Genomic DNA, 144,179 nt, shown 5'->3' on the forward strand with positions numbered 1-144,179 from the left:
CTTTGCTCGCACAATGCCAGAATTATAACCCTAAACAAATTTGGCGATACCTTTCAGCTGAGAATAAAAGGAATAAAGTAAATTCTTTCTCGGTTATTCATTTTGTTCTACGATAATATATTCAAGAAAATATTTTGCATACTGTCCATTCCAACTAAATGCTGCTGTAAAATATGGTAAGTTTAATTAATTTAAGATTAAAAGAACTCCCATATTCTTACAAATTCATACAAAACAATAAAAATTTTTACCTTGTATAACGTTATCCAAGTTTGTTAATCCAGAATTTTCGCTTTCACCTATTATTAAGGAAATAATGAAAACTAACATTATTTTGAGGATCTCGAGAATACTACTAAGGGACGAATTAATTTCTGTAGCTGAAAGCAAACTAAGACACATCGATTGCGTTAATAAATACTCAGAACAAACTGCCTGTGTTTACGTCAACAGACACACATGGAACGCAACGTGGCAAAGTTTTAGGTGCATTCGCAGTTTTATAAATCACCGCAAGGTAGCGTATTCGAGCGCTGGAGTTCCGAATTGGGATAGTCGTCAAGTTTTTGCATGTGTCATTTTGTTTTTGTTGGGAATATTGCTTCCTCGTCAAGCATGGGGAGGAATCAGAAGAAAAAAAAAAGAAAAATATAGAAGAAAGTTTCGTGATGGCCACAACATACTAGTTAGACTTGTGGATAGTAATATACCGAAAGAATTTTGACTTATTTCAACTAAAAGAGAGTGCTCAACTCCCTCCCTCAAACATCGTAAGTATGCGGAGGGGTATTAAAAATTGCATTGAACTGAAAAAACAATGCTACATATTATAATATACAAAAGTAATATGCATATACATAGCAAAAAAATTTATTTACAAAAACACAGCTGGGAAAGTTAAATGTTTCCAAATTTGTGACATTTTCAATGCTACGACTAATGTTAAATTGAGCACCCTCTTAAAATTTGAGTAAGAAACTGAAACTTTTACAGCATAATACTATTAGTAAGTCTTAAAAAAAAAAATAGGGTGTGTCCTGGACTCTAGCTAAAAAAAGCTTTTTTTTTTTTTTTTTGAACCACTCTAAGCTTAACTCATAATAGGTACATATCCAGTTTAATTTATTATTTTTAATTTCATTGAAATGTAATCTCGTTTCATATATATATATCTATCTATACTTTGCAAGTTCTTTCTTTTTTAATGTTAATTGCTATTATGATTTTTTACTTTCTTCTATAGCTAATATATAGAAGAAAGTATTGGATTCGTGCAAATTTTTGAATTTCGAATTTTAACGGATTCGAATGTTTTGAGGTGTGCTGAGTCCATTTCGACTATTTTTGGAAAATGTCTGTCTGTCTGTGTGTATGTGTGTGTGTGTATGTGTGTGTATGTGTGTATGTGTGTGTGTATGTGTGTATGTGTGTGTGTCACGTCTGTGTGTGACCAGTTTTTTGTGGCCGCTCTACAGCAAAAACTATCGCATGAAATCGAACGAAATTCGGTACACATATGTGCCCCTATGTGAACTTGTGCCTATTGGTTTTTGGCGCGAATTCCTCCAAGGGGGGTGGAGCAATGGGACGTTTTTTTTTGAGTTACGCGTGCTTGCTATTCCTCAGGAAGTAACTGGCGAAATCAAACAAAATTTGGTCCATATGTTGCTATTAACAGGAACAGGTGCTGATTCAATTTTGGTGTCAATAATTTAAACGGGTGTTGAGCTATAGAACGTTTTTTGTCGTCAATTGTGATTGCTGTATCTCAAGAAATTATGAACGGAATGAAAAAAAAAAAAATAATCGGCAAGTAGTCCTTAGTGGGTATAAGAGCTGATTTTATTTTGGTGTCAACAGCTAAAAAGGGGGTAGCGCAATCGTCCGTTCTTTTTTTCCACTGTGAGTTCCCTATCTCAACAAGTAATGCTACGTTCTGGTTGAAAAATGGAATATATGTGAATCCATATGTAAACAGGCTTTTGTTCAAGTTTGACGCCAATCGCTCCAAGAGGTGTTGATTTTTTTTTTTTTTTAATAAAAATAGCTTTATTAATGCAACAATAAGAAAGATAAATCGTAATAGATTGTCGTCTGCGTATTTCTCGCGATTTTAATTGAATGGAAATGATCGGAAATATTATCTCAATGATTTAAAATTTTTAACTGTTGCCATCTTATGTTTGTTAACAAATAAAATATTTGTAATTAATTCAAGCAAGGCTTTTAAAATAACTTTCAATTTTCGCTCTTTGCTTTTGCAATAATTCAGACATTGGGATGGTAGTCAAGTTTTTGCATGTGTAATTTTGTTTTTGTTGGGAATATTGCTTCCTCGTCAAGCAGTGGGAGGGAACAGAAAAAAAAAGAAAAATATAGAAGAAAGTTTCGTGATGGCCACAACATACTAGTTTATATTTTTCTTCGGTTTCAATTAAATTTATTTAATAACAATATGATTTTTTTTTTGTTTGTTTTAGTAAGATTACTTATAGTTAATACTTGTTTGTTCATTGTTTTTCTAATAAAAATACTCTGAACTTCATGTCCATCAATCTTAGCTTTTTGAACTTTTAAAAATTTTATCTTTAAAAATCATGATTTTTGTGAATCAATGATTTTTTTTTTAATCAACTGATTTAAATCCCTCAACCCTGCTTCATAAGAAAAAATAAATAAAACTTTTATGCATCATTTTTTATTTACAATTTCACATTTATTTTCAACAAAACACAGTCATTAAGATGATCTCTAATTTTAATAACATGAAAGAAATTTATTTGTGCTATTTATTACTTCTGTATGTTGTATCCAACAAGAATACTGTGTTGCCTTTGAGTAAACTTCCGACAGATTTACTAAATCACATCACCAATAAAAAGTTAATTGTACATATTTCACCCAAGCCATCCGTTATCATAGAGTTCGATAATATTCTGAAATATATTTTTATCATATGCAAAATTATTCATTTTTGTAAACACTAACACAAGCATGAATAAAGTTTTTTTTTTAAATTACTCATCTAAAAATTTTTAAACTTTGATTGAGTGCGGTTGCTCTGTTTGTGCAACCATATGATGAACAAGATTTCACCATTTCAAAAACATAAACAAAGTCGAAAAGCAGAATTAAAATATTTTAGTCTACTCGAACTCAATACAATGTTTTGTATTCTGCCACTCTAATTTTTCCTCTTACTGGAACATGGAACTGTTGCCAAATTCAGTCTCTACCCTATTATAGAACCCTTTGGAGCCACTATGAGACATAAGTAGGGCGACAATGGGACAGCTGAATAATCACTGTGTTTTTACTTAAAGTTTGCAAAATATAAGTACCTTTAGCTAGTTTATTAAAGAAACTTAATTCGGTACAGAGTTATTAAAAAGCATTTTGCAACAGTATTTCAACATTTCAGTACAGCATTTAAACTATCCAGTAAAGTATTTAAACAAAAAATATGCAAAGGTTAAATTTTAGTGTTTTTCCAACAGTATTAATACATCCTGGAAATTGCATTATAAGCACTCTCCCTTCTGAATGGATATCTGGCTGAGGCAGTTTTCCCAGGATATCTTGAATGCTAATATTCGAAATATCGTTACCTATATATATGAATTTGTTTTTAGAGGAGTTAAAACTCTTCAGGCACCGTATGTTTTATAATTATTTTGTACAAATATTAATTATAATTATAAAGTGCTTTGAAATAAGAGCCATGTTTGGCAACCTTATCAACACCTAACTGGTTTCTACTTTTGTTTTGTACAAAGCTGTGTAGTAAAATAAAAAGTTCACTTGTAATAATTAGTTAAAATATAAATATTTTAAAATCCAACCCATTTTTTATTGTTAAATTTCTTTTTTATAAACTAAAAAACAAGAAGTAGATAAATATTTTACACTTGCTTACTGCTGCTTGGGCCACAATGAGACGTCTCATTGTGGGCCAAAAAACAAAATAAATATTTTTGCTTCATATCATTTAAATAAACCATCAGTTAAAAATAATATAGCTGAATAATAGAAGATTAAAGCGTCAGTAACAACATAAACTACAACACTTAGCTTAATTGTAGAAGTTTTTCAAGATTATGATAGATGCAAGAAATTATCCAAATAACTTTCAGCGTGTCCAAACAGTAACCAATTTTTTTCTACAAAACAAAAGCACAGAACAGCATGGAACTAGGAATTCTGGGTAGCATTTTAGTTATGTTTCCTCCTCCTAGGTGGTGGTAGTTGTCAGAATTGTATTTATTTTTGAATTTACAATGTCTCATTGTAATCCACGTCTCATTGTGGCCGACCCTCCCCTGTAATTACACGCCATAGTACCGGATTTTCGCCTGCTACAGTACCCATAATGCACTGCAGTGACGTTTTATATCCTCATTGACATCAAGGTGAATAGGGTCCATTTCAGTGACTAAAAGTAGTACCTTTGACTGAAGGAAACAACCCCATTGTTTTGTGTTCTCTTTTGGTGATTGGGCCTAGGAGCCTAGATATGCTCCTAGTTTAGCAATAATGCCGAATTTGTTCATTGCTTATGAGCAAAAGATTAATGCCATCATCATTTTCTTTTGAAGAAATTGATAGAAGAAAGCTATCTTCCTCATAGCAAAAGACAAAAACTCTCAAATTATTTAGTTTTTCAATAACTTGAATTTTCGAAACTGGGACATTAAATTGCATACATTACCAGTCTTAATTTTCAACTCATGCGAAAAGTAGTGTTGAACCCCCATGTAAATTCATTTCAAAGTAAATTTTCTCTTTATGAGCATAGATGCACACCAAATAGAAATCTTTCTTCATTCTCATTTTGCACATTTGAGGCAGTGAGAAGCAGGCAATCTGAGGCGGGGCCTACGTAACTGCAGGCTCCGCGGTGCGGTCGGAGAGGGCCCGCCTCTAAGGGACCCACGGGAAACGAAAAAAAAAAGGAAATATAAAATACATTTTTAAAAACTATGTTCAAGCTTTAACAGTTGAACATATTTTGTAATGTTTTGGTAAAAATGTGAGGAAAAGTTTAAACTCAACTTATATATTTCTAAATCACATAAGCAAATGGGGGCGGGGCAGTATGTAGCCATGGGAAAATAATAAGTAGGAAGAAAATTTTACCCATCTAGAACAAACGGGAAATCCCTCTGCAACATCCCCCACATGAAAAAGAATATAACAATCGAAAGGATATCGCTTAAAAAAATTATAAAGGTAAAAACAGTTCTCTGAATAAGCGAAAATCACTCATCACCCTCTCCCTCCCGATGTAAAATAAACATTCATGAACTAAAATAACTAAACACTCTTTAAAAACAAAAAACAATTCCTTGCAATTTGAAATATTTCGGCAAATAAACAAAAATACAATAATTTACATCAACAGTAACTTTAAAATGTAAACATATGATCATGCAACTCTGTTGCTCATAACCAAAGTCAGCAGTCACCACGTTACTGTATATCAACCGATCAGTGAGCGAAGCTAACTCCGACCGATTAGCGGTCCGATCTTTTAAACGAAAACTTTTAAAACTTCATATATTGCCTAACTTGTTCTTTCCACCAAAGATAAAAATCTTCCTCTGCACCGGTCTTTTGTGTACTGAACTACCCTCTGGTAATTTATCTGGACGAAAATAAAATTTGCTTCTTCTTTAAATTCCATCATCTTTTCCTTTAATAATGTACTGATTAGTTTGATAATCCTTAAAGTATTCTTGCCATTGGCGTCAAAACTCAGATGAATTTCAGCTGAGAAACAAATACTGCTAGGTACGGTACTTTCTGATCATTTGCTTAGGCAAACCTAAAGCACCAATCCCGTCACATGGTTCAACTAACGGCAGAAGACACGTTTTGCGTGAACCTAGAGAAAGAAACCCGATTTCTTCCAGTACTTTACTTTAAAATGTATCACGAGACCTAATATCACTGCTTTCAAAAATGAAGGCTTCACTCTCTCTCTACGTTTTATCTGTTCTCAATTGATATATATCACAGTAGGAAATTTCATTACAAAAAGCAGAGCTGGCTTTCTTATTGTCCTTTGGCAACGGGTTAAATATTTATTTCACTTCTCGCTCAACAATAGGTTAAAATAAATATTAATCATTCGGGATATATCACCATCCAATGTTTTAATTAATTAATTAACAAAAACGTTTCCAATTCGATCCATCACGCTTCGAAACCATGCTTACCAGAACCTATTTACACACACAAAATTTCACCAAAATCGGTGCAGCCGTTTAAAAGCCTTATGGTAACAACCGTCCGCGCAGATTTTTATATATTAAGATATCCTGAATATTCCGGTCTTATCGCAATCCGTGAGTTCAAAAAACATAATCCGAATTCAAGCCGTCAAAATTCAAATGATTTTTTTGTTTTTTCCCAAGAGGGTGAGAACAGTTTTTCACATTTAAAAAGGACTGAAACTCGTTTTTGGAAAAGTGAAGGTATTAAAAAAAGTTTTTTGATTTCAGGGGCAGACGGGGTCCGTCAAGAGCGTGCCAACATTGATTTCCAAAGGGCGCAAATAAATAAATAAATAAATAAATCTTTACTAATATTATAAAGAGATAGGGCGGATTTTTGTGTGTTTAATTTGTTCGAGGTAATCTCCGGAACCACTGCACCTATTTTAAAAATTCTTTCACTATATGAAAGGTGCTTTCTTACTGAGTAACATAGGCTATAATTCAAAAAAATCTGATCAATAGTTCTTTTTTTATTCAAATTTAGGCTCAAATTTCACGTAAATTGCCTATTATTGGCTATTAAAGGTGTGAAAAATTACTTGCACATATTAATATTATATATCGTTAAAAAGGGTAGACTTGTCTGCGTTCTAAACAATTTATTTCAATGCCCTAAGTAATTACGGCGGGAGTAATTTGCGTTTTTAGCTCGAACTTTTTTAGGCTTAGCTGAAATTTAGGCACTACTTTCTTCATTAAATCTATCAATAAAAAGTGAAGGAATCGTCCCACAGTTTTCCTTTTGACAACATTGGAAAAAGCGAGATTTTTTACTCCAGATCTCTCTCGACCTATGATCGAAAAAAGTAGCTTCTATCTTCAAAGGAAAAAAAGTTACAAGCGTTTTTAAATCAATTTTGAAATATGTCATTTTGATGCAGGTTGTCAACCATTTTATTTTCGCGTTTCCATGGTTACGCTTTTTGAATCCATTGTTTATTTCCTTCTTTTGCATCTGATTTATTAAACTTATTTTATTTCATGTTTCCATGGTTACGCTTTTAAAATCCATCTTTCGCATTTTAATTTCTTAAAAGTATTTTATTATCTGTTGTCATTGCTTGGAAGGGTAATTTTGCATGTTTTTTTTTCTTTTATTTAAGTTATTCTTTAAGTTATTAAGTTATTCTTTTAATTAGTTGTTGAATATATGTCACTTGACACAATTTTTGTTCTAAAGGTAGACCGGGCAAAACCGGACAGCGCAACTCTTAATACATAAAGATTTGAAAGCTACTGTTAATGTGATTTTATACCTTTTGGTTTGTTTGGCGAAACATTTATTATTGCCAAAAAAAAAAAAAAAAAACATCCGCTTCACTCGCAAAAGGGCTGGGTTCCGGTAGCGTGGTTGCTAGGCACGTTGGGCGCTGAGCAGTTCAGTCTACGATTATTGTTTTAAGCCAACCGTTAATATGTAATTCATTGTTTTGGCGATTTGTTTTGAAAGAAAAGAAACTTTTGATTTGTTTTTATCCGAGTGAAATATACGACATTTTCTCCTTTTTTTCTGACGATGGTTTTTGAATGTTCCACGAGATGTTTTTTTTTTTTTTTTTTTTTTTCGTTATTCGTTAGACGGATGGATTTTGATACCGTGGTTTCTGGGCAAGTTTGGCGATAAGCAATAGAGGTGCGGAATAATTTTTACATTTGAAAGATATTATTTGATGTTTTTTTTTTTTTTTTTTTTTTGTTTATTTGGCGAAATATTTTAAATTGCAGTAAAAACTGCTTCATTCGCTAAATAGAGTTTTAAAGCAACTGTAAATCTAATTTAATGATTTGACGAAAAGTTTTAAATTCCAAAGAAACTTAAATAGCTTTTTTTTTTGAAAAGGTGTGTACGCATTTTATACAAAGAAAAACGATCATTTCACGTCGGAAGGGGAGGGGGCGTCAATTTTTTTATTCAATGGACTTCCATTAAATTTTTAGCACGGGCATCGCTGCGCGGGTACTGCTAGTAATAAATAAATAATAATAATAATAAAAATTTATTTGAATTTCGACATCTGGAATTCAAATTATGTTTTTCGCAATCACGAGTGTGTGTGTGTGTGTGTGTGTGTGTGTATGTAGACGTGTGTGTTTGTGTCTGTTTGAGGCATGAGTCTGTGGGTATGTGTGTGTGTGTAAGTGTGGGTGCATGTGTTTGTGTGTAGGTGTGTGTGTATGTGCAGGTGTATGTGTGTGCGTATGGTGTGTGTGTGTGTGTGTGTGTGTGTAGGTGTGTATGCGTGTGTGTGTAGGATATGTACGCGACCTGAAGACGGTTTTCTTTAGAGGAGCAGCATCGGGAGGCCGGTTGACGGTGGTGCTGCAGAAAGAGGCGGGGAAGTAAAATCATAGGAATTCAAAACAGTGAAATCTGAACAATAAGCAATGTGATTGCTCAAAAAAAAAAAAAAAGTTTCATGCTGGTTAAGTTTCCCAATGTTGGACATTTTAGATTCAATGGTTCTCTCTAAATATCGCCAATCGTGACCAAAATGAAATCAAATTTAAAAAACGTAATTTGAATTTTGGTATTTTTAATTAAAATTATATGTTTCGCAATCACGAGTTTGCGACAGGACCCTGCTCATTGGAGTTATTGATTCTAGAAACGGCTCCTGTCCCCCCGAGCCAGGCCCTCCTCCTGGATGGTTACGTGTGTATAGTTGTGTGTGTGTGTGTGTGTGTGTGCAGACGCGCTTGGGTGCATGTGTAGGCTTGTGTGTGTGCGTAAACCTGTGTGTATGCACGTAGGCGTGTGTGTAGAAAGGCACGCGTGAGTGTGTATGTGTTTGAGCGTGCGTGTGTAGGACATGGACGCCAGAAGTGGGGTTCTGTCGGGGGGACAGTGCTCAGGACGAGAGCAGCCGCTCCTGCAGAGGACGGTCGGCCCAGGGGTGCCCATCCCCCCCAAGCTCAATGGCGCAAATTCCCCCCCCCCAAAAAAAAATTTCCCGCTTTCGAATGGGGTGATACATAACAGTTTTTAGAGTGTGTAATTTGTAGTCAAATTCAGGGGGGGGAGGGGAGCGCTAACAAACTGAAATATTGTTGGATTGTGTGACCCACCTTGCCTTCCCAAATTTTACAACGTAGTCCTTGTGTAAACAAATTTTAGGTACCCCTGAATTTTGCTACACTTTTTTTTTTTTCTCAACGTATGAATCGTTACAGGGAGAGTGGATTCAACTTGCTGGCTTGGGATGGAGTCATTACTAGCTGTATACAATATGAATCTTGAAACGGAAATTTATTGCCACTTTGATAGGAGGTCCGGAGGTTTCTCCCCCGGAAAATTTTCGAAATTGTAGTTTTAAAACTACAGTTTTAGACGATCTCTGGTGATGTTAGGGGGATATGTGGTTTGGTGTTCCCTTCCCAGTAATTTTCCAATATTGAAACTTTAAAAGCGCAACTGTAGATAGTCAACGTTGTGTTAAGGAGGGCTCTACTTTGTTTTAAAGTTTTAGTTCTACGAACGCAGTTTTAGACTATCTGTGGTAATGTTAAGGAAAGAAGGTATCCTAGGGCTTGCTCCAGGGAAACTTTTAAAATTAAAAGTCTTAAAAACGCTATCTATCGTTGGGGGAAAAGTGGTTTTCTGAAATTGAAGCTCTAAAATCGCAATCATAGCCGACCTTTGTGATGTTAAGAAAAAAAAAGTTTTCGGAAGCTCTGCCGAAATTTTCTCGAAATTGAAGCCCTGAAAACCAATTTTAAGACTATTTTTCAATAATGTTGATGAAAGTGGGGGAGGGGTGTCGGGAGAGGGGTGCTCCACTTTAAAAACGTAGTTTTGATAAATCTTGATAATGTTAGTGGAAATAGCATTTCGGTGCCATTCCCCCGGCAATTTTTTGAAATTGATACTCCAAAAACGCATTTCTAGGCTAGTGTTTGATCGTGTTAAAGAAAGAGGGGGGAATCAGGGGCTCTCTCCTATAAATTTTTCAAAATTGCAGTACTAAAAACTCAGTTTTAGATGACTGATGATAAAGAGGGTGTTATTCTGGCATTATAGTACGGGCTGTTACAGTTTTCCAAAATTGAAGTCGCATAGCCAAAAAAGATGGATCACACACACCGTGACAGATATTTTTCGGAAATCCTCAAAAATGGATTCAGCTATTGAGCACACATCGAAAACCAGAGCTCGAGAGTTTTAACGAATCCAATATCCTTCTACACGTATTAGATATAGAAGAAAGTAAATATGAATTGCGAAAAATAATTTAAACACCTTAGGAACAGACTGTTCTACTTCTATCAACAAAAACCAACATCACTGAAAGTTTTAATAAAAATCATCTAATGATAAATTGAAACAGTCAGTTTAAAAATGGTAAAGAAGATGGGAGTAAAAGTGAAATGTGTGTGTGAAAAATTCTTCATAAGCTTAAGCTAGTTAATGAAGAAAATATATTAATTGTCGATTGGAGGGAGAAAAAATGTGTTTTCCGCAAACTTCAAAACTAGTTCATAACAATTGTTAAATGAATCAATGAAAGACTAGAGCATACTGGTTAGAATTATTACAAACAATAAAACATTTTAGACCATTCTCCCTCTCATCACTGTCACACGTATTCATCATGCAAAATTGTGCTTCTTCCAGAAAATTTATTAAAAACTGAAAAGAAATCAAATTGTCTGATTCAGTTTTGAAACGGACACCAACTCCATATCGTCTGTGATGTTCCCCTCATTGAAAAAGAGACACGGTCATTAAATTTTGGAAAGAGTACCAGAGTCGTCGCTAGTCAAAAAAAAAAAAAAAAAACTGGAGGGGGAATACGATTTTGGCGGCCCCTTGTTTCCAACGCATTTTCCAATACGCAGAGAGAGATGATTTGGCTTCTGGTTTAGCAGATATAGTCATATTACTAGACCTTTTAGTGCTAGCAATAAAAATTTAATCGTAAGAATAATATTCAGTCAGAATTAGGGGGTGTCGGAGCGCTACCTTCTTGCATTATTTTGAAATTGAAGACATAAAAACGCAGTTTTAGACTATATTTTAAGTTTGGGGGGAAGGGGAGAGGAGGTCCAGGATAGCCTCTCCCGATATTTTTTCCAGATTTAAGTTCCCAACACAATCGCACGTTATATTTATGTTCATAAGAGGGAGTCCGGGGGGCTGCCCCCCTCGAATTTTCAAGATTCTTATTTAAAAAACAGTTTTAGACAATCTATGGTGATGTTAAGGAAGGAAGATCGGGTCATCGTTCAATAATTTTTCAAAATGTAAACTTCAATGACGCATTCCCAATTGTGAATTATTTCTGATTATGACAAGTAAAGGGGGGCCGGGGGCTCATTCCCGGGAAAAATTTGAAAATTGTAGTTCAAAAAATCCAATTTTAGACCATCTATGGTGATATTAAGGAAAAGAGAGATGCCCCCCCCCCCCCCCCGAAATGTTTTGAAATTTTGAAGCATTAGAAACGAGATTGTAGACTTTTTTTTTGTTAAAATTTAGTGCACTGCCAGTTTTTTTATAAGTAAAGCTCCGAAAACGTAATTTAAGCTAACCATCGATGAAAGGGGAGGGGGGGTTGAAAGGGCTCGCGATCGGAAATGTTTCGTGATTGAAGCACTAAAAGCGAGATTTAAGATGTTTTTCGATGATGTTGAAGGGAGAGAGGGGGGTGGGGGCATTATCTCGAAAAAATTTCGATCTGTTGAAACCGCAGTTTTAAAAATTTTAGGTAATGTTAATGGGTGGAGAGATTCGGTGTCCTCCCCTGTCAAATGTTCAAAAAATTGAAATTCAATTAACGCAATCGTAGACGATTTTAAATACTGTAGAAGGTTTTGGAGATCTCCTCCGAAAAATTTTCTGAATTGAAACCTTAACAATGAAATTTTTGAGGATCTTCGGTAATATTTGGAGGACGATAGTTGTGAGAAACCTAAGGGAGTTTTTTTTTTAACATTACTGCCCAAAAGACGAAATTTATTCGGCCTTGAATGATGATTAATGATTAATGAGAGTGTGTTTCTCGAAGGTTAAGTTGGGAGCAAGCACTCTCACGGTTTTTCGAAATTGCAGTCCTAAATACTCAGGTGTAGGCCATCTTTAATAACGTTATGGTAAGAGATGGGGTTTGAGAACGTTTTCCCGGGATTTTTTTAAAGCCTAAGTTTTAAAAACTCACTTCCAGCCCAGCTTTGGGGACGTAAAAAGAAGAGTTTGGAGTTCCCCACTTTTCCTTTCAGTTTGGCTACGTCCCTCCTATCTTCATTGTAAATATTAATTATTGATAAACATATTGTGGTAATATTTTCTTCCAATTTTTCTTTGCCAAACATGGTTATTTGCTTGGATTTTCCATAATAAAGTTTTCAATTTCCCGCCTAATATTTTTGTTTACCTGCAATACAAACGTTTGTGACCTTAGAAAAAGGACTTTTAACGTTTTGAACGGAAGTGGTAATTTTCAGCAATACCTTAGGTCTCTATTGCACTTCATCTTATTTTAAATGTGCCTCCTGCATCTCTTGATCAAGCTTTGATTTACTTACGATTTTTACATTCAAACATTTAGAATTTTTGGTGTGAGTATTCATTATAATACCTTGAATCTCTATCTTTGCATTTAACTGTTTCTCTCTCTCTTTATTTCAAATTTATTTCGGCGACCTATACATTTTTCTCCACTTAGCAATTATTTTCCGGACAACATTTTTCTTCAAAAGAAAAAAAAACATATGGGAATGTTTCGGCGACCCCTATTATATGGGCTGCCCTAATGAAGCTGCCCTATTTATGTTTTTTTCCCCTCTGTCTCTCTCTTTAAACTGAAGAACTATATGAAGCATGGTTTTGTATAACCAGGGCCGCCGAGAGACAAGGCGTGCACCATGTTAGTTTTGTCACCGGTCCTCCCTCCCATTTTGCTAATTTTACTCTATGTACAATACTTTGAGTCGAGCCCATACTTTCCGACTAGACAGACATACCCACTCTGCGGCGTAGTCAAGTGTACAGCACAGAATTTTTTTTTTTTTTTTTTTGCGTTAGTAAAAGTTTTTGAAGCTTACATTTCCGCGGTCCTTACTTAGATACTCTTAATAAAAGAGAATCATGAATGTTCCTAAATTGTATTTTAAGATTACATTTTCTATTCAAATTTTACAAAAATACTTTTTGTCACTATTATTTCGATTGTTCATTTATAATAACTATTTTAATTTTAAAAACCAACGAAGAGTTTTTCTTTTTTTTCGTTAGTTGCATCGCTAAAATGAAATTTGCGGCCCCACTTCTGAAAAAATGGGGGGGGGGGGTGCTACGGCGATGGCCCTGAAGAGTACGTGAAAAAAGTATTATTAACCCTTCAAGCGGCCGTGACGTAAAATTCCTTCAATCAGCGATGTATCGAAGAGCAGCCGTGTCGAAAAATTACGCCATGAATATTCTTCCATAGAATTTTACGCCGCAGCCGTTCTCGAAGCAGAATATTCAAAGCCAAATTTTTCGACACGGCCGCTCTTCAATACATCACTGGGTGAAGGAATTTTACGTCACGGCCGCTTGAAGGGTTAATGCATCTATTTCTTGCTGAATGAGTTAAAACATTTTTTCATTCCAAAGTTCAAAAATTCATTTTCTAAAGAAAAAAAAAAAACTTCTGGAAAAAAATCCCCCCCCAAAAATTTTGATGGCGCAACTTGCGCCATAATCCCCCCCTGTGGGCACCCCTGCGGTCGGCGATTGTGCTGCAGAGGCCCCTGATCCAAACTGAAAAAGGAACCGGACATCAAAGACGGTCAAGTGAGAACAATAAGCCATCGTGATTGCTCAAAAAAAAAAAAAAAAAAAACAATGGTGGGGGGAAAAAAAACACTTCAAAAGCTTTGAAAAGAAAAATGAAAGAAAGAAAGAAAACGAAGTCGCACATGTTTAAGGCAAAAAAAAAAAAAAAAGTGAAAGTAAAAAAAATTAAAAAAGAAAAAACGAATGCCTGTAGTGGGCGAAGGTCACATCGGTCCTGTTTCTTTTCTTTTTCTTTTTTAAGTAAAAATAAAAAGAGCGAATACAGTAAAATTATGTTGGGCTGCTTTCTCCGGTTTTGGACAAAAAATTTTTACCTAGCAACGGACGAGTTTCATCAACAAGTCCATTCAATCCTGAGCTCTGAACATTTTTATAGGAGCTCACAGGTGGCACTCCAGTTTGTCACATAAATTTCGCTCTTATTTAATGAAGCAGAGCTGGCAACAGCTAATTTGTTGTCACTGTGACTGTCAGAAATATTTACATAAACTTTTCGGAAATCGGTCAATGCAGGAACGATCCTGACTGATAAACGGGAGGCAACCCTATATTTTGGCGCTAAATGATATCATTCTCAGACTTGGCGACAAGGATTCTTCCTGTACCTCGTGCGTGGTTTAAAAAATGGCTTGAAGAATGTAGTAATGAGTAATGTGTTGATGTATTTATATTTATTATGATGAGATTTTTACAATTAGATATGCATGAAAGTAAGTGAAACATTTTCTTGGATGTGACTATATTAAGTTGTATCTTTTTGTTTTTTTTATTTTGAAAAAGAGCGTGTTCCTTTATTTATGCTTACTGTCTGACCACAGATTGTATGGAATGACAAACACCGTTTTACAGCCGGAAATGGATAAATTTATTATTTTTACCGATGTCAGCTTTTGCAGAAGCAGAGTCTCATTCAAATGAGCGGAATACGCGCTTCAAATTTTTACTTTTCCCCCTTATTCACCTAGATTCGTTGATCTGGACGTTTGAAAATTCCATGCAATCTGTGGTTAGACAGTACAACGGTCATGAAATTAAAAGCATGTATTAAGATTTATTATGGCTAGGCCTTAGGTTTTTTTCTAGATTATCATTCTGTGCATCTGTACTTTCTATCCAGACAAAATTTATATTTATTTATGCCATAATTAGACGTCTTTCAGATATCTTATATAGTATGGGAAATTGTTGTTAGACGTTAGCTTGCATAGGTGTGCATTAAATAAACGTTTCTCGTGTGCTTGAGATTTTTGCTTCCCCCCCCCCCTTGAATAATCGAAACTATTCGGCTTCTTTTAATTTCCCGCCTAAATTAACGTACATTTCTTTAAGACGTCCTTAAAGATTCTTCCTGTAAGTGTGCATGTATTCACATAATTAAACGTTTATCCTGTGTGAAACATTTAGATGTTTCCTTTTCCTTGCATAATTAAAGCTACTGAGTTGCTTAATTATCCAAAATTAACAATCAGAATTCTTCCTGTCAGCCTTTAGCGTGCGTAGATCTGCGTCAACTGGAAGTCTGTTATCGTGAGTAAATTGTTTAATTTCCTTCATTTAGTAAAACCATTTTGATGTATGATTAATTTAATTACTGCCAGAATTAAATTTATTCCTGTCATCTATTCTTAAGGGCAGATTCCTCCTGTTAGCCATTAGCGTGCAAAGATGTGTTTCTAATGAATGCTATTGAAAATTGTACTGTAAAGCATTTTTGTTCCTTGAACAATTAGGAATATTTAGCAGCAAATTTAATTTTCTGCCAAAATTAACTTTCTTTCAGATATCAAGTCTTAAGTAAGGATTCTTTCTGTCTCCTGTGTAGTTGAGCATCAAATGACTTCATTCTGACATTTATTTTCTTTTTCTGTTGCATAGTTGAAACTATTTAGGGCCATTCCTCCGTCACATGTGGGACAAAAATACGCTTAAATTTCATTAACATTTCATCATATCTCTTAATATTTTAATGAAACTGGGGTAAGCAATTATTTTAATCTTTAAATTTGATACAAAGATACTTCTGAAACAATTTTGTTATTTAAATTAAAATTTATTTACATGCGTCACGTGCAGAACATCTAAAGTCAACCTCTGGTAACTTGCTTGTGGATAATCTAATATTTTTGCTCTATTAATACAGCAATGACGAAACAAATTGCAGATTATGAAAGCTATGGTTCCAATGTAAAGGAAACATATCTCATAAGTTTAGAAATAATTATTTAAACCATTGAAGAAAAAAAATGTCTATGCCTATTCCATTGAAAATGGTCATTTTGTCCCGCACGTGACGGTTTCTGTATTTCATAAAAAAGAAATAATTTTAGAGAAAGTTTTGGCTAAAGAAGTCACACATGCATTTGTGATGTCTTAAGCAACAAAATTTTGTTCATTATCCTTTTTAATTATTATTTTTTATGAAATATATGAAGCATCACATGCGGGAAAAAATTAACTCTGTAAAGCTTCTTCCTGTTAAGTCCCCTTCCCTTCAACTATCATATCTTTTCTTCTTGTTGAATATTCTCCCCATTAGCCTTCCCGGGTGTGCCAAAAATAAACATTTATTAATTTTCATATTCTTGGTGTCAGAAATCAGTATGCTGTTTAATTTACTGTCAAAATTCATGAATTTTAGGTATTATTCTTATCCAGCATTATAGATGTGTAACAAATGGGTGTTTATCATGAGTAAAATACTTATTTCCTAATCCTTACATAATTAAACTATTTAGCTGTTTAATTCATTACTTAAAATTATATGCCAGATTTTTAATCTCTACTGAACTTTAACTTTGTCTAGCAACACATGAAAGATTTTTGTAGTTGCTAAGAGCTAAATTATTTAAGCATGAAACACTATTCTATTAAATTAGTAGGGCACCTGGTACATTTGTCAATAGAACCTGAAGTATAAGTTCACCTTTCAGTGAGCAGTCATTGTTACAGCAATGATTGAAATCTTTGAGATTGTGGGTTTTTCACTGGTCAGTCATCAGTTCCAAGTTCATCTGATGCACAAAATTCCTGCGGACATGTGTATATAAAAATGCTTTATTTCAGTGTGCCCAAAGTTTAATGTTCTATTTGTATTATGAATACATTTTTCGCTTATTGTTTATTTTTCAGAAGGGTTCCTCCATGTTAGTTTACCAAGATGTCAATTGTTTGATCCTGAATAGTGAGAAGTTGGATGATTTCATGGAAACGTAAAGCACAACACCAGTTGAATTTAGACTTTGCATGACAGTTACTTTATTAAAGTCTGCTGCAAAGTCTTAATTTTGCTGGTAATAATGCTTTAACTGGACCTTTCAATGAACAAGAACAACCATTAGAATCTTTGAAATGGTGGGTCTATGCTTTGCAGTCAGAAATCAGTATTAAGTTCATCTGATGCAAACTTCCTGTGGGATAAGTATAAAAAATAATTATTTCAATGTGGCCTAAAGTTGAATGTTCAATTTGTATTGTGAATTATGAATACATTTTTGTTTATTAATGTATCTGTTTTTCAGAAGGGTTCCATAGTTTACCAAGATGTCAATTGTTTGATCCTGAATAATGAGAAGATGGATGAGGTTATAGAAACTTAAAGCACACTAGTTGAATTTAGAACTTGCACAACAGTTATTTTATTAAAGTCTGCTGCGAATTACTAATTTTGCTGGCAATAATGCTTTAAAACCGACTTGTTAAAATTCAAGTGCATTCAACATCAGTCATATAGTGTAGTCTAAATATATGATTCTTGTGTCTGATGTATTAAAAAGCATTTACAGAATTAATATAAAGGGATGTTGTCACTTAATTTATGACTAAAACCCTCTTTATAAATGCTAACATTTTTTAGGCTAATTTTCCTCGAGATAAAAAGTTTGGTTTGAATATTTTTACTTGGTCACAGATATATTTTATTTCTGGTACAATTATTTTGCTTAGAATTGTAACACAGCCGGCTTAAAAAAAATTTGTGTATTATTCTATTTTAAAACAAATTCTTGCTGTTATCATACCAAGAATGAATATGCTTTTCTAAGTTATTCCTGTAGTTAGCTCTACTCTAGTTTTTCCTGCTGCATAAGTTTCATAAATGTCAAAAGAAAAGCATTTACAAAACTTCTTTGGCATGCTGGCATTAAAACTTGGAGATCACTATCTGTAATTTTATGGTGGAAGAAATTAGGGGTATGAGGAAAGTAGAAATTAAGCAAAGTATTCTATTGAGTGAAGAAAATGAGCATTAAATCAACATTGCATTTTAAGTAAAAGGTATCAGGAAAACTTAAGTGTATAATAGTAGTGGTATATATGCTTTTTCAAAGCTACAGTTAAAAGAGAAAATGATTGTCTTTCTTTGGGTCAAATATATTTTTCTTGTACTTTAATTTATTGTTTTCTACAAAAGCACTATATTAGTAGTTAATGGTAAAAATAATATAGTAGTTTGGTAACAAGTTTAGCATGATAGTCATTAGGCATGTATTTTCCGTGGGGATTTTAAAAAGATCATCCTTTCAAATTAACAGAGGAGTAATTTTAAGCTATATTCATGTTTCAATGTCAAGAACATTTGAGCAAGAGCATTAAAAATATTCGCACCATGTTGAATAAGTGCTGAGAAGCACGTGGAGACATTCCTCAATTTATCATACCATCCCATTTTTAAGAATGTTTTATTCTGGATTTGGTTATATGCTGTAATTGTGTTTTTCAGTGTTAGCATTTAAACAACACACATTACAATTATAAGAGGGTAATTTTGCTTCTAAATTAAAATAAAACCACAGCATTATATTTTGCATATGCTTCACACTTAGCAGGTTTTATTTCATAATACAATCAATGTAATTGACGTTCGATTTTAACAAATTTACTGTAGTACATTCGTCCCTGGTATAACATGGTACTTGCACAACACGGTTTCGATATTACACAGTACGAAACTTCAATTTAATACTTCATGGTTTTGATATAACACGAAAGTTATCTTTAATAAAGAAAACATTTCTTTTTTGTTTAATACATTCTGTTAATGTTTGATAACTCTAACGAGGTTTTACTTTGTTTTTCATGAAACTTGGTTTCGATATAACACGATAGACATGCTTTGATTTACATTATTTCTAAGTCTCGTTTAACACGGTTTCGGTACAACACGATACATATTGACATGATTTTTACTATGTACATGATTAATTAGTGTAAAAAAATATGTTAATAAGTTTAAAAAAGTCTCGTATAACACGATTTCGATACTACACGGAACGAATACGAGAGACGCCTGTATATTTATAAGAAAATTATTCAGCTTTATATATTAAATAGTTTTATTAAGAATTGTTATTTAACTTTATGTTTCACATAGAGTTTTATTAAGAGTTTGTCAAATTTTAATCTATTCAGAATTCTATCATGTATCATATGAAACACATTACTTGGAAAATTCTTTTCTATTTTAAACAAGTGTTATCGTTTACGATAGTTTTTTTTTTTAATTACTAAAAAGTCATAGTTTTGATTTCTTTTTTTTTTTTTTTAATGAAGGCTATTTTGAGTGTACAAGCACCTAACAGGCTCGTCATTTCAAAAAAAAAAAAAAAAAACCAAGGGAACGATGCGGAAAATACTCAGTTTCTATTGCAGGAGAAAATCAAGAGTAGGGAATTTTTAAACGGGCAGGGGGGGGGAGTGCACCCCTAGTCACGTTAATTTAATGTCTGTTACTCATGGAGTAGGAGAGGATAAGAATTGTTTTAGTTTGTCAGTTTGAACATACATTTGCCCTTTGTATACTTACATGCACATATTATATAAATTGGGCTAAGTAAATAACTTAATGAAGTAGTGACTTGCTCCTTGCCTTTTCGCTGCAATAAATTAATAAATAATAGTTTAACGTAACAAATCGGTGGGTAGCCTTAAGTCCAGGTAGGTTTGCGTTTTCTTTGAAGTGGAAGGGGGGAAAAATTCTAACATATTCTCTATTAGGGGGCAGCACAATCGGAAATATTTTTCTGCGGTCCTTCATTTCGAAATTTGACATGGAGGGAGGGGGGTGTGCACTCAATGGGAATTGACTCGGGGAAAACAACGAAAAACACGCCCGCTATCCACTTAACTAATAAAAAGCATTATTTTTCCAAAGCAAGGGGGACTTTCGACCTTCCTCCCTTTCGTCCACATGGAGGGGGGGGTGGCAAGTGGGGGCTCAAGCCCCACCTTGGAAATTAGAACTTCCTTGCTTTTAGTACTTTTTTTCTAGCAAGAAAGTAAAAACATTTCTCCAGCCATTAATGAATAAATTATTAAAAATGTCAAATTTTAATAACTCTAAACTGTACTGAAATCGGTTTCTATGCGGAAAGTGTCTTACTAAACCATAGAAAAAATATCTGACCCCCTCCCCCCTTAAAATTTTGCTTATGCGCGCCCATGCCCCGAACCCCCTAAATGACGATGGACTTACTTGTGGCTCATTAGCAATCTTCGTGTTTTCATAAGTACTCAAGGATTAGTGAGAATTGCTTGAGACTCAATGAAGGTGCTCCCCCCCCCCTCCCAAAGCCCAATATCTAAGGTTGTGCTTCTGTTTTTGGGCGTCCACTGATGTCCTGTGAATTTCTTCATTTGCAAGGAAGTACTGCTTGGGCTATTTACTCACGTTCTTAATAAGTCATACATATCATTTTATTACCAATCTCTGAACTCTCAATATTTATTGCCACAGTATCCAACTATTTATTGCTGCTTTTTCCAAAGCTTATGCATAACGGCATGGGGTTAAAAGCGATATACAGTTTATTTTGACACAAAAGTTAATATTGTTTCTCTTGAAAGTTGCGTATGCTGTATCTATGTTACAAAAAAAGAATAGAGAGAAAATATTAAAATTTTTAATGAACCATTTCTAATGAAAAATGTTACAACTATTATTTTGCAGAAAAAGGTTGCAAAATTACTGCATCTAGGGGTTCCCCCCTCCGCTTAAGAGCAAGGATGCACCCCCTCCAAAATAAGACCCCATAACAGGGAAAATACCAACTCGAAATACTTTCGCCCCATAACAATTTCGATGGTGCAGCGCGCCATGACCTCCCCAAGGTGGGTACCCCTCTGCATCTATGTGTTTCGTAGTTGTCCCCTCCTCCAATGGTGAGCAGCACCCAGGATACCCCTTAAAATTTCTATGGTACGGTTCGTGCCACGATCCCCTTGAGTGGGCACTGAATGGGGTCAATTAATATGTATCAAAATTAAGGTAGTTAGTACAACGAGAGGACTTCCGTAGCTCTGTGGTAGAAGCTTCGTCTTCCAAGCTGAAGATCGTGGGTTCGAATCCCGCCTGTGCCTTGAGTGTTATTTCCTTTTCTAGTGTTGTAAATCTTTCCTGTGTGTGTCCGGAGCCAAGGCGCTTGGAACGCAGTCCTCTATCTATGCGAAGCTGTCTAGCTTCTAAATAAATAGATAAATAAAGTGCAACGGTGGGACTTCAGAGCAGACAGCATGATTGAAATTTTTAGGGAGAGGAGGGTTTGCTAAAAGTTGTCTTTGTCGTTTTTAGGGTATCTCATTTTGGGGATGCATTTGAGGGGAGGGGACGTCATTGTTCTTGAGGGGGAAGAGGAGCATCTCTCATTTAGGAAAGATTTTTTTTTGGTGCAAATGAAATTTTATAAAAAATGCGAAAAAACTGTAACGTTATTTAGTTTGTTTTATTATAATTCAAAATATATAACTTTAGAATACAGAACGAACCAGTTTATTTTTTTTAAACTAATTTGCATTTAATGATGTTTACCATTCTTGAAAATACCAATACATGAAAAAAAGTACACTTAAAATCGGAAAGAACATACTCCTTCAGGAAGTGTTTCCAAAAAGGAGAAATAAACTGCAACTGTATTGCTTATGGTATCGCACTTTTTTTTGGCATCATGTTCGTCATGTTGATAAGAATTCGCCTTGAAATAGATGAAGTTGCCAATACGGTAACCATGGACCCAGGATCGTTCCTGCATTGACCGACGTGTAAACTTTTCCCGACGGATGATACACCTCTCATATTAATAGTTCTAAAAAAGCAGTTGTTTTAGTTCCAAATAAGTATTAAATCCATTGCTTGGTAGAAAATTTGAAGAAAAAAATTAAACCATTTTAATATCTATTCTACGTTAGGATAAATATGGAAGATCCCGGGTTAAAATTGGAAAAGGTTTGCAATCCGAATTATTTCAAAATGTATATATTTTCGTTGTTTGATGAAAAATTACGTAATGTAAAAACTATTTTAAAAATTATGTAAAATTACGTGTAATATTTGAAACCTTTAGGCCTATTTCTTTTTCCAATCTATATTTTATGAAAATATAATTTAATTATGATGGTTATAAAACGGCAATAAAAGTTAATGTTCTTTTTATTGAATTTCAACATGTTATATTGGTTCTTGCGGGAAGATTTCGATAATTGGGAATCTGGCGATCCTTCTTCATTGGCGTCAATTTTTGGCTCCATTGCCTGCGCGAGAGATATTTTTCGTTGCAAATCTAAACAAAGAGGTGGGAAACATCTATTCTCATAGGGTTACTATAAATCAGCAGGGTTACCAAAATAAAAAGGCTTACGCCAAAAATAAGACGACCGCGCCAGATTCCCAATTATCGAAATATCCCCGTTCTTGCTGTTTATTATTTATAATTATGGATACACTTCATTATGCATTATAACTCATATTTGCATTTCTAAATATTTAATAGGAGACTCGTAGTTTGGCCTTATTACGAGAAAAGATTGACAAAAGCTGTTCACTTGGTAATGCAATGTGCTCCATTCTTACATCTTTTGACGAGCACTTAATGAAACTCGAACAGACTATTTTACCAGTGTATTTGGAAACTGGGAATTTACAACGTCGTCAAGAAAGTATCCTTTGATGTGATATAATGACAATAATATATAGCTTTTTGAAGAACTCATGCAAATTATTTGTTAGTATCATGTGTTTATATATTTGATGAACTCTGTTCTGTTCAAAAAAATTCTTTTGTATCTTAGTCCTGTTTGGACTGTTATGGTTTTATTCTCTGTATCATTCTTGCATTTGGATATTTTGTGTAGCATTAAGAAAAACTATTAAGATAAAATTACGAGCGAAGAATATGGAATTGCAGTTTGCCCTTTGTGTGTGTGTGTGTGTTGAATAAAATGCATGAACAGCTTTCAAAAAGTCGAGTTTCTCAAGTTCTGTTGCAAAGTTGCCAATTATCCCGATTCATTCTGGAGAATTTTTATGCCTCCTCCCAAACTTTCTAATGATGTAAATAAATACAGTAGTTGCCACTTAATGGGATCCCCAGACCCAGATAATGTAGACCATGGGTTCCCAACCTGTAAGGAGCGACCCCCGCAAAGCTTTTCTCCCTACGTTTAAAAATACATCATCTTAAAAAATTAAAATACATGGGGGGGAGAAAGCATCATTTTAGTGTAGCATCAATACTTGAATGCAATGGCGAATCCAGGAAAAGGACTATGGGGCTACAGCATACTCTCAGTCCTCTCATCGCAGAGTATCTGATCTCAGAACATCCTCTAAGATTATCTTAAGCTTTGGTTTAGGGACTATGATCTTTAAAATTTTCTGCGAAAGAGTCCCGAAGTCACTCCCTCTAACATTATCCAAAATCTTCTAAAATTTTGCTTTTGGAACTTCAATTTCAAATAATTTCTGTGAGAGATTCTCTAAACCCCAACCCTTATCCTGAAAGGTGTCCTGGAGCTGCTTTTTTAAGACTTAATTTTGGAAATATTCTGGCAAAGAGCCCCAAACCCCTTCTTGTCCTCAAACTTCATCAAAAATTGCCAAGAATGGATTTTGAGGATTCTAATTTCCAAAAAAACTCCAGGGCAGTGCCTGCTGTCCCCCTTCACATTATCAAAGATCCTATAAAATTTCGTTTTTTGGGCTTGAATTTCAAAAAAAATTCTGGGTGAGGGCAGTGGCGGATCATGTGATTGTGAGGCCCCAGGCGCAGCATGATCCTGAGGCCCTCACAACAAAAACGATCGAGTCTTACTAATATTAACAATGCTGGAAATCATAACTTTTTTTATTTTTTGAATAAACGAACAAGCTTGGGGGGAGGGACAGTTACATTCTTATTTAAAAGAGAAAAAACGACATTTCTGACTCCCCCCCCCCAAAAAAAAAACACATTACAGTGAAAAATTTTGCCTCCTATCGTAATTTAGTCACCACAGGGGGAGAAGAGATCCTCCGAGCCCCGCTTTCTGGCATTTACAGGGTCAGAGTTGGTGATTTCAAAAATTTTAGGATAGAATTTCATTAAAATTTTAGGACAACAGATATCAAGTTTTTTTTTAAAACTTAAACGTAATGTATAAGCTTGATTTTCGCAGTGGATGATAAAACGTTTCGAATTCAATCTTGAAATTTAGTCCAGTCATTATAGTAAGTTCACCTAGGAATTCGAGATACCCAGCTGTAAGTCTGTAAATACTTGTATATTGGCACCCTAAAAGTTGTCTTAAAACCTACATATGGTAGGGTGTACGCAACTATTAAATTTCAAGGTCAAAGGTCAAAAAATCGGGGTTTTTTTTTTTTGTAAATATCTCATTTCCTATGGGTTTTTTGCTATTTGTATTTATTATCAATATTGTAGAATACAAAATTCTCTACAAATTTTGTTCAAAAAAAATTGTTTATACGGTGAACCGTTTTCGAGATAGAGGGCGAAGAGCGCGCGGACACAGGATCACTTCAGGTCAACTGGTGCCTCCGGTCAAAAACGCGCCATATATAGTTGATGAACTATCGATAAATCAATTATTAAAAATATTTGTCAATTTTTATTCACTATTATATTATATTTTATCATTTTTTTCCTAACCTATCCACTTTTTATTCAGTATTAATTTACTTAACAACACTTACCTGCCCATGTAATTGCAGAATTGTTAATGAAAATATAGGAATTATATTTGAATTTTAACCTAATTAATATTAATAACTTCTCACATGATAAAAAAAAAAACAAATAAACTATGAGTTAATCTTTTTATTCAAAAATACCATTCAATGCATTTATTTTTATTAAAAGTTAAAAAATGGAATAAAGAGTACAAAAACTACAATTTATAATTTTAATCATCTTCTTCCTCTTCATCGTAGTCTTCCGGCTGCTGGTAAATTTCAAACTGGTCTTCATTATTGTCTTCGACGACATTTGTCTCAAGTTCTTCCATGATTTTCGGGGTCAAAGGTTCCATCTTCGTTAAATTCTCTGATATGGTAGAGCATTGAGACAAGCTTGTCCATTACATTGGCCACAAGCTAAAGAGCATTGCAAGCCCGCTTTCTTGCATCCGCATCGCGAAACACAACCACTCTTGCAATAGCAGAAAATTGTATTTAGCAAATCTTCTGGAGCAGGTGGTAAAATTGTCATGATAGGCTCCAGAAAAAGGTTTCGCATTGCCCAACCCCATACCTGGGGTTCCAAATCATGCCCTAACCAAGTTTGAACTTGATAATATACACGTTTGAAATGTTGATGAGCAGCTGCACTTGTTGGTGGAATATTTGAAAGCTGCACAGGTTTATTAAGATTTGTAAACTTGACGTAATGCATATAACGAAGATGATCGAGACTTTTCACAGATTTCGGAGCATTATAGACTGCCAATAAAGTTTGAGTTCCACTCTCTAATAATCTCTGGGCCGAACAATTTTCAAACTCAAATGCTGCAGCTAGTTCATCCAAATTTGTCAGTTTCTCAAAAACTTTTTTAAATGATTTTTTTCCCTTTTTAAAAAGCGCAGAAGTTGTGTCACAGCCACATAATGCGTGTAGAAATAAAATGTGTTTTGGAATGAGGATAATTATCAAAACTTTTAGTAGAGTATATCTCCGTTTTTACATTCCCTTTCCCAACTTTTTTAAAGAAAAATTCTTGTTCGTAAGACAGACCCAATTAAAATGACAAGTAAATTAATATCTTGACCTATTATAACTGCAGATTTTTCAGACTTTGATTCTACAATTGCAGTTTCAACAATAAGAACATCCGCATCATCTCTGACTTGTTTAGTAGTAATATTTGCAGCTTGTAATTTTTCAATTAACATATTAATGAGCATATCTTTGTTATTTCGATTTGATAAGAGTTTTTCTTGAGTAACTGGTACAATCATTGTTTCATCGAAACAGACAAATATTTATAATCATTGATTTATCGACAGTTCATCAACTATATATGGCGCGTTTTCGACCGGAGACACCAGTTGACCTGAAGTGATCCTGTGTCCGCGCGCTCTCTGCCCTCCATCTCGAAAACGGTTCACCGTATAAACAATTTTTTAAACAAAATTTGTAGAGAATTTTTTATTCTACAATATTGATAATAAATACAAATAGCAAAAAACCCATAGGAATGAGATATTTACAAAAAAAAAACGATTTTTATCACCTTTGACCTTGAAATTTAATAGTTGCATACACCCTACCATATGTAGGTTTTAAGACAAATTTTAGGGTGTCAATATACAAGTATTTACAGACTTACAGCTGGGTATCTCGAATTCCGAGATTCTTACCTAATTTAAGCTTAAATGACTGGACTAATTACAATACAAGGCATTCAATCTTTTATTCTTTAACACAGTGATCAGTATGAAATGAAGTAAAAATAAATGTACATATTTCCAATTGCGTCTGTCAACTCGCTTTGTTGTTGTTGAAAAAATGTCCTTAAGAAGGAGGGATTTAAAGTAGAGTGCAAGGTGCAAGTCCAAAATTTATTGCATTTTTCTTTTTATCAGATAATCTGATACTTTTTGGTATCTCAGAATCATCAAAAATACCCCTGTAAATTCCAGATAAATCATTTAAAGACACAAATGAATAATTGTTTTTTATGGCACAACTAAAACTATAAGAAAACCTCCGCTTACGAAATTTTATCTTGTAGTGAATTTGAAACAAAAGCTTTGGATTGCTTCATTATAACCAATATGTTTTCAGTAAAAGATAAAGAACATGGAATTAAAAATACAGCTTGATTTTTCAAGCTACTTGTCAACCTCTTTGTCTCGTCGCATCAGCAAGAGACAATACCTGTGAAAATAAAATGCTTTAAATTCATCCCTGTCTGCATGGCACCATGTGCTAATTTTGCATCTATTTCTCTCTGTCTTTTCAACTACAGGGAAGAGAATTTCGTTTCCCCATGGCATTTAAATATAACAAACTGTTATTCACATTTTAAAAACAAAAAGTTAGTGACTAAATTTAAAAATTATATGTGCAAGAAATAATCCAACTTCACTGAACAGAAACGCATATAAAAGCAAACTGAGTCTTTGTATTGGAAGAACAAGCTAATGCTCAGACTACAACGCACAATAAGCATTATAAAATTAAATATTACTTCCCACCTGGGGACAAACCATTTAACTTTTGTTCTAAATAAGCTTTTTGAACCAAGTGCTTACATTTGGGTTCTTATTTTGTTGTATAGCTTTTTTGTAGAAGAGTAATGATTGCAAGATTTAGAAAGTATAGATAAAACAGTTTTATATTGAGCATTTGTTTTTGTTAACTGCCCCCCCCCCCCCTTCTCTAGAAAAAAAAAGTAGCAGCAGCATAGGTTTTTCTCTTTCTTAAAAAAAAAATCTTAAGGTCTACGAAGTTGATTTTGTCTTAAAATACAGGCATATCAGCATGAAAAGTTTCATTTTTCTGCACAAGTAGGGAACATAGTGTGAACATTATAGAAATTTTAAGAATTTTAGAACAAGTCCGAACCTTGGGCATTTAGCAAAATCCCAGCTTTCCTCAGTTTACCAATGCAAGTATAATTTAGTTGTGCAATCAGAAAAAAGTCCAAGGAGGGCGATGCACTTAGCAAAAAGAAGAGAGAGAAAACTTGTGATCTGATAAGGAAAGGGGGGTCCGGGGAAAATTTTTGAAACTTGAAGGTTTAAAAACGTCATATTACACTTCCTTTGCTGATGTTTATGGACAAAAAGGTGAAGTTGTCTCAGCGGAAAGTGGTAGAAATTGAAACCTTAAAAACGCGATTATAGGCCCTTTTATTAACGTTAGGGTAAAGGATGGAGCCCAGGGAGTGCCCCCAATATTTAAAAAAAAAAAAATCGAAATCAATTCTCTGCCCCTCCCCCCTTCTCAATTTCGAAATTGAACTTTTAAAGAAAAATTTGGAGACAAAATTTACATGATAAACAGTTTTACGGGATATAGGTGCTGGGGCTCTTCCATGAAATTTTTTTCTCAAAATTATGGTCCTAAAGACTTCAATAACATTTTATATTCAGGGGCTATACCATTTAAATTTTTTCTAAGTGTAGTTTAAAAAACTTAATTTTTTTATGATATTAAAGAAATTCTGTTCAGGGACCTTTGCTCGAGTAGTTTCTGAAATTCAAAGAGTTCATCGGCTTTCGGAGTCCTGGGCAGTGGCGTAGCTAGACCCGACTTTCGGGGGGGGTTACTTCTTATATATATATATATATATATATATATATATATATAAAACATATATATATATATATATATATATAACATATATATATATATAACATATATATATATATAACATATATATATATATATATATATATATGTATAATCGCTTGGAATTTTTTCCTTTTCTTCTTTTTTTTTCTTTCTCTTCTCTCTTCTTTTTCTCTTTTTTTTTTGAGACTAACTTTTCGGGGGGGGTTTTGTCCCCAAAACCCCCCCCCCTTAGCTACGCCCCTGGTCCTGGGTGGTAGGTAATCCTAAGGCGTACGCTAAGAAGTGGGGTGATGAGGAGAAAAGTATAATGAGTTCGCAACTATGAACGAATCCAAGTGAAATTCTTACTCTCATAATTTTACTTTTCCTGAAATTAATTATATACTTATGAAATTCGTAATTTAATTTCCTTTAATATTTGAAAATTCTGATTCTTCAGAAGTTTTCAAGCAAATCTTAAAGCCTATGTTTTTTTTATAATCATTACCATCATTTTTTTTAAGCAGTAAAACATGTTCTTTAGTACATGGCAAATATTGATGTACACTCCTGAAAATAAAACTGAAACACTTCAATAGTTGGGGAGAAACTAACCTGGCAGCAATAAGAAAGCTACACAGATCTTAATTATAGCATTACGACGCTGTCAGGTTAGGTTTGCCGTTGTTTTTATCCGACTTCAAAAAGGAGGCGGTTATCAGTTCATACCATATGTATGTTTTTTTTTTTGTTTGTCCACTCACAGCGTCTCACCTAGTGAACTGATTTTGATGATTCTTTCTTTAATGGATAGGGGATGGCTCAACTTAGGTCCCATTACTTTGTTTGACCATATTTGTCCTTTAGAAAAAAAGTTATGGGCAAAAAACCATAAATTTCATGCAATTTCCCTATTAAATGATTAAATATTGTAACGAAGTTCGCGCTAACTCACCTTGGATAACGGTGGTTCAGTGGTAGAATTCTCGCCTTCCACGATAGGACAAAGTGAATTTTATTAAGATTTCGTTTCTACTGTTTCTTGTATTTTCTCGAATATTCTATTGATTTCTGTATCTTTCCGATTCTGGAAAATTCCGGCATTTTCTCAAGTGGTAAAGATACATTTTTAGTGTCAATCGCTTAAAGTTTAAGATGTGCTTATAGTTTTTTTTTTTGGTACAGATGTGATATACCCGCCCCCATTTGGCGACATCCGATTTTTTGCACAAAATTGAAATATTTTTCTCGCCAATGAGGCGATAAATTTTTAAGCATGGCATCCCTGGTGAAACTAACCTGCGGTTGGCAACGCGAAGGCAAACTTGTTCAAACTTGTTTACTTGGGTTCTTGGTTTTACGCAGGAGAGATATGTGTTCTTTTGTGCAATATACCTTACAGGAATGCTTATTTTGTGTTAGTTTAGATTCAGTAGTTGTGTTTTGAAGTAAAAACATTAGAAAATGCCAGTTTCTTCAAACTTGAAGGTTAATTAAAAGTTAACTCCAACGTGGTGTGTAGCTGTAACGCGCCATTGTCAGATGATGTTTTGTTTTGGACTGAGTGTGAGGATTTATACCATAAAAAGGTAAGTTCTTTATTTTAGAATTCACATAAAAATTCTCACTTCGGAAATTCTTTGTTTTTTACAAATCCTTGAGGGGTTCTTGTAGCTTTTAACTTTATTTTTACTGTATGTTAATTAATTTTACAAAAATAGTTCGGTTATTTTGTTCTAAAAGTTAATTCTTATCGATGCCATGAATTATTTAGACATTAACGTGCCTCCTTTAGGTACTGAATTTTATGTTAACAATTGAAAGCTCTTTCGGTTGTACTCTTAAAAATGCTGAATTTTATTAATAAATCTGCACAATAATGGTGCATATTTCACACTTAAAACTGTGTCATTACTGTACACTGAACGGAAGGAGCCACCCTTGGGTGTACATACACATGAATATGCATAACATACATAAATATACATAATTGTGACCATACTCCGACTGTAATGTATATTAACAGTCGGAAGGATAACGGACCGAGCGGAGCGAGGTCCTGGCGAGCCAGAGGTCTCATAGTACTTTCATAATGAGACCGAGGCAGGGCCGGCGAGCCGAGGTCTCATTACGAAAGTACTACGAGACCGAGGGCTCGTATCCCGGAGAAATGATGAAAAAACAATTAATGCATTAATTTCGACTTGTAATTAATACAATAATTTATTTCATTGTATTTTAATATGTTTACAAAAAAACCCGGCCCTGTACATTTTTGAAGCATATATTCGTGATGTTTTTTGTTGTGCTTTAATGTTGTTTTTATATATATTGTGTTCTGAAGTGCTTTGATCATGTTTTTTTATCTGATTTTTTCCTGTTGGCGCTAAAAAAGCATCGCTAAGAACGATGTATGACATATGTCGTCATACATCGTTTTCTTGGCGACGCTTTCTTGGCGCCAACATTAAAAAGTCGCCAAGGGTGGGGTATATCACATCAGTTCCTTTTTTTTTTTAGTATGTAGTATTTTTAGGAAAAAAAGGGTAAAGTTTCATGTGATGGTAACTTCTTACTTTTACAGAAATATATACATTTACACTAAAAAGGATGAAAAAAAAAATTTTTTGGAAAAAAATAGAACCGACTTCAAAATTGCTCTAAAAAGGGAAAAATAATTTTATTCTTTAAACACCATCGATAATACTTTTAAACATAATTTTTGAAGTTGGCGCAAAAACAAAAAGTAAAATCCATTGTAACCATGCTTCGTTCACATTTTTATCAAAAAATCATCCAAAGTTAGGAACGAAACATTTATATCGTTACTCAAATATGCTGTCATCAATGCGTAATGCATGTGGTAGTGAAGAAACTGCACCTGGTCAAATTTATACTTGTAGTTGAGTTATGGCTGTGAATGATTTTATCGATCGTTTTTGCGCCAACTTCAAAAATTATGTTTAAAAGTATTATCGATGGTGTTTAAAGAATAAAATTATTTTTCCCTTTTTAGAGCAATTTTGAAGTCGGTTCTATTTTTTTCCAAAATTTTTTTTTATATAAAATGTTTGTCTTTAATAAGTAAATCAATCTTAATGAAATTGAAATTGTAAAATATATTACAACAAATTGCACCAGTGAAAGAAGGAGAACACTCAAAATCAACTACTTTCGCAGCAGAGGCATTTGAAATTTTTATACTAATTTTATAAAGCGTATTTGTAATGAATTGACAAATGGTTCTTTTCTCTGTAATGGAAATATAATTTAAAGAAGAATTAACAGTATATTCTTTTTTTCAAAAGCAATACCTTTGTACCACTTTAATTGTAGCCTATTATATTTCAAAATTTATCATTTAACACCAAGATTGCAGCATAATTCTAAAAACTAAATAGTTATTAAAACATATTAAACTTATCTCAAAAGGAATGGTCTTGTCGTTGATTAAAGACATAGAGCAAAAGCACGAGCACGAGTGAATCAAAACAGCAAATGACATAACTTCTTCGTTCTTCCTCCAAAAAAAAAAAGATAAGAAAAAATTCCCGCCTTTTCCAAACTGCTTATTTAGTTAAATACGTCATAAAACTATCTTGTTACGGGTTGGTCACTGGTGGGAAAGTGGGAAATTTAGCAAAAAGTAAAGAAAGAAAACACAATAAAACACAGCTGTGCGCTGTGCCCAGCGTGTGAAAACGACTTCGATCTGGACCCACCACAGATCTGTCTCTTCTCCCTTCAGCATTCTAGATAAGGAAAGGGAATATAATTGTTAGTCAAGAAGAGTGACCATTCCAAGAGATCAAGTTTTAGAACCCATGTTGTAAATCCTGCTGCCTGCTCCCTTATTATTTAGAGAAACACCGATTCGGGCATAATCGCACAAATGACGATTGGTATATTTTGAGGACTGATATAATACTGACACAAAAATGACGACTGGTTATCATTTGTTTGGGAAGAGGGGGGGGTCTCACCCCACTCTACCCCCTCTCGACACTTCCTAGCTATACGGATATTCCAATTAAAGCAAGTATCTTCATGTGTATATCAATAGTACTTTTTTTTGCATACTCCTTACTCAGACGAAGGCGACTTGTAAGTGGTCAAAGAACTCATTGGAACGGGAAAAGTTCTTCTGGCAAGTAGGCCCGGATGTATAAATTTTGGGGCCCCCTGCAAAAACTCTGTAGGGCCACTCCCCAGAGACCAACAGTGTGTACATTCGTACAGTTAATAAGAACTTAGTGCTAGTGTTTTTTTTTTTTATTTATTACTATTTTTCCATTTCTTGGGACATTGGGCCCTTTTAAGTAGTGTCCTCCCCCCCCCCTGCACTGCGTGGTTTGCGGGTACGCAGATCCGGGCCTGCTGGCAAGACTAACTGTGTATTTTATCAGAATAATTTTGTCGAGTATTTTACAAAGACAATTTTATGCTGAAATTGTGGGAAGAAAAAGGAAAATCCAAACTCTAGGGAAAATTCAAACAAAGGCACCTGAAGCCAGGGGCCCTCTAAGACTCAGGGGGCCCTATTGAAAGCAATCAGCCCGCGCCTAAAATTCATGATTAGATATCAGTTTTCATGAGTTTTGAACATTTTCCACTCAAAATTATGGCTTTCCACGACAAATTCTCAACACAAAAATTTTGGTTTTGAGGATAGGCCAGTTCGCAGCTCCGAGGCCCCCTGCTTTTCTGGAGGCCCCAGCTAGCGCCTCATGCGCCTATGCGGTGATCCGCCACTGGGTGAGGGTCTCTGAACATTTTTCCTTGTGATCAAAGATAACTTACTATTCTGATTTTTAGACTTCAATTTCGAAAAAAAATTCTGGGAATGCCAAAATCCTCTATCTTGCCACATCATTAAAACTTGGCTAAGATTTCATTTTTGAAACTTCAATTCTGAAAAATATTCGGGGGGGGGGGAGAGGTTTTGACTTTGTTGATTGTGTGGAAGTAACTTCTATTAGTATGAAATTAGCACATTTTAAAATTATGACATTTGAGTCATATTCATGATTTTGCTGTCGGTGAACCAGGATTCAGGTAATGGGCTGTGTTTTTTCAAAGGAAATTGTATAGAAATTCTTTAAGTTTGCAGACATAGGAACATTTTATCTAGGTCTGGTGATCACTTTGAGACAAATATAGTTTGATAACAATAACCGAAAGAATCCAGGACACAAAATATTTTTTTTTAAATTAATAAGCATTTGTTTTTACAACTTCATTAAAATTACAATGACTCGCCAAATGCAGTTTTAAATTATGAAGTACGAAATAGCAGAATATAATAGCTTTTTTTTTCCAGCTATTAAACCATCCGTCTTATGCTACTAAGCCTTTTTTGCCCATTTTAAAAGCAGGATCTTCTCCTTTTTGCCGTATTAATGCATTGTTTATTCACACATCCTTTTCCTTGACATTCATAAACTACAGTTTTAAAGCAAATTCTACTTCATCATCTTTTCCAGCATGTTTTTGCTTGTGGTTTAAATTTTCATTTTGCTTCACTTTACTTTCAATCCCGTAAAAATTTTTAGTAACTTACAAAGTAATGGCTTAGAAACGTTTAGTTCTGCGGCATTTCTTTAACTCAACACGGTTAAATTCTCAAAGTGTTTTAAAATATCAACTTTTCCCACACGTCAATCATTTCGTTTCTTTTCTCCACAGCTAAAATGTTTGACCCTTCAGAGTGAAGTTTTTAGTGTAACTGAGCAGAGAGAAAAATTCTTCGGCTTTGCTAATTAGTAAGGAATTTGTTTTCCCAGAAGCTAAACTTGTTAGGATTTGTATTTGTATTGATTGAGGAACAAAAAAGGGGAAAGAACTGAAAGTTTACGAAAAAGTGATAACAATAAACGAAGACGCTGATTAGACTATCAAACTTTTTTTAATATTCAAGTGTTCCAGGGCATCGTGATTCTGATTACTTCAAGCAAATGATAAAATTAACCGTGATCAAGTGGTGCCCACTCCCTCTCCAAAATTTTGATAGAAACAACTGAATTCTCCCAAAAGGACTTTTTCAGTGATTAAAATTCCAAAAAATAACTCTTATGGTAAAAAGATCACATTTACCAAAACAAAAGCTGTTCATAAACGTGTGTGAAAATTGTATGTGTCGGATCTTCTTTGAAATAGTATGTTCATTTTCCTCCTTTTAAAAGTTTTCTCCAAGAAATATGATAAAATGGTCCCAATTTTTCTAAAACTTTTCTGAACTTCCAAAATTTTTATCTGCTGATAAGAATATTAACAACAGTAATTTCTATTTCTGACTTTTGGGTCCTATATAAACTTAATGAAAAAAAAATCTTTTACACTCAATTTTTTGTCCCTAATTTCTTCATGCTAAGTCTTTCTAATTTTACAACTAGTCTCCCAAATTTTCATCTTTCATTGGTAATGGCTATGCTATTGTTTCATAATCAAGAAGGGATCCTCATAATTTCAAAATATACAGTTATTTTATGGGAAATCCAAATCTAACTGAAATAAAAATTGGTATTTACAAAGTACCCCCTTGAGACAATGTCTTAGAGGATTGCTGATAATTTGGAAAAAAAAATTTTTTTTGCCAATTACAGCTCCAAACTAGAACCCTACATTCCAGACCAACGAATTTAATTATGCCTCTTGCAAAGATTTGATTCTTTGAGTTTTTTTTACAGTTCATGATGGGGTCTTCAATAGCTGAGTGGTGGAAACATTTACTGTGTGTGCCTGAGATTGTGGTTTTGATTCTTCTGATTTCTGTGGGATGTTATTTCCTCTATCTTGTGATGTACATCTTTCTTATGTAGTCTCAGTTGTAGAAATAATTGTACTGTGTAAAGAAGTATAGGAAATGACTCCAAGCCATGGTTAACATAAAGAGTTTTTTCAAGCAAAATGGATTACATAAAACATAGAACACACATACAAAACACACATATTCCTTTGGCAACCGTCTTCGCCCGTCGACCTCTTACTCCATTCTGCTTTGTGCCACGACATCATGCGACTATGTTGGCAGCTGGCAATGGAAAAAGCCAAGCATTGCATCATCTGTTGAGAACATGAAGAAATTCCCAAGCAATCTTATGATTACCCAAGGAAATCCATGAATATGTATTAAATGAGGAAATACCATGATCACATGATCCTATAATTGTGCACCCTCCTTGTAAGGCAATGGCACCCTTCTTTCTCAGAGCTGTGGGACACCAGAACAACAGTTCATAATGCAGTGGCTGAACTCTACTAACTCATTTTGCTTGAATCCTCTCCCTCTTGATATTTTAGGCACTGGGTTTCAAAATTATATTAACACCAAGTTTTTTAGCAAAAAAGAAACAATACTACGAAATGTTTTGCTAATTATTTAATAAAATCTTGCATATTTTGTAAAAAAAAAAGTGTTAAACTGAAACAGAACAGCTTACCAATAGTTAACGAAAAGATGCAGTTTGTTGACTTGAAGCTTCTAATATTAGAGATTAATTTTACAAAATGTTTACAATGTAGAGACTTGAAAAAAATTCTGTTTACCTATTAGTTATACAGAAAGCCCACATCTTCAATTATGTACTAAGCCTAGGCTTTCTTCGATAAGCACATGAAAATCACTATGTACATAAATTATTTTACTTTTTGTTCATAAATATTGCAATGTGGTGTCAATCCCTTTTTAATTGTCTCATTTAAGGAATTGTTTTTAGCATCTGGTAGACATTAGTATTGACTTTCAAACATGATGAAAATTAATTTTGTTAATGATGGCATTTTTTTTCCAATAGTTACTGCTTTGGTGGTATATTTTTAATCTATTCTTGTTATGATGTGATAACAATATAAATATATATGTAAAAATTCATTTATGATTCATAGCAGAATTTCTTAACCTTTTGAAGATATTGAAAAAATTCTGGATAGATTAGATTATGTCATTCAGTATTATAAAGTGCCAAAAGAGGTAGAGGGTGCTATACGGGATGGGTAAGTTTTATCGTATGAATTTACCATTTTGACTTTACTGTAATTGTATTCATTTTAAATAATATTTTTTAAGTGTAAATTTTCTGCTTACACACATGTGTACTTAATTATTTGTTATATGGGTTTCTCAAAAAAAAAAAAAAAAATCATGACCAGTGCTTTTGAGTTTTATTTATTAGTTTTATTAATTTCTTTAAGCTTATATTTTTAAAATTCTTCATTTATTTATGTGTAAAGTATCTATGATCTGTATATAAGTAATTTTATGAAGGATTTTTAGATGTTTTGGCTACTTCTTGCTACAGAGTAGGCAAATAAGCCTTTTAAAAAATTGTTCTAATCAAAGAATGTTTCCCCTACTGTTTCTTGTTCTATAATTATAGAGGTTCCTCCTATATTTACTGAACAAGTATAAAATGTAATAATAATTCTAAAATTGGGGTGTCGGTAGTTTCAGGGGGGGGGGGGATTTTTTTTTTTTTTTTTTTTTGTGTATCCTTAATGTGATAGAAGGGACGTTCAACAAATTAAAATTAACTTGTAAAAAATAAAAGAGACTCACCTTGCTTGTTACCTGTTGGGTACAAAGTAACTCTACAAGCAAAGCAGTTGTATTACTTTGACTACATACAGTTGAACTCTGTTAATACGAAATCATGACTAAAACGAACATTTTATTAATTATTTCGGTTTACTATCGAAATACATTGAAAGTTTCATGGATATTATGTAGAACAAAATGAAAGTTTTAGTTTAAACAAACAAAACTTCTGACCTCTCCACGAAAACATTTCCTGATTGGATTTTTTTTTCTGATACTTTGTGTCATTGCAAAAAGCTCACCATGCATTCCTAATCCTTTGAGTAACTACCCATCTTTTAGTTATCAAGTGGTGACAGTTATTCTACCTTTTCTATCCATGGCACTGAAAATTTGAACCGACAATGACTGTGGTTAATGCACCCCTCCCCCTACACAGAGGTGCCCACCTAGGAGGAGATCATGGCGCTGACTGCGCCATTGAAATTTTTAAGGAAGTTGTTTGAAGGGGTATTTTTTTTTCATTTTTTGGGGGGGGGGGTCTCTATAATATTGAGGGGGCACCCTTCTTCTTAAAGGGGAGGCACCCCTATTTATTTATTTCTCGTTATCCCCAAGTTCAAGCTTGTTAGCTCTCAGCTATTAAGGGGGTGGGAGATGCTCTGAACTGTATTAGACTGGGCTATTGTTAGAGCCAAGATATTTCTCCCCTGTTGCTATTCTGAGAATGAAAAGGTTGAAACTCGTTGTTGTTTACCTTTGAACTTTGAACAGGTAGGTCTACTTGTTAATAAAACAGTCTATCTTTTCATTTGGGTATTACCACCTGTCCTTTTCCCCAGCTCCATTATCGCCTTTCTTTAAATAGGTTCTTCAGTTATCGCTAATACAATCAAACACAATAAAAATCCCTGTACCACAGATATTATGCTCAACTAGAACATCAATAAGGCAGGTTATGTCACATTGTAACTTAGCTTATCTTTTCTAGTTCATGAAAGAAAATAATCCATACTATTTATCCTGACCATCTATGTTTCTTATAAATTTAAAGCTGTTTTTTCTAGTAATTCTTTACAAACCAATGGTGGGTGGCATAAAAAGAAAAGCACTATCAGCTTGTGAAATGTTAGACGTATAAATGACTAGCAATGTATTATGTTGTATAATAAATACAAGCATAGTAAATTATACATATGCATTTTTTCTTTCCCATTTTACACTTTCACAGTTGTTACGAATAACAGCTAATACAAACAAATTCAAGAACATTTAACATTTCGTATTAACCAAGTTCAACTGTACTTAGACTATAAATAAAAACTGTGGGAGACTTTGCTCCTTCCTTGTACCCCCCCCCCCCCCCTCTTCTTGTTCCCAAACAAAATTTGAAGCTCTTCATAAATTTCTTATGTATGAACCAAAATTGATACACTTGATTATCCACAGTTAAGTGGAGAATCAATTGGAACATGTTATTAATGGGTGGTAATTATTAAAATTGATTTTTAAAAATATGAAAGTGTCTTTCATAATTTGTACTATTTTTGTGGGAATGACTCATTTCTTGGAGTTCAATCATTTTTATCATGATCATTATGCATTATAATAAAAGCTTAATCTTGTCTGGTTAGAACTCTTTATAGAAAAGAACTTTAACAGAGTCGAATCTAAACATCTTTTTATCTTATATTGATGAGCAAACTACACAATTTAGTATAATGCTCTTTCTTAAAAACTGCAAATGGTGAAATGGATCATTAGGGTTATGGGAGTACGTGAGCTTGCTAAATGATACCAATACGTTTTTCCCTTCTTAAAGTAGTTGTTAGGATTTTATAAGTCAAAAATAGATTTTACTTATTTTCAAGCCCTTATGGATATTCATTATATTTCACAATTGCCCCAAAGTAATATTGTGCCAAATTTCAAGGGTGTAGGTGTTATGGGGTCTCTTGGACATTTTGAAACCACACACAAATACAAACATAATTTTGCAGAGTTCTTTTAATGTATAAATATTAAAATCAGCTATGTAAAATTCTGTTGTGAAAAGAAACTTTTTTTTTATTATTTAGCTGTGCCAAAAAACTAAGATATGAGTTTTTAAAAAAATTTTATTCATATTTTTTTTCTTCCAAATTTAGTCCCAGTGGTTGCTTGGAGTCTTATTTAGAATGTTTGAAAAAAGTGCAGTCTTCCATGACTTTCTTCTCTGAAAATAATCAAGGTTGTTCTGAGCTAGAAGAACTTGTAAGTGTTACATTTTTTATTCCAAATGAAAACATTGTTTCATTTTGCACTTCAATACTTCTTGCACTTTTTTTCACACTTGAAATGATTTTTAAAATTTCTATATTCAATATCGGATAAGAAACTTACCATGAAATATATTTCCGTGGAAATAGATCCCTTCAGGAATTCATCAATAATTATCTGACTTGTATGTTTTTCTCTAAAAAATTATTTTTCATTAAGTTTAAGGGGGAAAAAAGAATTTTTTAAAGATTCTAGATTGTTTCAGTGTAGAATGTTTGATGCTTTATTAAAACTTTCATAAGTTGAAAAAAATGTACTAAATTTGTTTTGTTTCCAATTGTATCTACAACATATCTATACTAATGGATTTTTCTTCAGACTGCCACAGTACTAAAAGATGTACAGTAGAATTTTAGTAGATCATTAAAACAATTTTTAGACAAAAATCTTAAAGTTGAATGCTGCTCTACCAAAAAAAAAAAAAAACTGACACACAAATTATTTCTAAGTTTTAATTTATCCTTCATCAACTAATAAAAGATGAAGCACATATATTATTTAAATATTTTATACTGTCATATTTGTCATATAGATTTAATGATTAAAATATTGTCCTTTGTTGCTGGCTACACTTCAGAAGGTCAAACTTATTTAAAAAATCTTTATTGTATAAACAGTCATGCTTATTTAAAGCAAAGTCAAAGGGACCAGATGAAAGTTTTTGCTATAAAAAGTTCAATGAAACACAGTAATTCGTCAAAGAGAATTGAAGCTCTTATGTAATAGGCAGAAACCGACAAGAACTGTAAGCTGAAAATATAATTTTAAGTGCCAGAAAAGTTATTTCTTCAAGTCTGTAGGAAAATCCAGTGTATTATGGCTGCTAAACGATTTTTGTTCGAAACAAAAGCTGGTCATGTAGGCATTTTTTCAGGGTTATTTGGTTTAAACCAAATGTTTTTTTTTTCCCTTTGTTCATGGATTTTTTTTTTTTTTTTTGGAACTACCAAATCTTTTATGCCCAAATGTTTTCACAAAAATTACACATTTTTGGAAAATGTAAAATCCTGTGTATGCAAAGTAACCAGCTAAGCTTTTAAACATAAATAACAGATTGATAAATTTACTAAAGCAAAAGAAACGTAATGCAAGTTTTCTATTTTTTTAAAATCAAGTTGAGATTTCTAATCAGTCCCAACTTTTCTTATAAATTTTATCCCTTTCTCTTTTTTTTGGGCAATCCTGATTGCTTATTGTTCTCACTTGACCATCCTTGATGTTGTGGTTCTTTTTTCAGCTTGGACCAGAGGCCTCTACAGCGGGCGCCCATATGCAAAATTGTAAGGGGGGGCTCAGATATTTTTCCCATGGTTTAGCAGGGTATTTTCTCCATGGGAACCGATTTCAGGACAGATTAGAGCTATTAAAATTTGTCATTTTTAATAACTTATTCATTAACGGCTAGAGAAAAAATGTTTTTACATTTTTGCGAAGAAAAAAGTACCAAAAGCAAGGAAGTTCTGATTTCAAGGGAGGAGGCTCAAGCCCCCCTTGCCTCCTTATATGAGTGCCCTTGCTCTGCAGCACCATCTCCCACTGGCCTCTGTAGGTGCGGCTCCTCTGGTCCTGAGCACTGTCCCCCAGAATCTACTTCTCCTGGGTGGTGGCGTCCATGTCCTACACACATGCATGCTTTCACAGGCCTACGTGCATACACACACACACAACTATACATATGTAACTGCCCCGGATGAGGGACAAACTTGGGGGACAGCAGCCATTTCTAGAAACAATAAATTCAGTCCTGTCGCAGCTCGTGATTGCGAAAAACATAATTTGGATTCAGAATTTAAATTAATCATTTTTTTTTCAGTTTTATTCATTTCATACTAGAGCAAAAAGCATATTTCAGCCAAAACTTCATCATCATTTGATTACTTAAGATTCATGTATTTATATGAATGAAAGAAGAATCAAACACTAGTTTTCATGCCAAAGTCTTATTGAAGGGTTTCAAAGAATATTTTCATTATTTGTATTTTTACAGTCAAAAATACTTATGAGGAAATTAATTTATAATGTTTTATTCGTGGGTACATGTAATCACATCTTAAGCCTGATAATAAATTATTTTTTTCATTATTTATGCAAAGGCATATTTACATATGAGGCAGTGAGAAGCAAAGGGATGTTAAGTGGCAAAATTAAAAATTTGGAGATAATCAGTACAAATAGTGGAAATACCTCTCCTCTGTCGTGGGACAAGATATAGTACTAGTAGCCCTGTTAGGTGCTGCTGTACAGCATGATGTAGAAAAAAAAAATTCATTGAAAGCCTACCTAGGACGTTATCTTTAAACTCGTTTTATTCAAAACTTGAAAATGTCCACTTGCATACTTTTGCTTCTCACTGCCTCATATAGTTATTTTTTAATGGTTAAAGCTTCTTAAACAAGATTTCCTCTACAGAAAACTACATATGATAAAATGAAATTACAAGATTTTATTCTTAAATTTGTAATTAATCATCAAGGAATTAGTGAATGTTAAATATTCATTTGCTAATTCTTAAAACCTTTCTGACTTTTAGAAATTCAAATTGTTTTTCTTAAACATCGTATTTAAACCAAATAAAAACTGAAATAATCAATTATCGAACGTATTGAAGCACAAAACATGCAAATCATTGCAGACACGTGTTTTTTTGTTACATTATACCTTATTACCTTATTCAATGCAAAGAAGTTGGATAATTGATTATTTTAATTTTCAGCACAAAGGTATTTATTCATTATCAAATAAAACTGGTTTAAACATTCTTTAAAATAACTTATTTTAACTTCCCTGTATTGTTTAAGTCATCTAGGATTTGTCAGACCTTGGTCATAGCTATAAATTCGCTATATACCACTTTGCTATGACGAGCGTGACTGTATATATGCATTAACATATAAAACTTTAGCAACAAGTGCTTTTTTAGCATACAGCCATTAAATTAGAACTCATAAAATGAAAAGGCAGTTTGATTTAGAGGTGATACATACAGGGTTGCCAACTGCTCCATATTTTGCAGAGTTGCTCTTAAAAAATAGCCAAACTCTGCAACTCCATTTTCAAACAATCACGTAAATACCCCCGTTCTGCTGTGATCTTTTACTAAAAGTTGTATATCAAGTCAGGAAAGGGGGGGGGGCAGTAATATAACTGGGGAACACCTATGTGTGTGGACACAAAACTGAGATTTAGCATAGTCTTATATGAATTTAATGTAGTTTTAAAATCAATCTACTCACTGTATCATACCTTGTAATTGCTTCAGTTCCTTACATGTGATACTTGCTATAGTTAAAGAATATTCATTTCTAGTTTTATTGTGTCTTTTCCAACAAGCTAAAAAAAATTCGCATCTCATTTTTAAAAAGTTAACATTTTGGATATGTTCAAATAATCAGTAATCCAACGTTATAAAGCACAAAAATTGCAAAATATTGCAGACACGTGTTTCGGTGCTACAAGGAACACCTTTTTCAATGCAAAGAAGTGTGAGCTTCTGGATGAAAAGTCATCCGAGAAAAGATGAAAAAATCATCTTTTCTCGGACGATTTTTCATCCAGAAGCTCACATTTCTTTGCATTAAAAAAGGTGTTCCTTGTAGCACCAAAACACGTGTCTGCAATATTTTGCAATTTTTGTGCTTTATAACGTTGGATTACTGATTATTTGAACTTTCAGCACAAAGGTATTCGTTATTTTGGATATGATCTAGTTTAGGCTGAAGAAAGTGTTTGTTATAGGGTTGTTTGATTTTCATGTCTGGTATAAACTTTTGCACTAAAGCGGTTGGCTTTGTAAAATTCTAGTTGGAAGTTATTATTGCTCTTCTAGAATTCAAGTTTAAAAAAAGCAAATCATTTCTTATGTCATATTACAGGGGTGCCTCCTCCTAAGAGCAAGGCACCTGTCCCTCCTCCTTAATTATCAAAAAGACTCATAAAGAGCAAGAGCCCTTATAAAAAAAAGAGGAATGCCCCTCAACCCTCCCCCCTAAAATTTCAGTGCCATAATCTGAGCCATGACCCCTCCCCCCCCTACAGGTGAGCACTCCTGCATTACATGTTTGTTATTGTAAACTTCTTTGAATCTTCAATTTTTCTCTTGCATTCTGCATACAACTCTGTTTAACATTTTCTGGACATTAATGTATTTCAAACTGTTGTTTATTGCTTTCTTCGTACTCTAGTAATCCATAACTACCATGATCAAGGAAACTATGCTTTAATTTAAATATTTGCCTTTGTTTTCAATTTTTTAGACAGCTCTCTTTGATCAAGGCGTAGATTCATTACAAATTGAATTTAGAAATCTGCTCTCACGATACAGCAAACCCATTCCTGCTGTAACTGTATTGGATATGTTAGGAATGGATGAAGGTGAGTTTTTTTCTTTTAGTCGTAATTCTGTGCTCTTAACCATCACACAGAGGAACTAATAAGTTTTTGAAAAAATTAAATTTTCTTTCCTCTAAAGTTCTCGCTGTTTCTGTAATACAGACTTAGTGTTGATAAAAGCACAAAAATCAGTGATTTCATTATAAGAATAAATACATTAGTTCAAATTGAAAGTTAAGTCTTAACAATGATGATCCCATTCATTTATGTTATTGACATTGGTGAACATTTATTGTAGATACGCTGTATTTAATAGTAACATCTAATTATATACGTTCAAAATTCTACTAATCAAAGTCTAGTTTAATTTCATAAACAAGCTAAACCTAAGATATTTCATTGTTAAACGTAAATGCAAACATAAATACTCTACGAAATTCTAATTTGTGATCTGTGAATATAATTTTTGCTTTGCTTTTAATCCACTTCTTAAATTTTCTATGCTATCTGAGTATTAAAAGTAGCGCTCTTTGAATAACTAAGCACCACATTAATAAAAAAAATCAAGTGCTTTTTATATTCTATAAGTAAATATTTATTTTTGACAATATTTTCTTCTATAGAAATGCAACCAGATGAAGAAAAATTAGCTGCAGAGCAGTTACCAGGTATGCAGATGAAGTAATTTTTCTTAAATAGTGTGAAATTCCAACATTTTATAGAATGCCTAGGTATTGTATATAATTCAGGATGTTTTTAGGCAAAGCATAAACTATAAGAATATTCACTAGTTTTGTACCAAATATTTGGTTAATATTCTTATGAAATGTTGGGCCGAATACCAAATATTTGATTTAAATTACTATAATACTTGTATTTTAATTTTATGCCAGTTCTAATTAGAAAACATTAACCTATTTTGTGTAATGTGCATAGCTGCCAACTGTATTATTTAGCCGTACATTGTATGATTTTTGGACGTTTTGCCCGATTGTACGGTCTTATGGCAGATTTGTATGATTTTTAAGTTTTTGGTTTTAATTTTACAATAAATTACAAACTGTTGAAGTTTCCTTTTACTTCCAGTACTTTTGAGAGCAGCCTCTAAAGGCGTGATGTAAACGACGTTGAGAATTCTTTCGTTTGAAGCCAACATTCGGCACAATATTTCGGTTGGCAAAGCTGTTCAGCGCAGAACGTTACATTTTGCAGTCAAGCAGCAAGAAAGTACCAACGTGATTGGTGGGATTTTCCAGTAACACATTCAACGAAACGGCGTGGCCTAAGCATAAATCTCTGACGCGTTACACATCACGCATGTGGCATTCTGTCTGGATTTTATCACGCGGAGCAAAGTGTTCGTTATGATAATGGTGTTCGAAAGTTTGCTATTCATTTAAAATAAAATGTCTAAACAACAACAGAGCTTTTCTGGCTGAAGATGGAAAAACCTCTTAAGGAAGTTGCCTTGCCTTCAATGTCCGAGTCGTACCGAACCATTCTTTCGGTCACTCGTCTGGTCTGGGCTAATTCTATATTAGCTACCATCTCCAGCTCAGTCACCTATGCCGGGCTGTTGAGTGCTAATAAGCATGAAACTGCAGTCCTCAGCTGGAATTGACTGAGCTGGCGGTGTATTTCGCGTATTTCTGCCTTAGCCCTGGCTATAGTGCGGTAACTTACTGAATATACCTGCCTTGCCTTCAAAATTCGAGTTGAACCGAACCATTGCTTCGGTCACTCGTCTGGTCAGAGCTAATTCTGTATTAGCTACCAGTTTGTTTGGCACTCTTGGCTCCCTTAAGAGGTTTTCCATCTCCAGCTCAGTCACTTTCCTATGCCGGGCTGATGAGTGCTAATAAGCACGAAACTGCAGTCCTCGGCTGGAATTGACTGAGCTGGCGGTGTATTTCGCGTATTTCTGCCTTAGCCCTGGCTATAGGGCGGTAACTTACTGAATATAAATGTAATTGTTTGATTTTTTTCCCCCTCCCTCTTTCTCATTTTGATTCTCTAAACAGACAGTGTACTGCAAGATTTGATTAAAATCAGCAGTTGGCTTCAAGCACATGGAATCAAAGACTTTGTTAGTGTCTATTCATCAATTCGCTCTGGTGTTCTCACACGTTCAATCCAAAAGTAAGCTTGCCTCTATAAGTTTTCTATTTTAAAATACTTTAAAATAAATATGTTCAAAAATATTTTGAATTGCACAGTTCATAGGGTTCCTAGGAAAAACTTTCTTCTGAAAATTTCGTAGGAAAAAAATTTATATTAGCATTTTCATGAAATCGAATCATTGTTACTTTTGATCATCGGCTATGATGAAAAGTGGATCCACCTACCGGTTTGGAAGGGAGTATTTTCGAAACTAAACTCGCTTATTAGGAGGGTGATCATAAGTAATTTTAGAGCTCAAATGTGCAAGTCTAGGGATTTTCCCCAATAAATATTAAAAATTGAACTCCCAAACATGTTATTTGAAACTCTTTGGTTTCATTAAGAAGGGTTTTTAATGACCACCATATGATCTCTGTGCCTGGTTATTTAATTTTTGTGTGCACATTGTAACTGTATAAAACTGGGGGGGGGGATTGTTTTGTTAAGGGGAAATACTTTATTCAAACTTTTAAATTATTCCTTTTTAAATTGGTTTAATTGTACTAAAAGTTATTTTTTGTAAGGATATTTCTGTTCCACTACATGCTTTTTTTTACATATACAAATGTAAAATGTACTTACAAACGTTTTTATTTATTTACATTTTTTGTTTATTCATTTATTATTTTTTAATATCTACTTAACTACTTTAAATAAAACTAGTTTTTGGGAATTAAAATAAATTTCAAGTTTCTTCAATGAATTAATGGTGTAATTTTGGAAATGTTGGGAAGTATCAAGTGCAAACTGTATTTGCAAACTGTTTTATGAACTACTTCTACATGCAGGGACCGATTTACACACTTGGGTACCCCAGGGCACTGACAAATATGGTGTCCCCCCCCCAAAAAAAAATTTTTTTTTGAAGGTAATTTTTGGATATTATTTTGATAGAAAAAAAAAACTCTAAAATAAATTCCTGATTTTCATGTAAGAAAATTTTTTACAGTCGCAGATGGAGAAACTATGATGGTTAAGGTAAATTATAATGTGCTTTCTGCGTTCCTTTGTTTTCTTGTAGTAAATTCTTCTATATTGTCCTTATAACCAAGTTTTGCAGTCAAACTTCCTTCTATTGATAATAGAGCTAATGAAGATAATTTACTATCAGAAATGAGAGTACGCAAAAGGACACTTAGTTCTCTTCCATAGCAAAAATGATCGGTCTCCTCTACAGTTGGAGATTGGCAAAGTCAAAAACAATTTCAGGGCTATATCTACGTTGGCAAAAGTATCCATTTACCAAGTTTATGGATTTTTTTTAACTTTTCGGTTATTAAACTTTCTTTTCCGATGATTGAACTAATATGAATAAATTCATCAGGAAAAGATTCCTCCAAATCACAGGAGTAAGATTTTTAAAGATCTTTTACACTTTCTCGAATACCCTTTCCTTTGGTGCCCCGGGCCCGGGCCCCGAATGCCCTGCCGTAAATCAGTCCCTGTCTACACACTTCATCATCATCATAAATGGCATGACAGCCCGTTGTGGGCCTTGGCCTTCTTTAGGAGATCCCGCCAGGCTTTCCTCCTCTTTCCCTTTGACCTCCAGTTTCTGACTGTGGATAATGTCAAAATCGGTATCCACAGTCGACCCATCTCTTTTTTTGGTCTACTCCATGGTCATTGTCCAAAAGGGACTGCATTGAAAACCTTCATCTCAGCTCTATCATTTTCCATTTTCAAAAGATGACCAGCCCATCTCATTCTGTTGAGTTTGGTTAATTTCAAATATCAATTTCTCTAAAAAGTTTGTAAAGTTCAAAATTGTATCTCCATTGCCAATTACCACTGTAATTGGTACCACCAAAAATAGTTCGTAGCACTTTCCTTTTGAAGATTGTCAACATTTTCTCTTCCCTTGCTGTTAATGACCATGTTTCAGAAGCAAATATTAAATTGGTCTTATGAGAATTTTGTAAAGTTTACACGCTTCACTGAAATTTAATTTTATTTTTTCACTCTAAATTGTAGATTTCTTTCAGAATTTGTTGTTGTGTTATATTTTGTACATTTGCTTTGTGAATACAAATTTTGTTTTCTACATCCAGTCTAAATGTATTTATGTCTTCTTCAAAACTCTAGCTTGAAAGATCATTTGAAAAATGCAAGTGGAAATAGCAATACTCTTAGTATACAGAACTCTCCACAAATGGTAAGGAAGTTTGCTGTTTAAGGTTTTTTTTTTTTTTTTCGAAAATCTTCTTACTGGAGAGTGATAATACACATAGACAATATCTCTTCTGTTATTTATCTAGTTAAAACAATTCTTTTTTTGAATTATGAGTGCAGAGTTTAAAATTGCTATTGTTTTATGAATATATGCCCTCATAAATATACTGGGTGTCATAAAATCTTTATTTAGTTAAAAGAATTTATTGATCATAAACTAATATTACTAAGGTTATGCTTCTTCTTCATACATTTTAAAGACATGAAGTTTTTATTAAACTACTCTTGTCGGTATGTTTGTTAGACATTTGAACTGCTACATTAGCCACAATGTTCTCCATATGTATTTCATTATCTTCAACTGTTGTTGTGATTTATGTACAGTAGAACTCCAAGTAGCTGAACTCCGATTATTCAAATAGATTTCAAAAAAAAAAAAAAAAACTAATGAGATTTTTTTAAAAGATTGCACTACGAAGCTAGTGTATGCCCAGTTTTTTTGAAATGATGAATCACCATCTCATTGTGCAGTTTTATTATTGACTTCTAATGTACAACACTTGAAGGTATGCTTATCATTATAAGAGTTTACTTTTTATTTAATTATTTAAATAGCTGCTGTTCTTTGAAAGTAGCTTTTTTCTCCATTTTCAAAACACATACAGGACTTAATAAAAGTAGCTTAATTAATTAAAATTCAACTGTCCAAATTTTTGATTATCCGAATGTGGTCCAGTCCCAATTGATTCAGATAATTGGAGCTCCACTCTACATCCAAAAGAAAATCTAAAGAAGTGATTTCTACTAGACAGTTTTACAATAGAGAGGAAAAAACTTTTTCTGGCGCAGGTAAAGGATGGGACGCGCGCTCTTTTAACCCGGGTAATAAATTGAAAAAGAATTTTCTTTAAAGAATTTCGTTCACATGTCTCGATGCAGAATAAACTTGCGCATATAATGCACTAATAAACAGAAAATCACAATTTTTGGACTTATGTCACTCTGGTTCTGAGGTACAGAAATGTTGAAGAATACATGGAGAAAAATAGACTCCTGCTTGGACATTCTTTTGTCTACCAAGGCATTATCTATCTATGCCTTGTTTTATGAATATATGCCATAGGATCCAAATTATGTTCTAATTTACCATTACCTATGTGACCTCCATTAGTTGAACTAATGGAGGTAAAGTATGAGGTAAGACCTATCTTTGATTCTGTGTTTTGCTCTCACTGTTTAAAAAAAAAAAACTTCTCTTTAATGCTTGTTTTTCCTTCTGTCTGAATATTGTAACGGATTCGGTGCGACTTCCACTTTCTTGAAATGAAGACACAGTTCTTGATAAAAACACAGAAAATTTATTTACACTATGTACAGGAAAGATCTTCAACCACTGCTAAATTATTCATCAGCAATTAAGCAATTATCACACAACACCGTAAACTCAACGTTTACACACGTATTTACTTCCAAATACGAAAACAACACAGCGAAATGCCTCGCTATAAACAGAGCAAAAATCTTCTCAGTTCGAAATATCAATCGAAACTCACTGTTTATCCATCGCTAACGGCTTAAATACACCGAAAAGAAATTTCTCAAATATTCCACAAGCTTCTGTAAAGTAGTAGACCGTTATCAATGAAAAGAAAGAAAATAGGGGTCGTATACTTTAGCCGAATGAAAAAAGGGGTTGTATATTCATTACGGGAAACTATTTACAGGTTACGTTCCTACAATAATTACTATTGACAGAATTTGTAACATTGCCCCCTTCCCAAGGACTGCACGTCCCGGGCAGTACAATCCCCAGAAAGGGTGCCAAACTTCTATCACAAGTTTACAAATATACACATTAATTAATAACTAACAGATACAGAAAACACAATAATAACAAGAAATATTACTAAACATTAAAAGCAAAAATTATCTACAACTTTTATGTTATCAACCATGGTTGTTTATGTAATACTCATGAACTATGGCCATAGTATGGGGCAAACCGATCATAATGTACAACCCTAGGTTTTGCATTAGGTGATTTTTGGATCCTCACTACGACGTCATTCAGTCGGTTAAGGACTTTGTAGGGTCCATCCCAATGCGACTGCAATTTGGGTGAAAGACCTTTCCATCGGATGGGATTCCATAACCAAACCTTGTCGCCTTCCTTGAATTCATGTCCAGTAGACCTTGTGTCGTATCGGGTCTTCATCTTCTCCGCCGCGATGTTGATTCGCTCTCGTGCGAAGTTATGAACGTCTTCCAACCGGGCCTGAAGATCCTGGATGTACTCCTCAGGCGATGAAGGCGCACCCGGAGGACGACCGAAGACGAGATCACAAGGTAGCCGAAGCTCTCGTCCGAAGAGCATCTGAGATGGGGCATATCCGGTAGTCTCGTGGACAGCACTGCGGTAGGCCAGCAGGAACAAAGGTAGCTTCTTGTCCCAATCCTGTTGATTTCTGGATACCATAAGTGAGAGATTATTCAGGATTGTGCGGTTAAATCTCTCCACCATGCCGTCCGATTGTGGGTGTAGTGGTGTTGTCCTAGTTTTCTCAATTCCGAAAATTTGACATAGGCCCTTAAACACAGCAGAGATGAAATTCCTCCCTTGATCGGAATGAATCTGCAAAGGTGTTCCGTATCTCGAGATTCAATGTTGGACTAGAGTCTCTGCTACGGTAGTAGCCTCTTGATCTGGAATGGGATATGCTTCCGGCCATTTGGTGAAGTAGTCGATGGAAAAAAGAATGTATTTGTTCCCATCAGCAGTTCTTGGTAGAGGACCCAGGATGTCGATCCCAATTCGTTCGAAAGGAGCTCCAACGTTGTACAGATGTAGCTTCCCTCTGCTTCTCTTCTTCGGTCCTTTACGAGCAGCACAGACGTCACAAGAATGGCACCACTTCTCCACGTCATCCTTCGCCTTGCTCCAGAAGAAGCGCTCCCGAACTTTATTGAGAGTTTTCAAGACACCAAAATGTCCTCCAGTCGCACTACTATGTATTTCTTTCAGAACATCTGAAATCCTGGATCGAGGAAGTAGTAACTGCCACCTAGATGTCTTGCCGTCGTCAGATTCCCATTTCCGGTGTAGCACGCCGTTCCGTAAATGGAGTGAGTTCCATAAAGCCCAGTATCTTTTTGTTGCAGGACTGAAGATGGAAATGTCCTGCCAGCTAGGGCGTCGACTGTCACTTTCCATGAACTCTAAAATTGGTTTTATGTCGGGGTCTTCAAGTTGATCTTTTCGAACTTGGTCATCACTCCATGGATCAGGTTCTGATGATGTTGGAGTCACTGTCACCTGATAGGCGGTAGGGCTAGTCGTTCCATACTGTTTCTCGATTCGGGAACAATAGTGGCAGTTCTCAGGACAGGGTCTCCTTGATAAAGCGTCAGCATTACCGTGAGATAACCCTTTTCGATGCTTGATCTCCATGTCATATTCCTGGAGCCGCTGTATCCATCTGGCTATCTGGCCTTCTGGATTCTTGAAGTTCAAAAGCCAAGTTAACGAGGCATGATCTGTCCGAAGCAGAAATTTTCGGCCGTAGAGGTAATGATGGAAGTGTTCTACAGCTTTCACTATGGCCAGTAACTCCTTTCTGGTGACGCAGTAATTTCGCTCCGACTTTGATAAGCATTTGCTCCAGTAAGCGATGACATGTTCATTTCCGTCAATTTCTTGGGATAAAACAGCTCCAATTCCCTCGTTGCTCGCATCAGTGTCCAGGATGAAGGATTTTTCAGGCTGAGGATAGGCGAGGATAGGCGTTGATGTTAAAGCCTCCTTCAGTCGTAGAAATGCATCTTCGCATTCTTTGGACCATTCAAACTTTTGCTTGCTCTCCGTCAGCTTATGCAAAGATCGTGCAATGTTGGAAAAACCCTTCACAAACTTCCTGTAGTACGTGCAGAGCCCCAGGAAACTTCGCAACTGATGGATGTTTTCGGGACGACTCCAACTCCTGACCGCAGATACCTTCTCTGGATCGGTTTGCACACCCTCAGAAGAGATGATGTGACCAAGGTAGTTCACTTCCCGGCGGAACAAATTACATTTGGACGGGCTTAACTTCAGATTGGCTTCCTTAAGCTTTTGCAGCACCTTCCTAAGATTTGCCAGATGTTCTTCGAAGCTGCGTCCCACGATGATGATATCGTCTAAGTAGACCAGACAGGATTCGTAAGAGAGTCCTCTTAACACTGTCTCCATAAGACGCTCGAACGTAGCTGGTGCATTGCAGAGGCCGAAGGGCATCACTTTGAACTGCCATAAGCCTTGTCCAGTTGTAAACGCTGTCTTCTCTCGGTCATCAGGGTGTATCTCAACCTGCCAGTAGCCGCTCTTCAAGTCCAGGGTCGAAAACCACTTGTGTCCGGAAAGAGTGTCCAAGGTGTCGTCTATCCGTGGAAGAGGGTAACTGTCTTTCTTGGTGATTTCATTCAGTCGTCGGTAATCGACACAAAATCTGGTGGAGCCATCTTTCTTTCGGACCAAGACGATGGGAGAGGCCCAAGGACTGGATGAAGGTTCGATTACATCATTCTCCTTCATCTCTTTCAGAAGGGTTTCAACCTCTTCCTTCTTAGCGAACGGTAGTCGTCTTGGATGCTGTTTAATAGGGGGGTGTTCTCCAGTGTAAATCCTATGCTGCGTTAAATTCGTACGGCCAACATCCTCCGATGTAGATGAAAACAGATGCTTGAAGTCGTCCACCAATTGTTCCGCAGCAGTTCTTTGATCTTTCGATAATGGCGCACTCCCAATTAACTTCGATGTCAAGGACTCAGAAGACACAGTCTCGGGGGAATTGATTCTTCTAATGATGCAGTTTACGGGAGTACAAGTTGCTAACACTTCGCCTTTCTGGATATTCCTTGGCCTTTCACTCACGTTGGCGACTCTCACAGGAATTACATCCTTAGAAAGGTCCACAAGCGTAGATGCTACCAGCACTCCTTTTGGGTTATTGCTTAAGTTGGGGTATTCAATGAGTCCAAATCTAAAACTATTGCTTTCTTCAATGGAGCCGGGTATTACTGATTCTGACCTTGAGGGAATTGATAAATCTGTTTGGGCAATTATTTGATGAGCGGATTTTACATTACTTTCTGCGGGAAAGACTGCTATGTCTTCTCTCGTCGAATGCAGCTCGTTAGTCTTGAAGTCGAGGTTGAAGTCATACTTCTTTAAAAAGTCCAATCCGAGAATGAAGGGGTCTATGATAGCAGCAACGAATGCGGTATGATGGTAAATGGCATTTCCAAACACAATTTCTAAGTTCACTTTACCTTCAATCTCGATCTTGTCACCTGTCACAGTTTGGAGGGTAACGCAGGGCGGCGTCCACAGAATGTTGAGTCCAAATTGACGAGCCACATCTGTTCTAATGATCGTAACATTGGCTCCAGTGTCAATAATCAGTTCGCATGGAAACCCGTTTACATATGCGTAAACAAACAGTCCATTACTGCCGCCACTCGTCGATGAAATCTGGAAAACTTTAAGATGGGGCTCATTCCAATTTGGCGACCTCCGCCCCGCGAGATTGCCATGGCTTAGTTTTCCTGGACCTGCGAGGGAGAGGTGCTCTTCCCTCTGGTTTCTTGACGAGCTTCACAGTTTCTTCGTAAGTGACCCTCGCCACCACATTTCCAGCACTTAAGTGATTGTCCATTATGGTCCTTGGGAGCCGAAGTCCTTTTGAGGATTCCTGCAATTTCTTTTATTTGCTTTTCCAGTTCAGCAAAACGTGACGAAACCGGATCAGGCTCATCAGTTTTCACGCCGCGGATTGAATGGCGATCCTTGCGGGTTGCTTGCTGGGCGGCCTCTAACTTCATCGCATACACAACAGCAGAACTCAGGTCTTTGACATCCGCCATCCGTAGAGCTTTCTGGATTTCCGGATCTCGAACCCCGTCGATGTAGTAGTTGAGTGCCAGGTTGTCTCGAACATCCGCAGGACAGTCACAAAAAGCAAGATGAGACAATCTCTCGACGTCCGCCGCTAGCTCTTGCAGGGTTTCCCCGGTTTTCTGGAAACGGGACTTCAACTGGAGTCGGCTGAAATCTTTCTGGCACTTCTCACCGAAGCGAAGCTCCAACGCAGATGTGAGGGCGGCAAAATCCAGGCACTGGCTGTCCGGAAGGGTCTGGAGAATGTTCGCTGCGTCACCTCTCAGGGATGCTGCAAGATGAAAGGCCTTGGTAGCAGAGTCCCATCCGTTCGCTTCCGCCACTATCATGAATAGAGTTTTGTAAACCTGCCACGAAGTTTTCCCATCAAATGTGGCAAGTTTAATGGACGGTCGAGCAACCGATGTGGGAGCGCCAAACTGTACAGAGCTGCTTTCCGCGGTTGCCAATCTCCTTTCCACGTCCTTAAAGATCTCTTCTTTAAGTTGATGAAATCTTCTATCTTCATCTTCAAATTTATTTTCTACAGCATTGAATCGGCTTTCAACGGTATTAAATTTCTCTTCAATAGCATCAACTCGATGCTCTATGTCATTAAATTTATTTTCCATCACAGTCTTTACCGAAATAAGGTCGTTTTTAATTTCTTCTTGGTTAGACGTTAAGTCCTTTTTCAGCACCGTTAAATCGCTTTTTAACTGGTCTTGATTTGCCAACATACTTGCAGTCAGGTCATTTTTTAATTGTTCTTGATTAGCCGCCATATCATTTTTTAATTGTTCTTGATTAGCCGCCAGATCATTTTTTAATTGTTCTTGATTAGCCGCCATATCATTTTTTAATTGTTCTTGATTAGCCGCCATATCACTCTTCACAGAGGTGATTGCGTCAAGAAGTTGTTTTAATTGTTCATCCATTGCGCGAATAATCACCATAAAAATCAAGTCCTAATTCAAAAAAAAAGTCTTTATGAAAAAATGTCCAAAGTCACTTACTCCAAGAAAGTCCAGAAGAAGCCCCACGTTGGGTGCCAAATTGTAACGGATTCGGTGCGACTTCCACTTTCTTGAAATGAAGACACAGTTCTTGATAAAAACACAGGAAATTTATTTACACTATGTACAGGAAAGATCTTCAACCACTGCTAAATTATTCATCAGCAATTAAGCAATTATCACACAACACCGTAAACTCAACGTTTACACACGTATTTACTTCCAAATACGAAAACAACATAGCAAAATGCCTCGCTATAAACAGAGCAAAAATTTTCTCAGTTCGAAATATCAATCGAAACTCACTGTTTATCCATCGCTAACGGCTTAAATACACCGAAAAGAAATTTCTCAAATATTCCACACGCTTCTGTAAAGTAGTAGACCGTTATCAATGAAAAGAAAGAAAATAGGGGTCGTATACTTTAGCCGAATGAAAAAAGGGGTTGTATATTCATTACGGGAAACTATTTACAGGTTACGTTCCTACAATAATTACTATTTACAGAATTTGTAACAATATGTTGCATAGGGAAGTAGAAGAAGTATAGCAAAAGAGTCCACTCCTCGAAGACCACCAAAGAATATTCAACAAATGTCAACACATTCTTAAAGCAACAGTAGGATATCTTAGTGTTATTCCTGGGATTAAATGTCTTACTGTTGCTCTGAGGCAATGATATACTGACATGAGTAGAAACTGTATCAATGTCTTTATGCTGTGTTGAAGTGATCAACTGCCGAATTATATTTGGTTTTTTATGCTTATTTTTTTATTCAGTTAAAGACATTATGGCTGCGCTGTATGTGTTAATTTTTTTGAAACTTTATTTGCCTGGTTACTTATTTAATTATTGTCATGAAAACTGCTCATTTCTTACTTCCCCAAAAGTACTTGTCATTGTGAAGAAGTACGTAAAGAGCAATTCACTATGGTCATCTAGCACGTAAAATAATTTTAAGCTTTTTTTAAAGTAATCATCAAAAAATTTCACTTTTTGAATGCAAAAAATGAAGGAAACCTATCTTTGATTTTGTGTTTTGCTCTCACTGTTTAAAAAAAAAAAACCTCTCTTTAATGCTTGTTTTTCCTTCTGTCTGAATATGTTGCATAGGGAAGTAGAAGAAGTATAGCAAAAGAGTCCACTCCTCGAAGACCACCAAAGAATATTCAACAAATGTAAGTTTTCCTTAAAACTAACTTGAAGTTTTACTTTGAATGATAAACTGTTGTGCTGATTTACTAATTGAAAATTGAGCTTCCTCATAGTTTAAGAAAATTTTACACTGTCTTCAGAAAATTTTTTATGACTCCACTATTACCTTTGGCATTCCTATAAGATCCTATTATTAGTCACGTGCATTTTACTTTTTTACCTAAATCTCTTTTGTTGCAGAATATTTAAAATAACTTATACCTAGGCTTAAAAACTTTTGTTTATGTATTTAAAAAAATCTGGATTTGATTGACTCTATGTACTTGGATAAAACTATTCAACAATTTTTAATTTATTAAGGTTAGTTTTAATCATGATTTTAAAACATTATTTTGCAAAAATTTTCACATTATGATTGAGAAATATTTTTCACAGGTTTGTTCGAAAAGCAACTGCTGTCATCGCGAAGTATTCACCCACTGTTGAAAGTGCAATGCTTGGTAATTTGCTCCTTTATGTTTGAATCTTTTTGTCTGGGTTTGAAAGTTCTTTTACTGCTTGTATTATAAAAAGTTACATGACATTAAGTTGAGTTTAATTTGTACGTTTTTACCCTGTAGTATACCTGTATGTATTGGGGAATGGTAGAAGGGAGATAACATTATGTGTTTGCTACTTCTAACCTAAAACTAAAAAGCACATGAAAAATCAATTCAAAGCGGAAATTTGCAGTTGGTGGGCCAAAAAAAAAAGGATATTTTAGGCAAGCTATTTCTAATAGCAAAGAAAAAAGTTGAACTTTGACATCCTAAATATGAGAAAAATAATTTTTGTAAATACATACGTTTCTTTAGTTTGGACATAAAGCTTCAAATTTTGAGAAAAAAAAAATGCTGAAAAATTTTCAAATATTTATTTATTTGATATTATTCAGATGATTTATTCTAACATTTTCCCTTTTCTAACATCATTCTTCTCTTTTCATATGAGGCAAAGGGATGTAAGTTGTGCATTTTCAAGTTTTGAGTAAAATATGTTTAAAGATAAGGTCCTAGGTAGGTTTTCATTAAAAAGTTTTTCTAAATCATGCTGTATAGCAGCATCTACTAGTACTATCCAAGACAGAGGAGAAGTTCACCTACCATTTGTATAGGTTATCTCCAAATTTTAATTTTCTCACTTACATAACATCCCTTTGCTTCTCATTGCCTCATATGATCTTTTAAAATATGTACATTTTTTTCACTTTTTAGATCATGCATAAGCTGTAAAGTTTTGTAAAATTAGCAAGATTTGACATTTTTGCACATTGCAATTGTTCCTTCTTTTACATTCCAATTTTATACTTCTTACTGAAATACCTTTCTGCCAATTCACAAACAAGTTTTACACTCCTTTTAAGAGCCTGTTTAACTTTGAAAGTATTCAATAGGAAATCAAAGAATAAAAAAGAAATCAGTTTCTTAAACTGACCTAATTGAAGACAAAAAATGTTTGATGGATATTGTCAATGCAATACAGAAAAAAAAACCCTGATCTGGCTTTTAAAAATCCAGGAAATTTAAGCCATTGGCTTTGAGTAACATGTGCTAACAAAGCTTTGAAATTGTATATTTCTAAAACTGTTTGTACTAATGAGATGAAGGCACTTGGAAGTTTTAGCTTTAAAAGTTTTGCTAATATAAATCAACATATTGCTCGTTTAGAAAAAGAGTGCCAACATATGAAATTTTAAGTTTTCTCTCTCTTTTTTTTTTTTTTGCTTAAAGGGCATCAGATGACGTTTTTTTCTTTGGAAAATAATGACTGATTTTTTGTTCTAATCTTAACCACTGGAGAGCACATTAAACGTACTTTTCTAAATGCAAATTGAAGAGTTCAATTTCAAACGCTGCTCCTGTAAAATTTCATTTCTTCGTATTGTGGCACTCTTCTTCCAAATGAGCGATATAATCAACATCTAATAATAATAATAATAATAAATTTAAAAATGAAACAAACTTATGTGAAACATGGACCTGTACACTTATTGAAAGTTATAGTCTACAAGACACTTGAGTGATGATCTCCAAAAAAAAAAAAAAAATTTCATTTGTTATTATCCAGGGGGGGGGGGGAGATTCAACATCTAAAAGAGGTAGGCCTTCAGAAAAATGCTCTAGACAAGAAATAAACCTGTATCTTTAAGCTTTTTTTTTCCACCACCACAAAGCTTCACACAATTAAGAGTTGATAGACTGGTCATGTTCACTTTCTTCCCCTTCAATAAAGAAACAATGTGACAGGTTTGGATATTTTATTAAGTCTAGAAACGATTGACAATTTTTCAGAGTAAGCATTCCTAAAACTTCCATGTCACCCTCAGGCTGTTGAAAGGACTCTGGAACTGATTAGTAAATCTGTAGAAAATTCCAATGCTATTGATGATCAAAGTATTGATTAATATTATTTTAATACCATATTGATTAGTTAAAGCCATTTCATCTAATTTATTCATTGAAATTCATTCTTTCAGGACATAGATTCCAGTCATCTCTATTGCCAGAACCTAAAGACGAAATTCCAGAAACTGATATTATGGCTTTTATGACATCTGTCAGTGGACTTCTTAAATTGATGCAGGTAAGATTCACTATAAAAATTATTATAGCTTGTGCAGATAATTTTTATAACAGCTGTAGACAAAAATTGCATCGAAGTAACATTTTCTGTTGAAGCATATTTCAAAAAATTTTGTATTTTGTTTGTTTCTACATCATAAATGCATGCGCTGGAACAAAATAACATTATAATCTGCAAACATTTTTTAAAAAATGGAAAAAAAAATAAATAAATAAAATAAAAATATTAATTTAGAGTTTCTGTGCGGAGACTTTATCAGTAAATTGTTCGCTATTCAGCCCTTTTTACTGCCATACTTAAATAGTAATGTTGTTATCACAGCCGTTAAATAAAGTATATATAGGGCATTTAGTATTAAAAACTACTTAATCTTTTTTTTTTTTTTAATTTTGCAGGAGAGACTAAAAACAGTCACAAATTAGACTTCTTTTTTTTTTCAAAGAAAACAGACAACAATTATTTAATTTTTTTAACAACAATTTTCAACCGGACTGAGCTGGAAACTGTTAAAATAATCAAAAACTCATACCTGAGATTTGTATGAAAGGCTTACCACACCACAACAGCAGACACATGCAACCATCATGAGAGCCAGAGGAGAACTAAAGTTTTATTCAATGTAAGACATAAATACAATGCAGCAGTGCTGCCATCTAGTGATAGTGAGAGTATTTAAAAATAATATTTCAACACTCCCACTTGATTTTTAAATTGGAAACATATTTAACACAATAAAGTCAAAGGTCATAGCTTAAGTCCAATCGAGTTAGCACAGAATTCGTGTTTTTGTTTGTTAACAGTTTTGGTGAGAAAGTCCGCGCACATCTTATCTGTGTGAATTTTCTCGACTGATATTTTTCGAAGTGTGACAGCCTCACGAACAAAGTGATGCTGTATGTCAATATGTTTAGATCGTGCATGAAAAATATTGTTCTTGGTTAGCTGAATTGCACCCTCGTTGTCTGAAAATATTGCAATGGGTGCATCAGACATCCCTAATTCGCGCACTATTTTTCTCAGCCAAATTCCTTCCTTAGCTGCTGCGGACAAAGCCATGTACTCTGCTTCTGTAGTACTGGTGGCAACTGTAGGTTGTCGTTTGCTGCTCCAGGACACAGCACCACCACCAATGCAGAATACGTATCCTGTTGTGGAGCGTCGATCCCCAATATCGCCTCCATAGTTGGCGTCACAGAAACCAATTATCTCAGAGTACTGTTCTCGGGAATATTGTAGAGTCATTGGAGTTGACCCTCGGATGTAACGCATGATGCGCTTCACGGCTGTCCAATGGATTTTACTAGGGTCACTACAAAACTGGCATACAGTGCTCACAGCATGGGCAATATCTGGCCTTGTTGCTTGAGCGGCATAAAGCAAGCTCCCTACGGCTGCTTGATACGGAACATTTATTTTAGGTTCCTTCACTGATTCCGGTGATTGGCTCTTAGCAAGTTTTTGATTTAAATCAAGTGGTGTGGCAACAGAATGGGACTCGTGCATACAGTATTTTTGAAGCACATTCTCAAGGTACTGAGTTGGATCAAGGCTTATGGACCCATTTACCCTATCACGATTAATTTTAATGCCTAAGCAATAATCAGCTCTTCCCAAATCTTTCATCTCAAATCTTTGCATAAGCTGCATTTTAACTGAATTTTTAAGTTTTATAGAGTTGCTAAATATAAGTAAATCATCAACATAAATAGTTACTATCACTAAATCTTTATTTTTATCAATTTTAATGTATGTACAGCTGTCAAAAGAGCTTTGTTTTAATCCCATTTCTATCAATGCCTTTTCTAACACTTGATACCAAAGCCTGCCACTTTGTTTTAACCCATCCAAAGCTTTATTTAATTTCAAAACTTTCCCTTCCAGATTTTTCTGGTAATGTTCTTCAAAACCATCCGGTATTTTCATGTAAATTTCCTCATCGAGGTTTCCCTGTACAAAGGCCATAACAGCATCCATTTGATCAATTTCCCAATCATAAATTGCTGCATATGCTAATAGAACTCTTAATGTAACATATCGAACAACTGGGGAAAATGTTTCACTGTAATCTATCCCTTCAATTTGTGAAAAACCTTTCGCTACTAGGCGTGTTTTGAATCTGTCTACCTCACCGTTTGAATTATGCTTAATTTTAAAAACCCATTTGCAGTCTATGATGTTTTTATTTTTAGGTTTGTCAACTATATCCCAAGTTTTATTTTTATATGACCTAAAATCGTATCTAAAACAGAATCCTTCCAATGAGTTGCGTTAGGACCATTCACTGCCTCATCAATTGTTTTTGGTTCAGAAAATAAATCGACTGGCATTGCGGCTAATGCTTGAACATAACATGCAGGAGTTAAAGTAGGCATTTGCAAGTTTGGGGTAGTATTTGTGACAAACTCCCCATAACGATCTTGAAGTCGACCTTCTCTTTGAGGTTGAGCTAGAATAGGCATATCATTAGCTGCATCATTACTATTATCGTCATCGTTATTATTGTCATCATTACTATCTCCTGAAATTGCACTATCTCCTAAACTATCATTTCTTAAATTATCATTGTCGAGCTCATTATGGTCATTCTCATGTTTAATAGTTTCATCCTCATCGTCAGACGAGTTACCTTTATCTGCACTCCCACTAAATGAGGAATCATCATAAAAATCTGAAGAACAATTTTGCCTAAAAAACATATCATTTTCTAAAAAATGAACATCGCGAGCATTTACAATGTCATAACTGATTGGATCGATGAGACGATATCCTTTTCTATCCTGGCAATAACCCACAAACATCAACTCTTTTGCTTTAACATCCCACTTTGATCACTTTTGCTTCGGAATGTACACAAATGCGCGACAGCCAAATACCCTTAAATACTCTTAATTTGACTTTTCCCCATACCATTTTTCATAAGGCATCATCCCAGAAACAGCTATTGTGGGAGATACATTTTTGCAGTGGTTTGCTGTTTGAACAGCTTCTGCCCAATACTTTTTTTTGAGGTTAGCATCTGCTAACAAAGACCTTGCCCGTTCCACTAGAGTCCTATTGTTTCTCTCTGCGACCCCCATTTGCTCCGGAGTATACGGAATGGATTTCTGATGGTGAACCCCTTCAGATAGTAGGTAACTATCCATCTCACTATTAACATACTCTGTTCCGTTATCAGAACGTAACACTTTAATTGACTTCCCAGTTTGCCTTTCAGCAAAAGCTTGAAATTCTTTGAACTTTCCAAAGACTTCACACTTATTCTTTAAGAAATAAATAATCGTCATTCGAGAAAAATCATCGATGAAACTTATAAAGTACTGAGCTCCTCCTATTGATGAAACACTCATCGGCCCACAAAGGTCGCTGTGCACTATACCTAACAATTCCTTTGCCCATTTAGCCTTTCCTTTTGAAAATGGTTGCCTATGCATTTTCCCTTTTATGCATGAGACACAATCTAATAATTTACCATTAAATGTAAAACCCTCAACCATATCATTTAGTCTTACTATCCCTCCTATGCTTAAATGACTTAACCTTTTATGTAACAATTCATTTGATACTCCTTCACTACTAATTAAAGCCATTTCACTGCTTAGGTCAAGCGAATACAGATTATTTTTTATACCTGTTCCACTAGCAACTAAATGATCATCTTTATAAACATAACACCTTTCTCCAGTAAAAGTAGTAACCATTCCAAAAGTGCTATTTAGATACTTAATTGAAAGTAAGTTTGCAGTTAACTTTGGCACATGCAAAACATTACTGAAGGACACATTTACATTTTCTCCATTTCTGGATAAAAGTAAAGTTACTCTCCCTTCCCCTGCGACTTCAATAACGGAGCTACCTGTTTTTATGTGACGAATACTAGGTTTGCAATAATCGTTAATTAGGTCTTTATGTGGAGTCATGTGATAAGATGCACAAGAGTCCATATACCAAACATTTACATCAGGGTTTGTACCTGCAACATACATTTCCGCTACATAAGCTTCCTCTTTACGTGTAAATTTTGAATTTGTCCCCGATCTTTTCCCAAATTTGTCTCCTGACCCACCCTTATTACGTGCTGGCCTATTACAGTCAGCACTTTTATGCCCAAATAAATTACATTTGAAGCATTTACCCTTAAACTGACCTTTTCCCTTAAACTTTTCATGTACAAATGCTTTCTCCCTGCTCTCATCAAAAGTTTTAGTATCTTCAGCCATTAGGCGGGTTCGAACATTATCTACAGTGATTGCTTCCCCATAATTCTTTAATGCCATCATCAGAGGATCTAACCGGTCTGGCAAATTGGCCAAAATTATTCCAGCAACCAACTCTTCATCAGGTTTGCTACCTGTTGATTTTAGCTGTTGATATGCCGAAATCATTTTATGCAAGTATTCAGACATATCTCTACAGTCGGTAAATCGTGTGTTGACTAATTCCTTAATTACCGAAACTTTTCTGGTAATCCCTTTATCGTTATAAGTGTCGGCCAATATATCCCATGCCTCCTTACCACTAGTACATTCCCTTATGTCATTAAAAATAGTTTCATTGACTCCTTCTACTATATATGACAAGGCTTTGGCATCTTTTGCTGCATCACGATCAGTTCCCTCAACATATGCCCATAAATCCTTTTTTATTAAATGCATTTTCATGGCAAATTTCCAGTCTAAATAATTTGCTCTACCTATTAATTGTTTGTGAGTAAAGTTATCACCTCCAGGCATTTTTGTTTTATGATTTTGTTAATTTTATCTACAAAATTACATAAACTAAATATTTATTTCAAAAAAATTTTATCTGAAATTATATATTTATCCACTTACATGCTATAAAAATTTACCCAATAAACAGATTAAATAAGATTAGTACTTTACACAAGTTATGAGCATTTTGTCATTAGGCCTAGAATTGCCATGTGGTGTTTATTATTTTTTTTAAATTATGAAATTTTCTCAAAATTAAAATTGATTGGTTCCCCTTACGCTCAAAAGCACTTTGCAGTATGATAGTATACACAAAGTAGTATCATATTATGAAAATATACTACTTTTGAAAATTCATCAGTTGAGCTGGTTTTGATACTTAATGACTGATATAAGTTAGTGTGCATGAATAAAAATTGTGTCCTTTTTTAAAAAAAATGTAAATTGTTTTTTAACGAAATACTTTAAGCAAATTTCTTGCTTCTTTTTTTTTTTATTTTTTCTTTCTTTAAATTTCTGAAACCACCATTTGACAAGCCAGTTAATGAACATTTCTTTTTGTCTTATAGAGTGAACTCAACTTAATGAGGGGCATCATTCCAGGAAAGAGTCGTAAAGTTGTCTTTGAATGTGTTGTCACGCAAGCTATGGGAAATCTTGTTTCTGAAGGAGAGGTATTTTATTTCTTCTATTACTATGTAGCACAAAAAAAAAATATATATATATATTGGAAGTAATTTGATCCCATTTTAGAAAAAAAAAAGGAATAAGAAAAGAGATGATTTTGTAATTTTTCTTAAATAGAATAATGTTTCTTGAATATAATGATGTTTCTTAAATAGAATGATTTTTGACTTGGAGTTACTTTGAAGTTCCACCTGTAAAAGATTTCATTACATCTTGCTGTTGCAGTAAAAGTTAGATCCTTACATGCATCAAAAGTTCCTTATTTCTGCTATTTTCCTGTCTTCTGTGAACTGAAGTTCAGTAGTTTGTCACTATATCCCTTGCAAAGGGTAACAGAACTGCAGGAAAAGATAATACTACACCTTTGAATTGCACAAATTGCAAGGAACTTGCTGACATGTCTTTCAGGGTTACAAGGAATCGCATATCTTCAGTTCCCTGCAAATTTGTGCAACAAAATATTGTATATCGTCACCTCAGAGCAACAGTAAGATATCTAATCCCAGAAATAACACTAAGATATCTTACTGTTGTTCTGAGGCGACTATATAATATTGTTTCTACAGGGAGGAGAGCAGGATTCGCATTTTGGTTTAATCATAACACTTATTTTTCTCTGGTTCTTTAACGGATATTTGAATCTTCATGGACCAAATAAGAGTGCGATGCAATCATCAGGGGTTGGTGAGTGTCAGCAAGGAGGGGCTTAGTGTACATAAAAATTAATTGATTGACATAAAATATGATCAAAGAAAATAAAGTGCTTTCTGACATAGAGATCAAAAGATCTCTATGTCAGAAAGCACTTGACAGTGGCTAGTAAGCCATGCAGTTTCAACCCTTACTCATTCGTGTTCTTTTTTTGAGCAATCACGATTGCTTTATTGCTTTCATTTGACTATTTTTGGCGTGCTATCATTTTTCCCACCGGCGCGGCGCCACCCTCTGCCAGCACCACCCGTCGCGTCGGCCGGCCTCACGATGCTGCTCCTCTAGCGAAAACCGTCTCCAGGTTGCGTCCATATCCTACACACACACGCATACATACACACACCAACGCACACGCACACACAAACACATACACATACACACACGCATGCATACAGACACCTACACATACACACAACTGCCCACACATTCATGCCTGCACACAGACACAAACACACATGCTACACACATACACCTACCCCCCCCCCACACACACACATACAAACACACTCGTGATTGCGAAAAACATAATTTGAATTCAAGATGACGAAATTCAAATTAATTTATTTTTATGATATTTAGTATGAATAAAATTACACTCTCAAACTTGTTTTTGTGCGGTGGATAGGGGGCCGCTTTAAAAAAAATTGCATTTAAAAAAACTTTCTTTTAATAAAGAATTACGCCCGTTTTATAAAGAATTTTGTCAATTAACTCTCAATCTGATTGAAATTTTCATATACTGTGCAAGAAAAAAGTTCCACAAAGAAAAATCGCACAAAAGAAAATCACATAAAACAGGTTTGAGTGTGTCTGAAAAAGTGAACTAAAATTTGTGCAAGTTTACAAATTTTAGAAACAATGAATAAACACCAAGCTGATTTTCTTGATGGGGAAAAAAATTAATTTGTCAAAAATGAATTAAAACTGCTTTTAATTTTCAAATGTTGTTTCTTCCAAAAATAAATCTTATTTGTGCATATGTGTTTACAGTTGATTGTCAACCGAGTGAAGAAAAGTGTATCTAGACATGAGTTTTCTGCAGCATTAAATCTATTCCCAATTTTAAGGCACTTGAAAACCATCGAATCCGACTTTGAACGACTTTTCCAGGTAGATTTTCTTTCTCCCTTCTTGTGAAGTTCTAGGTAATATTTATTGTGATAATATTTCTGGTCTGCTTGGCAAAAATATTCACTGCACCCATGTCCTCTTTAAAATGTGGTTCTTTTTGTATTCTATACATTCTTGTTTTTGTTTGCAAATGATGAAGAAACTGCAAGCTTTTTGCTTTATAAAATAACGTAATTGACAAGATAAAAAAATTAATTACATGAAACTTATTTTGTAGAAAACCTTTCTTTTATGTACTATAATCAATTTGTAAAGTTTGCTTTCATGTATTTGCTTTTTAACCCCCGACACATAAGGGAAGGGGGTTATAAGTTTGACGTATCTGTGTGTCTTTGCATCTGTCTGTGGCACTTTAGCACCTAAACGGGTGAACCGATTTTGAAAAAAAAAATTGTTCTGAAGGAGAGTTGATGGAGAGAGGTTGTGTCTTTGGATGACATTAATTAACGAAGATATTAATTAAAAACCTCTAAAAGGTTTTTCATAAATTTTGCAGTGAAAACATATTTAAAAATTTAGTACCATAGTTAAAAGTAATTTTTTCCCCGTCTGATAGAATGTATTTGGAACTTCCATGTTATATAGAACTTGAATTATGTTTTTTCAAAGCAGATTTTAAATACCGTTAAGCCTTTATTCCTGTGATTGGTAACCAAATTCATTGTTGGCTGACAAGGAAAGAAAACGCAATGATTAAAAAAATTATGTTGCCGGTTTCTATTTGTAAAACAAATAAAATACTTGAAATTGATTTTTAATAGTATAAAGCTTTTAAAAGGATTTGAAATGTTCCTTCTTGATTCTATATTTACAACTCAGTCGGAGGTTTTTAAATTTTTAATTCTAGTTACTTGTGGGATATGGCTAAAACTTGAGAGGGTTGGTGATAATACTGACTCTTTTTTAAGATCTTGCAGAAAGCCATTGATGTTTTAAAGTGAAACATGGAAAATAACATTTTTTTATTCATTCCATTGTCATAATACTAATTTTGATTCATAGTAAACATTGTGCATGTTACCATTATGGTTTTGAAATTGTTCTATCTATAGGTTAAAATTTATTCTGAAAATGACAGATATTGTTGAATAAGTGTTATATGGTTATTATTAGACTTGTATTCCTTACAGCTCTGAACTACAACTAACAATGAGGTCGTTTCCAAGATTTTAAAATTATTTTTTTCTGAAAGAGCATGCTTTAAAACATAGGATTTGACCATTTTTTAAGTATGACAAAGTTTAGTATTTTTTAAATTAATTTAATTGGTGTGCAGATTCAATTTCATTTTTTATGCTTCTGCACATGACATAAGTGATGAAATGCCATTCACTGATGCCATTAGCGCAGAGCACAATATTTAATTTGCTCTTTTACTCATATGTAGTGACATCAATATGATTGATAGCAAATGTAAGCATTCAGTGCCTCGTTGGATTCCGCGCTGAAGTACATCACTTGTGATGTCATAAATATCAGGCTTTGTTTGAAAAATCAGGCATTTAAAAAAATTGATGAAAAATTAAATGTTGGAAAATAATAGTATTTTCTTGGTCCATGTTTTTTTTTTTTTGCTTATTCTACTATCTACTTCAGTGACTAAAAGTAGTAATTTTGACTGAAGGAAACAACCCCATTGCTTTTTAGAGGGTAATCTGGTCATGTTAGTATTATAAAATTTCACTTTACTATGATATATTCTCTGAAATGCCTTTTCCCCCTTGCTGCTTTAAACTGCCTTAGTATTGTTTTCCTTTTTCACTTTCACGGACTTGGCTAGGTTAAGGTATCAACCACCTAGGTACTAGAAACAACGAAACACTATGTTATTAATCTTTTCAATTTAAGCTTCTTTTTTTATTAATGCCCCTATTTAACTTTTTGTTTATGAGATTATTAACAATCTCACAAACAAAAGTGAGATTATAAACTATTATTAATATAACTATATGTTTGTGCATTCAAAACTATTGGAAAGTTTCTTCATGGAGTGTTTTTTTACATTAGGGATGTTCTTCAAAATTGTTTGATAAAGTGAGAGAGTTTGAAATTAAGGTGGAAGTTACGGTAAGTGTGTTAGCTTATATACTTCTCTGATTGTCTTATAACAGGGGTGCCCACTTACAGGAGGGGGAGGGGGGTTCATAGCACAGACTGTGCCATTATAATTTTTAGAGGGGGGGGTTAGGGATATTTTTCTCTTTTTTTGGTGGGATACTTTTGTTTTGGGAGTCTTTGTGATATTGAGTGGGTTTGGGACACCTTTTCTCTTAGGTGGAGGGGCACCCCTGCTTACAATGTGTACTGCATTATATTTAAATTTGTTTACATTCTCAGTAACTGATAGTCGCATTTAAGCCAGATTTTCATTGCATTCAAAGTACACATTAAAGTATTAAAATGTCTCCAAATTACGAAATTTGGTCGGTAGCTAGTTACTTTAGTGCAGTTTTATTTAAAGAAATTATGTTGAATTTCCAAATAAATATTTGATTTGTATCTTTTTTCCAATTGAACTCTTACGTGTTTGATGCATATTCCTGTGTCAAATCACTAGCTTTTATTCATTTCAAAATGAAATGCTAAGACAGAAAATATGTCAGGGCTTAAACTCTATCAAAAGAGGGTCAGGAGTCTATGGTAAGCATAAATCTTACGTAATTAGGTTGAATTTCATCTAATATTTTTAAAAAATCACATAGAATTGAAGGGAAATTCAACAATTGAAAATAAATGCAGAATGTCTGAGATATACCTCTTAAGTCAGATGCATAAACGAAAGATATGAAAAAAAATTTATACTTCTAGTAACTTAAAAATTAAGAACACAGAGACTCATAAAACAAGTGACATAAGTGATAGATTACCATCAATTACATTGTAATTTGAAGCTTTTAAATAAATTGTAAGACTTGTTACATTAACTATTACAGGTATTTAAAATAATAGTTTTGTATTTATTGCCGATAAATTTTTCCATGGAAACATAATTCAAACTAAAAAGTTGTTTATTGAATATAGATAAGCAAAACTCTTGAAGAATTCATTGAAAGCATCAAAAATGATACCGACCCCAAAATGCCAAAGGATGGTACTGTTCATCAACTTACAAGCAGTGTAAGTTATAATCATGTTCATTATTTTTCAATTTAAGTTATTGAATTGTTTTCTCTTTCCTAATTATTTTGTAAATGATCTGCATAATAAACCATTTCTGCAGGAATTCTACAGTTTTTAAAAATAAAATTTATAAATTAATTCTGACAAAGGAAACCTTTATTAGATTGATCTTGGGGTCTTTTTAACTTTTAATGCAGGGTTGGAAAGTTTTGGACTACGGTACACACTGCGGTAAAAATCAGGGTAAAATCCTGTTTTTTTCTATCCTGTCCAAAACCCTTGCGTACAAAACTGTCCGAAAGTGTCAATTTCTCTAAAAACTATATTTTTAGAGAAATTGCATTTTGTGCAAAAACATCACAAACAGAATAAAATGTATCAAAGTAATGTTTTTATTGAACATTTATGCAAAGAAATGTTGAGGCCGTCACAAAGGACTTTTCCAGCTCCCCCTCTATATTGTTTACTCCTATATTTCACCCCTAGTTTTTAAAATATTGGGCCCCCTTTCAGGCTCAAGCCCACAGGTGTCCCCCCCCCCCTGTGCATGCCCCTGCATGTGTGCAAAAGCAAGTGTTCAAAATATAGTGCAATAATTGACTTAAATTTTTATAGTTACAGAATGTATTATATTAAAAAGATGAACTAAAAAATGAAGTAGCACAAGTTTTTTAAAAGTGCATATATTTAACTATCAATTTATTGTTCTGAGATTTGATTTAAAAAATAATTTTTGTTGAAACAGCATGTTAAACTTATTTGCAAAAACCATTCAAAAAATTAAACTTTTTTTTTACACCTAAATATTGCATATTTGATAACATTCCTTTGAATTATAAATGGAGTTGAAATTAGTTGTTCTGGTAGTGTTCTGAATTTAATTTCATAATTCTACTAACTGTTATATAAGGAAGGTTTTAGGTAATAAATAGAGTTACTTATAATTTTTTTTTTAAGTAAAATATTTTTTAAATGAACATTTTGGAGAAAAATATTATCAAATACACTGATTAATTAAACCTCATTAATATTAATATTTATGCATTAGGAATATTGCAGTAAGTACAAATTGATCAGATTGCACCCCTTTAGCTTTAGTATACACTTTAACATACATACAGGTTAAGACACTTTTGTACACTTCTGTACAGTTTTCGACAGTAAAAACCACCTGTCCTGTCCTAAACCAGTTTTGGACAGTGCAAAACCCAACCCTGTTTTAATGTTTTTGTTAATTGTCATATTATATGAAGCAGACCTTTTGAAATTTTATTAAATTTGAATTGTATGAAGTCTACAAACAAGGAAAGCAACCAATTTATCTTTCTTGCAAAGAGTTGAAATATATTTAATATTGCTGAGATAGATCTGATGCTAAAAATAATTGTAAAACTTTTTATGCATAGCCTGTCTTTATTCAATTTTATATAGCTTGTTCTTAAAATAATCAGTAATGCCTTAGTAATACAGTAAAGGGTAAATAGTGTCTAATTTACTTATTTAATAGAACCATCATAATAGCAACTTATTAGTGCATGCAGATTTCTAATGGATAATAAACAAATAGTAGCAAAAATGATTTTGCTTATGCTGTGTAACTTCATAGCAGTCATGCGTCATAAAATTGTTTTTTTTTAATATATTAGATGAATTACATTTTACTGCATGCCTGGGAAAGTTTTATTTTTATTTATATATTTTTCTCTTTTTTTAACAAAGTGCTGCTCTCACAAAGTATTTCTTGATCTTTATTCTTACCGTTAGTTTAATATTTTAGTGAATCAAATAAAAGAGAGTAATAAATTTGAAAGAAAAAAAAGATTCACAAAAGAAATCCTTAAGTATTTTAAGATGGTGTTGTACACAAGTTTTCAGTTAGCATTTTAGTATAAGTCACTGGTAATTTGTGATCCTTATTGTTGCCACAAGAAAATACTACATTAATTTTGATGTCCATTCCTCATATTTTAATGTGTTGGAGTCTAGTGCTCATATTTTTTATTTTCGCAAACTGAATACAAATTTTGACATACAGTTCATTGAAAGAGATTATGTCAAAAAATTCAAAACATAAAATCAAGTCTGCATTAAAATTATAGATGTAAAACAAATAAACTGAAATAATTTTGTTGCAATATGTTGTCTTTTATGTATGTCCAGGGGTCGATCCAGGTTTTATTTTTTGGGTCCCCATTTTGTGAAAAAGCAAAATAATTTTGTGAATTTTCTTTATTTTTGTGAAAAAGCAAAATATTTTTGTGAATTTTCTTTATTTTTGTAAAAAAGACCTTCTCGTGATTTTTTTTCTTGGAAAAGATTATATAAAAGCATTTTTAGCTGTCGATCGTTATAGAAAAGCCCTAGACAGGTTTCAGGGGTGATTGTAAGTTCTTGAAGAATACCTGAAAGCTGTCAAGAGAAAATGCGCTGGAGGGAGGGGGGAAGTAAGACCCTTAACATTTTATTCGTAATTTGACACATACATTACATTTATTGTTTTTTACAAATATACATATGCAAAGCACACTTTCTTAAGGTGAAAGTCTCACAACAGATTTCCTGTTTGCTCCTCTCAAATACTTTCAGAGCAATGAAAATTGCACATGCTGCTGAACGTAATGATAACTCCTAATAAATACAATATGAACAGACTCAAAGATATCACATATTTCTTAACACAGAAGTGAAATACTCGTTAAAAATGCAATGTATGTGTTTGAAAAACTTAAAAGTAATTAAAACCCAAAATAATACTGCACCAGCATTCAGCGTTTAATTTTCTGACATTTGACGTTCTTACAGAGTAGGTATTTCGTTTAAAACTTTGCAATTTAATTATGTTAATAAATATACAAAGAAATTTCATTTGTTTGCCTCTTAACAAGGTACAGTAAACATCAAAAATGCGAAAAATTCGTTTAGCATGGCGGATGTAAGGAAATCAAGATCTTCAAAAGAAATAAAAATATAAAAACAGCATATGAAAGAATTTTATTTTAAGTAAAGTTATTTTAGAATTTGATTCTGAAACTCGATACAAATTAATACTAAATATATATTGGGTAATCAAAGTAAAATTTAGGATTTTCCTGAAAACAATGGAATTTCGGTATTTTCAAAGATAAATGTTTTGAACTGAAATGTGGGATAAGTACGTGGCATTCTTACCACAAATTAGCCAATGTTTTTTTTTATTTCATTGTCATCTAAATTTTCCCACAAAAATCTAACTAGAGATTCAAAATTCTCAGAAATGGCCCATTGCTTCTTGATTATAAAGTACAAAATTTAAATAAACTTACCAATCAATTATCTGTTTTTTTTTTTTTTTTTTTTTTTTTTTTTTTTTTGCTTCATTTTCAATCTCTTCACTTTCAGATTTTTTTGAGAATTCCTTCTTTTGCACTAGATTTTTGTATATTGACAGCCTCTCTGTGAGTTTTGCTGCACTCATGTTTTTTTAAAACTCTATAGGGTGACCGCTTTTCTTGATATCAACTCCAATATTTACTCAAGGTTTGTTCGAATCACTAACATTCATGAAAGATGAACATATTTTTCACAAAAAACCCTTAGCTGAATAACTATAGTTAATCCAGCTATACACCTTTTCATAATTTGCAATGTACTTTTCATTTATTGCATGCTTCTTATTTCCATTTGTACTCTCAAATAGAATGCTTGAATCATTATTTGATGGCTCAATATCATCATCAGTTGAAGTTGCTCCAGATTCACTTCCAGTATTTTCTGCCTCAAAAATCGTTATACTTTCGCGAACTGCCTCACTGTCATTTGATGTACTATCTTTTACCGCATTTTTCGAGTGCTCTGAAACGGGAACATTTGCTTCACTATCGTTTACTGCATTTTCCGAGTTCTCCGAAACGGGAACATTTGCGTTACTGTTACTGCCTGATAAAGTGGTGGTAGCGATTTTATCGGTGTTGTTAATTGCCGACCTGAAGAAATTCCCAATATTTTGGGACCCAACGTTCGAAGAGCGAAATTTTTTAACATAATACGCAGAATTTCGGGAGGTACCTCCTGTTGCAGGACGTTCTCGTTTCATATTTTAAAATCTTGGAGAATAATTTTCAACGAACAAGAGATCTTGTCAGGAGGAAAAACTAATTAAAGTTTTTGGTGTACCTCACAAATGTGTCTTGGTTGAGTCAAATTAGAAAGCATATTTAAGTAAATCATTAACATTTATTAGTACTAAAATACAACATGTTAACAAAGAAAAAAGGCTTCTTAAAAATATATTATTCTTGTAGAATCCTATCCAGCAATAATAAAAACATTGCAGCGAACATGAACAATAAATATAATAGTTATACCACAGGTGCTCCTAAAAAAGTTCATCTTGATAATGGAAAAACAGTCCAGCGATCTCGAATCGTCTTCCGCCAGGTGATTCCGAACGAAGTCTTGAAACATCCACGTAAGGCCGGCCGGCCCAATTCATTTGGTATGTAGATCAAGTGGAATGCGATTCCATCATTAACAGGACGATAGATCCAAGGGCTGGTAGCCCACTACAGCAGCTTATGCAGGAGGAGACATCCTGGTAATGGTAGCAGGGGAGAGAGAGATCGATGGATGGATGTCCACTGCTTAAATACTGCTTCAATGACGTTCCACACAATTTACATATTCTTGCTTGCAAGTTCGATGAAATTCCCTAAGAAAACTCAAATATTTTTGGCAACACTTAATTTCGTTGAAACCGGTACATTGACGGACAAGATTTTTTTTCACTGTGATTTTTAACTGAACCGTCAATCAAGCACCGTGAGGTTTGTTTACATTTTTCTTACTACGCATGCAGGAAAGAACAAAAGTTTTGGGACTGTATTTAATTAGTGCAGCGTCAAGACATGGAGAGTCACCTCACATAAAAATAGGTAAGTATTATTAATATCATTTCCCCAGTACCAGAAAGTCAAGAAAACAAATAAAAATATCAAATATTTTGACAGATCTCTCCAAACTGAGATTATTGCGGCTGCTATCTCCAGCGCTCCATTATCCGCTAAAAACGTAACGAAATATTTTGCAAAACACAAATTATAATCAAATAGAATAACAACTTATTCTTTGATGCACCTAAAAAATGTCCACTTAAACACGCGAAGGCGCGAACAAGCTAATTACGAAAAATATCGTCTGCACTCCTGGATCGCAAACAATCTGTTACAAAAGAAAAATTAATGCCGAGAAAGAAAACGAACTGGAATAATATACAGTTACCACATTTTTTTAGTTTATTGTCAGCAGTTTTTTTTAAATTTATCGTCTGCAGATTACGCGATTCCCGCAACTTTTTATAAAATCCCACTCAATAAAACTTCTTTTGCGCACCGTTCCCGTTGCTCACCATTAGTGGACTTACGTTAAAAAATTGCGAAATTGCTCATCTCGAAGTTTCATATTTATTTTAAGAAGACAGCAAGATTAAACAGAATGACTGACGATATTTTTCAGCTGGCATTGTATTTTATCAATAAAAGAAGGAATCTAAGAATTAAACTGCAAAAAAAAAATAAAATAAATAAATAATAATGATACCATTATTCTTTTGGTTTACTGTATGCTGTACGCTCAAACTAGCGTGACTTTAGAAGTTACCTTTCGCTTCTACGCGTAGTCTACAAGAAAAATAGCAGAAAAGAAAAAATGAATAATGCATTTTAAACCAGCAATTCTCCGCAGGCACCGGTCCGCGAGAAAATTTGACCGGTCCTCGAAGAATTATATCCGTTTCCAATAGAATAAAATTTCCTTATTTTATTTATATTCCTAATTTTATACGATATTTTATGCATTAATATATCCATTACTTTGCATACGTTTTGTGGTTTCTCTCCAAGATTTATTCGCTTATGAAAATGTACACAAATTAGCTGCGCTTATTTTTATATTCAAAGTTATTAAAAACAATCGTACAATTAACTTTTGTAAGTTTATTTTAAGTAGAAGGTTTTTCTTTCTGGCATTCGTTAAAAAAAAAAAGACAAAACAGATTAGTTTATTTTAGTGAAAGAAAAAGTAAAAATTTCTACCGGTCCGTGAAATTTTTTGACGAAGTTTTACCGGTCCGAGTGTCAAAAAAAGATCGAGAAACGCTGCTTTAAACTAAAGAATATGAGAAAAAGTTGGTACCCCTGGCCTAATCAAACTTTTTTTTTTTCATTAAATGCAATCGTGTCAAGTGAGCTTTCGAGAACGGACAGTATCAACTACAGACTACAGGGAATTTCGCCAATCGGTTGTTCGGCGTTTCCCGCGTAGTCACTCATACTCTAACAGGATTTAATTAATTGCCATACAATACGATTTGCATCAGCATGCGCCAGTATTCAATGCAAATTTCTATGCAATTGATTAAAAAAAGGAAAATATAAGATTTTCGAGTGTTCTTTTTAACATTCGTTCGGGAATAATTTTCAGAAATTTTGCTCGTCCATTCCGTAAGATACCCCCCCCCCCCCCCCCCAAGTTAATTTTGAGAATTAGAAGTGCATAATTTGACAAAATAATATGGATAAATAAATGAAGGATGCATGCAACTAAGACACAATTGAAAGTTACAATGATTCAAAGGAATATTTAATTCAGAAGTGTTTATTTGGTCATTGAACAACAGAATATAGGCGATAAATTTGCCGTGGCGTGAAATAAGTCAGTTTTCATTTTGCACTCGTGGAACAACAGAAAATCATCAAATCAATTCTTTATCACATGCTCATTATTTTCCTTGGATTTTGGCTAGCCACCAATCACAAGCGTCCCTCTTCTGTTCCCATCTTGACGCTCTCAAGCAAAAACACCTCACGCAGCAGGCAAACAGATAAGATGGGGGAAGGTGGAAGAGGGGTAGGCTCTGCGTAGATGTGTACACATTTGCAGTTAAAAAATATTGTGTAAAGGCTGCCTTTTTATAAATTTTTGTGAAGGGGCTGCTTTTACGACGCGGAATTTTGTGAATGGGGCCGCTTTTACGACGCGGAATTTTGTGAATGGGGCCGCTTTTGCGACGCGGAATTTTGCGAATGGGGCCGCTTTTGCCATGCAGAATTTTGTGAAGGGGCTGCAAAGCGACCCCAATTTGGCGCTGGATCGACCCCTGATGTCTAAAACATAAGAGAGATTTGTTTCAAAAGAAGTTGCATTATTGTAATGTATATGCTCAAAGAAAACATTTTGAAGAGAGTTCACATAAAAAAATGTAAAGGCTTAAGAGGAACTTCTGCAAGTTTTGTATGATCTATAGTAGGTGCAAACCTAACCTGCAGCATTGCAAAGGCTAAGCAGATCCTACTGAGAGCATTATGCCGCTGCCAGGTTATGTTTGCCTCAAGTGTAGAACAGAGGTCTTCAACCCAGGTTCAACAAAACCCTAGGGTTTGATGGGACTTTAACAGGAGTACCTCAGTTTATAACTATTTGCCAAATCAAAGCACCAGCATTCTAGCAAAATTTCAATTTTTGTAAAAGATGGTATTAGTAAACCTGTTTAGAGCAGTTACCGCCCTTAAACCAGGGCTAAGGCAGAACCATGAAAACGTGGTTTTCTTGTAAAGTTAAATATAAATGAAGATTTTATGGATAAAATAAAACTATTTCAGACATAAAAACTATTTCCCTTAATTTACAGTAATTTATTCTTACTTTCAGCTACTAGTCGTAGAATATCTGTTAGGATAACCTAGGGAGTTAAACAGTAACTTCGTCATCATTCATTTTCTTGTTAAAATGTTTGTATTGCTCTAAAATAAATATGCCACAGTAATTTTGTAAATTGAATCAGATAAAGCTTTGATATCCTAATTTTCAGTTGTTTGATCAAGAAATTCCTTCAAAATAGCAGCATCCTCAAAGGGCTCTTCAAAGTGTAAAATGTTTACCCTGGTCTAGATGATTAATTCACACCATTAATTTTGTCTTTTGTATGATATATTTGCTATATTGAGTTTCTTTCAGATGATATATATCTACTCACTGCACCTTATGAGGCTGTAGAGTAGAATTCTATGCATCAAAAACCTAGACATAACTCACAAAATACTGCACCTTTGTTATATCACTCTTTCGGGTATATTATGCTTTTCCTCTGTCTCCCAAAAAATTAACGCCACTAAAACTGTTTCATATTTGAGACCACTTAACTGCTAAAAACTTTTTTTTTTTTTTTGAAGGAAAATATCTTTTGTTTCCTTTTTTCATAACTCATGAAGCAGGAGTGTCCATTTCATCTGAATTCCCTGCAGTTTGAGTTATAACTGTCCTTATTTCATCAAAAAAAAAAACAATGTTTTTCTGTTCCCCCTTTTTTTTTTCTTTTTTGCATTAAAAAAACCCCACATAAAGTAATTTTTATTTATAAAAAACGGACTAATTATAACAATAAACTAAGTTTATTGAAGATGCACTCATTAATCACTTGAATGTTACATAAATGGTCATTTTTAACAATCTCTGCTGTATCGTGGTTTCAGACATATCACACTTTTTTGTCTGCTCATCACAAGTGCTTTATACCAAGGGACTGTACTATTTTCAAACAAAGATCTGTCTGTTGTGCCTATGATTGCATTAAAATGTGCTTTTTTTCTGCTTTTAAAAGATTTGTTGCATTTATAGGCTATTATGCTGTTGGAACAATTGTTGGATTACCAAGATATTTTGGGAACAGTTTTAAGGCTACAAGATACATCGTTTGCTACCACAAAGGACAAAGGAAAATTGGCCTTTGCACAGTACATAAGTACGTAGCTTTCATTGATTTTGCAAAAACTGAAAATTTGAAGCAATATTCTAAACTTGTTTTTAAGTTCTATGAATGCTGCAATAACATTATATTTAAAATGAACTTTTTGCACATTTCAATTAGTTCTAATATGAAAATATGCCTGTGATTCTGAATTAATATTTATGTAATAAAGTGTTTCAATTACAAAGACATAAAAAGAAAATAAGGTGAATTTACTGCCTCCTGAAGGCATGTCCCTGGCTTGTTCCTTCCTAGTTCCAGGACTGAGCATTGTTCACCTGCATGATTGTTTCCAATTAGAGAAAACAGTGATAAAGCATTTTTGTGAAGCAAACTACACTCTAACCTCATAAATGTGAAATTGCCAAATGCAAAATTTTGCTATACATGAAATACTTATTTGGTCCCGTGAGTTAATTTTTATCAGATAGATGAAATCTGGTTAACATGAAATAATTATGATTGTTCCATGAATTTCACCTAACGAGGTTTGATTGTACTTTGTCCCAAAGCATGGTCTTTGGGGCAGGTATTGACCACTCTTTTTTTAACCCAAAAGGGAGTGTCTAATATATATATTTTTAATTGTTTATGAAACTTAGAAGTAATTGAGTTGTAAAGATTTACCCTCAGTTTTACCGACATTTGAAATTTCCTTCTCCCCTTAAGTATACCAAAAGGGAAGATTGAAACTGAAAAACAAAGGGGAAGGAAATTTCATGTCGGCAGAATGGAGGGGGGGGGGACCATTCTATCACATTTGTAAACAATCCTATCGGTTTCAGATGTGTTTTGATTGTATCTGAAGGTTCTAAAAGTAGAGACCTTATTTATATATTTTCTTGATTCTATATAATTTTAGATGTCTTTCTTCTCTTTTCATCTCATAGCACGTGATGAAAAAAAATTACTGGATGTGTGGGTGTTTTGTTGTAGTGAAAATCAAACCATTTAATAATAAGTTAAATAAATACTTTTGTGCGTAAAAAGTAAAAAAAAAACTTCAAAAAGCACCAATTGCAGATTCCTGCAGACACATGTTTCAGCATTACAAGAACTTTTTCAATTCAAAAAAAAAGCTTCAAAAAATAGCTGAAAGATGAAAAGACAGCCGACAAAAGTCACTTTTGTTGACTGTCTTTTCATCCATAAGCTCATGTCTTTTGCATTGAAAAAGGCGTTCTTTGTGACGCCAAAATACGTGTCTGCAGTAATCTGCAATTTGTGATTTTTTTATGTTATTTCTTATTTTACATTTCATGATATTTCAATTAAGACATATTTATTTATACAATTGCTCTTTTCATTATTATCATTATCTCTTATTTTAACCTTATTCTCTTGACTAAATACTTTATTTTCTTGCAGCTCGAGTGTTATCAGCTTTAGGGTTAACTTTGCAAAATAAAAGTGAATACTACAGTGATGTTTATCTTCGAGCCATATTTCGAATGAATAATCTCCACTACATAGTTAGAGCCCTTCAGAGGTTTGTAAAAAAAGTTATGTAGTGATAATGGAAAAGTAGAATCACATATTTTAGTGGACAATCATATTGAACTAATATACATCTGTAACTAAAATAGAATTGCAAATATTGTTTATTATATAGAAAAATTATTAGTTTTTGAAAATTATAGGAAAGACCTTTTTTCTTTTTACAAATACATTCTAAATCCTAAATATTTGCATCCCATAGCTCACGTTTCTCTGTTATATGCTTTTAGATGAACAATCATTAGTCTATCTGCCATGTTTGTCCTGAAAAAAAAAAAAAGTGTTTGTATGCAGTTAGTTTAAAATGTACATGTTATGTATTTATGTTGCACTTATGTATGTCTTACTAATAGACCCTAGGTGGCTGTTAATTTAGTAAACTCTGTATATTAGTTCCATACAGTGCATTAAATAGGAATTTTATTCTACAGTAAACTCTCTACCATTGGCGGTCGGATTATCCGCAAGTATTTTCACTTTTTTTTTAAACGGTTAGGGGCCATTCATTAATTACGTACGAGGGGAAGGGGAGTTGGAAAAATCTCTACATATCCTTACTTGGGAGGGGGGGGAGGGTTAAACCCATTCTTACATAATATTTTTCAAGTTGATGTCTTATATTAGAAATCGCATGGTCAAGTGATTTCGCAGGAATCATATTCATTTGCTTCTGGAAGGCAAAAAATGTATTAGGATGAGCTGTTTTTTGTTTTCCTAAGAAGGAAGAGTGTAAAATATAATAAAAGTATCGCACTGTGTATGGCATGTCTTATTTTTAATTAGTATCGCATCATTTACAAAAAAATATTTGTCGGAAAAACATTCTGTCTAGATTCCTTTTAGTAAATATATCTTTGCACAAAAATGTTTTTAAAAAAATTTAATAATGGCGAATTTAATAAAAACTCCAGTGATGTAAGATTCGTTATTTTACTATTTTGAAAAACAAAATGGAATCTTACGTCAGATAGGGGGAGGTCATGATAGGGGGGGGTTGAAAAATCTTACTTACCCTTACATGAGGGGAGGGGGTCAAAAATTACCGAAATCTTCCTTACGTAATTCATGGTCCCTTATGACTTACAACTAACCTACTGTTTTTTTAAAAATTAAAGATATGATATAATATTATAGTCATTAAATGTTTCTTAAATTAATGATTGTGTTATGTGTGTGTTCTATTTTAGCTTTTACATATACTTTTTGCATTTCAATGTAATCATTTTTAGCAAAAATTCAAATGTTTGTGTTAGTGCTATTCATATTTTTTAGCTATTATATACACTAGTATCGCGTCTTATCTATTATTCGGATTATCCGCGGTTACCATGTCAACCTATTCCGAGGATAATCGAGAGTGTACTGTACTTTTCAGTCTTATTCAGCCGTGAGTAGACAAACAACAGTATCTGCAGAAATGAATTTTCAGAGATATTTGAAGAAACCTGTTTCGGATTCAATACTAACAATAGAGAAATGTTATAATGAGACTTTTTTTTTCACGCTTTCGTTTTTTCAGTGAAAACCAAATAAACAAGCTTGTACAGTAAAGCTAAGGTTCTAGCAAAGTAACTTTAAATACAAAAACATTGACAAAAAATGAAAAATTTGCAGTTACTGCTCTTTACCTCCCACGGCAGCATTATTACCACATAAAACAGATTTTTTACTTCAAATCTCTTGTTTTGTGTGAAGTTAATGAGAATTAATCTTATTCTTCTTGTCTAGCGTTCATTAAAATCAAAATCGCTCTCAGATAACTCAAAAAGACTTTTTCTGGCACTCTGATAATATTCATAGTGCTGTACCACATTTAGTCTTCTAGGTGATTAAAATCTACTTTCATCTATGTGTGTCTGTCTAAACTGTTATTTAATTGAGGAGCATGCTCATTTGATTTGCATCATTTTTTATGCTAAACTTTGTTTCAGATTAGTACTCATATCATAAATACTCTCACAGCAAATCAGTTTTAACAACGTAGTAAATACAAAGTACTGTAATAGAGATTAGAATTAATGGATAAAAAAATAAGCAAAGTTGATGGGTGAACTTATGTCTTTTATTGCATTATAAGACAAAAATTAAATTTTTTCTAAAAAACATTTTTAAAACTTTTTAACTTTTTCAAGCTACCTCATGATAGAAATGCTAACTTAAAGTGAGTCTTGAGAGCATTTTCCTACTAGTAAATTGAGAAAATAAAGTTTGGCTCAGAAATTTGTAAAATTTCTTGATAATATTTTATCTAAGATATATTAAGCTAAATAATTTAGCCAGTCAAAATGAAAACTTTAAAAAACTATGAAAAATGTGCAAAATACCTAATATTTAACCAGAAGAATTAAAGATTGATGTAAAAAAAAAGTGTGATAATATTTTGATAAAAGTAGTACTGCCACTTACGTACTTAAACTTAGTCTTTCAATCAAAAGTATTGGGTTTCAATAGCAAGAATGGAGCACAATTTACTGCTCTACATTTAAATTGTTATCTAGATTTACTTTTATGTATTTAGTAGTGCATAAATAACTTTGCACAAGAGCAAAGAATAATCATTATAAAACTAAAGAATTTAAAAGGCACTCCATAGTAATTTATTTTTATACAGGTGTTATAAAATTACTATGTGTATGTTTAGCGAGATCTCCCCCCCCCCCCCCTCCGGTGAAAATTTTTATGTGATTTTTCTTTAATATTGTTTAAGTTTGGGTTAATTTTAACTTAATTTTTAATTTATTATTTGAGTTGAGGTTTTAGTTTAAAGCTACTTATATGTGTATTACATTTTACTATTTTATGGGGTTTTTTTAATCTGAATTTTACAATGCCTTGTGGGAAGAAACTGTTTGATATGTGTTTTGTTGCTTTCAGAACTGGTTTATTAGAAATTGTGCAACTGCATAATCCTGGTGCAGAAAATAATTACATGGACCAGATCAGAGAGCAGAAAAGAGTTTACTCACAAAGGTGAGACTTTTTTTGTAAAATCTAATTGCTCGTTTTGCTTTGTAACACACATAAAATTGCCCATTCATTTTCATCTGTTAGACTTTGAGCTTTTAAAAGTGCTCAGCTTATTAACTTTTAGTGGAAGCTCAACCAGGACGTGTGATAGTTCTTGAAGAAACATATTTATCTTATGCAACATCAAAAAGAGCCAGTTAAAAGTAACTTGTTTATTATGGCTATGATATATGCAATGACATGTTAAACGAAATATTGGGAATCGCTTTTTACAATATTAAGTAGCTCATAATACTTTAAGTGACTTCTGAAGCAAACATTATAAGTCAAAGTATGAAACGTTAAACATATTGAGCTATGATATTCATGTCAAGAGCAATAAGCTGAAGCTATCTGCAAAAACGGACAGACTCAACTGAGTTGCCGAAAAAAACAACAACTAAGTCTAACTTGGGTTGAAATTGAAAGGGAAGAGAAGGAGGCAAAGTGCCGGAAGCTTAAATGCTACTGGCAATTTGCATATTCTGCTGATGCGATCTTGTTGCAAGAAGGAAAGAACGAATGAGAAAAAACTAATGCAAATTAAGGTTACATGAAATACACCGCCAGCTCAGTCAATTCCAGCCGAGGATTTGCAGTTTCGTGCTTATTAGCACTCATCAGCCCGGCATAGGAGTGACTGAGCTGGAGGTGGAAAACCTCTTAAGGAAGCCAAGAGTGCAAAACAAACTAGTAGCTAATACAGAATTAGCACTGACCAGACGAGTGATTGAAGCAATGGTTCGGTTAAGGTTGCCAACACTTTTGGAAAATAATTTACCTCCTTTTGTAACATAATCAAATAAATCTTTTACAACTAAGTATTTTATTTATTTATATTACATCGAAAAAAAAATCTTAATCTTGCAGAAATATTGTATTTAATCTACATGAAAATGTTCAATTTAAAATTCATAATTGGTGTGAAACATGTTTGTTGTGACAGAATGTCTTACAAAGCACTTAAGATCAAGATTTTAATGACTAAATTGTATTCATTATTGATTTAATAAAATTCTTTGCTGTTTTACAAAAATTCAAAACAAGTTCTGAAAATTTCAGTTTTTTTTTAATTTTACGGGTTTAGTCAGCTTCAATGTTAACCAAAATATGTAAAGTAATTTCTAAGTATATTTTAATTATTTCTTAGCCTGATTGCTATGTTTCTCTAATTGTTTAAAATTATAATGTTTACAGTTGGAGTCGTGTGTTACATTATGTTATGGAAGTAGACAAACCCATTTCACAACAGAGAGCTTCATTAAATACAGCTCAAGTGCCTGTTAGCATGAAGGTGAGATTTGAAGTTATGATATTAAAAAATTAGCTTTAATAAAGAACATTATTTCGACTGTTTGATGCAATAAATTGTTCACAAGGTCCGTATTTTGTGAAAAATCAAATAATTTTGCAAAAAAAAAAAAATTCTAAACAAAATCTCATATTTTTAAGATGGCGCAAACTGCATCATTGAAATTTTTAGTTGGGTGTTTTCCTCTTTTCTGTTGAGAATATCTTTCCTGAGGGTTTTCTAGTATTTGGGGGGGGGGGGGAATTAGTGAGAGATGGCCAAAAGCAGGGGATTTCATGCCTCAGACTGCGCCATTGAAATTTGGGGAGGGGGTATTTATCTCTTTTGGGGGGTCTTTGTGACATTTAGGGGGTTAGGCACCCCTGCTAAAGTTTTCCAAACAAAGTGCAGAATGGATAAATATAAAATAGCTACCTGTTTAATCATTAAGAAGACTAGTACTAAAATTATGATAAATTATATTACGGATTTTGTAGCTATTTAACTGCAAGATAACTCACTAGTCATCTTATAAAAATGCAAGGGAAAAGGTAATAAAATAAGATTGAAAAAAATGTTCAGAGTTTCCTTAAACCGATACAAAAGTATTGAAGCACTAAAAGTTTTTCACTTACATTTAATTCAAGGAGTGTGGTAACTGTGTTCATCTTTATCGAAATGGGAAATAAAAGGTGGGGGGGGGGGGCTGTTTTTTGTTACTCTTTCTCAAATTGTGAGTTTGCATATTTTTCCCAAAATAAATTGCATAAAATGTTTTTCATTTTTTGTTTTCCTTTTTACTTAGATCAGTGTATAATTTGCTTGCAATTGATTCTTTTGTTAATTCTCCATACTCTCCCCCCCCCCCCCCCTTCTTTAGCTAAGAGATAAAGATAAGCAAAATATCAAGGACAAATTCACTGGATTCAACAAAGAAATTGAAGAGATTACCAAAACTCAGAAAGCATATGCCGTCCCTGATATTGAACTGAGGGAAAGTTTAAAACGTGATAACAAGGAATTTATTTTGCCAAAGTATACCATGTTCTATGAGAAGTAAGTATATTTTGCTTTGTATGCAAGTACAAATATATCTTAGTATTGTTTTATATGCCTTCACTTGATACATTTTTAGAAATGAATCTTTCATCATAATTCAACAAAATTTTATTACTTTATTCAGTTATAGTTTTTTTTTTTTTTTTTTTTTTTTTTTTTTTTGAAAAAACTGAGGGGAAAATGAAAAATATTACTTAATGTAAGTGAAAAAGCAGTGCATTTTCTTCTAATTAGTTGTAGAGATTTAGTACTAGTCAATGACTATTTTCATTCAATGAATGAGTTATTAAATATTTAGAAAATTATTAAGAGTTAATGATTAACGCATTTGGGTCATTAATGCTTGTATTCATGGTCATTAGCACCCAAGTTTTTTTTTTTTTTTTTTAAGAAAATGTTTTGGGAATTTTAAAGTTAAAGTATGCCTGTGCAAAACTACTAAGTGATTTTTCAAGTTGTCAATATGTATAATAGTTATTAATTATCCTGTTTTAAAGTTGTATAAAGTCAGAAATTTTTTGTTTAATGGTTATTTATAAAATATCTTTGGAAACATGTTTATACATTTAAACAAATTTTGATATGCAGCACTTTTTTTTGTATTGCAGATAGGTTGTTTGAAATTTTAGAAATTATATTATTAACTTTCTATTCATATTTAACGAAAAATGAGGTATCTGAAATGTGTTCAAAATTCACTGATAGACTTTTGCTTTTTAAATATCTTATCTTTGATTTAATAGTTAGTCTCACTTTTATTACTTTAAAGTAATAAAAGTAAATTTTGCAATGTTTCCTACCCCATTCTTGTAAACAGTCCTTATCCCTTTGGAATATGCTTAATATAATGCTAAAAGTGGTGTATATTCAACTAAGAACTTTTCTTTTTTTCTAGAAAAAGAAACTTTTTTTTATAAAACTTCTTAGAGGAGCAAGCTATTTTTTTTCGTTAGCCTTATTTTATTCAATTTAAGCAAAATTTGGTGTCGAGCAAGTTTCAGCACAATAAAATTCAGGTACAAAAGAAACCTGCATTGACCTGGCAAATTAACATATGTTAAAGTAGTTAAGCAACACACTTGACTCTTTCTGAAATAAAGTGGTTTTCTTTGAAATATTTGAAAGTAATGAGGTTGAGTTATTGATATTTATTGTGTTATACCTAAAATTATTATTCTTTCTATTAACAGGTATATTGAAGCTGGATTTACAAAAAATATTGAGAAATATATCAAGCACAAGCCTCAAGACATTTCTGATACCATTGATACTTTCTTTGATGCTGCAGCATGAAAAATATGGATTTATGGAATTATTATAGGCTAATATTTTTCTAAGTATGTATGAAAAAAAGTATGTATACTTTTGTATGAGTTAATAATGTTCATTGAGAAAAAAAGACATACTTTAATTTTTTTGTTACTTATTCAAAAATGAATAAGTTTTGGTTCAATTTTCGCATCAAATTAAACTTTCATTTCACTATTATATGTGCAATATGTATTGCAATGTGTTTGTAAAAATGTAAATAAAAATAGATATTTTTCATTTTGTTATGAGCTGTAATGTTTTTCTTTTCTTCAAACATCTGAAATAACTCTTGATATTTCATTGCATCTTGGTGTTTTTTCCTTGATTTCTGAAAAATGAACAAGTAATGATGACATGACGTCATACCACAATGAATAAAGTTGCACTTATGCATGTGCTTTCATCTATAGTAAAGCTCAAAAGATTGACTTTTTACATATATATCTATATATATATAAATGAATGTTTGTCTGTATGTCATCCATGAACTCAAAAACTACCCGGCAGATTTGACTGAAACTTTTACCGTTTGTTATTTTTGGTACTGGGAATGTTTATAGACCAGTTCGAAAAAAATCCGATCGATAGTTCCTTTTTTATTCCAATTTAAGTCACAATCCATTGGATAAATACAAATAAAATTATCGGCTGCAGAAATTAATTCGCATGAAAGATCTCATTGATAAGAAGTTAGCTGTTGCCATTTTTCTTGAGTTTGAACAAATAAATTCTTTCTTTATTGTTTCATGGCTTTTCATGCAACGGGGGGATTTAAAACTTTTTCTATTTGATATTTTTAGCGATTGATTGATCTTGTAAACTACGTGAGTACAAAATTTGAGTATAGTCACGGCTTCACTTGATACCTGGACCGATTGTTATGAAAATTGCTATATATATGTATTTTTCCACGGAGAAGGTGCATAATATGCTCATTGAAGCCACTCGCCACCAGGTGGCACTGCAGAGTAGCAACTTCTGCTCCGTTCAACCGATTGTCGTGAAAATCAGTATAATGATGTATTTTTTTGTTGGTGTAGCAACGCGCGTCGGGTACAGCTAGTGTATATATATTATATATATATATATATATATATATATATATATATATATATATATATATATAATATTGTTTTTTTAAACATTAAATTGAAACTTTATATTTTTAAGTCACTTAAAGGCTAAAATTACTTACAAGTATATGATCTGCATGGGCAGGTAAAGGGCCGTAACTGTACATTTTTCATTTCTTTGTATTCAAGTCATCAATGATACATTAGCTTTATTGTACAAGTTGGCTTATTTGGTTTCCCCTGAGAAAAACTTCAAATTCCAACAATTTCCCTATCCAAAAAGCATTTCTTCAAATATCTCAAAAACTCATTTCTGCAGATACCACCATTTAACTACCCAGGGCAGTACATTCCATATTATCATATTTAGGTATTTTATAATGTTTTTTCTCAGAAACGAAAACAAGGTTTATGTACGTTGGGAACAGATTAAACTACAATCCATTTACAGAAATTACAGACTGGATATAAATAAAGAAATATGCCCTTTGGCCGCGTCAACCTGGTGTGGACAATAACAAATCAACCAATACTCATGGTCTGCTTGGCTTTAAACTTGTTTTATTGTAGGGAAAATCCCCTAATGTGGCAGCCTATTTGTTTACTTTCAGTCTATCTGTTCGCTAAAACAGAATACAAGGGTGATTACACTAAATTGGGAAAGTTTGTGTTTCACACAAATATTTTTATTGTGCTTAGTTTCTCAAGAAAAAAAAATTCTGGATACTTTTATACTTTTTTAGCACTGTAACTCCAACTTGGCTTTCATTTCAAATTAGTTTTTTTCCCCAAATAAAAACAAAATTTTTCAGTGAAATTTCATTGGTTTGCACTGTCTTATGAATGTAGTTCTCTTTTTCTAAAAAAAATCTAGACAAAAACTGATTAGAGATTTCAGCTCTATTTTTTTTTTTACAATTAAAAATACATAAGGTAACAGCATCAGTCAGACATGATTAAGACATTGCTCTCAGGTTAACTCAATTTTCTGAGCCTTTTAAAGTATTAAGACTTTTTAAACTATTTTTCTCTCATGCAACAACATCTCATCCAACGTTTGGCTACTTCTGGATCCTCTGAATTAGTTAATTTTATTTTTATTTGCTCAATTTCGAGAAAAGGTCCGACCCCAAAAACAGACACCGAAAAATCTGAGGACACCTAGTGACAGAAAGGATGAGGAATAGACAAAAATCTCTCTTTCTCTTCAAAATGTGCCAAAGGTTTTTGGATGGTGGGGTCTCATGATGCGCAAATTTCCAAAATAGGAGTCTTAGAATTACAAATTTAAGCCATATTAGGTCAACCTAGGAGAAGGAGTTCATACTTTTTCGCCCAAAAATGTTTCCAAGTTGTATTAAAAACGCTACTTTAGTAGACTATGTTTGCTTGTTCTTAAACTTGTAGACCATTTTTGGTGAGGGCAAGGAGTTCAGGGGTCTCCCCCGAAAATTTTCGAAAACAGAAGTATTAAAAATGCTAATTTGGATTTTATTTTTGAGTGACTTAAAGGGGAAGGAGATTCGAGAGCTCTCCTCTCCCTAATTTTACAAAATAGAAATTTAAAGACCCAATAGTTAAGGGAAGCAATTGGATGATACCCTCTCTTAAATTTTTTGGAATCGATGAGGTCTTAAAATATTTAGGTTTATTTTTAAGTAGGTAGAGCTGTAGTTAACTAATTTTGAATGTGGAACACATTCCTTCTGTTGATGCCTTTTTTTTTCAGTGTCATTAAATAAACTAAACGAATCATTTAAAATCTTTTTTTTTTCTCCTTACTAATTTGCAACCTTCATGCTTTTTTCGTGTTATAGCTGTTTATTTTAGAATGTTAATAATGTTTAATAGAATGTGACGATAAAGGCTTTGTGCATCAAAGTAACATAGACATATAGCCGGAAGAGAGTGAGAGATCTAGGAAAGTTATTTTTTCTGTACTTGAGGCCACCCTGTTATTGGTGATAACTTTAATTTCATTTTCTAGGTAAGTGTTTTTATTCCCTGTCAAACTGTCTGTGTAGCTAATTGAAAACCAGTAAAATGTAAATATAATTAAAGTTGTATACTATATTGATGAACCTTGAAATTCTGAGCTCTAAGCTAAGGTTAAGCCTGAGAAACTTCTAAAAAAATCTGGGATACATTTTAATACTTGTTTTTTGTGTGTGTGTGTGTCATATGTTTTTATCGTATTTCATTGCCATGGCTTTCATTGAAACATTAAATGACTCAGACTTCGGATGATTGAAGTATAGAGTTGTTTATAAGACACTTGTAAAAACTGAGATTTAGAAATATTTAAATTTGATGGGTTTTTTTTCAAACTAACATACATATTAAAATATGTCATTCAGCATTATGTCATTCACATACCTGCAAAAAACAAAACTACAGAAATACAATTTATTGTATTTCTGTCTTATTATCTTATGAGATATAAATAATTAATATATGCGGCTGTCATATTACAATTACGTAACCTTTAAAGTTTTCTAAATTTTTTTCAGAGTTTTTAAAAATAAAATTAACGTTTTGAAACAAATCCACTACAAACTTTTCCGTTTCTCTTTTTTTTTTTTTTCATAAACAGAGTGCATCTATATAAATAAACTAGAGGACCCGACAGACGTTGTTCTGTTCAAACTTTGTAAATTGAAAAGTTAAATATTTCAATAAACTGTCAAGTGTTTGAACCGTTTTGTTGAAAAAAAAAGTTGAAAGTGAAAAGAAAATGTTTTAAGCTGCTTGGTGTCATAAATATTTATTACAAATGGATTTATCTAATGCCCACTGAGCAGATGTTTTATTAATTATTTTTTCTCCCGTACTTGATGGTTTGTTCATTCAGCCATACTCAAAGGATAAAAAGTGTCTAAGATATTAAGTGTAAAACACTAACTACCCATCGAGAACAAACAGGAAGTCCCGCTGCAACATCCCCCGTATGAAAAAGAATAAAACAATCGAAAGAATATCGTTTAAAAAAATGATAAAGGTAAAAACAGTTCTCTGAATAAGCGAAAATCACGCAACACCTCCCCCCCCCCCCCTTCTGATGCCAAATAAACATTCTTCAACTAAAATGACTAAACACTTTTTTAAAACTAAAAACAATTCTTTACAGTTTGAAATATTTCGTCAAATACACAAAAAATTCAATAAATTACATTAACAGTAGCTTTAAAATGTAAACAAATGATCACACAACTCTATTGTTTATAGCAAAAGTCGCCAAGCCACCACGTTACTGTAATCCAGCCGATCAGTGAGCGAACTCCGACCGATTAGTGATCCGATCTTTTGAACGAAAACTAATAAAACTTCATATATTGCCTAGTTTGTTCTTTCCACCAAAGATAAAGATCTTCCACTGCAGTGATCTTTTGTGTACAGAACTACCCTGTTGCAATTTATCTGGACGAAAATAAAATGTGTTTCGTCTTAAATTCCATCATATTTTCCTTTAATAATGTACTGATTAGTTAGATAATTTTAAAAGTATTCTTGACATTGGTGCCAAAACTCCGATGAATTTCAGCCGAGAAACAAATGTTGCTAGGTACGGTACTTTCTGATCAATTGGTTAGGAAAACATAAAGCACCGATTCGGTCACATGGTTCAACTACGACGACAGAACAGACGTTTTACGTGAACCTTCCAGTACTTTACTTTAAAATATATTACGGGACCTAAAATTTGTTGCTTTCAAGAAATGGAAAGGCTTCTCTCTCTCTCTCTCTCTCTCTACGTTTTATCTATTCTCGATTTATCACAGTAGGAAATTTCATTACAAAAAGCAGAGCTGACTTTCTTATTATCCTTTGGCAACGGGTTAAATATTTATTTCCGTTCTCACTCAACAATAAGTTAAAATAAATATTGATCATCTGGGAGATATAACCATCCAATGTTTAAATTAATTAACAAAAACGTTTCCGATTAGATCCATCGCGCTTCTAAACCATGCTTGCCACACACGCGAAAAATTTGATCAAAATCGGTCCAGCCGTTTAAAAGCCTTATGGTGACAAACGTCCGCACAGAAGATTTTAAGACAAATAACGCAAATATATAGATATAGGACAAATTAATAGGAACACCTGTGAAAAAATGGAAATAATCTCTCATAAGAGGTTGGGCCACCCTTTGCCTGAATGACAGCTTGTGTTCGACCTGGGATTGACAAATAAAGGTCTTGAATATAGTTCATTAGAATTTGCACTCATTCCTCGCGCAAGACCGCCTCGAATTCAAATAGAGTGCGTGGAAGGAGAAACCGCGCTCGAACGTAATGCTCTTTAAAAAAAAAAAAAAAACACAAACTCTCAATGATGTTCAAATCAGGGGACGAGACACACGTTAGATGTTCCACTTCATCTTCATACTCATGTAACCATGTTTGAACACAGTAGTGCTTGTGAATAAGGGAGTTCTCATCTTGGAACACCAGAGGTTCTCCCGGAGAAAGAGTCTGAAGTGTAGAGGGAAGATGATCGGCTAGGATGTGTGTGTGATTCGATAATGTTCGCCTGTGATTTCTACCTCAGGGCAACAAGACGCCCAAATCCACGAGAAGATATTGCTCCCCACACCATCACAGAACTACCCTCCATTCTTCACGGTAGAAACCAAGCTGCCGGTGCTCGCCATATGGCTTGTTCCCCACTGAGTTGTGTCCAGTTTAAATGGTTTCTGTACCACTGCAGTTTCTTCATAGCACTTTGTGTTGAAACTAACGGTTTTGAAACAGCTACTCTGCCATGAATGTGGGCAGCATGCCACTCCCGTTGAATAATATTGTCATTGATACAGGGCTCTGAAGGTTTGTATTCATTTCGGACGTTATCTGCTGCAGTGCAGTCTAGCATTTTCAAGGGACAATCCTTTTCAACACTCGTCTATCACGATCCTTCAACTTTCACTTTTGCCCACTGTTGTGCTTCACAGAAGACACCTTCCTCAGATTTGTATAGACTGTCATAACCCTTAATACAGTGATCCTTGAAACATCCACAGGCTGTTCTGGGCACTGACGATCCAGTGAGATGAGTTTCAATCATCATGCCGTTTTTTATATCATAGAGGTGGAACATATTCACGGTTTGCTAAATAAGGAATTTTTCCATGCAGTCCTCACATTGCCAAATGCTTAGATGATACCTTTCCTACCACCACCACTTGGTGGCAAACTGTTACAACATGTGGCGGTCGTTTATTGGGTGGTCGAAAAAAGACTCAATTTGAACTGGGTGTTCCTATTATTTTGTCCTATACCTGTATGTATGTATATTCTCTACACAAATCCAAAGTTTGCATTGGAAGTCCACCAAATTTGGCAGGGAGGTACTTGGACATCGGAGAAAGAACATAGGGGGGGGGAGGAGTTCTCAAATGCCAAAAAAGTACCAAACCGTTCGAATTTTAATTTTAGGATCCGAAAATGGTTTCTAAAACATAAGGGTGAAAAAATTAGCATAAAATATCCATAGAAACCAGTAGCGTAGCTAGGGGGTCTACGCCCTGCCGAACTAAAGAAATTGCGCCCCCCCCCCCGGGTCGCCCACATGAAAAGTCACCAGAGGTCATTGTGACCTCCAAAAAAAAATTTTTTTTAACATTCTCGTTTATTGATTTGACAAATAGGAGGCAGCATTGCAATTTTTTTCTTATTTTCTTTTTTAGAATTGTTTTCAATGATGCCAAATCTTCCTTCTCAGTAGATGTTATTTGTGTGTGTCTATATATATATATATATATATATATATATATATATATATATATATATATATATATATATATATATATATATATATATATATATATATATATATATATATACGAGGAGGGGCCCAAAAATAACCGGATTTTTGTTTTAAAATATTTATATATTAGAATTTATACATAGATTAAAAATATTTATATATCACAAAATTTCTTTTGTCTCCTTTAAAGTGTTCACCCTTAGATGCAATACACTTGTTAATTCTTTTTTTCCACTGTTAGAAGCTCCCCTGGAACTCTCTAACTTTGACCATGTCCAGTGCCCGTTGCGAAATAGTTTTTACATCATCAAAACGCTTCATTTTCAGATTTTTTTTTCATCCTCGGGAACAGAAAAAGATCACAGGGGGCTAGGTCTGGCGAATACGGGGGTCGAAGAACGACTGGTCACCCCTGAGAGGCCAATTAGCGGTTAATAGTAAAGGTTGTGTGTACGGGAGCGTTATCATTGTGAAGGAACCATCCTTCCAATCGCCCTAGCGAGCTCCAACTCACTCTTGTTTCTTCTAAATTTTCATCAATCGTAAAACGTCCACTCTCGTTGATTTTTTGGCAGATTTTTTCAACATTTTCATCATTTCGAGACGTTGAAGGGCGCTGAGAGCAGTGGCGTAGCTAGACCCGACTTTCGGGGGGGGGGGGGGGGTACTTCTTTTATATATATATATATATATATATATATATATATATATATATATATATAATCGCTTGGAATTTTTTCCTTTTCTTCTTTTTTTTTCTTTCTCTTCTCTCTTCTTTTTCTCTTTTTTTTTTTTTGAGACTAACTTTTCGGGGGGGAGTTTTGTCCCCAAAACCCCCCCCTTAGCTACGCCCCTGGCTGAGAGCGAGCATGATCTTCAACATTCATACTACCGCGTTTAATGCGCCTAAACCACTCGAAAACTTATGTACGGCTCATAGCATCGGTCTTGAAAGCTTGTTGAAACATTTGGTAAGCTAATCCGATGCCAACTTTTCAAGCAGGAGAAGTAAAATTTCAAGTTTAGTTTGTTCTTTTAAATCCGCCATGTAATGAGTTTGCAGGCGGAAAGAAACAGCACCTGAGAAAACCAACCCTACAATCAGACAGTATCAATTAAGTTGACGCCACTTGCACAGCTGGTTTGTGAAGGTCTCTACTTGAGACATCTAGCTGGAGAACACTCTACTACATCTAGGATTGGCGTCGCACCATTAGTCCGGTTTCTTTTGGGTCCCCCCTTTATAACCCCTCTAGCTCTTTTTCTTGCGAGTTTTCTTTTGATTTTTATAAAGCATTTTTCAAATCCTATGATCAAAAAAAAAAAAAAAATCTTTTTTTTTTTTAAATTTAATCAGTCGAAATGCCACCCTCCTGGCTGCTGAGCCACTGGCAAGAGCCACTCCTGCCAACCCCTTGTTATGCTACTGATAGAAAACCCCGATTTTCTACATCAGATAAAATTTGATCCAATGTTCCAAGGTAATTAGAACATGAATTACGACATTTTAACAAATTTCATGGTAAAATGAAGGTAAGCCTTCAATTAGAAATACATTGTTGATCACGGTCATTGTTGAATAATGCTTTTATTAAAATTTGTGGTTTATCCCCAGGTTCGCGGACGCTTCAAATTTCCTCACCCCAAGGCCTAGCCAAAAGGGGGTCAGAGGGTCAGACCCCCCCCCCAGAAAAAAAATAAAATTTTTTTCAAAGTTTGCATGTTATAAAATAGCTGTCAAAAAAAATTTTTTTTGCACTTTAACTCGGAAAAATTTAAGATGCCACCCCCCCCCCCCCAATATTACCAAAGATTGTCCAAACTTTCGTTTTTAGGGTTCAATTTGAAAAAATTTCAGGAGGCGCTTCGTTGAAACCCCCCCCCCCCCGAATATTACTTAAGAAGGGCCCCCAAATCTCTCCTCTCACTACGTACCAACTACGTAATGTCAGCAGTGTTAAAAAAAACTCGTTTTATTTAAGGACTATTGGTACCCGCACGGTTTTGCCCGTAGTATAAAATTAAAAGGTCATTTGGTTCGCCTGTATATTTACAAATAATGGATGATGAATTTCTTGTTAATTTGCTATGTTCATTTGCTTGCCCATGTTACGGTTCCATGTTATGATAATTTGGTAATTTACTCGTCCACGTTGTGATAGTTTGCTCGCTAAAATTTTCTTAAAATTGGAATAGAAAAAGAACAAAGTCCAATTTTCGAAAAATCGCTTCGAGGTGCACACCCCTATGCTATAAACTGATTCTGTGCGAAATTTCATGAAAATCGACCGAACGGTCGAGACAGAACGTGCGCGTCACAGAGATCCTGACAGACAGAGATCCAGAAAGAGAGACTTTCAGCTTTATTATTAGTAAACATTACTGGACTTCATGTGCATAATGAACATGCTTAGGGATTATACAGACTTAGGACTGCATGGAAAATACCGAGAAAAGGGAAAAGTAAAAAGAGAATTCGAGTTTTCACCAAGTTTCTGATAAGGAACCGAAGAGGCTTAATCCCAGGAAAATCTTTACTAATATTAAAGCTGAAAGTCTGGATCTCTTTCTATCTGTCTGTCAGGATCTCTGTGACGAGCATAGCGCCTAGACCGTTCTCCGATTTTCATGAAATTTGGCATAGAATTAATTTGTAGCATGGGAGCGTGCACCTCGAAGCGATTTTCAAAAAATTCGATTTTGTTATTTTTCTATTCCAATTTTAAGAACATTTTCCCGAGCAAAATTATCATAAGATGGGCGAGTAAATTACCAAGTTATCATAACGTGGAACCGTAACATGGACAAGCCAATTGGCAAGAAATTCATCATACATTATTTGAAAATATACAGGCGACACAAAAGACCTTTTAATTCTTTTACTACGGGCAAAGTCGTGCGGGTGTCACTAGTACGATAATAAAGAGAGCATTTTGTATCAAATCTATCGTTCATCATTCTTTTACAACGTTTCTGAGTTAAAAAACCTCTCATTTTTAAATAAAAAGAAGAGTTTATAAGCAGCACAAAAGCAAGTGTTATTATACGCTGTAGTACAGGATTTTCGTCTGCTACAGTTCCCACAATGCACTGCAGTGACGTTTTTAACCCGCAGTGACACTTGGTGATTACTATCCACTGAAACCAAATTTGAAAAATAATTTTTTTTCGCGAAATTTATCGCCAACTTAGCGAAGCTGTAACATCAGTTGAGTTTGCATTGATATTAACGCTGATTTTCCCCCAGAAAGATGTAAAAAAACCCTTTTGGACCCCTCTGGGATTCTACATACCCAATTCAGTGGCGTATCCACAGAAGCAACGATTGGAACGATCGCCCCACCCAAAAGGTTTGTAAGTTCGATAAATTTTCGGGAAAAGGTCGCCAAACTCCCCACCCCCCAAACACACACAGATCACAAAAAAAAAAAAAAAAAATGCACACAATAGTATTTTTACGACTTTAATTCCAAAAATTTTCCAGGGGAGAGTCCCTCAACCCCCCCCCCCCCCTCTTTCCAATGTCATCGAAGATCGTCGAAAAATTTTGAATTTTAGAAACTTTAATTCCGAAAAAATCACCGGAATCAAAAACTTTTTCGAAAATGTTGTTAATGAGAGCCGTCAATTACGTTTTTAGAACTTCAATTCCAAAAATATTCCGAGGGCGAGCCCTTCCCCTATCATCAATGAAGATCCACTTGCATTACGTGTTTGAAGCTCCAATATTCAAAAGTTGAGGGATAGCTCCTGACCCCATCCCTTCTCTTAACGCTACCAAAGATTGCCAACCATCACATTTGAAGGCTCCCAATTTCGAACAATTTCCAATGTAAAGTTCCAAACCCCGTTCCTTCCCCTTACGTAAAAGAAGTCTTACAACTGCATTTTCAGAACTTCAATTTCGAAAAATTTCCGGAGAGGAGCCTCCATGTCTTCCTTTCTTCATCTTTCAGCATCATTCAAAGACCGTCTACAACAGCTGTTTGGGAACTCTTACAGCGAAAAGTTTCTGGAGAAAAGTTCTGAACTTCATGTCTTTTGCTACGTCATCAAAGGTGGCCTGCAATTGCGTTTTTAGGACTTCAATTCTGAAATTTTTTCCGAGGGAAGGCCCCCGAACCCCTGGTTTTTAGCATCACTAAAAATATTTAAAATTGTGTTTTTGAAGCTTTAATATCAAAAAACGATTGGGGAGAATTCCTGAGTCTCATCCTTTCCCTTCGAGAATCCACAGATAGTAAACAATTGTGTTTTAAAAAATATACACTTAAACTTCAAAAAAATTCCGGAGAGGGACTTCTAAGCCTCCTCTTCCTCTTATTAACCACCAAATAGTCGAAAAATGCGTTCCTAACAAAAATTTTCGGGGGAAAACCTGCAAACACTCCTACTTAAGCACGAATATTAAACATTTCAATCAACAAAGAAATCCATTATCTTCAAATTTTATTTACAAATGCTATTTTACTATTTCATTTAGTATTTTCGGTACGGAAACTGGTAAAAAGAGATGCCATCTTGATACATCAACCTTTCTTGTATAGAGAAAAAAATACAATTGAGGACCTAAATTGCTACTGAAAATACTTCAAGAGTCCTTAAACGAATCAAAAGTTGAAGGGTTTAATAATTTTAGGTAATAAGTCCTGAATATTAGTAGAAATTCTTTTTTATTCAATTTTTTATTTTTATATTACTCGAAACACTTATAACTTTCATTCAAACTCTTTAAACCATATTTTCATTATACAAAAAAAAAAAAAAAACATGCTTCAGTTTTTTTTTTTTTTTTTAATTTTATTTTCTTTAGTCACCCGCCCCCCATAATGCATTACTCAATTGCCCCTCCCAACAGGATCGTCTGTATCCGCCATTGACCTAATTTCAACTTTCTACGACGTACCGTTTCTGAACTATGCGAGAGATACGTACGCAAAATCAGACGTCACGAGAAATCTCGTGGGAATTCATTCGGGGATGGTCAAAATTAGTGATGTTCCGGATGTCCGCGGATATCTGAGGTAAAATAAAGATCTGTATCCGTTACTTTTTTGACGGATCTTAAACGGATCATTTATATTCTAAAAAAATTTAAATATTTGAATAAATAACTCTTAAATTCCGTTAGGTTTTATTCCCTATTTTAATTGTAATAGTAGGGGAGATAGCGACAGTTTTTAATACATTATTTATATAAAACCAGAATTTTTTAAAATCTTAGATTAGTTTACTTAAAGAAGAAAACGCGAGTCTACCAAAAAGTTATCGTTGCAATAATTAATAAAAAATTTTGCAATATGTTGCAAAAACTTGTGAAATTGTCTTATATATATAAGGCTGAAACTCGGTAATATTATTGATTACGTATAAACATAACGAAAAATATATATCTACCGCGTCCGAAGCGTTGCCGTGCCGTGTCCACCTCCCACGCAAGGTGCGAAAAAACAGTCAATTTTGACTTAAATATATAAGCCTAAATTTTTTTTAAATAATTGTTTATAATGTATAAAATATAAAAACAAAAGTCTACCAGTTGTGTTATGTTGCAAAGGCATGATAGACGCCACGGAATGTCGACCTCGTACCTCTATGTACCGTTAATCGGGCTGCTAGCACTCGCTCAAAAAAGTTTGCTTATCGTCCCGAAATTTAACTAAATAAAGCTGATTTGTTTTTAATAAATAGTTTAAATCCTGTTTTTATTAAAATTTTTAGTCTACCGTGACTAAGAAGTTGCATAGTCTTTGGTAGACGTTGCTTAAAATATAAGGTAGTTGGAAAAGTATGATTATTTTATCTTTTCATTCTTTATAAATGGAAATTTTTCAATTATTATTTTTTATGATTACAATTTTCTATCATATTTAAATTGATATTCATACTTTTGTTACATTATTCATATATATATATATATATATATATATATATATATATATATATATATATATATATATATATATATATATATATATATATATATATATATATATATATATACATATATATATATATCTTCTTCAAACATATTTTGAATCGCCACCTTTTCAAATACATTTCGTAAATGGGAAAGTAAAGCTGTTTATTCATCTGCTGCGAAGAAAGAAGAGGGGAGAGGGGAAGGACACGCCTATAATAACCTTGGGTCTGGGGCCTGGGCCTGAGTAAGGCCTCCATAGTGGAGGAGCCGACGCATCCGCCATTTTGGAGCAAACTTGATCCAGTGTTTCGCGGCGATAGCATTGCTGCTGATGTTTATATTTCTTTAGCATATGTTAAATTGGGTCAACAGACAATAGCCATCTGCAGAACTGAAAACTCTGCCTTATTGTATTTACTGGAAAATAACAGATTTCTTTAAAAATAATAAGCACTTTTTATAATGCACTCAAAAAGACAAAATAACTTTTCTGGGTCAGAAAGGACAATTTAAGAATTCCTATAGTTTTCAAAAATGTCCAAGAAAATGACACCACAAACGAAGAAAAGTGCGGTTCTAGTCATGTAGAGAATGTTTTACCATTATCTAGCTTTCAATCATAAATTTGAGTGTTGAAACATGCATTTTTTTTTCTTAATGGGAAAGTTTGGTTTAAAATGACTTGAGCGCACTTTTCTTCGTTTGTGAAATCTTTTTCTTCCAAGAATTAAAAACTACAGGAATACTTAAATTGTCCTTTCTGACCCAGAAAAGTTATTTTGTCCTTTTGAGTGCATTATAAAAAGTGCTTATTATTTTTTTAAAAAAAATCTGTTATTTTAAAGTTTTTCGTTTTCAAACAAAATTTTACTTTAAAATTTGATTTTTAGCGTTAAGTTGTACCTTAAGGTTAAACAAATCATTGAATGAAATTCTGAAGTCTGTAAGTGGTCTAGTTGCTGAGTATACGCAAAAGAATGGTTCACAACGTATGCTTGGGATATAGATCCTAATACGTCTTTTTACTTAGCCCCGTTATCGATTATTGGCATAGATGCATAGATAAAGACCCTAAGAAAGCAACGACTGTGAATAAATTTCATTCTTGCTCCAGAGAGGACTTGATTCAAAATTTTCATTATGATTACTGTTTACATTTGCAAGGCAACAGATTTTGTAACAATGGAATTTATATTTAAACATTTAATGGGGAAATTATATCAAATTTGCTATATTCCATCCTAACCGAAATAATGTTATTATTTCAGAATTTAAAATTTTCAGCCTTAAGTTGTACCTTAAGATTAAGCAAATCATTTAGTAAAATCCAGAAGTCTCTTAGTGATCTAGTTGCTGGAATATAAGCAAAAGCACGCCTCAGATTACTCCATGACAATCAGGCCAAGTGTAATAAAAGTTCTTAAAAAAACATCAATTCTGAACCACCAAAATTTCTCATCTATGATGGATTTTTTTATTACATCTAATGAAAGAAATTCCATCATCTTATGCTATGATACTGAGAAAATTATTAAGTATGTTCAGCAGTATTCGTACTAATTGTTTTCGACACGTACCCCGTTTCCTTCCATAAAAGATAATGAACATATCGTCGCCTCAGAGCAACAGTAAGATATCTAATCCCAGAAATAACACTAAGATACCTTACTGTTGTTCTGCGGCGACGATATATTAAGCGAAACTCACAGAGGTCAAAAAATTCAGATAGGAGATTCTGCAACACGTCCCTCTGACTTTTTGAATCAATTAAAAAATATTATTTTTAAAGAAGATTTGCTAGAATATTTACTAAAAAACTGGGAACGAGATAACAAAACGATTTGTTTTGAAGATAAATTTGTGTATATTAACTACAAACAGTGTTATAGATTTGAAACCATCAACGGAAAAGTTGTAAAAATAGTAGATCATATTCAATCGTGCCCCAGACCGCGAAGAATCCGACACAAAAATGATTTACCATCTTTGTAATTTTTGAAGAGCTGCAGCCTCCATATGACGTCCACCTACGATATTCAGATACTGATGTATTAGTTATAATATTGGCTAACATGAAGTTTTTAATTCTGAAATAAAGGTCTGGATATAAGTTGGCGTTGGAAAATCATTAAGATGTGTCAATGTCTCTGAACTTTACAAGAATTTAGGAGAAACCGTTTGTTCTGCCTTGGTTGCTTTACACGCAATGATTGGTTGCGATCAAAATCCGGCTTTTTTCCGAAAAGGAAAAGTCCGGCCTTAAGCTCTATTTACAAAGTCGGAAGATTACACAGGAGCGTTAACAAATTTGAGTAAGTATCAGCCATCGCACAATGTAAAATGCATGTCGCAAATTCGAATACAACTCGAAATTTCGGAAGAGTTATGCGCCGAATGTACAGGCAAAATAAAATGGAAAAAATTAATGATGCAAGAACCATTACGTTTTTAAAGGTTTATAAAAATTTTGAAAAAAGATAAAGTAATTCTCGAAAACGTGAAGAGTTTTGATCCGTCATCCTTAACCCTATGTTAGTCTGAACTTCGTGAACATTTCTTCAGAACAGCTTGCATTTCTCAAATTTGGACAAATTCTCGTTTAAAAAATCTGACAAGCTTATCATCTCTTGATTGTGGGTGTAAAATTGAGGACAACTGAAAAGTTTTTAAATGGTTTACTGAAAACAATTACCGCATGCAATAAAAGATGTTACATTCGAAGCACAGCCTTCTGCCTCAGGTAATCATTTTTCTTTTTCTTTTTTTCAACCAGACTAGGCTTTTAATAAAATTCTTCCTTTTTTTTATCAATTGTTTTCTATTACAGATATTGATGATTTTACCGAGGCAGCTAATAATGGTACCGACATTCACAGTGATGATGATTTTTGAACTGACAATGATGCTAAGTTGAGCGTAAGACATTTTGAATATAAATTCAGCGACGAAAGCGAAAACGAAAATTATTTAGGCGAGTCAGACGTGAGCGGCGATGCACCTGATGAATAGTTCGTTTAAATAAAATTATGTTCCTTGCTACAGTTTTATAGGTTACAAGTGGTAACCGCACGACTTTGCCCGTAATAGAAAAATTAAAAGTTCTTTTGTTTCGCCTGTATATTTACAAAGAATGTATGGTGAATTTTCTCGCCAATTGGCTTGTGCCCATGTTACAGTTCCACGTTATGATAATTTCGTATCTCGCCAATCGGCTTGTGCCCATGTTACGGTGCCACGTAAAATTCGTAATTTACTCGTCCATCTTATGATAATTTTGTTCTTAAAATTGGAATAGAAAAAGAACCACATCGAATTTTCAAAAAATCTCTTCGAGGTGCACACCCCTATGCTACAAACTAACTTTGTGCCAAATTTCATGAAAATCGGCCTAACGGTCTAGGCACTATGCGCGCCACAGAGATCCAGACATCCTCCGGACATCCAGACAGAGAGACTTTCAGCTTTATTATTAGTAAAGAGTAAATAATATGTAAAGTACTGTTTATTTGATTATTTTTAATTATTTATTGTTATGTAAGATCGATGCAAAAAATTTTATTTCATAAGTACTTGACCATAAAAAATAAAAATAAATAAATAAAAGAAGCATAATTTAAAAGGTCAAGACATTATTATTAAAAATAAATTTCACTATAATTTTGTACAGAATTTTAATTTTAATAAAATATTTTTTAATTTTGTTTAAATGTTAAAATTATTTTTTTAATATGCTTAAATCATTCATAATTTTCCAACTACTTTACAATTTAAGCAACGTCTACCAAAGAGTAAGCAACCTCTTAGTCACGGTAGACTAAAAATTTTAATAAAAACAGGATTTAAACTATTTATTAAAAATAAATCAGCATTATTTATTGAAATTTCGCGACGACAAGCAAACTTTTTTGAACGAGCGCTAGCGGTCCGATAAACGGTACATAGAGGTACGAGGTCGACATTTCGTGGCGTCTATCATGCCTTTGCAACATAACACACCTGGTTTACTTTTGTTTTTATATTTTATACATTATAAACAATTATTTAAAAAAATTTTAGGCTTATATATTTAAGTCAAAATTGACTGATTTTTTCGCACCTTGCGTGGATGGTGGACACGGCACGGCAACGCTTCGGACGCGGTAGACATATATTTTTCGTTATGTTTATACGTAATCAATAATATTACCGAGTTTCAGCCTTATATATATAAGACAATTTCACAAGTTTTTGCAACATATTGCAAAATTTTTTATTAATTATTGCAACGATAACTTTTTGGTAGACTCGCGTTTTCTTCTTTTAAGTAAACTAATCTAATATTTAAAAAAATTCTGGCCTTAGTATATATATTGCCGTAAAATTTCGGTCGCTATCTCCCCTACTATAAGGTATCATTTCAGAAGCCAATTTGTATCCCCCCCCCCCCGTTGGAAAAAGGAAGGGGAAATAAGTTTTTAAAGTGTGTATCAGTGCGTCTTTTTGTGGCTCCTAGCTCCTAAACAGATGAACCGATTTTGAAAGTTCATTTTTCGTTCAAAAGGTGACTTGATCGAAAGTGTTCTTAGCTAGGCCTCGTTTTTGTAGAACTTTAGTTACCGGAGATATTAATTAAAAACCGATTTAACGTTTTTCACAATTATGGTAGTAAAAATTTAACCGTACGTTAAAAATTACACGCCTAATTAAAAGAATGAAGTTTTCTGCGTTCGATATTTATTTGAAACTTCCAACTTATGTACAGTAGGAGCTATAATCTTGTTAAGTAAATTTTAAATGCAATTCTAAGCCTACACGTGATTGGTAGCGATTTGATAGTCGGAAGATAAGGAGAAAAAGCTCAATGATTTAAAATTTTTACCTGCTTTCAGTTCATATTTGTTAACAAATGAGGTCAGCTCTCTGGGACATGTTTTGTTTTTTACTTTCTTCTATATCTAATATATAGAAGAAAGTATTGGATTCGTGCAAATTTTCGAATTTCGAATTTTGACAGATTCGAACGTTTTGAGGTGTGCTGAGTCCATATCGACTATTTTTGGTAAATGTCTGTCTGTGTGTATGTGTGTGTGTGACCAGTTTTTTGTGGCCGCTCTACAGCAAAAACTACCGCATGAAATCGAACGAAATTTAGTACACATATGTGCCCCTATGTGAACTTGTGCCCATTGGTTTTTGGCGCGAATTCCTTCAAGGGGGGTGTAGCAATGGGACGTTTTTTGAGTTACGCGTGATTGCTATTCCTCAGGAAGTAAGTGGCGGAATCAAACAAAATTTGGTCCATATGTTGCCAGTAACAGGAACAAGTGCTGATTAAATTTTGGTGTCAATAACTCAAACGGGGGTTGAGCTATAGAACGTTTTTTGTCGTTAATTGTGACTGCTGTATCTCAAGAAATAATGAACGGAATGAAAAAAAAAATATCGGCAAGTAGCCCTTAGTGGGTATAAAAGCTGATTTTATTTTGGTGTCAACAGCTGAAAAGGGGTGGCGCAATCGAACGTTCTCTTTTTCCGTTGTGAGTGCCCTATCTCAAGAAGTAATGCAACGTATATGATATTTGGAATAAATGTGAATCCATATGCAAACAGGCTTTGGTTCAATTTTGACGCCAATCGCTCCAAGAGGTGTTGATTTTTTTTTTTTCCGCGAATAACTAGTATGTTGTGGCCATCACGAAACTTTCTTCTATATTTTTCCTTTTTCTGATCCCTCCCCATGCTTGACGAGGAAGCAATATTCCCAACAAAAACAAAATTACACATGCAAAAACTTGACGACTATCCCAATGTCTGAATTATTGCAAAAGCAAAGCAAAGAGCGAAAATTGAAAGTTATTTTAAAAGCCTTGCTTGAATTAATTACAAATATTTTATTTGTTAACAAACATAAGATGGCAACAGTTAAAAATTTTAAATCATTGAGATAATATTTCCTATCATTTCCATACAATTAAAATCACGAGAAATACGCAGACGACAATTTATTACGATTTATCTTTCTTATTGTTGCATTAATAAAAATATTTTTATTCGCAAAAAAAAAAAAAAAAATCAACACCTCTTGGAGCGATCGGCGTTAAAATAGAACCAAAGCCTGTTTACATATGGATTCACATATATTCCAAATTTCAACCAGAACGTAGCATTACTTCTTGAGATAGGGCACTCAAAATGGAAAAAAAGAACGGGTGATTGCGCTACCCCCCTTTTAGCTGTTGACACAAAACTAAAATCAGTTCTTATACCCACTAAGGGCTACTTGCCGATAAATTTTTCTTTCATTCCGTTCATTATTTCTTGAGATACAGCAGTCACAATTGACGACAAAAAACGTTCTACAGCTCAACCCCCGTTTGAGTTATTGACACCAAAATTGAATCAGCACCTGTTCCTGTTAATACCAACATATGGACCAAATTTTGTTTGATTCCGCCAGTAACTTCCTGAGGAATAGCAAGCACGCGTAACTCGAAAAACGTCCCATTGCTCCACCCCCCTTGGAGGAATTCGCGCCAAAAACTAATGGGCACAAGTTCACATAGGGGCACATATGTGTACTAAATTTCGTTCGATTTCATGCGGTAGTTTTTGTTGTAGAGCGGCCACAAAAAACTGGTCACACACAGACGTGACACACATACATACACACACACATACATACATACACACACACATACACACACACACACACACACACAGACAGACAGACATTTTCCAAAAATGGTCGAAATGGACTCAGCACACCTCAAAACGTTCGAATCCGTCAAAATTCGAAATTCGAAAATTTGCACGAATCCAATACTTTCTTCTATATATTAGATATAGAAGAAAGTAAAAATAGCTTTATTAATGCAACAATAAGAAAGATAAATCGTAATAGTTTGTCGTCTGCGTATTTCTCGTGATTTTAATTGTATGGAAATGATCGGAAATATTATCTCAATGATTTAAAAATTTTAACTGTTGCCATATTATGTTTGTTAACAAATAAAATATTTGTAATTAATTCAAGCAAGGCTTTTAAAACAACTTTCAATTTTTGCTCTTTGCTTTGCTTTTGCAATAATTCAGACATTGGGATGGTCGTCAAGTTTTTGCATGTGTAATTTTGTTTTTGTTGGGAATATTGCTTCCTCGTCAAGCATGGGGAGGAATCAGAAAAAAAAAAGAAAAATATAGAAGAAATTTTCGTGATAGTCACAACATACTAGTTTCTATCCACTTTGACGTTTAAATGTTGCATTTATTAAATGGAGTTTTGTTGTATAATTTTGTTTGTTAACATTATTTATTTTTTTAGTAATTTGAAATTTATTGTTTATTAATTTTCTTACTTTTTAACTTTATTACTTACCCTAACTCATTTCTTTCTTTTTTTCTTTTTTTTTAAATTGTTTTTTATGATAGGGTGGCTGAGAAATTAGGCATAAAAAAAACTTCAAGAGCTTTTCCCTTCGCCATTCCGTTGATTTGCCAACGGAGCGCGGATATCTATGTTTTCTGTTTAGTGTATTTTCAGTAAAGGGAATTGATCGGGAAACTACTGGTCATGGATTTCGACTATGATTAAAAATGGTCATGGAAAGTCATCAAAAATAATAATAATAATAATAATATGCTGAAAACTCATAGAAACTGACAACTTGTCATGGATTTTGGTTTCAATAACATCGAATTTTACAGAAAAGCTGTGTATGGTTAAGAACCGTAAAATTACATGTTTACGGTTTTTTAACCATTCTAGTTGGAGATGGTTTCGAACCCGTAAATGTGAAGTATCATCCCTAACCATAAACTTTACGGCTAATCAGACGGACACACTGCTGCCAAGTATTTCACCGTAATTTTACGATGAAATTTCTAACAGTATACGTTTTTATGCGTCAGCCCCGATTTTTCATATATTTCGAAATCTGATTGCTTCTGCTTTTATAATACTCACTCGTTATTCTTTACTACGTGATTCATCCGTTTGGACATATATAATTTTGTGTTCAGCATTATTTTAAATTCTGCATGTGGTTGAGGACTTCTACACTTCTTATTTTGAGGTTCTCATTCTACTCGAAAATTTTAAGTCATTTTCATCCGAGTTGATTCAAGAGACTCAAAAAAATTATCATTAATTTTCAGCAGTGTCTTAAGTTAATGAAGATTTTAGGAAATAAAATTGGTCTAAAGAATTAATTAAGGACGTTTAAGACATAGATAAAATACAAAAATCGGGGAATTTTCAAGGGTAAAATTTTTAAAAAGTCTAAAAATGTTGTAAATTACACAAATTTGGGAATTTTTTCAACTTTTGTAGCATATTCTAAGATGTTGGTAGTAATATATCTGGTAATGTCTGATAGGTCAATTATTAAGTACTTGAATATTTTTTTTCTTCTAATTAGTTATTTATTTTCTTTATTATAAACTAAATTTTGATAGTTACTAAACTATTGCTAATCGCACTTATTTTAGAAAACTACTTGCTTAAATAATTTTATTCTTTATGTGTTTATAAAATAAAGTATTTATTTTAAAAAATAAACAAAACTCAAGCTTAAATGTTATTGCTGTTCACCGGTATTGCTGCATATTTGAAATTTTTTCCATTTTGAAAATTCATTTTGTAATAAAAACTTTTTTTCAGTATTTTTAGTGGTTTAAAAATTGTGTGTCATATCAGATTTTTTCGGAGAAAAAAATAATAAATTTGTTAACATGTAAATTCTTACCTATGAAAAAGTTTTATATGATTGATTGGAATCCAAAAAATATTTTCAAAAATTCTAGTAGAATAAATTAGAATATTAAATCAAAATAATTAAAGTTCTAACTCCAATTATTTCATGTGTATCACTAGTCATTGTTACATAACTTGCTTTTTAGTTGCAGCTAGTTTTTACCCGCGGCTTCGGTCACGTTGATATAGATTTTTTTTAATCGATTCAGGTTAATGGTCAACACAGGCAGATGTCAAATCGTTACCAAAAATTCGTTTTTGGGCACAATCTGACCAAAAAAGTTGTTAAGTGGTAAAAGAGCTCAATGTTAACAGTCATCGTTCGTTCCGAAACTGTATAAAACTGAATAAATTCGCTAGGCAAAATGTACACTGTTAACAATTTTCTGGAAAATTTACGGTAATTGTTACTGGCATCCATGTCGCCAGTAACTATTACCGCAAAAATCAAATGTTACAGTAAAATTTTACGGTTTCCTCGGTAGGCAACAGCAACCAATTGAAGCTAGGATCGCTTATTTCTCCGGTATAAATTACCGTAAAAATCAGCGATGCTGTAAGTCCACCATTTTACAGTAACAATTACCAGAAAATCTCGAATTTTTAACAGTGTAGAAACTTTACTATAGAATACTGGAGAAAAGTTCGGCACACGTTTAGTTTATTACTCAATAAATATTCAATATCATCGTGGAAATTTGCATGTTCTTGCATTCTTTTCTTACTATTCGTGACGATACGTCATTTGCAACTCCACAAAAATTCGATATTATAGCTTCATTGTTTGCTCTTCTATTTTTTTTTTTTTTTTCTGTACGATTTTGGTAAATTTTCCTATCCCAGGTGTTTGTGACCCGTATGTAAAGATAGAAAAGTACTAACTTAAATTTTTTTTGTATAAAAGTCTTAGTATTGGTAAATTGATAAGGCTAATTGATGCTGACATAATGGTGGTAGTTGCTCCTATGTCAACTGCATTCATGAAACTTCTCGTCTAAGAGATTCGACTAGAGAAGCTGTTTAGTGTGGTATGTTCTATTGGGTTTTAAGCAGTGTTGTATATGAAGGGGAGACGCTGTCCGCCGAAATATTTTGTTTATATCGATATAAAAATAATGCAAATTTATTGTAAATTAGTTTCAAACTTTTTTTTTTTTTGAAAAATAAGTGCCTACTTTTTCAATTCGAGGTGATAGAAGTAATCTGAACTGAGCTTTTTCATTCAAACAAAATTAGACAAGTGTGACATTCACACTGTGGAAAGTTGCGTTCTCGCAAACATACTTTTCTTGCTCTAGGCATATTTGAATAACTGTTTTAAAAGACAGTACAGTAGACCCTCGTTTTACGCGGTTTTGATTATACGCGGTTTAAGATTTGACACCTTTATTTTACGCGTATGGGTGTGTGAATCCAATGGGGGTGTGCAATCCATGTGAACTCATACAGGAAAGGAAAAAAATGTTACTCACTATTTTTGATTTTAAAAATTTTTTGCCTGTTATTTTACTCTTATATTGGGAATCTGAAACAGTAGTTTAAAATTTTTTAAACCTTCATATTTTTTTTTTTTTTTTGGCAACCACCTTTCATTAGATGAGCAGTAGACTTTTCATGAAAATAACACTTTACAAAAACTCTTAGAACTCTTTTATTCATGAATGTATCAAAATTATTTAAAAACCTTCAGATAGAGTAAAAAATGGCCTAAATTTCTATGGTAGTTATTTTTCCGATACATTTTGACAAATTCGGGAAACATTGACTCAAAAATAAGATTTTCCGTGTGAAATTTCACATTTTTAGCATAAAAATATTAGTGGAAGGAAGTAAGACTCATTCTTACTTTTTTCCCCTTGAATAGATATCTTATAGAACTATTTTCAGAAGTAGTATGAAACGTCTGAAGCAAGTCCATTTTTTTATATAGTTAGTCAAACTTGACATCTTAGAGAAAAAATGCTAAATTTAAGATTCAATATCCGAAAAGGGACTGAACGAAAATCTATGAAAATTCAACTGCATAACCTTCATATAGCAGTAAATATGTGGCAAAAATTTTCTATTTGATCCCTTAATAGTTTTAGAAACATGGAACCTCGAAGTTGACTTAAAAATCACATTTATTTTCACACCGAGAAATCATCATATAATGAAATATTTATTCTACTCATTATATCAAATGTTATTTTGTGGTATAAACTAAGTTTTTTACATATAATGTAGGATATTCAAATTTACTTTCCACTCACAAAAACAAATAATTCAAATATCTCATTATATAGTTTACAAATATCAGCTGCTACGTACATGAGAACAAATTTTCAAACAAATTCCTGTGTTCTGATAGTAAGACAGTGCATAAAACATGTCCAAACTTGCAAACCTAAATTTTTTAGAAGAATGAAACAAATATTTCTGCTGTATATTGTTTACTTTTAATGAGCATCGTACAAATGCATACTTATCATTTTCATAAACATACTCTTTGATAATCTTGCTATCGCACTAGAGTTCATATTGAAGATCACGATGTAACAAAAAGCTAAAACAATTCTCATTAATGTACAAAACCTTAATTTTTAGTAAAGGAGGTAGACTACATGAACTGAGCTCTCTTAATAGGAAACTACATACCATATGGAATGAACAAGTTAAAACATGATAGATTTCTAACTCATTGCTATCAAAAGAACGAAAAACGTGTTCTCAAATTCATAAAATGGAGTGTGCAACAATGACAGTTACGATTTATGAAGGAATTACCGTGGCGTATACAGTGGCTCCCAAAAGTGTTCGTACACCTACGACTTTTAATGAAATAGGCCCCTATGGCATTGGTTAGAATTAATATTTCGGAATAGTTATTTAATCATAAGATCTATGATCTATTTTTAACAAAACCACACGAAAATTTTTAATAAAACATTAGAACTTAATTTTTTTTAAATCAAAAACCAAAAAATGCCGGAAATTTTATCTAACAAAAGTCTTCGTACACTTTGAAAAAATGTCAAAAAATTAGTAAATAATCTAACTTGTTACAAAATTATTATTTAGTAGAATATCATGCAGTATCAACAACAGCATTTAAACGTCCTGGAATAGATTTCATTGTTTTTTTCTTTCTTTCCACATGTTTGCTGCTATATACAGGTTATACAGTTAAATTTTCCTAGATTTTTGTTCAGTCCCTTTTCGAATATTGAATCTTAAATTTAGCATTTTTTCTCTAAGATGGCAAGTTCGCCTAGCTATATAAAAAACGGACTTGCTTCAGACGTTTCATACTGCTTCTGTGAATAGTTCTAAAAGATATCTATTCAAGGGGGAAAAAGTAAGAGAGTGAGTCTTACTTCCTTCTACTAATATTTTTATGCTAAAAATGTGAAATTTCTCGCGGAAAATCTAATTTTTGGTCAATGTTACACGGATTTGTTAAAACTTATCAGAAAAAAACTATTATATAAATGTAAGTCACTTTCTGCTCAATTTAATGGTTTTTAAATTATTTTGATACATTCATAAATAAAAAAGTTCTACGAGTTTTTGTAAAGTACTATTTTCATGAAAAGTCTACTCCGCTGCTACAGAAAAGTGGTTGCCAAAAAAAAAATTCAGAAGGTTTAATAAAAATTTTAAACCACCGTTTCAGACTCTCAATATAATAGTTAACTACAGTAAAACCTGTAAAGTTGACCACCCTTGTAAGTTGACCACCTGTCTATGTTGACCAATTTTTTCAGGAACGGAATTAGTCCTATCTAATATAATGAAGGAAAACCTCTGTAACTTGACCACCTCTCTATCTTGACCACTAATGTACGCCAAATTTGGTTTGCAGTATTGTAAAAAACTTTTTGTAAGTTGACCACTTGGTTTATTTTCTTAAACTTTCTTCAGAAAATTATTTTATTTTTTTATCTATTTATTTATTTATTAATTATTATTATTATTATTTTCTTTTTTATAGCTTTCCAAGAATGTTTTTAATGCTTTGATGACAGACTAGCATTTTACTAACTAAACAGCAGCATAAAGCTTATGCTGCTCTTTATTCTCCAAACTTGTTTTTCATTTGTTGTTCTATTTGAGATAGCTTTTTGTACTCTGTTCAATGAAAATAGGTGTCAGTAGAAAAGTTCAAAGTCTTTTCTCTCAGTTGCAATATGTTGTGGCAACACAGGAATTGTGCTACAAAGAGCAGGCCCGGATCTATACATTTTGGGCCCCTCTGCTACGAAATATGTAGGGCCCCTCCCTAATGGCCAGCAGTGTCTATTTGTAAAGTGAATAAGTTTTAGTGCTAGTTTTTTTTCTATTTTCCTTCAATTTCTAGGGCCTTTAGCCCCTTTAAGGACGCGGACCCCTCGCACTGCAGATACGCAGATCTGGACCTGCTAATGAGTTACAGGGATATGTAAAGAAATATGTAAAGTTACATATTTCTGGTGCAAGGGATTAAAAGATACATACATTTTAATTTTGCCTTTATGAACTGGGAGAGTCGAGCTTGTTGCTCTTTGTGCTATAAGTTTTACATAAAAAGGCTTCAAAAAGAAAATTAGTTGAACTTGAGATTAATAAAAAGTATGAAATAGTAAAATTAATTGAAAATAGAGAAAGCCGGAGAAAATTAGTTGGCACATATGGAATTCCTAAAACTACAGTGTCTAATATAGTTAAAAACAAGGAAAAAATAACAAAATTATTTGAATAGTAATTTTAATTATTGTTTCACTTTCAATGATGTTAAACAATGAAAGTTAGTTGAACAGAAAGAGTAAGGGTGCATTACTCAAAAAATAAATACATGGTGCCAGAAATGGAAAAAAAAAATCATTACCGCCCTTTATAAGTTGACCACCTGTCTAAGTTGACCGCCAAAGTACTGCACCGCGAGTGGTCAACTTACACAGGTTTCGCTGTAACAGGCAAAAAAAAATTTTAAATCTAAAACAGTGAGCAACATGGCCTGTATGATTTCACATGGATTGACCCGGATGAGCTTTGGTTTTACGCAGATGTGGCAATGCAAACAGATAAAATTTTCCCCTCTTCCAAAATTTAAACTCCTGAGATTGCAGATTGCCCGTGATAAACTGAAATTTGTCGTTCTAATATGGAGCTTAAGCCACTGGAGACACTTTATGCGCTTGATTCCAGAGCTCTTCTCAGAAGTAAAGTTATTAAACTCTCACAGTTCAGAACTCCCTGGAAGAAAAGCTTTTAATAGTGACAAAGGAAAAGGAGGACAAAACCAACGAAGGTACCGACGTCGATGACACACAACCAAAAATGTTCACATTGAAAATTTTGAGCCATTCCTTGACAACAGCTAATGATATTTCTGATTTGTCATAGAAGGAAGATTCCATCATGGAAATGACGCAAGGGATCATGGATGCGTTAATGCTCTGCAAAGAACTTCAGAAAAAAATTCTTAATGTCTGCCAAAAGATTATCATAGCCAGATCCTTTTTATACACTAAATTAATTTATGTTTATACCATAACGGGCGAATTTCTACTGTATCGATATAGATACACTTAAACTTATTATGAAATTAGTCATTACTAGAATGAAGTATTATTTTTATCTATAGAGCGTAACCCCTATTTTAACACTACTATCAAGTCTTAATTTACGCATCATTTCCGTGGAACGTAACCCCCGCGTAAAACGATGGTCTACTGTATTAGTTTTGAAACCCAAAAATCTCAATCGCTCAGCTCAGCCCCACTAAAAGAGACTTTGACAGAATCACTCGCTAACCTCCCTTCTCCTAGTAAATCCGTTTTATTTATTTATTTATTTATTTATCTAATTTTTATTTATATTTATTTATTTTTTTTAATTAACCGGAGGGGCAATAGTCATTTTTACAAAGTAGGATCACTCAATTTTTCATTCTTTGTGAAGAGAAAAGTGTTTTTTTTTGGGGGGGGGGGGAAATAAAACTAAAAGCAAGTGAAAAAACGTAGTAATATGCATAGATTTTTTTTTAAAATCCGTGTTATGCATTTATGTGCACTAACGTCTAAAGAAAAAAAAATGCATTTGCATATCATCCCGGTAGAAGAAATGTAGATTGAATAAGAGCAATCATTTTAAATTAAAACTCAGCTAAAAAAAGAAAAGCAATCGTTGGCGGTCATTATGAGTCTCATGTCAAAAAGACGATATAGCCGCAAAACTTCGTTCTAAGGAAGTTCTTTAAAATCAGACCCCATCATATTCCATCTGCGGATGTCTATAAAATGTAAACACAACAAATCAAACAAGTGCTTGGTGTAAAAGCTGCCAAGAATGTATCTATCTCCCTTTTACATTTGTGTATGCTTCGGCGAGCATGAACAAGCGATTCCGTTGTTCCAGGGTGCTCAGTTTCCGGTGATGTTGTCAACTTAACGCGCGTGGCTGTTCTAAAGTTCAATCGTCTGGCTCAGAGAAACAATACCCCGTGGTGCATGAATGACAGAACGCGTATCCCGAGCTGTCGGCGATGCCCGAGTTATTGTTTTTATGGGGTGATAATAGAGAAGTTTGTTTAGTTGGATGGCTCCCTCTTTTCCTTGAGAGCTTTTATCACTTTTTGAGATGGAGGTTTATGTGAGAAATAATTCATTCTCTTCTTTTATTCTGTGTCATAAAAAGGAGAGGGTGAGTGGGGCGTTAAATAACGGACCCTCCATTTTTCAAGTCGAGACCAGATAGTAGGGAAGCATTAAGGGTTGGGTTTTTGCGTTAAAACTCCCTCCGAAAAGTTTCAAAACTGTTCTAAAAAAAAATGCTTTTTGTTCTACTTTTTTCCGGGAAAAAATATTATTACTCTTTTATTTATGTATTTATTATTTTTTCAATTCCACTTAAAACATGAAATGATTATTATTGAAGAATTTTACGAACTCTGCAAAATCTGCAGTATTTATTTTTATTGTAGTTATTTTGAACATCCTTTTTTACAAAACAATACAGGGTTAGCATAAAAGAATATCCCGGTTTTAAAAATTTCAACTTCGTAAACGATTACACTTAACTCTATAAATAATGCATAAAAATGAAGATAAACTGTAAAAGTTTTTTTGAACGTAAGTAACTACTTAAATGTGCACGTTCCGCACTAGCGCAGCCAAAAAATTTTCCCGGAAGGGTTTTTTTTTTTATCACAGCAGTCCTTATACGTGTATTAACTACTGTTCTAGGATTGGCAACAATGTTAAAACCAATACCTATGGGACTTGTTTTTATTCCCAAGCCCCTATGGGTGTTTGGGGATAAAAACATCTTCAGAGGCTAACTAACCCACTTCGCTGCGCCACTGATGTACCGCAACGCTGTCTTGGTCGTGCAAGTGATGATAATTTACCCTTATGCGTTAGCCAGCCAGATCCCCAAACCTAACGCCACGCGATTTTTTATGGGGTTTCGTCAAAGACTGTTTATACACCACCATTGCCTACAACATTGCAAGAACTGAAAGATCGCATATGTGTAGCATTACGAAAAATAGACAGTGAAACATTCCAAAGCCTTTGTTATGGATGTGTGTCGCGTTACGAAAGGCACACACATGGAACATTAGTGAGTGAAAAAAAAAAAAACTTTCAGTTTATTTTTGTGTATCATTTATAGTGCTAAGTATTACAGTTTATGAAACATAAATTTTTAAAACTGGGACATTCTTTTATGCCAACCCTGTGTCATGTTTTCCTTCAAATTTCGAACACCCGACGCTAACAAAAATATACAAATTCCTTAAACTTGAAAGTGTCAAACTCTAGCATATCTTATAACTGTCAAAAAATGTGAATTTAAGAAGCATTACTTCGAATGCGCGTATAAGAGTAGGTACACGCAAACACGCATCTGTTTTGAGTTATCGAATATTTAAGAGGGGTAAAGTTATGAAGCTTACACATCAGATTTCTTTCCTTCATTTGATAGATGCGTCATTTTTTACATTTGCTCACGTTAATGTCCTTAAAGCAGCACTCCCCCCTTTGACAATTCTAGTGTAACAAAAATCAATAGAATGTACAAATGTTATAAAAAATTTATTTTTCATACAGATTTCACGGGATATGTGTTTGCCAAAACCGCCCCGAAGCGAAAGTCTGGTTAGGACCGGCCTGGCAGAGAAGTTTGATATTTTTTCGCGTGCATGTATGTACAAGGCCTGATTTAGCATTGGGCCCATGTAGAGAATACAATACCGGCCCAAAAATGCAGGACCAGTTTTGTCAAGTTTCGGGAACATACGTATAGTATAACAAGTTGTTACCTCACTTTTTTCATCCCAGGTCCCTTAGTCACAAGAGTCCTTCACTGTTGTACCCAGACCAACATCTAGCATCTAGCCTCTGGCATTCGTTTGAATTTAGACGACTTGAATTCAAATTATGTTTTTCGCAGTGGGGTTATTTCCTTCAGTCAAAAGTGCTACTTTTAGTCACTGAAGTTTATAGAATGAGCAAAAAAAATTACATGAACCCAAAAAATACTTTCATTTTCCCAAGTTTTTTTTAAATTAATTTTTTAAAAGGTCCGATTTTTCAAACAAGGCGTGATCTATATGATGTTACAAATGATGTACTTTGACGCATTCCGCTGGCGCACTGAATGCTAACGCTTGCTGTCTACCGCGTTTCCAGATTATGACAATTCACAAGCGAATTAAATATTGCGCTCTACGCTTGCTATTAACCATATCGTTGCCAGTACGTGTGAGTAAAGATGTGAATTAAATATTGCGCTCTGCGCAAATGGCAACAGTGAATGGCAGTTTATCATTTGTGATGTCATGCCCAGAAGTGAAAAAAAAAATAAATTGAGTCTGCGCACCGATTTAAATATTTTTTAAAAAAATAGTAAACTTTCTCAAATTATTTAAAAAATGGTTCAAACCTATGTTTTTAAGAATGCTCTTTCAGAAAAAAATTCTCTTAAAATTTCGGAACCAACGCAATTCGTAATTGCGAAAAAGTTAATTTGAATTCAAAATGTCAAAATTCAATTTTTTTTTTTTTTTACTTTGCTTTGAAATAATAGTGCCGAAACAAAATTTAAAGCAAGCAGAGTTTTAATAGATATTTAAGTACCCAAGAAAAAGGGCCACATCGGATATCCAAGAAAATAACCTATATACATGAATTTCTCTCGGAATTTGAGATACCCCACATTAGCCGGCATGCCGGATAATTCGAGATTTATTTTGCAGCAAAACAAAAGCAAATTTCCCCATTCTGTTCCAACTGTGTATTGCATATAATACTTGATTGTTATTTATGGTAGGTCATTATTAACGAAGTTAATTATATGCCAATATAGTAATCATCTCAGAAGCAATCATTGTTACTGCGATTCGTTCATAATTCTTTTAAATAAATTATTTTAAATTCCTTTCAGAGAGGTGAGTTTAATTTTTATTTCTTGAATCGCTATGTTAAATTCTTTAGCAACGGCTTAGGGATGGTGACTCACTGCTTAAATGTTTGCTTCGTTTTAATTTTTTATAAAATGATTCGTTATTTAATAATATTTTTCTTGTTAAAATAACAAATGACATTGTTAGTTAATATTTTTACAAAATAAAACTGTTTATTCTGCCTATATGCCTAGAATTTATATTCATTTTTAAACTGAATTTTTTTCTTCCTAACCTCGATTGTTCCGGCATGCTGGAAAGGACCAGGTAAGTATTATTGAAAATCTGGTGACCCCCGGATTTTGTGGCATGCTGTTTAATGCGGGGTAATACGGTACTATTGTCAAATGGCAACAGTTAGACCTAAACAAACCACCCTTGAAAATTTACAATTTCAAAACTTTCGATTTGCATTGATTACACACTTTTCTTTATCTCTCTTCTTTTTAAAATTTTTATGTTTACTTTACTTTTATTCTTACTCATAGATAAAAATATGCCTTCAAAAACATTTGATGGAAAAAGATGTTTAGCGATAGAGAAAGGAATAATAAAATGCAAAACAATGAGTTTTAATGTTGACAAATGTTTTATCGTTATTGAGTATTGTTAAAGTAAAACTTTGTTCCATTTTCGAAAAGAAAGAAGATGACTAAATTTAGTTTAAAGATTTGATGCAATGGTAAAGAAACTTGAAGCTCAAGGAAATAATCAAGTTAAAAGGAAGTAAGCCGCTGTAAATGCAAAAAAAGCAAAGACCGATTGACGTGAAAAAGGAATTAAATTTTATTCTATTTTTCTCTAAATAGTTTCAAAGTCAAGGACATTTTGTATAAATCAATCTTTCAATCAAAAAGACAGAATTAAAGTCATTTAAGTAAAACATTTCTTCATTTTCTTTTTGCGATTGAAATTTCTAAAATGAAGATCAGAAGGAGCTAAGATTGCTAGCAACTGAAATATGTTTTTTTTAAAGCGATTTTTCACCGATCCCCTAGTTTTTTTAAGTGAATTTTAATCTATTTTCAAAAAATAATAATAAATAAACGAAGATACAATTTTACAAACATGTAGTAGTTAAAAATACTGTAAAACTATTATAACTGGAAGTATTCGCTTAGTGGAAGATGCTTCAAAAAGGAGTAATAGCATACCAAAAGAGAACAAATATCACTAAAATTAGTAAAATTCACTTTGAATTTCGTAAAAAAAAAATAAATAAAATAAAATAATAATAATAATAATAATAACAAAATTAGGGCAAAGATTAGCATGATGAACTAAAAGAAAAGAAAGTTAGTGAGAGCAAAGTAAATGTGCTAAAAAATATGCTAAACAGTTAAGGAAATAAAGCGTTATAAAGGCAACAAATTAAGGGGAGGGAGGAGTACACTTAATTTGGAGCTAAAAAGCAAGAAGCTAGACAGAAATTTTCAGCTTTTTTCAATTGCATAAAAGTTATGAGCTTTAAGGAAAAAATATTCTATCAAAGTTCAAGTAGTGCCTTTTAAACGTTGCTTAAATTTTCGCAAAATTACAATAATTTAACATAATCATGTAGTTAGACAAATTCACGCAAATTATTAATGGTTCGTAAGGCCGCGTTTGAAAAAACTAAAGGTCACAAGAGGGCTGAAGGCTACAATATAGTTTGAAAATGCAAAAAACCGACCAAAATTTTGATTTTTCATTTTTTTTCTTGAAATTGATCTTTGAACTGAGGTTTTTTCATACCAAAAAAATGTTTTCAATTCGGACTATTTTTACAGAAGTTGTAAGCTGTTCCGTCAGTGTTATAAGTGTTAACTAATAAGTGAACAAATGTTTCTCATTTAAGTGCAAATATCTCATAATCGTAAAATTTCGATTCATGTGTATCTTTCAAATGCTCCCTGTAGATCAGGATTTGTTGAATTACTTTGAGTTTTTTTTTTTTTTTTTTTTTTTCAGATTGATACAATTAAAAAAAAAATTAGGGAGCAAATTTTCAATACCATCATTTCTTTTTTTTAAACCAAGATTAAATCCTAACTTTGTTGACTTTTTTCAGAAAAATTCGAAATTTCAACAATAGCTCTGTTTTTGACACAATACAAAATTTAACTTTTTATACGGGCCCCAGGTACCCCTACTTATATTTAGGGAAATAATCTCCATTGAAAAGTAATTCCAACACAAAATGTTTGAAATTGGTATGACCAATATTCACCGAGATATGAAACGCAGCGTTTTGTGACCTACACCACTTTTCACTCGCTGTCAATAACATCTTTTGGGGGGAAATATAGCAGTTAACAAGGGTTTAAAATTATGTGTGTGGTTTTTAAAATTGTTCGAGGCTTTCTAATGTATTTATGCGTACCACGGCATAACATTTGCATTTATTTTTGAATAGTAATGAAAAATATAAGTAAATCGTTTTTCTTACTTCGACGACTTGTAATTCTTCTGACAGGGTGATAAGTTTCAATCTCATCTTCTATATGGTCCCTTAAGACTTTCAAATGGGATATCTCCTTGAGTTTTGACCGCACAAATGTCAAGTTTTTTGTGTCAGTAATAGTTTTCAATGGAGATTATTTCCCTAAATATAAGTTGGGAGACCTGTGGCCCGTATAAAAAGTTAAATTTTGTATCTTTTGACCAATTTTAATTTTTACTTCAAACTTTCGCTATCTTAACTCTGCAGCTGATTTTTAATATTTTTGCAATTGGAAGTATATATCTAAGACTAACGGTTGCGAAAATAAAGGTCTTGCAGGTTAAAGCGGAACCCCCTGTATTGTATATATATATATATATATATATATATATATATATATATATATATATATATATATATATATATATATATATATATATATATATATATATATATTATGTGTATAAATTATATGTTCGACACATGTAAATTTTACATTTTAACATGAATTTACATTTTGTTAATATGAATTTATTCATTGCTGGATTTATTTTTAAATACTATTATCTAGTTTTCATTACTTGGCGAAGTGACACTTTGTAACAATAAGGAGGAAGGAGTCAAAAACTGTGAAAAAAAAAAGTGTGACATCAATTATTTACAGCCCTAAAATGATAAAGAAGAAAAAGGAAAATGAAGCAAAAAAAAAAAAAAAATGACTGAGGTGAAAACATTTATGCAAAAAAAAAAAAAATTCTTTCCACATTTATTTTAACATTTCTAATAGCAACAACGCTTTTTTATATCACAATTGTTAACTGATACATATAGTTAACTAATATTGTTAAGAACGAATAAAACGTTTGTCATAATAATGTATCGAGAAATCGCGCCGATAACCGTAAATTCATCTGAAAGTTTTCTCTATTTATTTCTCGATTGAGATCGTAATGTCCAGTTGAACTCGATCAGAATTATTCAATTACAACCCTGAAATTCCGGAAAAAAAGGGTCATTCCTGATCCGGAATTTGGGATCGTGAGGTGAAAGGCTAATGCCATGAAAACCGAGAAGTGCTTTTAATTTGTTATCTCGGAGAAATCGATCGCAGCTTGAGGAATCTCTTAAAATTCTCGATTAGAGAGAAGCAGCAGAATCGCGATCAGCTGCCAAATCTGGTAACTGAGAGAAAAATGTTGCTAGTTGGCCACCGTACTGAAGAGAAAACAGCGCCAATATATCCTATTCAAAATCTCTAGGGAAAGATTTCTGAGCGAGATAAGTGGAGGAAAAAAGGAAAAATTTAAGTTTTTTTCTGATAAATTAATCGTTTTTGCAAATATGGATTACAATTTTGAAGCATTATTTTCTAGTTTTTACTTTTCTGAAACATTTTTGTACCAGAACTGCGAAGTCGGAGAAGGAAAATTCCAGGCTACAGGCTCCTGGAATTTCAAAGCCTTCGACTCCGACTCATTTACCTCAAAATCAGCCAGATTCCGACTTTCACTCCGCAGACCTCTCCGTTCCTTTGCAGTGTGTAATTGTGTATGTACTTCAGTCTGTCTTTTAAAATTTTATCTTTAAAACTAAATATCATACAAAAAAAAAAAAAAAAAAGATAATAAAGCATAGAAATATAAAAGTTCTATTATAGTACATAAATTAATTAGGAAATAAACTACCTAGGGTCTGGTGGGGTAAAAGTGGTCATAAAATTCAGGTTTTCTAACTTTGGTAAATAATAAATACAGAAATTTCTTTTAAAACTTTTTTTTTATTTTTTATTTTACGTTACAATCATAAAAAAATACGCTGCACTGAATTTTAGGATGAAAAAAATTGAGTTAAATAGCTTAATTGCATTTTCTTTTTCATGTGTGTTAATGTTCTGGGGTGGGGTAAAGTAGTCATAGTTAAAACAATTGATTTAAAACCATCATAAAAACCGCTTTCTTTTAATGCTCAAAAAAACCTAGTTCTTTTGAAGAATTTAACTTTATTTGAATAGATTTTTGAGGGGCAACTATGTTCAAAAGTTGGTTATCCAAGAATTTTAATCAAATTCCACTCCTGGATTTCATCAATATCATCAGGAATTTATAATAATGATAATTTGCAATGTTTTATTTCTTTGGGAATACATTAAAGATAGCGGGTGAATAATGTCTAAACTGCCTAAGCTACGTAATAAGAAAACATTACATCCAAATAGAGTTCCGAAAATATATTACTTAATTTAAAAACAAAAGGTTAAAAAATATCAAGCTTAATCTATTTATTCAATGTAAGCGAAACACTTCTAGTTCTCTAAGTTTTTACTTTTTATTGATATTTTACAGATGATGTTTTTGGGGGAGGGAAAGGGGAGTGGCATAAATTATTCTACTAGAATAATTTAAAGCTGTGGGTGCTGAAAAAATTCTATGATTTGATTTCAAATATTATAGGATTACAATCTTGCTTTAATTCAATCGATATGCTATATCAAATTTAAACTGAGCTGCATTTTATTCAGTTTACTTTAAAAACAGTAAATGATTAGTAAACTATTATTTAACTGATATCTGCTTTATAAATGAAGATTAAATTATTTTAGATGAAGGATATACAGGGTTTCCCGTTTTAACTTGCAAGAAATCTAATTTCACAACCGTTGCAAAAATGTTCAAAAACAGATGCAAAGTTAAGATATTGAAAGTTTGAAGCGAAAATAGAAATGAGCCAGAAAATACATTATTTAACTTTTTATATGGGCTCTAGGTCCCCTAACTTATGTTTAGGGAAATAATCTCCATTGAAAACTGTTACTTACACAAAACATTTGACACTTGTGAGACCAAAAATCAGGGAGGTATTCGAGTTTAAAAAGTTATAAGAGACCATACAAAAGATGAGATTGGAACTTATCGCTCTTTCAGAGGAATATCAGGTTGTTGAAGTTAAAAAAACTAACTATTTATATTTTTCATTGCTATTCCAAAATAAATGCAAATGTTATGCTATAATACGCAAAAACACTAAAAAACCTCGAACAATTTGAAAAATTACACTATATGCACAAATATCATTTCAAACCCTTGTTAACTGCTATATTTCCTCCCAAAAGGTGTTATTGATGGCGATTGTAAAGTGGTGTAAGTCATAAAACGCTGCGTTTCATAAAGCTCGGTGAATATTGACCGTATTAATGTTAAACTTTTTCAGTTGAAATAATTTTTAATGGAGAAATTTCCCTAAATATAAGTAAGGGGACCTAGGGTCCGTATACAAAAGTTACATTTTGTATTTTTTAACTCTTTTTTATTTTTTCTTCAAAATTTCAACATCTTAACTCGGCATCTGATTTTGAACATTTTTGCAGTTGGAAGTATGCATCCAGGACTAACGGTTGCTGTCTTGCAGGTTAAAACGGAACACCCTGTGTGTTAAGCTTAACCTATGAAATAAATGAAAATATGTAGTACAGAATAGAGTTAACATGTACTTTGAACATACACGTGTCTATTAACTTGGACCGAGGGCCAATTTGCAGGTACTGGGTACTGAATGTACGCAAAAACAGTGATAACCTTACTTATTTTCCAAGTCTCAATTTTTATATTATGATACTCAGGGAACTATTCCAAAACATTTTGTAAGCCGCCAGCCCAATCGTGGGCCAAACATCCCGCCAGACACAAAAAAACATCGCTGTGAGTACGAGTGCGACGTTATCATTCTTACAATTAAGCACTGAAAAATATCGTCTGATTTCAAAAAGCAATATTGTTAAAGCAGAAAACCCAGTAAAAAGAACATGAAATAGGATTTCAGTGAAACCCCGATTTTACGTCCCCCGAATCTACGTTTTCCCCACATTTCACTTTTTTTCATCAGGTCCCCCAGCCATGCCTGCTAACTTAGACCGAGGGCCAATTTGCAGTTACTGGTTACTGAATGCACCCAAAAACAATGATAACTTGAGATATTTTCTGAGTGCTGATTTTTACGTAAGTTTTGCAGAATATTTTCAACCAAAAGCTCGCAAATAAGTGGCACAACTTTACTTATTCTCTGAATCTTAATTTTTTTTATATTATACCCATGGAACAATTTCAATACATTTTGTAAGCTGCCAGCCCAATCGTATGGGCCAAACACCCCCCCCCCCTCCAAAAAAAAAAAAAAACATGAAATAGGATTTCAGTGAAACCCCGATTTTACGTCCTCCGAATACGATTGGTCTAGCAGCTTACAAAATGTATTGGAATAGTTCCCTGAGTATTATAATATAAAAATTAAGACTAAAAAAATAAGTAAGGTTATCACTGTTTTTGCGTAAAATCGTGGTTTCACAGAAATCCTATTTCGTGTTCTTTTTACTAGGTTTTCTGCTTTAACAATATTGCTTTTTGAAAGCAAACGATATTTTTCAGTGCTTAAGCGCAAGAATAATGACGTCGCTTTCGTACCACAGCGACGTTTTAATTGTATCTGGCGGGATGTTTGGTCCTTACGATTGGTCTGGCAGCTAACAAAATGTTTTGGAATAGTTCCCTGAGTATCATAATGTAAAAATTGAGACTCAGAAAATAGGTAAGGTTATCACTGTTTTTGCGTACATTCAGTACCCAGTGCCTGCAAATTGGCCCTCGGTCCAAGTTAATACTCACGCGTAGGTTCTAAGTACATGCTAACTCTATTCTGTCCTACACATTTTGTTACTTAGAAAATAAGTTAGGTCTGGCGGCCCTGGGCTCTTGGACTATAATGATGTAAAAATGCATATTGCTTCATAGTTCTGTGTTCTTGATGAGCGTATGAAGTTTAAAAACTTATCTCTGTGTGCGGTATTTTACTGTGCGATACTTTTTTTGCTCTTTTTTTTTTTTTTTTTTTGCTCTTTTTTTTTTTTTTTTTTTTTTTGTGCGGTATATGAAAATTTTAATTTGGGACTTTATTGACGAAGGACGAAAGTGCTTTTGAACCAGTTTACCATAAGAAAGTTCGCGTGTTGTCAGACTACGAAGGATAACGGTTATACGTTTTGAATTGTTTTGTATGTGCAAAATAAGAACATATGCGAGTGAAATTTTTAGAAATGCTCTCATGTGTATCTTATAAATGATATTATAAAACTTGTGGCGAGATTCCGAGTAGCTGCGATGTCTTGAATTCGCTTATAGAAGCAATTCCTAGGTATTTCGCAAGTTTTCGGGTTATTTACTAAGCGAAACTTTTTTTATGCGGTCCCTATCCACCGCATTAAAAAAAAAAAAATGTATTTTTCAACTGTGTTGCAGAAACAACTTTTTATAGCTTTTGGGCATCTTTTTTCTTTTCTTTTTTTTTGAGCAATCACGATTGCTTATTGCTTTCATTTGACTGTTTTGATGTCCTATGATTTTATTTTCCCCCCGCCACCCTCTGCAGCATCACCGTCGATCGTCTCCTCACGATGCAGCTCCTCTAGCGAAAGCCGTCTCCAGGTTGCATCCATATCCTGCACACACGCGCATACATGCACAACCACACACACACGCATGCACATACACACACAAACACATACACACACATACACCTACACACATACACACAACTACCCACACATTCATGCCTGCACACAGACACAAACGCATATGCCTACACACACATACACATAATACCAACTACACACAAACACATACACCCCCCACACAAACACACACTCGTGATTGCGAAAAACATAATTTAAATTCAAGATGTCAAAATTCAAATTAATTTTTCTTTTTTTTTTTTGCTATTTTCTTATGCGGTCACTATGCATCGCACAAAAACAGATTTGGGTGCATTTCGGTTTCATTAGTCGCAACTAAGGAAGCATTCAGCTCTAATACTAGTAGTCTAAGATCCCACTAGGCTTGACCTACCCTCATCGAGTTTCAGAACATTGTTATCATAAATGGAGAGTAAAAGATGGAAATAAAACGCTTAAGTATGGTTACCTACCTTTTTCGTGTCCCTAATCAAGGTTGTTCAGGGCTAAAAGGTGTCCAAAAAATGAGTAATTTACCATCTTTGAGTTTCCAAAAATTGTTATATAAAAAATGTAGTTAAAAATATTACAAAACCGATGGTATAGGGTTGCCCAAGCAAAAGTGATCTAATCATAGGGTTGCCACTATTCGAAGTTTTAATTATTGAAACTTCGAAAAGCACTAAAATGAGTTCCAAGCTTAGAGAAAATTCACTGAATGCATTACGTTTTTTACAATTATTATTTTTTTACTACATTAGTTCTTTCATTTTATATTTGTTCACAATAGGGTTTCATAAATAATATAATTTTTGTACAAAATTATGAAATGTGGCAACGAATAATATGTTTCCAAGCATTTTTTGAGAAATTTCAAATATTATTACTAATACCGGTATTCCGGTGTCACGTTTTTGAAGTACCGAATACCGGTATTGAATTTTTGGTCCGGTATTGCAATCCCTAATTGGGTTGATTAGTTTAAATTTATATGTTGGAACGGAATGACTGTGGCAGAGTGACAGAAATATTAGGTTCGTTTATTGCAATAAAAGTGACCATATTTTTAATGAAAAGAAAAACTGTTGCGCTTGGCTCATACAACGCTGTTGTCGTGGCTGTTGTTCTTCAGCAGAAGCATGGATTTTCATTTTATTCTTATTGCACTTAAATATTTCAATAAAATAGTTTATTCTTTGGGTTGGAAAGATTTTCACTTGATTCTTGATTCAATAATCAAGATTGCTTGTTGTGGTCACGTTGATCAGTATCTGACATTGTCAAAATCTATTCTTTTTGCGATTGGTATAGATAGTGAGCCACGTGATCCTTCGCTGCGTGGCCAATGAAATTTATTCGATCGCTGCTACATGCATAAATATAGTGCTATTTTTACTGATTTCGTTTTGTCTTACTTGTTAATATTTATAGACGATTAATCAAAACTTGGTGATTTGATTATTTATTTGCTTTTTTTACTTGCAGTTTTTTCGGATTGGATAGTTACAAATTATTATCTTATTAGTAAACTTTAACCGCTTTGTTACGGTGGTGCCCCCCCCCCCCCCAGAAAAACAGAAAAAAGAAAAGAAAAAAAAGAAAGAAGAAAAAGGGATAAAATCGAAACTGCTACTTAAAAACAAGACTTTACTTTAAGTGCCGCAACAGTAAATACAAAAGAGTACATTTTACAAACAATCGTAAATTTAACTCACGAATACTACTTGCTATTCAAAAAAAAAAAAAAAAAAAAAAAACGACACAAAAATTCACACGTCAAAACCAAATTTTCATGCATTGAAACTATGCACATTCACAGTATTGAACTTATTTCCAAGCAACCTTCCTCACTTTTTAATTCAAGTTTCTTGAAAGTTTGTTCTCCAGTGCTATAACTCCGATACTTGCCCGTCGCAATGTCCTTTAGGAGGTCTATTTGTCAATCAATCTTAAAATAGAAGTGTTTGATGTACTGATAGTATTTTAATTTTATCAATAATTAATCTTCGTTTATCATGTAAGAGGAAAAACTAAACCAACTTAGCTTTAAAATAAAATGTATTTTTACAGACAATCCTTTGAAGAATCCTTGATCTTGCTTTCTTTTATTCACGATCAAAGTTAAGTTATGAAAATTTCATTTTTTAAAGCATTGCAGTTTATTTTTGAGTGATAGACAGGGATGTGGAAACAAAATACATTGAGACGGGACCCCAAGGATATCAAGATGCCCCAGACGTCAGTAATACTATTCCAATTCTCAATTCAACACGCTCTCGTGATTTCTAATAATCGTTGTTTTTTGGGGGAGGGGAGGGGAGGGGACAAATCTATTACACATGTACATAAACAAAAGATTGCACGCACGGAAAAATCAACTTTTATTTCAAAACACACTTTCACCCTCCCTATCATTAGTGAGAACAGAACATTTGTTTATTTCCGAAGACTCAAGCTAAAAGAAAATTTTATTCTTTAATTTTTCCTTATTCAGAGCTTTTTCTTTTTTTTCCTCAGGCTAAAAGAAAACTTTATTCTTTATGTTTTCCTTATTCAGAGGGGTTTTTTTTTCTCCCTTTTTCTTCCTTTCTATTTTTTTTTCTTTTTCCTTCTTTTTTTTCTTTATTTTTTCTTTACGTCGATGTCTCCTAGCCTCCCCCCCCAAAGCCCGGGGGGGGGCCCCTAGTTTCCGACTAGGCTGACATGGCCTCTCGTCGGGCCTGCCCCCCCCCCTGGAAAAATTCGAAATGACGGGTCTGGTTGAGAACCCTTGTTTAGCAATCTTCGCGACAAGTGGCAGTCCGAAGCGCAATCGGCAAACCCTTTTCCGACTTTGGCGACGGGAGCGAGACGCGTTGGCGACGGGCATCGGAAAACGGAAGGACGAATCCTCTGCCGCAGCGAAACAGAGTCAGTGGGCGATTGTCGTCGGCCGAACAAGATGGCAGACGATACGACCGAAGTTCCAACTCTTGGCTACTTCCAACTGGGCCGCGTTCGAAAAGGGGCGCTAAAAAAGAAGAATGTGTCGGTGATCAAGAACCACAAATTCATCCCCAGGTTCTTCAAGCAACCGACCTTCTGTTCCCACTGCAAAGATTTCATCTGGTGAGTTTTGGAATTTTCAAATGCGGCGATCTCTGCATGTTTGTGTTGTGTGTGTTATAACTGCGAGCGCAGGAAATCTCGGTAGTGCTTTTGCCTTGTTTTTTTTCTTGTCACTGCTGCTGCTGCATTCGCTCGCGCGAACGAGACGCGATAAATACAGCATCCTGAATTAAAGGAACAGTTTCTTCTTCTTTTTTTTTGCATAAATGATTTCCGGAAAAAGTAAATATAGGGTTGAATATTTTTGTTGATCTGCATGAATGTGGCATTTGACGTCTGCGTTTTGTGTTATAATTCTCCGATCTTAAGATTGCAGATTTATTTTAGTAGCAAAATAGTTTTTGTACTCGAAATAGTGAAATGGTTAAAAATTATCTCATATTGTCAGAAATAAATATTTTTTATATATATATATAATATCGATGTAAAAAGGAATTAACAAAACGCATATCCTATGATTTGATATTTTTTGGTGCTTGATCCATTTACTTTCCGTTTTAAACTAGTGTTTTATCTTACAAATGAAAAAAAAAAATCTAATTTTCAGTTATACGAAAAGTAAGTACAAAAGAAACAAAATATATCAAAAAATAATGTTTACTTGAATGCTGTGTATACTACTTTCATATGTGAATATCAAATGTGGCCATTGGTTTTCTGCCGTATTGTCAAACCTATAGCATTATATTATCGCAATCTAATGCTTTCTGTTATGATCCCACCTTCCTCCTAAGAAAAAGATTGTTATGACCAACCCCTCCCCCAGGAGAAAACTCCGGCTTCTGTAGTGAATATGAGTAAAATGATATTGCAAAGCATTTATATACGTATGCATAGCTTATAAATGATTTTGGCATTGCCAGACATTTAAATCGCCAATGTTTTCGGCAGTTAAAATGTCTGATTTTCAATATCATATTGCTAATTTTATGTCAAATTTGTATGCTATACGTTTTTTATATTTGATCTATAAAACTTGTCGAAAACCCGAACATCAACAATTTAAACGTTAACGGCCGGAAACTATAAGTCCGAATGTCATATGTCCGAAACGTCAAAAATCCGAAAGCGCTCCCATGAATATTTACCACATAGTTATTTTTGTTCAGTAAATAAGGAGGGTTAATTTTTTGTCAAAATATGTAAACATATTGCAGCGTTATGTGGTGTACATACATATTGTATAACCAATTTATTTGATTAACTGGCATATTATTTTTATACACGGTATTTTTTTTTCTTTCAAAAATCCGAATAATTCGAAGTACTTATGATCCCAATTATTTCAATTTTTTGACTATACCGTAAATTTTTTTTTTATAATTGTTTTTATTTAAATAGGTATTTTTTCTTTGCAGCGTTATGAGGAGAAAAAAAAACCCGAATGCTTTTTTATACAGCTTTGAGTAGGGAAAGAAAAGAAGATTTATTACCCTCCTCAGTTACGTTACATTTATTTTTGGTTATTTGTTGAGACTTTTCGAACATAAACATGATATTATTTATCAGATATAACTTGAAAAATACTGCATGCATTTCTGACATCAAATCAATGTTAATGTTTGATTAAACCAAGATATCTTAAATATTTCCGAATTGACGTTTAAGTCACGCAAAAAGGTTGTTGGACTGACCAATCATGCTTCCCTTTAACTCCAAATTGCAAGTGCAAATCCGACCTCACGTAACGTTTTGTGTTGAACTTTGACTAAATAGGTTGAGAGATACGATATCGATTTCTCACCATCGATGTTTTTACTATCCATGTGCTGTAGTCGGTGTTTATTTAGCATCGGTGTTTTGTGCACAGTGTTTCACGACATTATTTATGTTTGATTTTCGAAAAAATGAGTCATAATCAAAAAAAAAGATTTTTACTGGTGAGAATTCATTTATCATTGAAATTACATTATGAAATCACTTTTCTGAACGATTTTTTGTAGCAGTGGGGGAAAATTCAAATTGAGTGGAAGTTAAATTTTAGTTTTTGCTGACTATGACTACCAATAAGTGGCGGCGATTCGGGGGGGGGGGGCGCCCTCTCCCCACTTTTATGGTTCATTTATTTATTTCATTTTCCAATATAGAAACAAAAACTAATAATTATAAAAAAAAAAGCACAAATGTCAAAATTTTCAGAACATAATTATATTTGTTTTACTTTGTATACCTGTTTACGAAAGATCATTTAGCACAAGCAGTTTGTGTGTTCATTGTTTAGATATTATTAAATCAATTGTTTTACTTTAACGAGTCATATTTGTTTAATGAAATCATTACCAAGTGTTTTTGACATCTCAAAATACTTTGGGATAAATAACGTAAGTCTAATTCGTGCCTCAGTGTTTCTTCAATGAAAGTAATTGCGTACATAATTCATCAAAATCTTAAGTAAAGCGTAAGTTAAGGCAAAACCAGCTCTAGCAAAATTTTGTCCATTTTTTTGAGCAATCGCGATTGCTTATTGCTTTCATTTGACTGTTTTTGTCGTCCTATCATTTTATTTTCCCACCACCACCCTCCGCACCATCACCGTCGACCGGCTCCTCACGATGCTGCTCCTATAGCGAAAGCCGTCTCTAGGTTGCATCCATGTCCTACACACACATACACTCACAAACACATACACCTACACACATACACCTACACACACACATACACCTACACACATACACATACACACACATACATACAGACACCTTCACATACACACACAAAAACATACACATACATTCATACAACTACCCACACATTCATGCCTGCACACAGACACAAACACATATGCCTACACACACATACACATACCCCCCACACACACATTCATACACACAACTACCCTCACACTTATGCCAGCACACAGACACAAACGCACATGCCTACACACACACACATACCTCTTACACACAAATACACATACCCCCACACACAAACACACACGCCTACATGCACACACTTGTGATTGCGAAAAACATAATTTGAGTTCAAAATGTCAAAATTCAAATTAATTTTTCCTTTTTTTTTCTTTTCTTTTTTCATTTTTCTGTGTCACGTAATGTTAAAAACACATAATTCGCAATTGAAATCCTATCGCGAAGGCGAGAAAGGTGGTGATTGATAGCAATGGCGCCCATATAGGGGGGCAAGGGGGGACTCAAACCCCCCCTTAGAAATGAGAATTTCCTTGCTCCTAGTGCGTTTTCCTTTGCAAAAATGTATAAAAATTTATTTTCCAGACATTAATGTATAAATTATTAAAAATGTAAAAATTTAATATCTCTAATCTGTAGTGAAATCTGTTTCCACAGGGAAAATATTCTGCTAAACCACGGGGGAAAATTTAGAGCCCCCCTTAAAATTTTGCATATGGGCGCCTTTGATTGATAGTCAGGTTTGCTATGACTGCAGTGGCGGAATGGTATTCAGTCTCATTGACAGCGATTTTCGTGATATATGAATTGAATCCTTTTTTGTGCATTTATATTTGAATGCAGGCATAAATAATTTATAGATTTCTGCTCTAAAGAAAATGGCCAGTACAGCCAGGTCCGGATCTATAAAGTTTGGACCCCCATGGCAAAAAATCATAAGGCCCTAACTGTCTACTGTATTTCTATGCCACTAAGGGCTGCGGGCCCTTTTAGTGGCGTGCCCCCCCCCCCCCCCTGCGCTGCAGGGTCTGCGGGTACGTAGATCCGGGCCTGTGTATAGCGATTCTAAACTGGTAGTATGGCTGACTGGCACCAGGCCACAGAAAAATGTGACCAATCCATACAGATTTTTGACCGTCCACATTAAAAATAAAATTCTTTACTCAAAAAAGAAAACAGAAAACACCATAATGATAATAATTTTCTGTACGACATCTATTGCGTGAGTTATGTGATTAATTTTCGTAGGTTTCTATGATTTTTCAACAATGTTTATTACTTATATATAGTATAATTATTACAACAAGTACTTATCTTATTCTTAATATTTAAATACTTTTGTAAGTTCTTTAGCACCAAGTCACGTTTTATTTACACTTTTATTGATTCATTTATTTTTATTTTGTAAAGAAGAGAGGAAAACGCTCAGCCGGTTGGAAAAAAAAGTTTTACTTGTGTTTGACCGTCTTCGATGCGAAAGATTTTTTTTTTCATTTGCGGAAAGAAAAAAGGGAAAAAACCTCACTGGCCTGTAAAACAAATTCTTACGTTTGGAACATCAAATTCAGTGACATTTGGTATTAACTCTTCCAAAACTATAGAAACAGGTTACCCTTTGTTTTGCTAGAATATTCAGTTGAAATGAAGAAAACATGAGATTTGAGTTTTGTTAGATAAAATTTAGTCAGTTATATTTGGCCTAAAATAAAGTGGAGCCTAAAATGAAAATAATTAAAGAATTTACTACTTGGGCTTTACATAATTTTATAATTATTTTTTGCGAATTATAGGCGCCCCGATAGAAGGTCACGGTAGGACACTGTTCCTTATTCGGCACATTTTGTCTGACGATTCGGCAAATAAGCTAATACATAGCCGGGGCTTTTTTCCATGACCATAATAGATGTAGGTATGGGCGATGTGTGCGTGTTCGTATTTTTTTCTTTACTGAAAATAAAACTGAAAGTCTCTCCGTCTGTCAGGATCTCTGTCCGAATCTCTGTGACGTGCATAGCGCCTAAACCGTTCGGCCGATTTTCATGAAATTTGGTACAAAGTTAGTTTGTAGCATGGGGGTGTGCACCTCGAAGCGATTTTCAAAAATTCGATGTGGTTCTTTTTCTATTCCAATTTTAAGAACAAAATTATCATAAGATGGACGGGTAAATTACGAAATTATCATAACGTGGAACCGTAACATGGGCACAATCCAATTGGCGAGATACGAAATTATCATAATGTAGAACCGTAACATGGGTACAAGCCAATTGGCGAGAAAATTCACCGTACATTATTTGTAAATATACAGGCGAACCAAAAGATCATTTAATTTTTTCTATTACGGGCAAAGCCGTGCGGGTACTACTAGTTAAAAATATAAAGATAATGGTATTACTGCAAAAGTAGCATCTCCAGTTTATATTCAATAAAAATTGAAGTTTCATTCGGCAATTTGAGAATTTTCCCTATTCCAAAAATTTAAGCTCTGTTGCTCTCTTGGCGCAAACGGATCAGAATGGCTAAGACTTTGTGAAAGATCTGTTGCCATTTTTGTCTCGAATATGAGCAAATAAAATTCTGGGTTTTGTTTTAAAGGCTTCTCCTGTAATCGGAGGATTTAAAATGTTTACTTTTTGGTTATTTTTCCGAAATCTGCCGCAAAATTTTACTGATTTTTTTTTTATTTTTTCAAGCTTGGTTGTTGAACACGCGTCACTTGATATAACTTTTATTTTCGAGGTGGATCGTGCAAAGCCAGGTGACGTAGCTAGTATTCAATAAACTTCGTGAGAAGAAGTGACATCAAAAAATATTATATTTTGACGCCTGAAAAATCTTTGTAATCCTCATATATACAGAGTATTCCGTTTTAACCTTCAAGACCTCTATTTTTGCATCCTAGTCCTAGGTGCATACTTCCAATTGCAAAAATGTCCAAATTCAGATGCACAGTTAAAGATGCTGAAAATTTAAAATTAAAAAAAAAAGAGTAAAAAAAATACAAAATTTAACTTTTTATGCGAACCCCAGGTCCCCTAACTTATATTTAGGGAAATAATCCCCATTGAAAAACAATTCCAACACAAAAAGTTAGAAGTTAGTGCGACTAATATTCACCGAGATATGAAACGCAACGTTTTGTGACTTACACGATTTTACACTCGCCGTCACTAACACCTTTTGAGGGAAAGTACAGCAGTTAAAAGTGTTTAAAAGTATATGTGTGTAGAGTGTGGTTTTTCAAATTGTTCGAAGTTTTGCAATGAGTTTTTGAGTATCATGGCATAACATTTGTATGAATTTTTGAATAGCAATGAAAAATATAAATACGTTTTTTTTACTTTGAAAATCATTCGTTCTTCTGAAAGGGTGATAAGTTCCAATCTTATCATGTATGGTCCCTTAAAATTTTTGAACTGGAATATCTCCTTGAGGTTTGGTGGCACAAATGTTAAGTTTTTTGCGTCAGTAATAGTTTTTAATGGAGATTATTTCTCTAAATATGAGTTAGGGGACCTAAGGCCAGTATAATAATTTTAATTTTGTATTTTTTGTCTCATTTTTAGTTTTGCTTTAAACTTTCAATACTTTAACTCCGCATCTGATTTTGAACATTTTTGCACTGGGAAGTATATGCATCTAGGTCTAAAGTTGCAAAAATAGAGGCCTCGCAGGTTAAAACAGAACACCCGTATAATAGCGAATGATCGAGTGACGCTCCTGACGTCATCAACAATGAAACTCGCGCCACGACATGATAATTTGATAACATTTTTTGTTAACATTTGACATGGCAGGATAATGCTTTAATTTGACAAGGCTGAACTGCATCCGGTAACTTAACTGTATTACTGGTAAGACAGTGTCATTTCAGGGGAATGAAGAACCGAAAAAGTGGTCAACAATAAACGCTATTTACTGGAGTTAAGGGTCAATCCACACGAGTTACGGTTAAAATTTCAACTATCGAAATATCACCAAACAGACAATTGCTTCGTTAAAATGTAGAAGAGTAGAAGCAATTTTCACCCGTCAGACCTTGACGGACGACTTTCTAGTCAATTAATAAAGACATCCGCTGTCAAATAAAACCCTTTCCCTTGAAAACCTTTTTCAATTAATGTGTGTATACACAGTGACATTTGTAGCATGAATGTCCGCGTCCACATGGGTGATAATTTGTAGTGTCGCTCGGGAGGAGCGACACTATAGAAAAAAGTGCAGCGGGGGGGGGGGGGGTCGCCTAAGAAACTTTTCACATTTTTTTCTGTTAACATGACGTTCATAAAGTTTTCAGTTGAAGGGTCTGTTCTATTTTTGCTCCGAGTCCTTAACCCTGACAAGGCTTCGGAATAAGAGTCGGAGTCGGACTGATTTTTGGGTAATAAAGGTGAAGTCGGAGTCGGGAGCCGGTCATTTTCCGTCCGTAAAAAAATTTTCACATTTTTTTTTCTGTAAACATGACGTTCATAAAGTTTTTAGTTGAAGGTCTGTTTTATTTTTGCTCCGAGTCCTTAACCTTGACATGGCTTCGGAATAAGAGTCAGAGTCGGACTGATGTTTGGGTAATAAAGATGAAGTCGGAGTGGGGAGCCGGTCATTTTCCGTCCGATTCGGTAGCTCTGGTTGAAAACGGAAGGAAATGGTTCGACAGCAATTCGTAGAAAGTGTAGGGAGTAAGACACTGAAAACAACCTTAAGCAATCCAGTTTTGTGGAATTCCCCTATGGTTACAAATGCTCTGCTTCGCAACATGATTGCCATTTGAAGTGCAAGTACCTTCACGTCAGGAAATTTACGGAGAGGGCATTTTGAAATAACAGGGCTCGGTCTTTATCTATGATGAAACACATTTTCCAACCTGAAGTCCTGGGCATCGAATTTTCATGTGGACACTTTGAACAAGTCGTCTGTTTTGTACAAGTTTCATTAGAAATAATTCAAAGATGTCTCCTCATTCTTTGTATGAGATCCAGGGCCGTATCCAGAGGAAGGGGAGGGGATCGGACTGGCCCGCTCCCCCCCTCCGAAACCCGAAATGTTTTGTACCGTAAAACAGAAGTTTTTTTTTTTTTTAATTTCTAATGTCAGAGAAAGAAAATAACAATTTTTTTTATATTCTTAACTTAGTAACTATTAAACGAGTGAAAACTTGAAGAAATACAGAAAAAGCAATTCTAGATCTCATTAGCTGCAAAGCATACTTGAAATTTAGACCCTTAATTAGGACTTCCTGCTCTCTTTCCCAATTCAATTCAGGGCCGTCCAGGGCCAAGACAGGCCCCTTGTCAGTTTGGTAGACTTGCCCTTCTCCTGGGGCGTGCAAAGAAATTTTGGGGTCCGTCACAAATGACTTTTTCGGCCCCCTCTATATTGTTTACCCCTATTTTCACCCCTAGTTTTAAAAATATTGGGTTCTCTTCAAGCTCGAGCCCGGGCCAACAGGTGTCCCTTCTCCCCCCCTGTGCATACCACTGCCCTCCTCCCCCTAAAACTCTTATAAAGCTTACACTGCACCGATTTTGAGCCGGGGTCTCCCCAAGGGCCGAGCCCCTAGTTTCCGATTAGGCTAGTATTTGGTTACCAAAATGTGCCAAATTCAGCTCCTTGATACATCCTGAGTAAAAAATGCAAAAAACATGGTTCTCGCATTTTTGTAGCATATTTTTCAAGATAAAGTTTTGTAACTGATATGTTCCATGTCTTGCCATTTATTTAATACCGAATTCAGTATTTTGGAAGTTCTTTTGTTACTGCTTGTTTTTATTTTACTTCTACTGCATACTGTTAATATCTTAAGCTTGAAAAAAAAAAAAAAAAAAAAAAAAAACTCTTACTCTGCTCTATTTTATTTTCTACACTACTTGTGATCGAAAAAAAAAATGTTTGTTTTGAGAAATATTTCGTTAGGGGAGACCGGGGTAGTAAGAGACGCAGTCGAAAAATCACGAAAATTATGCATAGACAATTTTACAATTTTAAAAATATCTAATATAAACTTCCATGTGTATACCTTACTGCAATACACTTATTTAAAAGTTTATAACATGTTTTGATTTTTTTTCATACAATGAAAAAAACCTTCACTTTGAACTTACCTTAAAAGTTCGTGACTTTTTTAAACGTTTTTATTTTTTTTTTATTTTGTAGGTGAGTTGTTTGGGAGTTATTAATGTGTAAACTTCTGACCAAGACTATGAGTATTGATGTACTATTTTTTGAAATCCTGAATGGCTTCTTTATTTACAGGTTGTGGGCCAGTCTCTTATTACCCCATTTTTATTTTTTGTGGGGGTAATAAGAGACATGTGTCTCTTATTACTCCATACTAACAAATTTGTTTGTTTTAGGTAAAATACAATGAGTTTGATGGTTAGTTTAAATTAAGAAAATTCATAAAATAGTTCTTTTTCAACGTAGCCTAAATCTAAAATCAGCTTTACTCATCAGAGTAGACCATATTTAGGTGTTGTAAATGTATGATTTCATGGGGCGTAAAATGTCTGTAAGTCACTACTACTTCAATAGATAATAAATAGCCTAAGTTCATTTATACTTAGGGACTAGAAAAAATACCTAATATAACTTGTACTCGTTAAAGACGTTTTTTTTACATATTTTTGACTATACCTTAGAAAACTTTTAAAATATTTGATGGCCACCTAAAAAAATTTATTGATATTTTTGGTCAATCCCTTCTTTATGTAAATCATTTAGAACTATCATTAAGTCTAATAATATATTATTTAGGACTTAGTATTACAAGAAATGAATTTCCCAAACGCATTTGTAAACATTAATTTTTGAGAAAAAATATTTTTTTAACGGATGAAAATATCAAAAATTATAAATATTGGCGGATTCAGAATTCTTTCAAGATGGTTCTCATTACACCACATGATTTTACCTTGCTATATGTGGAGAGTTGCAGCCTTAGTCTCTTACTACCCTACATGGGGTTATTGAAGACAAGAATTTATTGAAATTTTTAAACATTTTTTAACTAAAATATTTAAGTTAAATAATCACCTAAAAAATCAAGAAGAGTCCATTTAATTCAGTTCATATGAGGTATTTGTTTCAAGTTATTTGGAATATTAGTATAAATTTTATTTTATTTATTTATTTAATTTTTTTTTTTTTTTTGTTTCTTATTACCCCTTTTGTCTCTTATTGCCGGAGCCTCCCGTACATTTATTTTTAATTTAAAACGGGTGCGTCTTACAAAGTTGTAATCATTTTGTAAAACTGTGCAATCAACTTCTGAAAAGTGCAAATAAAGCGCTTTAAATGATTTCAACTGTTCTAGAGTCTTTGAAAATTATTTAAGTTTTTGAAATTCTTCGAAAAGTTCTTCAATTTTGTCTCGTGTTAAGAAAATCAAGTATGAATTGTCCAAATGGCCAGAATATTACTCTTTCGTTCTTATTTTCTGAATCTCCACACCATTTCTTTTAAACCATTTTGTAGAACTTTTATACTGTAGGGCATTTGATGAAAAGGGGGGGGAGGGGGTGTTGAGGAAGTGATCAAAAACAAACTACACTAAAAGCCGATATTGAGCAAATGACGATGTGTTTCTCTTTTCTCCCTCTCTCTCTCGTTTTTCCTCTCTGTCCATTAATGTCAACGATTTGTCGAGCAAGCAATTTTTATTTTGATTCATCTTTATTTGCAAAAGAATGCGTAGCTATTAAAAGATTTTGTTTCCCTATTTTTCTTCATATTTTTGTAGTCAGAATTACCCCATATAAAAGGGATCAAAATACAGATTTTTATATCTATTTTTCAAAAAACTTCCCCCCCCCCAAAAAAATCCCTTCCCCCCTTTTTCTTTTGTAAAAGCCAAGGTTTCCAGACCTGTTGGTCATGAACCCTTAGAGACGTTTTTTTTTTAATGGAACCGCCTCAAATATTTCTAATTACATTGCTTTAGCATTTCGTTAATGTCCTAGATAATATTGCAATCAATTTTCGTAGTTTTAATGGGAATGGTTCAATTTTTGTGCAAGAAATTTTGTGTAAGATTCGTTTTCGCAACATGGTTTTTTAATCATTTCTATTCTGTAGCCATGAGACTACTATCTTACTCTTTGATTTCTTTTTGAATTATTACATGCAACACGCTTAATGCAAGAAATTTTCAATTTACCGATCCGCTGTTATTGATCAATTTGATCCCGGATAATGGAATATTTTTTAGTGGCAAATTGGCTATTCCATTCGGGGTTTCCCGGTGAAAATTCAGGAAAATAGCCTAACGGCTTTGTGAAAGTAGCCAAAAATATCCTACCTGTACGAAAAAACGCTCTCAGTTCTAGATATTTTGGAAATCTTTAAATACACAGGGTGTCCGAAAAGTTCTTGACACATTTCTTTCCTTTTTTTAATCATAGAAAAGCAACAAATCTTCTTATGAATCTGCGGTTGGCGCCATAATACTTCACAAGTTTAAAACTGTTTTATGACATCTTTAAAAAAAATACTCCCCTTCCCTCCTTTGTCTCAAAGTGTCATACTTCACCTTGCCTCTTCCCCATCCCTTATCACGTGTTATGCTGTATTTCATAAACATTTTATCATAAAAAAAAGAGTAATGTCACACTTCTTGGGACACTCCTCCTTGTCACAACTACCCCCTCAAAGTGTGACGTCATTTATGGACAGCCCCTAGTGACTGAAAAAGAAACCCCTCTTTCGGTCATCTTGCCCGTAGTTGTTGTTGCTATCGACAAATTTCAAAGTATTAAACCGATGCCACCGAATGTTAGTAATGTGTCAGAGAAAATAACTACGTGAAAAGAATATCAATGACTGAAGAGAGTAGACATGGAAACGGAGCGTGCTCAATCGATTGGAGCAAATAAAATGCATGCAGCGATAAAGATGGAACGAAAACACCATCGATGATGGAGGAATAGTCAACACGGGAAGACAAATATAATCAAAAGCGTTTAAGGTCTCTAATCGATGGGAGCAGATATGCTCGCTCGAGGAAAGGTACGGACGAGAAAATTGTGTTTGTCGACGCTGAAATATGAAAGGTTTAGCGCGGAGGAATATTATGTTCCAGGCCGAAAAGAATCATCTTGCAAGTTTTGAACTTCACAAATAAGGAATTGACATTTCGGGTCATTTCCGATTCGAGATGGTGCCTAAAAGTATTGCTAAGGCGTATCATTTTTTTTTAAACCAAATTACTCTCATATGACTTCTTGTTTTTTTGAAAAAGAGAATTATTTTCGCGAAATTTAATGCATTTTGCGCGAAAAGTAGATATATTATTGTAAAACCATTGGTAGCAAAATATTTTGTTGAATAAAAAAGTTTAATGTGTTAAAATAAAACAATTGATTTGAAGCTTCTAACTAGCCAAAATCGTGGTTTTCACGTTAGACATTAGTCCTGAAATTTCGGCACTCGATAATTCGGACGAGTCCCGAAAAGCTCGGCCTCACCCTAGCATGGAGAAAAAAATCCCTCACGCAGACCTCAGCTGCTTGTAAAACCCGTTCCCGATGACCCGGCATTTTCGCTAATTTGACCACTTTATGGCCCACACTGAGCCGAGTTTTCGGGAATCTGCTATAATGTATTTATAACCAGTTAAACTTTCAAAATTTAAAATTAGCAACATTTTTAACGGATTCTTGGCATTTTAGATAGGTATTCCACTTGACTAAGCAGTGCTTTCCCGCCTTCTGGCCCACATCCAGCGGGAAGCATGATGAAAAAAAAAAAAACTATTATGTGCATAATGCGTAAAATCATTGAAAGCTGTGTTAACTCCTCCAATGTAAGAGATTCTTCGTCTCATTCCGTTTTAATAATTAATCCATTCGCTTAACTACAGTGAAATAGAAGTGGCATTTCAGGTAATTTGACCTTTAAATAGACAGTTGAGCAAATCATAAGTTCATTTTCAGAAATAATAGGATTTTTAGAAACTAACATTTGATTCATGGCATTAAAGATATTTTTATTGATATTTGTAAGTATTGAAAAAAAAAAAGCTAAGAGAACGTATCCCGTTCTTTATTTGGGGGAGGGGGTGAGGAATTCTGAAAAATGGTGCAGGGCACCCGAGGAAATGAACATGTCTAATCAGTGCGCAGAATTCTAATTTTTTAGTTTTTTTTTTTAAATTAAAATTGTGTGGAAAGGAAGTTGCTGTTGGCTGATGCATCAAAGAAAGCACGTTTGAAAGCTAATTTTCTAAATAATAATAATAATTACGAATTGTTAATTCACTGGTCAGATTTCCCTAAATGGGAACAAAAGTTAGCTTTTTGTGGCGTAGTTACATTAAATACAATCCAAAGTAAATACATTTTAATATCCTCCATAACGGTTTCTCATAAGCTTTTGTTTTAAAAAATTGTTGTCTCTAATTTTTTTTACTAAGAAAATTGTCGCTTTCTGCTATTCTGCTATCTCAAATTTGTTTTGACACATCACACAATTAAAAACATCTTGAAGGGACGAGGAGGATATTGATTTCAGCTACACTTTTCTCTTTAGAAATAGGTAAAATGGAAAATTATTATAAATATGGTACTTTTCCTCTAGAAGTTATTGAGGATACTATCTCACCATCTTACGAAAAGTTAATGAAGATACTATCTTACCAACTCATGAACATGCATAAAATAGATATCTCAAGTGACGTAAAGCGCATTATCTGCGGAAATCCTATTCCATTCAGAGATTAACATCTTTGATGAGTTGTGACTGGCTTGATGTCAACAAAAGCTTTTTCTACAGGAAGAAAGGTTTCCCTTATCTTGCACGTAATTACGTCGTAAAATAAAAAGAATGTTTCTGAGCTGAAAAAGAAACCTTAAAGAAATTTAATGCACATGTTGGTTTCATGTTTTCGCTTACATTTACAGGATATTATAACTGTCTTTCAGTACGATTGTAGCAATAAACAATTTGCTGCAGCGAAGACGTGAGAACTAACCCAGTTTCTATTAAGAAAATCTATCTTGAATACTTTCTCGGACACAGAAAATTTTGGGATTAATATTCTGCATATTTTTTGAATTTTTTAGAAAGAATATTTTATAGTTTTCTTAGCATTTCTATTTTTATTCACGGCAGTATGTTACGGAAATATGGTAATAGTTTCACGTAAAATATATGATTTTTTCCTCTTTTTGCATAACCGCAAATTTCCATTTCAACAAATTAGAGCTATCATGTTAAAATTCGATAGTACTGTCGTTGATAAAAATAATTACATCCGATATCCGAAATGTATCGATTAATCAGCAGGGCTATCGATAGCTTATCGCTTCTGGATACCTAACATTGATTGCAAAATGGAGTAACGTTTTCTTTTCAGAAATAATAAAAGAAAAAAAAATCATTCTGCTTCGAAGACTCTGCTCCGCTTGATCCCAGTTGGATCAACTATACACTCGAAATGAAGATTGAATTAATTCAGAAAGCGTTTCAGCCTTTGGCTAGTCGTTCAAAAGACACGGCAACACCTAAAAATAAAAGGTCTTTTAATGAACTTCTCAGCAAGCGTTTAATTTGACGCATGACTGTTTAAACACAAAGTGAAGAACGCATTTAATTATCTACTTCCTTTTGCACGTGCTGTAAAAATAGCCAACGAGTTTTTTACGAACAAGGACAATAGTCAATATTACTATCGTGTTGGCATGATTAGGTCACATAGAAAAGTTGTTTTTGTCTCTAGTGAATGGAAATAAGAGTTTTGGCGACTGATAAAATTTACGTTTTACTTTTAATTTGAATGCAAATGCGGATTATGTATGTCGAGTCCCCGGTTACGCAAGGGATGCGTTCCAAGACCCCTCGCGTAAGTCGAAATTTCACGTTTTGGAAAAGGGTATGAAAGCGACGTTTTGATAAACATAAAGACACTTAAGACGCTTGTAAACACCCTTTAGACTGCTTCAAACCATTCCTTAAGTATATAAGAATGGTTTCTACATTAAGAACTTAACTTATGCTGCATTAAAAAAAACCTACGTTATTCATTATAAAATACTGTTAGGAAGTACAAAATGAATGATCAATAGGAGGGAGAGACAAAGTGCAGTACTGCATGTACAGTGTGCAATAATTATTATAACTAGGAAATGTCATACTATTACACTACTCTGCAGTGGATAAAGTAATAATAATTACAATAACTAAAAAACTGAAGATGATGATGGTTGGTACTGTGAAACTCATCCGATCGATGTTGTTCTGCATATCGAGGTTCTTCACTTTTTCTCTCTTTTAAGGAACTTTCTCTTCCCTAGCTTAAGCTGACACAGCACGCTTAGGAATGTTTACTATGTTAAATTAACTTTCATATTTAGAGTGGAAAATACGGAGTAGTGTTATTAGTATCCACTATTAAAGTGATGATTTGACTAGTACTGTGTGGGAACTTTCGCATTTCAGTGATGCTAAAGGGAGGAAATCCTTTCACGAAACTGGTGCATTTTTATTTCTAACCCCCTTCCCTTACAGGGAGCCATAGCACGCCAAAGAAGTACGGGGAGATATCCCGTATCTCATGGCGATCAAGGTTCACACATTAAGGGGTAAACTCCCAGCTGGACTGACGCCCAGCACGGGGACCTTCCCCGGCGCAATAAGCACCAAGACCGTCCGTGGTCCAGACGACTATCGACCGTCGCACCCAGCCGTGCGGGGGGCCCGCTACGCGGATACCCCCCGGGCGGTGGAACCTAAGGCTCACAGCTAAGTGGCGGGGTGTGTGCGGAGAAAAGTATTGATGATACTACGCGTAGCGATTCCTTAGCGAAAACGTTCATGTTCCGGGTGAGGAATTCACGTTAGCTCTAAAATTCGTTTCTCGAGAAAAACTCGCGTTATAGCCGTTTCGCGTAAGTCGAATCGCGTTGTAGCACGAGTCGACTGTACTCGAAAATCGCCCGTCATGGTGTGACGGGTGAAAATTGCTTCTACATTTGATCGAAGCAATTGTCTGTTTGGTGATGTTTTGATAGTTGAAATTTTAACGCTAACTCCAATGGATTAATCCTAAGCTCCAGTGGGTAGTGCTCATTGTTGACCACTTATTCGTTTCTTCATTCCCCTAAAATGACACAGTCTTACCAGTAAAACGGTTAAGTTACCGGATCCAGTTCAGTTTTGTCACAATAAAGCCTTTCCTTGCATGTCAAACATTACCAAAAAAATTATCAAATTGTCATGCCTCCATATTTTTTCTATTTCACCTCAGAAACATGAGAAAAAAAATTATTGCAATAAAATAACGGGAACCCGTGCCGACTTGAGATCAAAGTTGAACCTGAAATCCTGTACGGCGACTATCAGTGGAAAGATTGCTAACTGTATAATTCCTTACTACATCAATTTATTTAAAGCAGATATTTACAACAATATTACACTACAAGAAACATTACTTCACGTATTTTCGTTTCAATGTTTGCTTTTCGTAGTGAGGATAG

At 33.8% G+C, this 144,179-nt stretch overlaps 2 protein-coding genes across 3 annotated transcripts in view; both read left to right on the plus strand.

Moving 5' to 3' along the window:
- Positions 1 to 22,112: 22,112 nt before the first annotated feature.
- On the plus strand, positions 22,113 to 86,335 carry LOC129234500 (exocyst complex component 7-like). The gene is made up of 21 exons (XM_054868500.1): positions 22,113 to 22,270; positions 22,815 to 22,980; positions 36,506 to 36,590; positions 39,279 to 39,384; positions 43,704 to 43,821; positions 44,403 to 44,447; positions 45,801 to 45,918; positions 48,025 to 48,094; positions 56,154 to 56,218; positions 56,631 to 56,695; positions 58,711 to 58,817; positions 64,096 to 64,200; positions 65,915 to 66,034; positions 68,063 to 68,122; positions 69,077 to 69,172; positions 77,825 to 77,948; positions 79,323 to 79,443; positions 82,326 to 82,421; positions 83,655 to 83,751; positions 84,629 to 84,804; positions 85,998 to 86,335. The coding sequence occupies exons 1-21, from the start codon at positions 22,241 to 22,243 to the stop codon at positions 86,098 to 86,100; spliced, it is 2,073 nt and encodes a 690-aa protein (XP_054724475.1). The 5' UTR covers positions 22,113 to 22,240; the 3' UTR covers positions 86,101 to 86,335.
- A 41,545-nt stretch (positions 86,336 to 127,880) lies between these two features.
- Positions 127,881 to 144,179, plus strand: part of LOC129228497 (protein kinase C, brain isozyme-like) — a 240,001-nt gene continuing 223,702 nt past the window's right edge. For both annotated transcript variants that reach the window (XM_054863185.1, XM_054863179.1), the window contains exon 1: positions 127,881 to 128,065. In XM_054863185.1, coding sequence (XP_054719160.1) covers positions 127,899 to 128,065 — 167 coding nt within the window. In that variant the 5' untranslated portion in view covers positions 127,881 to 127,898. The remainder of the gene's footprint in view (positions 128,066 to 144,179) is intronic.

This window comes from Uloborus diversus, chromosome 1, assembly GCF_026930045.1.
Source record: "Uloborus diversus isolate 005 chromosome 1, Udiv.v.3.1, whole genome shotgun sequence".
Classification (NCBI taxonomy): Eukaryota; Metazoa; Arthropoda; class Arachnida; order Araneae; family Uloboridae; genus Uloborus; species Uloborus diversus.

What these genes read in the sequence shown, in the direction of transcription:
- LOC129234500 (XM_054868500.1), top strand. Translation starts at nt 22,241, where the DNA reads ATGGAAGATCCCGGGTTAAAATTGGAAAAG. An exon ending in TTTACAACGTCGTCAAGAAA is followed by an intron (nt 22,981 to 36,505) that starts GTATCCTTTGAT and finishes AACCTTTTGAAG; the next exon opens with ATATTGAAAAAATTCTGGAT. An exon ending in TGTTGAAAGTGCAATGCTTG is followed by an intron (nt 56,696 to 58,710) that starts GTAATTTGCTCC and finishes TCATTCTTTCAG; the next exon opens with GACATAGATTCCAGTCATCT.